General features: G+C 40.8%; 1 protein-coding gene and 1 long non-coding RNA gene across 2 annotated transcripts; one reads left to right on the top strand and one right to left on the bottom strand.

The window, feature by feature from the left end:
- Positions 1-30,290: 30,290 nt before the first annotated feature.
- Chd1 (chromodomain helicase DNA binding protein 1) lies at positions 30,291-97,936 on the bottom strand. The gene is made up of 36 exons (NM_007690.3): positions 97,591-97,936; positions 95,764-95,963; positions 77,433-77,634; positions 76,541-76,654; positions 74,652-74,716; positions 72,271-72,420; positions 71,886-72,154; positions 70,824-71,049; positions 70,264-70,364; positions 69,740-69,918; positions 68,545-68,672; positions 67,059-67,275; positions 65,954-66,043; positions 64,231-64,421; positions 63,209-63,397; positions 60,584-60,746; positions 59,673-59,825; positions 55,697-55,768; positions 54,986-55,135; positions 53,382-53,530; positions 52,959-53,055; positions 52,769-52,864; positions 50,405-50,581; positions 47,822-47,982; positions 46,102-46,143; positions 45,156-45,286; positions 44,490-44,628; positions 44,171-44,321; positions 42,453-42,575; positions 41,496-41,624; positions 40,381-40,521; positions 37,882-38,060; positions 36,476-36,572; positions 35,399-35,453; positions 34,127-34,337; positions 30,291-32,925 (listed from the first exon to the last, which is right to left on the bottom strand). The coding sequence occupies exons 2-36, from the start codon at positions 95,814-95,816 to the stop codon at positions 32,580-32,582; spliced, it is 5,136 nt and encodes a 1,711-aa protein (NP_031716.2). The 5' UTR covers positions 95,817-95,963; positions 97,591-97,936; the 3' UTR covers positions 30,291-32,579.
- On the top strand, positions 97,526-108,300 carry 5830433I10Rik. The gene is made up of 2 exons (XR_001782213.2): positions 97,526-98,589; positions 100,135-108,300. It is a non-coding gene; the product is annotated as an RIKEN cDNA 5830433I10 gene (long non-coding RNA).
- The last annotated feature ends 14,941 nt before the right edge of the window (positions 108,301-123,241 follow it).

Below are 123,241 nucleotides of genomic sequence, written 5' to 3'. Positions count from 1 at the left end.
GCACAGATCAGTGATTTCATTTCCAGAGAAGGAAAGCCAGAAGGATCTCTGAGATCAACTGGAGACCTCCACGTTTAATGAAAGATACTGACTCAAGAATTACGATAGTAGTCCATAAAGGATGACACCCAGTGTTGGCCTCTGCCCGTTACATACGTGAACATCAACAGAATGCTGCATGTACGACACACCAGAAAGAAATTGATGATCGGAATACAAATGACCCCCATAGGCTTATATATTTGAATGTTTACTCCACAGTTGGTGGAACTGCTTAGGAAGGACGAGGAGGCGTGTCACTGGGGGTGGGCTTTGAGGTTTAAAAAGCCCAGGCCTTTCCCAGTCTCTTGCTCCCTCTGCCTCTTGCTTATGTGTCAGGATGTAAGCTCTCAGCTACTGCTCCAGCACCATGTCAGTCTGTCTGTTGCCACATTCTGTCATGATGGTCATGAACTCAACACTCTGGAATTCTAAGCAAGACCCCAGTAAAATCTTCTACATGTTATCTTCATCATGGTGTCTTTTTATAACAGTAGAAAACTAAGACAGACAAACGTCTAGGAACATTTCAGTCAACAAAATAACGGTACCAAGGGGAATGGTGCTGTTAACAGATCATTGGTTGCTGATGTCATGGAAAGTGAGGAGAGAGGTCCTGATGGTCTTGCTCTGGGTGTAAGAAAGTCCAAGCCTGTGTCTCGTGAATAGGATTTCCTTTCTTGGCAGGGGTGGTATGGTCACTGAAATAAGGCAATATAATACAAGACATACAAAATCATTAGCTCCGATCAAATTGGAAATTTGGAGTGCAGGAAAGATAGTAAAAAATACCTAGGAAAGATGGAAGAACACAACAGATAGGAAAAACATGCAGATCAAAATGGCAGGTATGGATGCCTTCTGGTTGCTTTGAGCTGCAGGGCCATTAAAGGTTCTGTTTATATAGTCCACTCAGGAGGCATTGTGCCCTCATGGTAAAGATGATGGGTCATGAGAATGCCAACTGTTAAATTTAAATCCACCTCCTTCACCCATTGTACCTCCTTGTGCAGTATAAATCATGTCTAGACTTCCTTGTTCTCATAGTTATCCCAAGAATTCTAACGTCATACCTCAAACATTCCATAAGAAGTGAATTTACTGCTCTATCTAAATTTCTTAGTATAGTGTTTGACTGGTTGCCAGTCTATACACTGTTTGAAACTGTACCTAGATGTACCATGTGTGTGTTCCCCTTAGGGAACTGGCAGGCCCAAGTGATCCATAGAACTATATTTAGTTTTAAGCTCCCATGAAGAATCAAGGGTTTAGGGTTGGGCCAAAGTTCTGAAGAAAGTTTGGTCACCCTGGAAGGAGACAATTACATCACAGCTTCCAGGAAAGCACCAGGGACCAAGTCAAAATTAGGCACACCAAGTGCCTTCTGCTTCCTCTCTCCTAGACTGTCAGCACAAATTTACCGAGGCCCTCACTAGAACAGGAACACTAATTTTTGAGTGGTCGTTGGCCCTGGATTGGTCTTCAGAGATTGGGAATAGTCTGAAAATTGCTACAGAGAGTTGGCCATGTTTGTCAATCACTGTCTGAGTGCAGGAGCACTGAACTGAGTGGGGACTTTCTCAGGGATTCCCCTTAGACAGAGTGGCAAGAGACATACATAATCGATGTCTCACACTCAAAGCAAAGGAGTCTTCCATCCAGACTATTCTAGTTCTACAAACTAGGCCAGGCACCACTGTTTTCATCTTCTCAGGGTAGAAGCAGAAAAGACCTATAGAAGACTGAGAGATTTAGACTGGCCTGATCAACCAGAGTCCTTTCCCTCTGGTTTTAATATCTCTTTCAGGAGCTGAAGAGATACCTCAGCAGTTGAAAGTGCTTCTAGCTCTCCAAAGGACCCAGGTTCGGTTTCCAGAAAATACACCAGTCAGATAACTCCCAATAGATAGTTCCAGGGGATCTGACACCCTCTTCTGGTCTCCATGAGCACCCATTCATACTTGTCATATCCTCATATAGACAAGCACAGACACACACAAAAAAAAAAAGTAAAAATGTACAATAATACATTTTTCACCCAGGCCATAGTGATACATTCCTCTATTCCCAGCACTAAGGAAGCAGGCATATCTCTGAGTTCAATGCCAGCCCAGTCTACCAAGCAAGTTTCAGGATAGCCAGGGGTACACAGAGAAATCATATCTCAAAAAAAAAAAAAAAAAAAGTAGATTTAATGGCTCAGTGGTTAAAAGCATGACTACTCTTCCAGAGGCCTTGGATGAAAATCCCAGCACCCACATGGCAGCTTATAACTGTCTGTAACTCCAAGATCTGACACCTCACACAGACGTACATGCAGGCAAGACACCAATACACATAATAAACATTCGTAAATAAATAAATACTTAAAAAAACAAAACAACAAAAACATATTTTTTTTTCAAATGTGAGAGTTGAGAGGGAAGGAGTTATGAGAAGTTGAGGACATGTGTTCAATAAAAACACATCAAGAAAAAAGATGTTGAAAAGACTAAAACTCTCACTGACAGGAGTGCTGCACAGAAAGGCATAATGGAGACATAATTATAAAAACCTGCAAGCAACTAATGAGTATACTGAGTTACAGAGGCCAAACTGCAGGAACTGCTTGAGGATTTGGTTTCATTAAGTCCAATATGAACTGTTGTCTCCAGCCTCGGGTAGAGGTGTACAAGTGCCTCATGTAGCCCAAGGGAAAGAAGGCAAAACCTGAAAGACAGGAAATCAAACCTGGGAGCACTTAGAGCATCACCTCTCCCAAGACTCTGGCCAACTGTTTTCTTCTCCCATTCTACAGTTGATTTTCTGTTTTGTGGGTACTTTTTTTTTTTAAGATTTCTTTATTTCATGTATATGAGTACACTGTCGCTGTCTTCAGACACACCAGAAGAGGGCATCAGATGCCCATTATAGATGGTTGTGAGCCACCAAGTAGTTGCTGGGAATTGAACTCAGGACCTCTGGAAGAACAATTAGTGCTGTTAACCGCTGAGCCATCTCTCCATCCCTTGTGGGTACTCTTTGTGAAACAAGGCCACCGTCAGTTCAGCGTAGGTCAAGAAAACAGCATAACTTATAGAGATATTTCCCTGTTTCATATGAAATTTTTAAGAATCTTGCCATAGAAAACTAAGCATTTTTCCTATAGTCTTGCTCATCAAAGACATTTTTGGTTACTATTTTTAACATGAACTACTCAGTTGGTAAGGTGCTTGCCTACTGTGCACAGAGTAGCCCCAGTATGACGTCATGGCACATAGTCATCCTGTTTTCCAAATCAGTGGGGAAACAAAAGACTGAATACATAAGTATAGCCTGGTCAGTCTGCCATTATTTGTGTGTGTTTTCCGGGCTGGCCATTTGGTATTTCACAACCAATTGATGTGTTTTTCCCTAGGGAAGACTAATTCTTCTGCTGTCTGCTTTCCTTAGTTGCCTGTAGGGCTTTGTATAGGATTGGTGCTTCCCAGGCTCCCGACACCCCACCCCCACCCCCATCCACATTAGCATCATTGCTTGCCTCATGTTTAAGTGATCACATTGGTGAGACTTGATAGGTGTAGCTTCTGACATTTCTAGGAGACAGAATTTCACAGCAAACTTTCTGATCCTCTGTCTCTTACAATCATTATGGTCTTTCTGCAATGTCCCTGAGCCATGTTTGGAGGGAGTAAAAGGAAGGATGGCAGGGATGGCATAATTATATTGCAATCTCAAAGAGAAAGAAAGAAAGAAAGAAAGAAAGAAAGAAAGAAAGAAAGAAAGAAAGAAAGAAAGAAAGAAAGAAAGAAAGAGAAGAGAAAAGGAAAGGAAAGAAAAGAAGGAGGGAGGGAGGGAAGGAAGGAAAGAAGGAAGGAAGGAAGGAAGGAAGGAAGGAAGGAAGGAAGGAAGGAAGGAAGGAAGGTTGGTTGGTTAAAATAAAACTAAAGACTAGCTAGCCTGTTTTGTGTGTAACACCTGTATAGAGGGCTATATAGTCACGATACTACTAAAGCCTTCCGTGAGTCAGGGTTGCTAATTACTTAAAAAAAAATATGCTGGAACTTTTCCATTAGAACCATGGTCTTCAGCAATCACAGGGGAAGATTATCCATTCAATTCATAAAACAGGTAACTATAGCCAAATAAGGATATCAATGAATAAGAAATTGAGGTTGAGCCTAATATGGAGGAGCACAGTCACATATTTAGCAAGCATTCACTGAGTGCTACTGAATCCTGGGACTCCAATGGTGAATATCCCTACTTCCTTCCTACAAGAGCTTTTAGTAAGAAAAATGGATATTATTTCAACTCTCAGTGCTCAATTTTGAAATGTTTTTAATTGGGATGATATTTTATATACCAACTGTAAATCATCTTTATAGTATCTAGCAACAATTTCAATAGAGCAAGGCACTTATGGCCCTGGCCTGCGCACTAGGTGGCTTCAGCTGACTGCCTGTTCCTAGGGTGAGCTCATGCAGAAGTGGGGGTCAGTGATTGCGAGCCGCAGTTGACCTAGGACGATCCATCCATTCAGATGGTTCACAGTCGGTAGACACTGACCTCTGGAAGATCAGCTGGGGCTGTGACCTCAAGTACCCGCTTGTGTTAGGGTTTCTTTTGATAGGATTAAACACCAAGACCAAAAGCAACCCGGAGAACAAAAGGGTTGTTTCTCTTTACAACTCTTTCATTTGTTTGTTTGTTTGTTTGTTTGTTTTTCGAGACAGATTTCTCGGTGTAGCCCTGGCTGTCCCGGAACTCACTCTCTAGACCAGGCTGGCCTCGAACTCAGAGATCTGCCTGCCTCTGCCTCCCAAGTGCTGGGATTAAAGGTGTGCGCCACCACTGCCCAGCTCTTTACAACTCTTAATAAGATCACAATACATCACTGAAGGAATTCAGGGCAGCCACTCAAGGCAGGAACTGAAGCAGAAGAGGCCATGAAGGAGTGCTGCTTACTAGCTTGCTCTCTGATTTCCTCAGCCTGCTTTCTTATACCATCCAGGACTATGGCCCCAGGTGACAGCACTGCCCACAGTGGGCTGGGTCCTCCTACAGAAATCATGACTCAAGAAAACGGTGGGGGCTGGAAAGATGGCTCAGCAGTTAAGAGCACTGACTACTCTTCCAGAGGTCCTGAGTTCAATTCCCAGCAACCACATGGTGGCTCACAACCATCTGTAATGGGATCTGATGCCCTCTTCCAGTGTGTCTGAAGACAGTGACAGTGTACTCATATACATGAAATAAATAAATAAATCTTAAAAGAAAAAAAGTATAGTTTGTACTTTTAAAAAAAAGAAAAGGAAAGGAAAGGAAAGGAAAGGAAAGGAAAGGAAAGGAAAGGAAAGGAAAGGAAAGGAAAGGAAAGGAAAGGAAAGGAAATGACCCACCCTCTTGCTTTTAAGCCAATCTAGTGGAGTTATTTTCTCAACTAAAGTTCCCTCTTACAAAATGACTTCAGCTTGTGTCAAGTTGACAAAAAAAAAATTTCTGTGTGACTTTAGTTTTTCATAGCATGTTGGCTCTGGAAAAAGCATAGCAAAAGTAACCACAGAGCAAAGATAGTTTCTAAATAACCAAGGAAGATAACAATACACAGTTAATGACTACCGCAAGGACCAGCGTTATCTTACGCTGGCCAAAGTACCTATAGGGATTATCCAACTTCAAGGACATACACTCACCTTTGATAGGAAGGAGGATGTATATCAAGGCCACACTACAGTAAGCCACATAGGATTAGAGATATTTTGGGATATCTTCAAAAATACCATGTCTGCAAGTAGAAAAGTTACTGTTTCATCCCATCTTAACCTAGTACTAAACCTTTGAATGAACTAGATCACCATAGATCTAACAAGATAGTCATATCTATATCGATATCTATATATAGAGAGATAGATAGATATAGATACATAGATTATATATATTTGGTTTTTTCGAGACAGGGTTTCTCTGTGTAGCCCTTGCTGTCCTGGAACTCACTCTGTAGACCAGCCTGGCCTCAAACTCAGAAATTCTCTTGCCTCTGCCTCCCAAGTGCTGGGATTAATGGCATGTGCCACCACGCCCGGCAATTTCTTACTGTAATTAAGGGAATATCTCAACTGGAAAAAGACCTCTCACAATAGTAAGATAAGTATATACTGGCTTAGCATGTGCATAACACACACCCACACTCTCTGTATCACAGAGAACAAATCTTTAATATTCTAGACAAGACAATAAGTACAAATGTCTTCAAACACTTATCTTGGAACATTACATCCTTTCAATTCAACATAAAAACTAATCTATGAAGAGCATTTTTTAATACTGTTTCAGGCTGTATAAGAACATACAAGTCAGAAATTATGTCTTCTGTGATATTAATTCCAATTAACAACCTTTAACAAAAGGCAGAAAAAATATATCTTCTTCAGTACATATTCAGAAAATATATCAACTTGCAGTGACAGTTGATGGGTCTTTTATTATTGGGTGGCTCTGCAGCTCCAAATAACTAGCTAAATAAGTTGCACAAGATACAGAATTAATTTGAGTAGCATGAATTTTTACCTTCATTCAGAAACAGTTTTATGTATCTCCTGTTTGGCATTCAGCAGAGTTAAGGAGTGAGTGTGCCCTGCATGGGTGAACATTCATGGCGTGATCACGGCCACATCAGGGACCCCAGGACCTCAGACCCAGGGGTATGGCAAGACCTTCCCTGGATCAAACTCAGGGAAATGACAAGGCCTTTCCTTGCTCCAAGTATGAATATTGACTTTATGTAGAAAGCATCAACCCCAGCTTCCTGCTTTGAAAAAAAACTAAGTTTTCCTTCCCAGCCACTTAATTCCCAGAAATAATGACTCTGAGACTAATGATTTATTAATAAATGCTTGACTATTTCCCAGAATTCTCTCTCTCCCTGCCAGATGGCCCACTTCTATTTTCTGCCTCAGCTCATTGGCCATAAGCTTTTTAATTGACTGGTAATGCTTATAAGAGATTCTCTCTAAACTCCTCTCAGATTACTGCAACCTGAGACTACTCCCCTACAGAGGCCCACTACTAAAATTAGCAAACCCACCATCTTCTTCAGCTATATAGAACAAGTGCATTTAGTATACAGGCTGTTGTGTCACCATCAGAACGTGCTGCCCACCTGATACCAGCTTTCCTGATCATGTGACTTTCAGTTGCCCCCATCACATCTTTCCCAAATTTACACAGGTCTTCATTGTTGACAAATCTAATGCTCACCTCGGGACATTGCATCTTTTTCATACAACTTAACAAAGCCTAATCTGTGAAGACCATTTGTTTAAAGAGACAAGATGTCTTAGTTAAGGTTTCATTTGTGTGAAGAGACACCATGACCAAGGCAACTCTTACAAAGGAGAACATTTAATTGGGACTGGCTTACAGTTTCAGAAGTTCAGACCATTATCATCATGGTGGGAAACATGGCAGCATGCAGGTAGACGTGGTGCTAGAGAAGGAGCTAAGAGCTCTACATCTTGTTCCAAAGGCAACCAGAAGACTGGCTTCCTTGGGCAGTTAGGAGGAAGATGTCAGTACATGGAACCAGAGCATATGAGGCAACCTCCAAAGTTCACCCCCCACAATGACACACTTCATCTGACAAGGTCACACCTCCAAACAGTATCACTCCCTATGGGCCAAGCATATTCAAACCACCACACAAGACTACTTTAAAATTTTTATTATTTTATCCCCCAGTGCTCCACATTCAAAACAGAAGAATGAAGTGGCTGGAGAGATAGTTCAGTGATTAAAAATAAATAAATAAAAACCAAAAAATTTAAAAAGCACCTTTGTTGCCCTTAGAGAGGTTTTGGGTTCAGTTCCCACCACCTCCCTGGTGGCTCCTAATCATACATAACTACAGTTCCAGGGGATTCAACTCCCTCTTCCAGCCTCCGTAGGCACCAGGCATGAACATGGTACACATACATGCATTGCAGGCAAGCACTCATATACATACAGGTAGATCTCGGAAAATTGGAAATCGAGAGCTTCTAGTATGCTTTCCTCTCATCTTGCTATATGGGAGCCTGTTACTACCATCTAGGACATTCAAGGTCCTGGCTTCACTATATGTTTTTTTCAACAAGACTAAAATTCATGGAGATGTTTTGAAGCATTGGGAAACTATTTCCAGGCCCTCCCAGCAGGCTAACAGTTTCTCAAAGTTAGATCATGTCAGTTACAAAATGCACTCAGTTCCTTTTTGAAAACAAGTTAAAAAAATATTTATTTATATTTTATGTATATAAGTGTTTGCCTGCCACAGGAACACGTGCTCCACTATGTTCATAGCACCCTTATTTATAATAGCTGAAGCTGGAAACAACCCAGATGTCCCACAACAGAAGAATGGATACAGAAAATGTGGTCATTTACACAATGGAATACTACTACTCAGCTATTAAGAATGAGGACATCATGAGTTTTGTAGGCAAGTGGATAGAACTAGAAAATATTATCCTGAGTAAGGTAACTCAGACCCAAAAGGACAGGCATGGTATATACTCACTAATAAGTAGATATAAGCCAAAAAAGTATACAATACCCAGGATACAATCCACAGAACTCAAGAAAGTTAACAAGCCAAGGGCCCAAATGAGGACACCTCAGTCCCACTTAGGAGGGAAGAGAAAGCAATCACCAGGGGCAGAGGGAGGGAGGGACCTAGGTGGGATAGGGGACAGGGAGGGGAAAGGGTGAACATGATCAGGTATTGGCGGGGCGTGGGGAGAGGACAGAAGTGAAGCCCTGAGAGCCAGCAGAAAGAATCAAAACAGGTAACCTCAGGATATAGGAAGTGAGGGTGGGGACCCCTCTAGAATGTACCAGAAACATGGGAGGTGAGAGGCTCTCAGGACTCTGAGGGAGGAATCTTAGATGAAATGCCTTACAGTGGGGAGAGGGAACTTGTAGAGTCCACTTACAGTAGAAAGACAGGGGGCATCAAGTAGGGATAGATTTGCCCTCCACAGCCAAAAACTCTGACCCAGAATTGTTCCTGTCTAAAAGAACTGCAGGGACAAAAATGAAGAAGAGGTTCAGTGACCGGTCCAACTTGGGATCCATCTCAAAGGGAGGGTCCAAGGCCTGACACTATTACTGATGCTATGGTGTGCTTACAGACAGGAGCCTAGCATGACAGCCCTCCAAGAGGCCCAACAAGCTGCTGAAAGCATCAGATATAGATATTTACACCCAAACAGTGGACAGAAGCTGGGGACTTCTGTGGTTGAATTGGGGAAAAGCTGGAAGAAGCTGAGGAGGAGGGCAACCTCATAGGAGACCAGCAGTCTCAACTAACCTGGACCTCCAAGATCTCTCAGACACTGAGCCACCAACCAGGCAGCATATACTAGCTGGTATGAGGCCCCTGACTCATGCAGAAGACTGCATGGTTTGGCCTCAGTGAGAGAAGATGCATCTAACCCTCCAGAGACTTGAGGCCCAGGGAGTGGGAGGCCTGGTAGGGTGGGGACATCCTCTTGGAGACGGAGAGAAGGAATGGCATGAGGAACTGTTGGAGGGTGGTCTGGGAGGGGGATAAAGACTGGACTGTAAAAAAAAAATTAAAGATAATTTAAAGAAGAAAAAGAGGAGGAGGGGAAGAAGGAGGTGGAAGAGGAGGAGGAAGAAGAAGGGGAGGAGGAGGAGAAGGAAGAAGAAGAAGAAGAAGAAGAAGAAGAAGAAGAAGAAGAAGAAGAAGAAGAAGAAGAAGAAGAAGAAGAAGCAGAAGCAGAAGCAGAAGCAGAAGCAGAAGCAGAAGCAGAAGCAGAAGAAGAAGAAGAAGAAGAAGAAGAAGAAGAAGAAGAAGAAGAAGAAGAAGAAGCAGAAGAAGAAGAAGAAGAAGAAGAAGCAGAAGAAGCTCCTCTCAGTTGCAAAATTCCTTACAAGAATTTCTTCCTGCTTTGCTTTTGGTTCAGTGGAGAGAAGCATTTCCCACAATTCTTATCACTTAAGCAAAGCCCCGACCTTTTTCCCTAGCTGTTGCCCCCAATGTGAGTCTTGCTAATTTTTCTCACGATGGGTGAGCTACTCCCAAGTGTGCCTGAACTATATGATTACAAAACCTGTGACTAGAGACCGGGTCTTTGAATGACACTGGAATCAATTGTGAACATGTACATGGGCCAAGGGCTCCGGTGGCTCAAGGAAGATGGCTGCTTCTTTGGGATATCTCTGAGCTCAATTTAAACAATCTATTCATCATCAGGATTATGTTGGTTTGAAAGGAAATTGGAGAGGCCAATGGGCAGTGCGGGAGCTGCTCACGTTGAAGCTCTCCCGGTGCCACAAAGATGCGATGCATTTAGATCTCTGAGGGGAGTTTAAGAGGGACAAAAGCAATAAGCTCTGGAAAGAAACTTTTAAAACAAAGATAAACAATCTGTTTTACAGAAGAATAAATGGGGCTGTGCTCTGAGCATTCTGTTTCATTAATCAAGTTAACAAATGCACCAACAAACTGAACTGCTAGCAAACAATTACCAACAAAATAGAATTTCCCATTCTGATCTGCCTCTATCCAACAGGTACAGTGTGGGACGAACTAATTTTTAAAGATCAAACCCAGGGCAACATGGGTTTGCATACTTGGCAAATGTTCTCCCATTGAACTGAACGCCCTGCCTCCTCAAACTATAATTAATACATTTTTGCTCTTTCAGGATAACATTTTCTAAAGCTGACTGTGCCCCCGTTCACTTGAGAGCCTTATTCTCCTTCTCAAGCTCACTAAGCTATACCAACCCTAAACAACTACACTCACCTCTGTTATCTTTGCCCACACATACTGCTATGTCATTTCCAGCTATCTAGAGGCGTTTTTTAAATGTTTAGGGTAAACAATGAAATTACTAAACAAAAACTGAGGCAATGTGCCAAGTTTCAGAGAGGAAGAAAGGACAAATTGCTCTCTTCACTCCACCCATCGAATATGGAAATGATAAAAGGAAATATTGACTATCATCCAAACTCCTGCTGGAGGCAAGGATGAGCTTCAGATAGGCATCTAGGACGTTGTAGCCCTAGTTCTTCAATGTCTCCATCTCCCACCTTTAAGTGATTCATTTCTACAGTCTGGTTTAGCTGGCCTTCCTCATCTACAGCTGTCACAGAGCTGGTCTAGTATGTAAAACAAGATGAATTTCCTGGCAGTACATCTGAATTCTCTTTCTCACGAGACATTGTGCAAGGAAGCTTGCCCTTTGCCATATAACACAGCATAATATTGTGTAAAGTGTAGATTAATGCTGCATGTGTCTCACGATCAATTATCTGGCAAGCTTAGCTATATAGAATACACCTGGTAATAAGTAGGATAATACTCAGTTATTTGAATGACTAAAGAAATCTCTCTCTCTCTCTCTCTCTCTCTCTCTCTCTCTCTCTCTCTCTCTCTCGTGTGTGTGTGTGTGTGTGTACTTGTGTGTACTTGTGTGTTTTCACATGTGTGCCAGTGCACCCATCTGTATGTAGAGGCCAGTATACAGCCACAGGTGTTGTTCCTCTGGTGCCATGTAGCTTTCTTTTCTTGGTATGTGTTCATGTAGGTTTGTGTGCATGTATGCATGCAAGGTGTGCATTCACACATGTATTCATACATGCACAGGCTGGAGACCAGTGCATTCCTCAGTTGCTGTCTACCATACGTATTTTTGAGACAGTCTCAAGCTCACCAGTTCATCTAGGTTAACTATCTAGTTAGCTCCAGGGTCTAACTATTAAACAGATTGACCCCTTACCGTGTGCTACACACGCCACCCTCATCCTCTACCTTTGATGGCTGAGGCCTGAAGGATAAGCTGCTTTTTCTTAATAGGATTCTCAAAGCTACTCTTAATCTAAGGCAGGCAGTGACGAGGCAGGATAGCAGAGCACAGTTCTCACCCTCTGCAGGTGCGCTGTGGTCCCATCTATGTTTATGATGTGATAAAGGAAGGAGATAGTCACAGCCCCAAAGTCTCATCGCTTGTACTCATTGTGTCAATCAGTAGACATAATAGAGACTAGAACCCGGGGATGCATCCTCTCATATTAACATAAGGCTCATCACCTCTTGTTGACGTTATGAATCAAATATTGAATTGTTTTCCTATTTTTCCTGGCATTATAACGCTCAAAGCCAAGATGATGATGCATTTCAGTATCATGAAAGAATCCATGGCAGTTCTTTGTCCACTGCATCTCATTCGCATGCTTTTTGTCTACTTCTCCCCACCGGCTCTGGATTTATAAGCTGTCAGATTACTGTAGTCTACTTTCTGCTGTTATAGCAACATCCCTGACCGTGAGTATTGATAAAGCAAAGCAGCTACTGTGTCTCACAGCTCTGCAGCCCAGACCTCCAACATAAGGAGTCTGCATAGTATCCGCCTCTGGAAAGAACGCCATGCGGTGCCAGGCCTGACGGGAAAACAAGAGAGCAAGCAGGTGCTTGTGGAAGAAGTGTGTGTGCGAAAGAGTGAAGGAGACGTCAGATGTGTTCTGTAACAGCCTGTTACTATACAACTAGCACACTGCCACGGGAGTGTTACTCACCCCTTCATAATGGTGCAACACAGGACCCAGTTACCTCTTAAAAGTCTCAGTACCTCTATCACTAGAGACTGAATCTCTAGTATGCACGTTTAGGGAACAGAGAAGTCATATTATACATAACTCTTAATCTAAGTGAAAACTCATAATCCGCAGTTAGTTATTAAATAGAGTCTATAGAATATTCATTTATATGAGTATTTCCACTTCCCAGAAGGATCAAACATATCAGTGTGTGTGTGTGTATGTACATGCATGCATGTGTGCATGTGTGTGTACATGCATGTGTGTATGTGTGTACATGCATGCATGTGTGTATGTGTGTACATGCATGCACATGTGTACATGCATGCATGTGTGTATGTGTGTACATGTGTGTATGTGTGTACATGCACGCATGCATGTGTGTATGTGTGTTAGCTTAAATGCAAATGACAAAGCTGGACATGGTGGTACATATCTATGATCACTGCTCTGGAGAAGTAAGAGCAAGAGGATCAGGATTCGAGGCCATACTCAGATACACAGTGAGCAACAACAAAACAAAAAAACAAAAATACTACTACAAGTCATAATTCATTTTTGAGACTGGGCTTTATCATGTGACCAGTGTTTTGTAACTTTTCTGGGGTGCTATGAGCAAACATCTATTCACCCCCAGATAGCAAGGCACTACAACAGACTAAAGAAACAGTTCTACCCAAAGCTAACTTAGAGAGGCAGTGAGTTCACTGACGTCATTTATGGTAGTATAGTTGAGGAATTACTTACACAGGAACACACCAAAGTCCCGCTGCAGCACAGGTGTGGACTCACAAGGGCTGCATCCCTACAGCCTCCGGCTCAGCTCCCGGCAGCTCCACTCCTCCCAGCCAGTCTCCTCTCTCTAGCAGTTCAAAGCTTGTATAACCTAGGGGAGAAGCCTTGTCCATCTAGCTGGGCAGTTTCCTGAGAAATGAGTTCTGTTTACTGCAAGAGCCTTTATACGCAATTCCCTTTCCCTCCCGAGTCTTTTTTTATTTACTCGATATTTTCTTTATTTACATTTCAAATAAATAAAACCAGCAGTAGAGTTTGCAGGGACCTCCAAAATTAACTTCCCAGATGTTTTTCACTATTACACAGGGCATCTTAAAATCCTCAAGATTTCAGAAAAGCACTTTAAAACCACTTGAATTAGTGGTCATGGAGCAGCACATCCGTGACACCAATACAGAGCCTGTCTGAAGCATCCCTTCCCAAAGGGAGCACCTCTGTAAGACTCAGGACGGGGACAGCTACATCAGGCGCCTGTCAGCAAGCTCTTGTTGGCATCCACAATAGTGTCTGGGTTTGGTGACTGTATATGGGATGGATCCCCAGGTGGGCAGTCTCTGGATAGTTTTTCCTTCAGTCTCTGCTCCACACTTTGTCTCCTGAGAGGCTCTGCCCGTGCCTGACAAATACAGAGGTGGATGCTCTCAGCCAACCGTTGGACTGAGCACAGTGTCCCCAAATGGAGGATCTAGAGAAAGGACCAAAGGAGCTGCAGCCCCATAGGAGGAACAACAATATGAACCAACCAGACACCCCAGAGCTTCCAGGGACTAAACCACCAACCAAAGAGTGCATATGGAGCGACCCATGGCTCCAGCGACATATGTAGCAGAGGATGGCCTTGTCAGACATCGTTGGGAGGAGAGACCTTTGGTCCTGTGAAGGCTGGATGCCCCAGTGTAGGGGAATGCCAGGACAGGGAAGTAGGAGTGAGTGGGTACAGGTAGGGGAACACTCTCATAGAAGCAGGGGAAGGGGAGTGGGATAGGGAGTTTTTGGAGGGGCAACCAGGAAAGGGGATAACATTTGAAATGTACATAAAGAAAATGGCTAATAAAAAATATTAAATAAAAAATGATATTGCATATAAAGTAACATGACCCTGAATCTCTACTTAAAACAAATCAACAAACAAACTGATCAGACACATAGCCCTGTGGACACTACAGTTGATGAGAGTCAAAAATGCTAAATGGATTCCTTATTATCCAACACTGAAGTTCACAGACTGTGTCAATAATACTCCCATGTTCCTAGAGCTTTCAGTAAGTCTCTGAGTGTCCTAAACATGAACAGAAAACCAAGATTCACCAGCAAGTCAAAATACCACCTTGTAAATGAGATGAGCCCCCGCCCTTCTCCAGACCTACCATCGGGAGAACACAAAAGGAAGAAAGCTGACATGAAATATATTTCCTGGCCAAGGAATTGGATTCCAATCCTGAGAACAAATAAGGAGCTCTTATAAATTAGAAACATTTAATATTGGAATTCAGTGACTCACTGGAAAATTGAAAAATTGGCCCAAGAAATCTCTAAGATCAAAGAGACAATGGGAGAGAAATTTTGTTCCTGTTTTCTCATGGACTGAACCAAGTCTGGCCATCAGTGCTTCCTCAGTAACGAACAAAACCTAAACTGAAGAAGCAGAGGATGAAGAGAGCTAAGGAATGTCAAAGAAAGGAAAACTAAAGTCGATTTGCTGAAAATGTTGGACATGAAAAGTTGTCAGAAACTATTTAAACCATTTTAAAATCATTCCTATTGTATTTTATTTGTGTGGATGGTTGTTTCCTTTGAAAGTCTATCTTTGTACCATGCTGGTACACAATGCCCTCATTTCAATAAATAAACAAACAAGTAAATTTTGAAACTTTGTTTCATTAATTACAAGGGTGAGGTTTTACTAGACAGAGAAAGGGGCATCGCACATCTTCCTGGGTGTCCTCTGGTGCTTGCACTTGGCAATGTTTAAAGAGATGGTAACGAACGGGTATGAAATCACTATGATACGTAGATTTCCTTCGATATGTGAAAAGGATGTTACTTACTTTAAAATGTCAGCATGTAAGATACATCGGAATGCTTTATAATCTTTACAATATAAAAAAAAATTATATCTTGAAAATTGTATGAATATATGCATTTTTCACAGAATTATAATTTTATGATGTCTGAAATGAAATATTTTGCAAAACACCACTTCAAGGTTGACTGGTGGCTGCTGTTTAATTTAATAAATACTGCCCCCTGGTGGTTAAAATGGTCAGCAACACACCTGGCGCATAGCATTTGGGGGAAATTTATTTCTTATACTTTTGGTTGTGAGCCTAGCCTTTAAGGGCTGGAGATCTCTCCAGCCCTAAATTTTTATTTCTTTTTGTTGCAGTAAATAGGTAGAAATTTTTGTAAACTCTGTTTACACCGAAGAAATATTCTGAAAATTAGTATTTCCAACTCAGCAGGACCAAAATAACGAAGCGTCTTCCCTCTGCTCTGTTATCAACAGTACGGGTTCATTTCAACAGAAAAATATATCTTCAAGTATCTGCTTCTTTTAAAAATAACCCCCCCGTGACCTTAGCTGTGACTCACAGCATTGGGGATATGGAACTTGAAGAAGCTACCTCCTGTAACCAGGCAGGAACCCCAGTGGAATGATAGTGACACCAACCCACCCACAAAGCTTTCAACCCCAAATGTATCCTGTCTACAAAAAAAAAATGCAGGCATGGCACAGGGGATGGAGCAGAGACTGCGAGAATGGCCAACCAATAACCGGTCCAGCTTGAGACCCATCCCACGGGCAAACACCAATCCATGACACTATTGATGATGATGCGATGCTTGCAGACAGGAGTCTAGCGTGGCTGCCCTCTGAGAGGCTCCACCCAGCAGCTGACTCAGATGGACACAGATACCCACAGCCAAACAGTGGATGGAGCACGGAGAGTTGGGGGGGAAGGACTCAGGGCTCCGAAAGGGTTAGGAACTCCAGAGGCAGAACTAACACAGTCGACTAACCTGGACCCTTGGGGCTTCTCAGAGAGCATACATGGGCAGAACCTAGGCCTCCCCACACATATGTAGCAGCTTGGTCTTCATCTTCATGTGGGTCTTCAATAACTGGAGCAGGGTAGGGGCATGGAGGGGGAAAGGAGTGGCTATCTCAGACGCTGTTGCATGCCTGTGGGATATGTTCTTCGGGATGAGCTGCCTTGTCTGGCCTCAGTGGGAGAGGAAGCATCTAGCCCCACGGAGACTTGACGTGCCAGGGTGCGGGGATATGGGGGGGGGGGCGGGGGGGGGAGGGAACGACTCATCTGCTCAGAGGGAGGGGATAACCGGGAGGGGGACAGTGAGTGGGATGTAAAGTGAATAAATAGAAAAAATAAAATAAAAATTAAAAAGTAACTCCCCCATTCAAACCAAACCAAACAAAAACCAAAAAACAAAACTTCCTTGAACAGTACCTCAGCGTCGCCGGGCTGGAACTCCAAGCACAGCACCACCTCGCCTGACCTGCATACAGCGGAGCTGCTTCTCTATCTGCCCTACTGACTTCTCGAAAAGCTGCTGTAAGCACTCTTTCTATTTTCTCTCCGAGGGCATACCCGGCTAGCATTTTCTTTCCATCTCACTGAAACTTTCCTGTCAGGCTCTACCGTTAGTTCTCTGAGAGCAAATGCGGCAAAACCTTTTCTGGAGGCTGGGGTAGCTTTGGACAGTTGATAACGTAATTGAAAAAAAAAAAAAAGATATATTATGTAAAAATGGTCTCCTTGATGGCTGAAAAAATACAAATCATTCAAAATACCCCCAGAACAAATGGACTTTTTAGAAGATGCACACGTCATCTCACAAAGTGCAGGAGAAATACGTTATGAACACTGGGTTCGTCTTGTCCATTGTTCTTGCTTCTGTTCATTCCCATGCAGCTGGGGAGATTCCAGCGTGTAACGACCAAAATTGGGGGATCAGCAGCTCCCATGAGAAAGAGCCCAATCTTCCAGCCTGCAGTATCCATCAGCTAGCTGTGCGGGTTCTCCATGATAACAAAACTTTATTTATTGTCTGGTTTGTTCAACGCGACCAATCTATATGTTGTCGGTAAGGTATCTTCTTAGATGTATTATATTTGCTCTCACACTGAAACAAGTATATTGCAAATATCCCATTATACTAAAGGCATTCACTATTTTATAATCTTTGCATAGACCAAATAAAAATCCAAAGAAATAAACACATAATCTAACTTAAAAAATGAACAAAATAGTTTTCAAATAAATATATAGATAATGCAGGAAAATAGTTTATGACCTATATAGAGAGAAGTGACTTAATTAAAATTCAAATGTCTTACCCATAAGGCAAAGAAAAAATTAAGGGTCTGACTCTCAGTAAGAGATTCTGTTCAGGAGCTAGGTCGATGGACTGATGAGTAAGAGCACTTGTTGCTCCTGCAGAGAACCTAGGTTCGGTTCCCAGCCCCCACATGGTGGCTCACAACCATCTATAATGCAAGTTTCAGGAGATCCAATGCCCTGTTCTGAATTCCATGGGCCTCATGCCTGCACACAGTGCACAGACACACACAAAGATTGTGACCCAAGTAACAATGACCTCACAGGCTCATGCTTGAATAATTTGCATAATGTTTCACTTAGTTGTTGAGACTGCTTGGGAAGGATTAGAAGGTGTGAGGGAGGAGACATGTCACTGGGTACAGACTGTGAAGTTCCACAAAGACCCCATTCCCAGTGTGCTCTTTGCCTCCTTCCTCTGCTACTGCTCCAACCCCATGCCTGTCTGCTTGCCTGCTGCCATGTTCCCTGCCGTGCTGATCATGGACTCTAAATTCTGACACTGTAAAGTCCAAATCGAATCTTTCTTCTATAAGTTGCCTTGGTGATGGATAGGGAATTAATTGGAGCACAGTCAAACAGTCAATACAAATGAAATAAAATGAATAAATCTACAACAAAAATGTCTATTCGGAAGGGCTGGTGAGACATTCTGTTCAGCAGCTAGACTGACTTATTTTACCATGTGACTTAAATAAGCAATTTTAAGAGGTATCTAGCTGGGCAGTGGTGGAGCATGCCTGTAATCCCAGCACTTGGGAGGCAGAGGCAGGCGGATTTCTGAGTTCGAGGCCAGCCTGGTCTACAGAGTGAGTTCCAGGACACCCAGGACTGCCCAGAGAAACCCTGCCTCTAAAAATAAAATTTAAAACAAACAAACAAACAAACAAAAAACAAGAGAGAGAGAGAGAATCCTAAGGGCCTAATCTTTTGACTTGTATGTTTGAGATATCTTGACACTTTCTGATACTGACTGGTTTATCTTTCGTGCCTTCATATACCCTGGTTCTATAATTCACATAATGTAATTTTTTATTACTCAACTATACTAGAAGCAGCAAACTGAAAGGGGCCTTTATTCCCATTTCAGATACACTGGAGGCCAGATACACTGGAGGCAGGGCAATGAGTAACTCTTTAATGCGTCTCACCTTACTGGTTTGAGTCAGGATCTTTCATTAAACTCAAAACTCACTACTGTGATTTGCTAAAATGGCTTACGGGCAGTGGTTCAGCCAGCCCAACAATGGCTGTCAACGGAAGGTACAAGGATCCAGTTCACTACGCTGTCTCAGCTGCTCTTCAGTACATGGCAGTATGTGCCAGCATCCCGAGGGAAGCAGGCCCTAAGGCCAGTGGAGGAATGAACTTGCCAGCAAGTGTGAGGCCAAGCAGGAAAAAGGGCAAAAGCTTTCTTCTTCCATGTCATTTGTACAGGCTGCCACCAGACGTGTGACGCAGATAAAAGGTGGATCTTCCTACCTCCAAAGATCTGGATTAAAAGTGAGATTTCCCACTTCAAAGGATTCAATTAGGAAAAACCTTCACAGCTATACCCAGCCTCTTGGATTTTAGTTCATTCCAGATGTAGTTAAGTTGACAACCAAGAATAATCATCACAACAGGTAAGACATTATGTCCCAGGACACAATTTTGTGTCCAGTATATATGTGTATGTGTGTGTGTGTGTGTGTGTGTGTGTGTGTGTGTGTGTGTGTGTGTGTTAAAATAACCCGATTAGAAAAGAACACTGTTAGCCACATTCATTAAAGAAACTTTAGTAAAGCTCAAAGCACACATTGCACCTCACACAATAATAGTGGGAGACTTCAACACACCACTTTCATCAATGGACAGATCATGGAAACAGAAACTAAACAGGGACACAGTGAAACTAACAGAAATTATGAAACAAATGGACTTAACAGATATCTACAGAACATTTTATCCTAAAACAAAAGGATATACCTTCTTCTCAGCACCTCATGGTACCTTCTCCAAAATTGACCATATAATTGATCACAAAACAGGCCTCAACAGATACAAAAATATTGAAATTGTCCCATGCATCCTATCAGATCACCATGGACAAAGGCTGATCTTCAATAACAACATAAATAATAGAAAGCCAACATTCACGTGGAAACTGAACAACACTCTTCTCAATGATACCTTGGTCAGGATTGGGGGGGTGGGTATGGGGGACCTTTGGGATAGCATTGAAAATGTAAATGAGGAAAATACCTAATTAAAAAAAAAGAAAGAAAGAAATTAAGGACTTTTTAGGGTTTAATGAAAATGAAGCCACAGCATACAAAAACTTATGGGACACAATGAAAGCATTTCTAAGAGGAAAACTCATAGCTCTGAGTGCCTCCAAAAAGAAACAAGAGAGAGCACACACTAGCATCTTGACAACACACCTAAAAGCTCTAAAACAAAAGGAAGCAAATTTACCCAAGAGGAGTAGACGGCAGGAAATAATCAAACTCAGGGGTGAAATCAACCAAGTGGAAACAAGAAGAACTGTTCAAAGAATCAACCAAACGAGGAGCTGGTTCTTTGAGAAAATCAACAAGACAGATAAACCCTTAGCCAGACTCACTAGAGGGCACAGGGACAAAATCCTAATTAACAAAATCAGAAATGAAAAGGGAGACATAACAACAGATCCTGAAGAAATCCAAAACACCATCAGATCCTTCTATAAAAGGCTATACTCAACAAAACTGGAGAACCTGGATGAAATGGACAAGTTTCTAGACAGATACCAGGTACCAAAGTTAAATCAGGATCAGGTTAATGTTGTAAACAGTCCTATATCCCCTAAAGAAATACAAGCAGTCATTAATAGTCTCCCAGCCAAAAAAAGCCCAGGACCAGATGGGTTTAGTGCAGAGTTCTATCAGACCTTCAAAGAAGATCTAATTCCAGTTCTGCACAAACTATTCCACAAAATAGAAGCAGAAGGTACTCTACCCAATTCAGTCTATGAAGCCACAATTACTCTGATAACTAAACCACAGAAAGACCAAACAAAGATGGAGAACTTCAGACCAATTTCCCTTATGAATATCAATGCAAAAATACTCAATAAAATTCTCACTAACCGAATCCAAGAACACATCAAAACAATCATCCATCCTGACCAAGTAGGTTTTATTCCAGGGATGCAGGGATGGTTTAATATACAGAAATCCATTAATGTAATCCATTATATAAACAAACTCAAAGACAAAAACCACACGATCATCTCGTTAGATGCTGAGAAAGCATTTGACAAAATCCAACACCCATTCATGATAAAAGTCTTGGAAAGATCAGGAATTCAAGGCCCATACCTAAACATGATAAAAGCAATCTACAGCAAACCAGTAGCCTACATCAAAGTAAATGGTGAGAAGCTGGAAGCAATCCCACTAAAATCAGGGACTAGACAAGGCTGTCCACTCTCTCCCAACCTATTCAACATTGTACTTGAAGTCCTAGCCAGAGCAATTCGACAACAAAAGGAGATCAAGGGGATACAAATTGGAAAGGAAGAAGTCAAAATATCACTTTTTGCAGATGATATAATAGTATATATAAGTGACCCTAAAAATTCCAAGAGAGAACTCCTAAGCCTGATAAACAGGTTCAATGAAGTATCTAGATATAAAATTAACTCAAACAAGTCAATGGCCTTTCTGTACACAAAGGATAAACAAGCTGAGAAAGAAATTAGGGAAACAACACCCTTCTCAATAGTCACAAATAACATAAAATATCTTGGCGTGACTCTAAGGAAGTGAAAGATCTGTATGATAAGAACTTCAAGTCTCTGAAAAAAGAAATAGAAGAAGATCTCAGAAGATGGAAAGATCTCCCATGCTCATGGATTGGCAGGATCAACATTGTAAAAATGGCTATCTTGCCAAAAGCAATCTACAGATTCAATGCAATCCCCATCAAAATTCCAACTCAATTCTTCAACGAATTAGAAAGGGCAATGGGCAGATTCATCTGGAATAACAATAAACCTTGGATAGCTAAAACTCTTCTCAAGGATAAAAGAACCTCTGGTGGAATCACCATGCCTGACCTAAAGCTGTACTACAGAGCAATTGTGATAAAACCTGCACTGTACTGGTATAATGACAGACAACTAGACCAATGGAATAGAATTGAAGACCCAGAAATGAACCCACACACCTATGGTCACTTGATCTTTGACAAGGGAGCTAAAACCATCAAGTGGAAAAAAGACAGCATTTTCAACAAATGGTGCTGGCACAACTGGTGGTTATCATGTAGAAAAATGCGAATTGATCCATTCCTATCTCCTTCTACTAAGGTCAAATCTAAGTGGATTAAGGAACTCCACATAAAACCAGAGACACTGAAACTTATAGAGGAGAAAGTAGGGAAAAGCCTTGAAGATATGGGTACAGGGGAAAAATTCCTGAATAGAACAGCAATGGCTTGTGCTGTAAGATCGAGAATCGATAAATGGGACCTCATAAAATTGCAAAGCTTCTGCAAGGCAAAAGACACTGTCAATAAGATAAAAAGGCCACCAACAGATTGGGAAAGGATCTTTACCTATCCCAAATCGGACAGGGGACTAATATCCAATATATATAAAGAACTCAAGAAGGTGGACTCCAGAAAATCAAATAACCCCATTAAAAAATGGGGCTCAGAGCCAAACAAAGAATTCTCACCTGAGGAATACCGAATGGCTGAGAAGCATCTGAAAAAATGTTCAACATCCTTAATCATCAGGGAAATGCAAATCAAAACAACTCTGAGATTCCACTTCACTCCAGTCAGAATGGCTAAGATCAAAAATTCAGGTGACAGCAGATGCTGGCGAGGATGTGGAGAAAGAGGAGCACTCCTCCATTGTTGGTGGGATTGCAAGCTTGTACAACCACTCTGGAAATCAGTCTGGCGGTTCCTCAGAAAATTGGACATAGTACTACCGGAAGATCCAGCAATACCTCTTCTGGGCATATATCCAGAAGATGCCCCAACTGGTAAGAAGGACACATGCTCCACTATGTTCATAGCAGCCTTATTTATAATAGCCAGAAGCTGGAAAGAACCCAGATGCCCCTCAACAGAGGAATGGATACAGAAAATGTGGTACATTTACACAATGGAGTACTACTCAGCTATTAAAAAGAATGAATTTATGAAATTCCTAGGCAAATGGATGGACCTGGAGGGCATCATCTTGAGTGAGTTAACTCAATCACAAAAGAACTCACACAATATGTACTCACTGATAAGTGGATATTAGCCCAGAAACTTAGAATACCCAAGATATAAGGTACAATTTGCAAAACACATGAAGCTCGGGAAGAAAGAAGACCAAGGTGTGGATACTTTGCCCCTTCTTGGAATTGGGAACTAGGCACCCATGGAAGGAGCTACAGAGACAGAGTTTGGAGCTGAGACGAAAGGATGAACCATCTTAGAGGCTGCCATACCCAGATATCCATCCCATAATCAGCCTCCAAACGCTGACACCATTGCATACACTAGCAAGATTTTGCTGAAAGGACCCTGATATAGCTGCCTCTTGTGAGGCTATGCTGGGGCCTAGCAAACACTGAAGTGGATGCTCACAGTCAGCTATTAGATGGATCACAAGGCCCCCAATGGAGGAGCTGGAGGAAGTACCCAGGGAGCTGGGGGGATCTGCAACCCTATAGGTGGAACAACAATATGAAATAACCAGCACACACACACACACACACACACACACACACACACAGAGCTCGTGTCTCTAGCTGCATATGTATCAGAAGATGGCCTGGTCGGCCATCAGTGGAAAGAAAGGCCCATTGGTCGTGCAGACTTTATCTGCCTCAGTACAGGGGAATGCCAGGGCCAAGAGGTGGGAGTGGGTGGGGGGGGGAGGGTGTGGGGGACTTTTGGTATAGCATTGGAAATGTAAATGAAATAAATACCCAATAATAATAAGAAAAGGAAAGGAAAGGAAAGGAAAGGAAAGGAAAGGAAAGGAAAGGAAAGAAAAGAAAAGAAAAGAAAAGAAAAGAAAAGAAAAGAAAAGAAAAGAAAAGAACACTGTTGAGAGGAGAGGCCCTTGGGCCTGAGGGTGCTTGATGCCCTAGTGTAGGGGAATGCTAGTGTAGGAAGACGGGAGTGGATGGGTGGGTGAGCACCCTCATAGAAGCAGGGTGGGGGATGGGATAAGGGTTTTCTGAAGGAGAGGCCTGGGAAGGGGAAAATATTTGAAATGTAAATAAAGAAAATATCCAAAAAACTGAATGTACATGGGGGAGTGATGAATCTCAAGTTGCACTTTTTCTATAAAAACTGCCATTGGAGACTGGAGAGATGGAACTGAAGAAATGGCCCAGTGGTTAGGAACATTGGCTGCTCTGACAGAGGTACTGGGTTAGATTCCCAATGCCCACATGGCAGTTCACAGCTGTCTGGAACTCTAGTTTCTGAGAACCCAATACCTCCTTCTGGCCTGCACAGGCATTAGACAGGCAGACACTCATACAGAATAAAATAAATAAACCTAAAAGCTTTACTCAAAATTGATTCACGGTGGATCAATGCCTCAAAATAAAACCTGAAGTAAAAGCACAAGAGATGTTTCACCAAATCACAAAAAAGTGATTTTATTATTAGTATGTGTATGTTTTATGTGTATATATATGTGTCCTGTGTGCGTGCCTAGCAATCACAGAGGCTAGAAGAAACTGGATCCCCTGGGGCTGGAATTACAGATGGATGTGAACTGCCATAGGGAGGCTGGCAACCAAACATGGGTTCATAGCCAGAGCAGTAAGTGCTCTTAACCACTGAGCCACCTCTCTAGTCTCCTAATTGTTTTTTGTTTTTAATTAAATCACACAACCCTACTAGATAAAGCAATCGACAGGAAGGAAAAGAGCCCAGCAGGGGGCATTATTACACTATTTGACTTCAAAATACGCTAACGAACTGAAATAACCAAAATAGCACGGTGCTGGTGTAAATGCAGACCAGTAAAACAAAACAGAGAGTATTCAAGTCAAGCCATACACCCGCATCAACTGGATCTTAAACATGTGCATACAACATACGTCAGAAACAAGAGGCCAAGGGCTGGATATCCATATGCAGGAAAAGAAAAAGAAACAAAAAAATCACCTCAAAGTACAGTAAAGCCAGGCACACTGATACCTCTAGATAACACTGGGAAAATGGTTCAGTACACCAGTGTAGGAAAGGATGTTTTATTTGTTTTTTGTTTGTTTGATATGATTCTAAGAGCAAAGAGAATGAAAGCCAGGTAGACAAATGGGATGGCATCTGACCAAATCCTCTGCATAGCACAGTAAAGAGCTGGTGTCTCCAGGAACGGCTGCTCACACACTTGAAGCTGTGGCCCTACCCAGAGTGAAGAGACTACGTGGATGATGGGAGGAAGTGTCTGCAAACCATACACATAAAACATACACGTTAGCATTCAACATATAGAAAGATGTGGGAAGCCACATGTGCCGTTGCTGAGTGGCACTGACTACTGCCGGCCACCACGCATAAGATTGGACAAACAACCAATGTGTACATATGCAGGAAAGTTTTTTGCAAAAACACTGCCTGGCCCAGGCATGATAATGAGGTTCTGTAAGGCACTAAGAGAGTAGCCAATCGGATGTGAGACATGCAAATGAGATATGATAATGAGGCTCTGTGAGGTACTGAGAGAGAGTAGCCAATCAGAGGAGGAACATGCAAATGAGGCTTAGTGCATAACCAATCCGGGTATGAGACACGCCTCTCCTAGGCCTATAAAAGCAGCACCAGTTCTGGGCTCGAAGTCTTTTCGCCTCTGCAATCAAGCTCTCCCAATAAACGTGTGCAGAAGGATCCTGTTGCAGCGTCGTTCTTGCTGGTCAAGTCGAGCGCGCGCAAGAGAAAGAACCTCAAAAATCAATAGGAAACAAAATATGACCTAATTTAAAAACACATAGTGGGCCTAATTAGACACATCTTCAAAACCATAAATGACCAAATAGTGCGCAGAAAAACGTTCCGCATCACTCATTAAAGAGAACTACAAAACCAAACCTCAGTGAGATATCACTATACCTTAGTCATTATACCTTAATCAGACTAGCTAGTAGTAAAGAAGCTAAAGCACTGGGGAGGGTATGGAGACAGTGGTACCACGATATGCTGTTGATAAAAAATATAATCCAATTATTTCACCAGATAGTATATAGTCAGAGGAAAAAAATCGTTATGTTAAAGAGATACCCACATGCCCAAGTTCTCTGCAGCATTTATTCACAATAACCACAAAACAGAAATTCAGAACTGGATAGCAGACCGGGGGGGGGGGGGGAGGGTGGGGAAAGGCAGTATACATAACTGATGGCATACTATTCCCTCATAGAATGATGAATGTCACTTATGACATTGATGGCAATGAGGCATATACTAAGATAAGACAGGCAGAGCCAAGCAAGCACTGTATCTCCTTTGTGTGGGGATCTAAAGGGCTAGTTTCCAAGAGCGAGTGGTGGTTATGGGAAGCCAGGCAGAGTGGGGGCGGGGAGGGAGGTGAGAGAAGCAGTGAACTAGGTCACACTGAGACAAGAGCAGGGAGTTCTGGTGTGCTCTTACCCAGCCCAGTGACGACTACAGCAGTGTAATGCTTCAAAAGACATGAAAGGAGATTGTTATACACACACACACACACACACACACACACACACACACAATCCGTCAGGGTATGTTTATCTTTATTTAAAGCGCCAATAGATAGTTCTAATACAATGGTCACAAAGATGGTCTGAGTTAACTAAAGGGGATCATAAAACCAACCCTGAAGTCAGGAATCTGGGAGTAGGAATGAACTGGGGTTGACAGAAAGGGAGATAATAGAGTATGTGTGTGTGAGTAATCAGAATTCTCTCTCTCTCCTCTCTGTCTCTCTCTCTCTGTCTCTCTGTGTGTGTATGTGTGTGTGTGTGTGTGTGTGTGTGTGTGTATGTGCACACACGTGCATGCGCACCCATCAAATAACATGAAAACTTCCAAAGATTCTTGCCCACATGACCAAGCTGAAAACTTGTATAAAACAATTTGCAGAAGGAGCTCATAGAAATGTTACTCCTCTTCACCGGAAACAAAGCAGCCTCTTGTTGGGCGAGCAGCGCACCCACAGCAACGATATCACCAGCAGTTAGAGGGAATGAGCAAAACTAGGCATGGCCGCACATGCGTTTAGTCCTAGCACTTGGCTGATGGAGTCAGGAGGATCAGAAGTTCAAGGCTGTCCTCAGCATGGGCCATGTGAAGTGAGAGTCCATTCCACCCCCAGCCAACCTCCCCCACGATTAACAAAGAAAGAAAAAAAAAACAGAAAACAAACAAACAAACAAAAACCCCAAACCAGCATGAACTACTAACACGCAAAGCATAAAGGAGTCTCAGAAACATGTTGTCGGGCAAAGGAAGTGAGATGGAACGAGTGCACCCAGTGGTCTCACCTAGTTCAAATCCTAGCAAAGACAAGTCTAAGCTAGTGTAACTTGAGGCAGATCAGTGTGTAGTTTCCTGCCAATTTAGAAGGAGGGCTAGTTGGGAAGGGGCACAGGGAAAACTTTCAGAGGGATAAAAATATTCTGCATCATCACTGTAGCAGGATACCATTGCCAGAGCTCACAGAGTAGACATTTATAATGCTCTATGTATATATTTTTTGTAAGTAGAGTTTCAGGATAAAGTTGACAAAAAAGAAAAACAAAAGAACAATTTAAAGTGTCACTTCTTAGAACATGGACAATTTACAAAAGAATGTTCCTCTCATCCAAGAAAAAAACAAAAAAAAAACTAGAGAATTATAATAATTTTTAACTCATGACAGCAAAGATTACCAAGCAATGAATCCCAAAGAGTGACGAAGCTCTCTAAGGGGAGCTGGAAAACACAAATCGTGTATTAGAAGTAAAGCAGACAGGGACAGTTACATCACAGTGAATACTTATAGGCCCAGTGTGATTGGCAGCCATCCTGCACGCACACTGCTGTGGCAGGAAACTGCTCACTAGAAAGACAATGATCTCTGTGTACCCAAACAGTATGAATTACCAGCTTCTGATTGCTCAACATCACCAATAGATTCCAGTGCTCAGGCAAAAGCAAGTACTGTGCGGTCATCAATACAGCACAGCAAAACACCACCTAACGGCTGCAGAGACTTCACAAATTCATACATGGGGCTAGATGGGTAGGCATGGGACAGGCCTTTAATTCCAGCACTTGGGAGGCAAAAGGAGACAGATCTATACAAGAGTTCCAAGCAAGCAAGGGCTATATAGTAAGACCCTGCCCCACCCTAACTGCCCAATCCCCACCCCACAAAAAGAGGAAGAGAAAATAAATGTGTAGCAAGGCCAGAGGTCACAGTCATTCTTAAAAACAAATGTTTTATGAAATCTTAAAAGTTGCAATTATGTAAGATAAACATCTAACAACACATACAAAAAAAGAGTAACACCACAATGAAAGAAAATCTTAAAAATAATGGGGATCAATATTCCTGAGTTGGAAGTTTTTGTCCTGAGACTATTATTCCCCGATGTAATTAATCTCCACTGAAATCTCAGCATGCTTTTGGGAGAAATTGGTCAGCTGCCTATAAAATGTGAGAGCAAAGAATTCCTAAGAATCAGAGTATTTCTGAAAAAGTACACAGGACTTAACATTTGTAAACTTGGAGCTTATCACCAACAGTAGTGAAAACAGAAGGTGCCATTGGCATACAGACATAAATACAAATGAACAGAGCCACGCAGTGAACTTAGCAATAGCTCAGTACATCCACGGACACCTGGTCTCATGAGACTGAAAATGAGATTCAGTGCTCAGCAAACTGAAAAAAAAAAACATGTCTAGTCAAATAGTACTATTTCTGTAATAAATTCATAGAAAATCCAGCCGTTGCTTGGTGTCTGTTTTACACGTGTAAACTAATATTCTAACCATTTGGTACTTCCATGTTTCACTTCCTTATATAGACCATAGCGTGCATAGAACACTGTGTCTGCTAAAATGAGGTGAGTATTTTCAGCATGGTGCCAATTTTATGTCAACAAAAAATTAAAATTCCTCAAAAAAAAAAAAAAGATGCACAGTAATGTCCCACGCCTTTAATCCCAACACTCGGGAGGCAGAAGCAGGTGGATCTCTGACCTTGAGGCCACCCTGGTCTACAGAGCTAGTTCTAGAACAGTCAGAACTACACAGAGAAACCTGTCTCAAAATACAATAGAAAGAAGAAAGAAAGAAAGAAAGAAAGAAAGAAAGAAAGAAAGAAAGAAAGAAAGAAAGAAAGAAAGAAAGAAAGAAAGGAAGGAAGGAAGGAAGGAAGGAAGGAAGGAAGGAAGGAAGGAAGGAAGGAAGGAAGGAAGGAAGGAAGGAAAGCTTGTTTCTACAAAAGTCATTCACTGGAGAAAACATAATTTCAATGGAACTAAATGTTTTCTTCCAAATACCGATAAGTGAACATTTAAAAAATTTTAACCAAAAGTTATCTACAGATATTGGGACTGCTGTCCATTGCCTGCTTCCCTCCACATATCTTATATCCAATGCCCTAGGAAAGAATAAAGATCTGTTTGAGTTGCAGTATGTTTGATAAAGATATCTATTAATTTCCGTACCAATTCAGAAACATCTAAAACTGTTTTGCTGAGTAATGAATCACTAAAAATTTTTACCAAGGTACCTTCATATTTAGATGAAGCCATTAAATCTTAAAAAACTTTCAATACGATTAGTTGCTTTTGTAAACTCCAAGCCTTACCTCTTTAAAGATACTATATATAACCACAAAAGCTAAAGGAAATTTTCTAGCCAAAGTTACTTGAGTGCAGATAAAACTACCTAAACATGAGCTGAAAACTGGTATGCCAAACGGATGGGGAAAGCCCAGCAGGCCTCAACCCTACACAAAGAACTACAGGCAGCTAAGGCAGCTGAGAGTGGGAGAGGGTCTTCCTCAGGGAGGAGCATGCCAATTGGTTTTCCAAATGGTCAGCCTTGAAAATATACATACAGTTAACAGTGTACAGTCTGAGCAGGCTATATTTAGAAATGGAAACACACACACACATTCATATAACAATAAAAAACCCTGAGGCCATGAAACAGACCAAGGAGGGGTATATGGGAATAACATTACATTTGGAGGGAAGGGAGAAACAATGTATGCCATTTCAGTGGGATAGCTTTTCCAAGACAGGCTGGCCTGCAGTGAGTTTCCAGCATAGGGAAAACTGTCACAAAAGAAAAACCTTAGAAGGTTGGTGAATATCATCAAATACTCTTACCATAAAATCCACTCAACCCTTTCATTTTAAGTTGCAAAAATAGATAGGTGAACTGTGCACGTGGTTAACCAAAGGCTACATCATACAAACTGCAATGGTTTACACCACTGTAGCTGTCTTGTCTCATTGGTTTCCAGTCTCACATAGCAGACAAGCCATTGCTTTTAATAAGAATCTTTTATTGTTTATTATTAAAATGGAAGGTTAGTTGGTACAATGCTATGCATAATCTCTCATCTTTAAAAAAATTAAACAAATAGATAGATAGAGAAGCAGAATGAGCATGTAAAGACAGAAATAAGCGTAATGTCCCTGTTATCCCTAAGGACTGACGCTGTCCGTGCATCTTAGTAACTGTATGGCTTGCTCCTTTACTATGTAGTTGTTACTTTTTACATATAATTAACACTCAAATGTTACATACAGGTTTAAGAATGCTTCATTCAACTCAGCTAGTTAACTCAATTAAATGGCAAATTGTTAAAAAAAAAAAAAAAGCCCATTCTTCAAAATTGCATTATTTTTCTACAAATTCTTTACAACAGGCTTTTAAGCAAATGACCTAGCCACAAAGGCATGTAGCGCCAACCCTGAGCTATTTGCTGTGTTAATATTAGGATTTATGGGAAGTGTTCTTTGGGAATAAAATGATCATTTACATTAAACGTGGAGGAAAATGAAAAATTTTAAAAGTCGTGTGCCAGCACTGAATCGTATCATCGTTTTTATCTTTAATTATAACTAGACGTTTAAAAGTTGAGTTATTCCCCAACACATTACCTTGCATATCAAAAATAAAAAGACATTGTTTGCTTCAGGATAACTTTAGGCCAAAGATGAAATTCCTTTTAAAAAAAAAAAGTTTGTTTGTATACACAGCATAAATTTTATATTTATCCATGTAAAAAAAAAGATATGAAAATACAAAGCCACAGACTAACTTTAGGTAGCCCCACAGCTACTCCATGGAGACATGACCAGGAGTAAAGGTTATTAATGGTTACACAACATACATCCAAAATTCCCACTGAATATAAGGAGAAACGAGGTGACGAGTAAGACATCCTAGAGGAATGTCTACAGGAAGCCGAGACTGCTAGAATCTGTTTTACTTCATAGAAGACTGATTCATCTATACAGACGTAGGCAGTTTTAGGATTACATATCAACAGTTCTCAGTTGCTGACCAAAATACCTTTCTTTCTGGCAGCTGTTACTTAAAGCAAAGATTAAATGCTCGTGGAAACAAGAATGCAGCAGAAAACTACAGGAGCCCACATATCCTTTTTCTTAAAATTTAATTTGTCATATATAAGGTTTTTATATACAATCAGTGTGTACTGTAACAGTTTTTATATTAAAGCCAATCAAGTTTACCTCAAATGTTAACCTGGCTGCATAGCACGTTTGACATTATTGCCCACATGAAAGGGAAAAGCAATGCATTTACAAGAACGTTTGGCCGTTTGGATTTTAAGTGTTCATACACCTACCACCCTTTCAACCCAATGCACTGGGGACTCTCCCAGAGCACCGAGTTTGTCTCACATGTAACCCTCGCCACTGCTTCTGTAAAACTACAAACACAATATTGACTTTAAAAAGGAGGGGCAAAACATGTATCTAATAAAAATACTCAATATAAAAAGGACTAAAAGAAATAAGTGGCCCCTTTCCCCATTTTTACATTCTAAACAATGATTCCATCAAGACAAATCATTAAAAAGTGTTATTACACTGATTTTTTTTTTTAATAAGAAGGCCTGAGTTGGTAGGGAAAGGAACAGTCAAAAGAAGCCTGAGAAGGGCAGGGCAGGGCAGCTCATTTAATCCATTTACAATAATTTACAGCCATCTTCTTCTGTAAAAAGGCATAATAATAATCACAGACAGGAAATTCCCGGCTATATTACAAACTTAAGTACAGGATTTAAATATTCAAGCTTGTGATGGGAGCGGCAAGGTGGTCGCAGTGTACAATGTAAACAAGTAGCTTTGGAAAGTGAACAAAGTCCTTGAGTGATTTTTCTTTATTAAGAAAAGACCTCTCTTTTATTCCTTCCTGAAACATGATCACAGGTCAGAGTAAAGTTCATATACAAACATAATTTAAATGGAGTCAGTCTAAAATCACTGACATAAAAACAGTTTTATACAGCCTACACGGGAGGGCAGTGCTGAGGTCCCTGGCATAGTAAACATTTTCCATTTCTTTAAAAAAAGAAAAAAAAGGTACTGCAGTATCGCAGTACAGTGCAGCATAATCCTTAAATATAAAAATATTTTCTCTTCTGTTGGGATAATAGACCTTGCGTCCTGGAGAGAAGTAACAATACTGCTACTGACAGAAGAGCTGTTTGAATCTTTCAAGTCATGTAAGGCAATTACTGTGTTGGTTTATGATCTATGGCTAAAACAAAGTCCCGGAAGACAAACTCATGAGCTTCTGTCATGTCTTCCGACTACTCCAGGTGTGTTCAGGCGTACTTCTGTGTTCAGCTGAATGTTCAAATGGGGACCTGGAGCCATATGGAGACCTCTGATCTAAAGGTGACCTAGGGCCACTGCTGGCAGCTCGGTGGTCCAACTGCCAATCTGAGAGATACCGATAATCCCTGGAGGATTTATGATGTGTGTGCTCGGAGCTTGAGCGATGGTCTGAGTGCATTCGATGGTCCGAGTGAGATCGGTGGTCAGAGTGACACCTGTCCTTTAAGCCTCCTTCCAAACTTGGCCTGTGCTCTCGACTCCTGTGGTCATCCAGTTTTCTGTGTTTCTCTCGGTCACTATAGTACCTAATGAAAGAGAAATTTAGACTCTTAGTCAAATTAGTAAGTTAAAATTCCCAAATAAAACCATACATACAGAAAAGTATAGCTACTTTAACATGTATTTTAATCATGCAGAAGCTCACAGTTTCCTGAAAGTAGCTGAGAACCACTTCTCTGTGCAACACAGAGCCACCTCACACAGCTGCTGAAATCACTAGGAATCTCTATACAAATTCTGGCTCACAAGTCTGGATAGAGGCACACAAAGCTCCCTGAACGTATTTGTACCTCACTAAGAAATCTCGTGGATCAGTGGAGCTCAGTGTGAGATGCACAGAAATAACCCCAGCTATGCACTTTCCCCTGGAAACTGAAGCCCTTTACAAACCTCTTGGAGGAAAACCTAGAATGCCAGAATGTAGTCTGAAAACTCATAAAAAGAAACTTCTCAGTAGTTGGCGATGTCAAACATTTTTTCATCAACTAGTTATGTAATGAGTCAACACACATGCAATCTGGCAGCTGAACAAGAAGTCTCTACATATTTGCCTTTTCAAATAAAATGCTCCGATTAGACAAAGATTCTTGTCACAAACACTTTCTCGTGAAATTACTGGTATATGTAGTTACAGATATAGCTTTTCTGTTTACACCATCTCTAACAAAAAGCCTTTCTATAATGAGTGCTTATACAGCGATGGCTGTGAGCACCACTGAACCACAGAGCCCCATGGGGCTTCTCCACTCGGTTGAGCAACTCAGAGCAGCACCTGCAGGTCCTCCATTTATTTCTGACTTTTACTTATCAATTGTCTGAGTTTAATTGTAGCAATGGTTTCAAATTAGCAAGGAAACTCTTTAAGCAATAAAGGAATAAAATATATTTTGACTTAATATAGGTTCTCCCTCCTAAGAATTTCAGTATCCAATGCAGAATTCTCTCCATAAAAAGCCTGTACTTCCACCAACAAGCTGCACTATTTAAAATGACAAAACTTTTAAAACTCATTGCATATTCTGATGTCAATTTACTACTTCAAAACCATTTTGGAGAAAAATTTATAAACATTAACATGAAAAGTACTATCTTTTTTTGTTGATATATAAAAAATGCTTGATCTATTCTCATGAAAATGGCATAGGTCTATCCCAAATGTAGGAAATGTACTTAACAAGAGAAGGATGAGAGAAGGTAAATGTTTAAGCCACTCGCTCTCCAGCTCACCTGCTGTCTTGCCTGTAGTGATCCCACTCGCGGTGGTCTTTGCCATTGCTAAATGAGGAGTAGGGTCTCTTCCGAGAGTCACTCTTTTTATAAGAATCTCCCTGATGGCGGTCCTTGTGATGATCATGGTACTGAGATAAGTGTCTGTCAGAAGAATAGCTGTCCCTGCTACTGTCATCATGATTTGTATTCTCTTTTAACCTTTCCATATCTATTAGATAAATAAGTGAAACTTCATTAATACAAATAATAACAGTAACTCCTGCCCAAACAAAATCAATTCTCAAACACAAAAGCATTTAAAGGGTTTTGCAGGTAAGTGTCGGTACCATCCCTCATCAAAGCTTCTTTATAGCAAGTAGAGACCATCACAGAAAACTCCAACTGGACCCTGAAAAGCTCAGCTCCAAGGACAGATCCATGTCACAGCTCCTGTGTCTGTGACTGAGAGAACACTGCAGAGACGGAGGTGGGAAAGCCAAAGGACTAGGAAGTCTGTCTCTCCTAGAAATTACTGCCACACTAAGATCAGAGCAATGGTGTTATCAATGGACATATTAATATGGAAGGGGAAATTTTACAGAGTCCTAGTCCTCAAAAGAGAACTATGGGCAAACTAATGACTTCTTGACTGAGAACTTTTAGCCTCTCTCTCCCAGGGATAAGCCAAACCACATGCAAACAAACAAACAAGACTCAGGTTCTATTTATGTGCGCATGCATACGCACACACCCCTAAAGTACAGACAGGTTAGAGGGAAGAAAATGACCTGATTCTCTTTCTGTTAATAGTCGTTTCTCAGTACTTTGAACAAGAATAACTTTTTAAAAATTGATTTAAGAAACGAAACAGGGGCTAGGGAGCTACATATCTTACAGAATAAATGTGTTTACTGCGCATTCCTGAGTTCCCGAGCTCAGATCCCAGCACCCACATAACAAGCCTGACCAAGCTCCAAGGAAGCAAAGAACAGAGGATTTCTAACACTTGCTAGATAGAATGCAGACTGCAAACCTATGGGCCTCAAGCTCTAAGTACCATGTAGAAAAGCATATGAAGGGCGTTCAAAACCCTCGCTAGCCTGTGTTCTCACACAGGCACATGTGACCACACGCACACCCTTACCTGTGCTCTCACACAGGCACATGTGACCACACGCACACCCACCTGCACACAAAAAATAAATCTACAAAAATGAAGCCAACGCACACCATCGGGGAAAAAGAAATGAAAGGAAAAGAAAAGAAAGAAAAAACTTCTTAAAAGTTTACCTGGATTCCTAATCACATGAGTGGTAGCAACATTGCTATTCTGGTCACTGTTTTGCTAAAATAAAATGCACAAGTATTAGACATGTTTAAGTAATCTAAGTAGCCTAAACTACTCTGATAGAATGGGGGGTGGAGGGGGAGCGGCTTAAGAAAATCCTCATGTTGAATTAAGATCTTCAAATACCAAGCATATATAAATATAAAATATACAAGTATCTTTAAACAAAACAATTTCCTCCATGTTTTTAAAAACTGACTTTGAATTAATTTTAGACTTGACAAAGAAGATGATGAAAACCATGTGCCGGTCTCATATGCTCATCAGCCACCCACCAATGTGAAATCATACCCAATACACTCTCAGCTCAATCGTGTTCCAATCAGATCTCTCCTATGTCCCTAGAAGCCAGGCTAAAGCCTACATGTCAGCTAGCCATTATGTCTCTGTGGCAGTCTTTCCTTTGATAACTTTTCTTTTGTTTTTCGAGACAGGGTTTCTCTGTATAGCCCTGGCTGTCCTGGAACTCACTCTGTAGACCAGGCTGGCCTCAAACTCAGAAATCCACCTGCCTCTGCCTCCCGAGTGCTGGGATTAAAGGCATGCGCCACCACGCCTGGCTCATTTTTATGAGTCTTATTCAGTACTTTTATTGAGAATCCCTCTAATGCAGTTTGTCTGAAATGTTCCCATGGCTAGATTCAAATCCTATACTATTGGTGACACCATCACAGCTGGAACATGTTTCTCTGCACTGTAGCCGACGTCTTCATGTTCTGGTTTGTTGTGATTACTTAAGGTAATGTCAAACAGTTTCTCTTTTCATGTGAATATCCTGCTCCTTTTATAATTATTATCCATGAGACCAATATAATATCCTGCTTCCTTGCCCACTGATCTAGGCTTATGGATTTATGCTTTGGACTATTATTTTATGGGATTAACTCCAATGGTATTTGATTTAATTTATTCATTACCTCTATTTTATTAACTAAATTCTCCATTTATTTCTAAATAATAAAGAATATGTATGGTGTTAATGATATAATTTAAAGAATAAAATATTATATACCAATTACCTGAGATTCTTGTCGTTTTTTAATAGCATGCTTATATAATTTATGTAATTTCCTTGCATCAAACTCAGTAAACTTAGATACAAAAATCCACAGGTTTCTAGGAAAAAAAAATGGCAAATTAGCCTCATTATAAAACTTCTTATAACCCTTTTTTATACACTAAACAGAGTCATATCTCTTTATGAACCAAAATCTATATTAAAGAAATTAATTATTGGAGACTATTAAGATGACTCAGCAGGTAAAAGTATATCCTAGCAAGTCTGACAACATGAGTTCAGAGCTAGGAGCTACATAGTGGAGAGAAATTCTCTAATCTTCACACATATATACATGCACACTGAGGCACACACAGGAAAAAAAAAACAATTTTTAAGTAATAAAAAAGGAAATTGGGGTGGGCTAGAGGACGGGAGCATGGAATGGAAAATGTAGGTAGTGAAGTCCCCGCTGCAGGTGTTGACAAAATCTAAAACAACATCTCTACATATTAGTCACTAAGAAATGTCAGCAAGATGTTCCTTACTGTCTAGGAAACAGCAAAGTAGATATGCCTCTCTGCAAACATAAAAATCTAAAGACTAATTACAAGGTTTTCAAAACCAGCAACTAATGTACACTTAAAAGCGCCCTCAACAATCTTCCGCAACAGTGATCCATTCTTGCCAAAAGGCAATACTTTATAAGCATTGCCAGACTTTCAAATCTCTTCACTAAAAAACCGAAACAGTAATGGGACTCTTTAAAATAGCTAAAGAATAATTTACCACACTGTCTTTACTTTCCTAATTTTTACCAAGGGTAACAGTTTAAAACACATGTGGAAGCCACTGAGGGCAAAATCAACTTTAGACCTTGACTTGAAGATGGAAACTCTGGCCGTATTCTCACTAAGAGCACTGTTAGTCTCTGCTTTACAGGCAGGGGTCCCGTGCCTTTGAGACCGTCATAAATTTAAGGAAAAAAAACCAAAAAACAAAAAACTTAGGAAGGGCCAATTCTATTTACACTAAGGAAAAGCATTAAATTCTAGTAATGATTCCCAGAACCAATGGTTCCTCTTTCTGCAGGTTTACTTACCAAGAGCCTGAAAATCTTAAATTGACAATTCCAGAAATAAACAGCCTCTACACTTTTAACCTGCATGTAACACCACGACTGTGCAATGAAATCTTACTTCTACCATAACCCAAAGTCCACCTGGGATGTCGATCAGTCTTCTTGAGTATACCATGCTACGACATACACTACCTGTGTGCTGGTTATATTATAAACAAATTTAAAATGTATAAATGAATTTTAAAAACATGGTTTTTCACCTCAAAATTGGAAGTGGAAAAATAAACCAAGAAACACAGGAATGCTTAAAATTATGACTTCAACATCTCCTCAAAGCTGGCACTTACTTCCTCCACTGCTTAATTTGTTCAGGATTGGAATATTCCTTCAAGCATTCAGTGATATGGTCTCCGATCTTGATTAAGCACTGTCTAGTGTGTTCCAGCTGCTCTCTTTCTGAAAGGCCTTTCTCAGGCCTGTCAAGTTGTTTCAAAGCTGCTTTCACCGGTCTCATTCTTTCTTTACACTTGAAAAGGACAAAAATACATGTATTAAAAACCCAGGGTAAATTCTGACTTTGTACTGCCGAGTTCCAATAAGCAGCAACAAATCTGAAAACTTGTGAGACAGAGACAGGGGGTCACAAGTTCTAGGTTGAGCTACATAACAGATTTTCTCAAAAAAGAAACAAGATAAAGTACTTTACAAGCCTACCACACTGGACAAAGGTGGGGATATCTGGGGCTATGTGAGGGAACCTTCCATTCCCTCTTCAAGTATAGCTATATTCTAGTTGCCCTCTGCCAACTATTGGTTTGACAGTTTATATTGCTGAAAATGTTGTAAGCCAGATATGGGTGATGTATGAGACCTACTATGTCTCAAAAGCTCACCCCTGGCTTCCACGTGCATATTCCCTGCTGCGGGTGTCTGCACTGACACACACACAGCATAGACATACACACGATAAATTAAATTATTAAATTCAAAAGAAGACAAAACAAACATATACAGAGTATATATATATATATATATATATATATATATATATATACATATACACATATATATATATATAGTGTTTTCTTAGGGTCATGAAAAGCCTAGAAAATGGAGAAGTAAACAAAACAGATGATTATGGAATCAAGACAAGTTGTAAGGAAGACAGTAGTGGTAACTAAGAGTATTGAAAGCAGAAAACAGGGAGCCTTCTATCTAATTAGAATTTTAGGGGAAAGTGATGTTTGTGAAGATTCATGAAGAGTTTGTTTTGACAATTTTAAACCAAAACAAATGCTACCATGGCTGGAACCATGTGAGAGGAGTTAACCAAATAGAATCTGTTTACAAGTCTGAGAGGCATTTTTAATCCTGAAAGAGATTATGAAAGTGACTTCACCATTCTAAACATTGTAACTTCTGTGAGTGCTGTTTGGGGTACAAAGTTCCACATGTAAAGAACATGGTTTAGGATGGGGAAGGCCAGAGCAGTGCGAGCCTCTGAAGACAAGACACAGGCAGCTACGACTTAGTGATGCAGTAGCTATGACGTACTGAAGCTCAGAATGTCTAGCTCAAGAATATACGCTTAAAGTTACGCCATTCTTTTTCCTCTAGAATGTATAAAACAATAAAGAAATTCATACATGCATTGGCCATAGTAGGTAATGTTCTACTTTAACAGTTACATGAAAATGAGAAGGCTAAAGAAGATACCTAAGGAAGTCCCACAAGCTTGAGAACTGATCTCCACTGATTCTGTAGACAGGCACATGGGACAGGGAAGCAGTGCGTTTAATGTTCTCATCTCAAACCTCAACAGTGCCAACACCCATCCAAGAACAATAAATAAAAGAATATAAATAAATACATAAATAAATAGATAAATAGACAAATGGAAGGGGAGAGGGAAGGAGGAAGGGAGGGAGAGAGGGAGAGAGAGAATATGAATGAGAATGGACAAGGAAGCTAGATTAAGGTCTAGGTCACAAAGTCATGAGAGAGAGAGAGAGAGAGAGAGAGAGAGAGAGAGAGAGAGAGAATGAATGAGAATGGACAAGGAAGCTAGATTAAGGTCTAGGTCACAAAGTCATCCAGAGAAAAGAGGAAAGGAATGAGGGAGGTCATAAGTGCAAAGAGACACAACACAGGACACACGCTCCTGGGCATACAAGATGCAAGGCTACAGAAGCTAGCGGGAACCAGTCTATTTAAAGACTATGAGAGCACATCTCAGAACCAGACAGTGAGCACACGCTTACCTTATACATTTCTACTCTTAAATCTAAATACAAAAGACAAGATGGACAAAGCAGGAGCTGTGGACGCAGCAGCTTCTTAAGTGAGAACATCTTTGCAAGTGTTTTACTTGGTTAACAGTAACAAAAGTGATTTAGACTAATTCAGGTCTAGATTTGATTAATAACAAACAACTAAAACAAGCTCGTAGTTTCAATACATACAGCACTCAGGTTATAGAAATCTCTTATGGGGAGCCATACAACTAAGGTGTGCACTGGCACACAGTGAAACAAACCATTTGTGTATTTATACTATTTCCTTCATTAGCAATCTGTAACAACACATTTCTTATTCTTAAACTTAGAAACGTCACACCTTGTTTATCACTAGGCCTGGTTCTCCATGACTTCAACTTGCTTTCCTTTTTAAGTGGACTTTATTGATACAGTAATGGCTGAATTTAGGAAGAACAACCTTTGCACATCAGCACTCAAATACTCTAAATACTGGATAGGGAACTGAAAAGTTAAAAATCCTAAATATAAGAGTTGTCTGCATTGTTTTAAGCCCTCGACTTCAGTGTAATCAGGAGCTGCAGCACTTACAATACTGAATGTCTTCTGATCCAGCTCTTCAGACTCTTCAGCTATGGGAACGGGCTCTCCACTCGCAGTGATGTGAACGGGAGCATCGGACACTACAGACTTTTTGGATCGGTCTTTACTTTCAGGCTTGGAGTCATTCAGCTGGGAAAAAGAAACAAAAGCCCAACCATAAACACAACGTGATGCTCTTTACAACAACCACTCATGTTTTATTTTGCAAGTACTTATTCTCCGTTAACAGCCATACTTCATTTTCTCCCAACTTCCCTCAGAGATCTCTCTTGACCCTCAAACATGACCCCCCTTTACTGTTGCTAGGTTTTTAAATAAAATTTCCTTGCTACTTTGCTAAACAATGACAAAGAATGTCTGCTTTGTAATATTATCTTGTAAGGTATTAAAAGAGTGCTCAAACCAATTCCTCCCCTCAATTATATGCCCACAACAACTTCTAAAGAACTCAGCCACTGAAACTAGTTTGGGCTTTTCCACTTTCTAGGTTTTACACTAGAATACCAGCCTTCCCTTCCATCTTTTTCTTTCTGCATAGCTTCTTTTGTTTTTCTTTTCCTTACAAGATTTGTTTATTTACTATATATACAATGTTCTACCTACATGTATGCCTACACATCAGATCTTATTATAATGGTTGTGAGCCACCATGTGGTAGCTAGGAATTGAACTCAAAATGTCTAGAAGAGCAGCCTGTGCCCCTACTGTGAGCCATCTCTCCATCTTGTTTTTTTTTTTCTTTAAATTATTTACTATCTTTCTTATCCTTCATTTTTTTTCTAACTTTCAAGTAAATTTTTTTGCATGCATGTAGGTTCTGAAAGATGTAACTTGGAATCCCTTTAATAATGATACATGTAATATTTACTTCTTTCTAAAATGAACCAGTCTCAAATTTCATATTAAAATTTAAAAGAAATGGCTCATTTAGTTAGCAAGAGTTTGAAAAATGGACCACTGATCCGTCTCATATATATATATATTGCATAGTTATGATCTAGAAATAAGTCTACATTACAACCACCAAAACCCCGAAAAGTTCCATTTCTAAAGTTCAGCTTCCCTTTTCACATTAAGAGCTGGCGCTCTGCAAGGATACATACTTTATCGTCATCCTCGTCAGACTTCTCTGAAGGCAGGGGCGACGAGTCACTCTTTATTTCCTCTTTCACTTTGATGGACTTCATTGCCTTACTCTTTTTAGCTCTCGTTTTTCTCCTCTTTGAACCTCCCTAAAAGTAATTATTTGCATTTAATCAATTTCACTGATTTCCTGTTTTAAAAACATGGCTATGAATCTGAAATTTAAACACATCTATTCTGAGTCAGCTGGTAATGAGCTACACCAAATTTGGGGTCAACAGAGGAGTCATAATTTATTATATCAAATACAACAATGTCAAAAGCACTGACCACTGTCATTATTCCTTCAGAAAGGAATAGAAATCAAGTTTTCACTCCCAGATATGTATGTCACTAGATTCAGTGACAACAACAAAGTGATAGAAATAGTTTTAATACAATACAGGTAGTTGTTGGCATCATGTTCACAGGCAAACATAGAAAGGTTTGAAAAGATTTGGGGAGTGAGGAATTCCTCTTGGGCCTGCAGCAATAGGTCAGCAGCTGAGAGCACTTGCTGCTCTTAAAAGGACAGAAGCCACATAGTAGCTTACAACCACATATTAACTCCAGTTCCAGGAATCTGATAGCCTCTCTAGACTCCGTGGACACCAGGCAAAACACATGGTACAGACATACATGCAAGAAAAATATTCTTACCCATACAATAAAAACAAGTTTTACAATGTCTTTTTTCATGTGTCATCTTAATAATCTTTTTTGAAGTGCCTCATAAAGTCCATGATCCTTAAAATTATATATTAAATGTTATAATACTTTGAATAATAAACTGTACACGTCTGGCCTCTCTCTACAGTCATAACTAGGTAAGAACAGTAAATGGAAGCACAGTGCAGTTCTTGCAGTAACTCTAGGTAAGTAGCCAAAGACTCCGGAAGAGTGGACTGACTGCTTCCGAACGCGCACATTTAACTTACCGCACCACAAAGTCTCTGAGCCTCTCTTTTTGCAAGATCTCTGCTAAGTAGTTTGATGAGGTAGTCTGCACGGGTCTGTAACTGTTTTGCTTGTGGTTTTTTATCAGGATCATCTGGAAGAATCTGAAAGAGCAATGCATGGAGGCTGTCTTTCATAAATAACATGAAAATTGTACTAGTGAAAAATGCAACATAATAAACATGCATTAGTTCACATTAAAGTTTTCAATACTCCTAATATTGTTGGAAGAATAGGCTATGTCATAAACTACAAGAGAGAAGCAAGTTGGGTAGCAACAACAGTACTATGTGCAGTCACAAAATAGTTTTATTTAAAGATAGTGTTTTATGTGTATGAGTGCATATATACACATACATGCATGTGTGTGTGTGTATGAGTACACAGTCCTCATGAATACCAGAAGAGAACATCAGATGCCATTAAACAGCTTTAATTTCCTTGGAAGCAAACTCATTCTTCTCTTCTGTTTTTTTCTGTTTCTTTTTCTTGTTGCTTGCTTATTCACTGTTGCCTGGCTGTCCTGGAATCCTTCTGTAGACTAGTCTGGCCTCCAACTCAGAAATCCCCCTGCGTCTGCCTCCCACGTGCCCCCACTGCCGGGCCATTTTTCTCTTCTTTACTGAGATCCAGTCTCCCTGCTTATGTTTACCCCTGGCTGGCCTCAAACTTGTGCCAATCCTCTTGTCTCCCAAGTACTAAGTAGTACAACCAACACTAGAAATCACAAGCCTAAACCAACCTGGGTGAACAAGTTAGTGAGACATGTCAAAATACACAGGGATGCACATAGCCTCAAAACACACACACACACCAAGGCAACAAGACCTTTCATGCTATAAGTGTCCCATGAACACTACAGAGGAGGCAGGAGGATACGGGGACTATCCGGCCAGTCAGTCTCATCTAATGGTAAATTTCTCAAACAATAAAAAGCTGTATCTTGAAAGAGATAGACAGACTTCCTAAGAATGATACCCAGTGCTGTCTTCTGGCCTCCACAAACATGACCAGCTGCCCATCCAAACACACACACACAAAAAAAAAGCAGGGAAAAGATCACACAAAGAAATGCTTCCAAGGTTTACATTTTATGCAAGAGCAAAAGAACGAGAGAACGAGAGAAGGAGAGAAAGAGAGAAAGAGGGGAAGAGGGAAGAAGGGAGGCAGGCAGGCAACAAAATAAAGTCACCCAATTTTGTAACATTAGTTGATATTTTCTGAAAATATCTGATTTGCTAGGGCACAGTGAGTCCATGTCAGGAGGATCAAGAGTTCTAACCAACGAGACATTACTTAAGATTATAGATTTCTAAGAACGGTGTTATAAGAAATTTAAGTTTCCTTTTTGTTTACTTTAATAACGGAAAAGTTTTATGCAAATAATTGATACCTGTCTTAATAACAAAATATATTTCAGAAATAAAGCAAAATCATGAGATTATTTAAATTCAATTACTTCATAAGACCCAAGCTATAAACCATAAATCACAGAATTAGAGTCTTTATTTCCTTATTCTTAGTTAAACTTATCTTCAAAGTAATTTATAACAATTAAAGGAACTCACAGCAGATATTAACAGAGTCAAGAAAATGTGAGTACCTTGTGTGTTAAACTGAGGTCTTAACAGAGTCAAGAAAACGTGAGTACTTTGTGTGTTAAACTGAGGTCTTAACAGAGTCAAGAAAACGTGAGTACCTTGTGTGTTAAACTGAGGTCTGGATCCATTTTAATCATTTCCCAGCTTCCATAGCCATACTCATAGATACCAATTAACAAATTAGAATCATCTTCTTTGCCCCAGTCTATATCAAAGTGCGCAGCCTTTGTATGGCAGGGGATTGTATACCTAGTATTAAAGACAGTAGTTACTTCAAGTTATTAAGGATCAAAAATATAATTTTTTACAATTTTAGTAACTAAAACTTTTTTATTCACAGTCAGTGTCATAACCATGCTGCACATGTTCAGAAGAGAGCCCCACCCTGTCCCCGAGTGAGGCCCAGGGGGTACTCACTGCTTCCTCTCCTCCGGGTCCGAAGGGATGGACTTATGCAGAGGGATCAGCTCATCCTCATGGGCAATGACCAGCTTGGCATTCACTTGGACTCCAGAGATGCGGAATGTTGGCCCCTTCACTTTTCCAAGTCTGCCACCTTGATTTTTTAAACAATAATACAGAAAAACATAACACATATATCTATACATTCATATATGATTCTACAAAACACAAAGCAGCATGCCATTACTTATGTCAATGTGTATTACTCTTTTTTTTAAACTAAAAATCAATTCTTAAATTTCTCTATACATACTAAATCAGAAGATGTGACTTTAGAGTCCCTCTATGACTGTTTTGGTAGGTACAAGAGGGAGACTTGGCGCCAGTACCCCTAGGTGGGAACTTCACAGTGATTTCTTCAGTGCATCGTCAGATTATTAAATCTTCCTCACGAGATGAATGAGGAAATCACTGTGCACGAATACACACGCTCTATCCATCCAGGCAGGTCCTCAAAGGACAGCATGACAGTGATGCCGGAGCTGTGGCCTATGCAGAACACAGCAGGCACACTAACGGACAGACTCGTTACCTAACTGCAGCTCTGCTCTCTGCATGTCCAGTACTCAGAACGGCAAGCATCTTTCAGAGTGACAAAGCAGGCTAACTGGAGGTATTTACCTGCTCGCTCTGTTCCTGAAGAACTGTCTTTTAAAGCTTTAACACAACCATTATGCACCAGTTCTCCTAGTCTTCTGAGATCTGTTTCTGACTTATCAACCAATTCAGCATCTCGAGCAATTGCATCTAACCTGTAATAAAACAATATGGCTTTCAGTTAAACATGTTAAATGAAGTGATACAATACAAAAACACTCTTGCCTATCTTGTAAATTCTAATTCATATATCTAGGACAACTTGGCAGAGAATCAATTCATCTCACACTCATGAGCATTAATAATGGTAAAGATTTTATTACAGTCAAATGGTAGGCTCCTGGAGATTATATATACCAACTATTAAAAATCTGTTCCAATCTGATTGAAAAAGAGTGACATAATTTTATGACAATTATAAATAAAAATGTCCTGAAATTTGTATTACCATAAAACCTACAAAGATTAACATTTATAGTTATTTCTACCATCTAAAATAATCACACAAATATCATTGCATTTTAAGCAATCTAGCTCAAAATACAGTAGAATGTATATTTATATTGTAAATTTTAATGAGAAAGAAATAAGTCTTTGCTGCCCTGCATTGGTGACATTACTACTACAAAAGATTAAAAAAAGTCAGACATGCTAGTAACTTAGTCCCTCTGTAGACAGAAAATCTGTACTCTTTCTTAAGTAGTTAATGAAAAAAAGATAAATACTGAAAATACATTGCAGCTATCAAAATATAATTTATGGAATATTTTGCTGACATTTAAAGATAAGAAAATTCTAGAGACTCAATCATACATTTTTAATAATCAATCAGCAATTAGGTTTTTACCGATTTTTAAAAACACTTATTAAAAGCAAATTCAATCAAGCAGCTAAACTGACTGGTAACTACATAATCATAACAATACATTACATATTTTATAACTGTATGAGAATTAACAAGTGTATTTACCTCTCCAGGGGGCCACCAAATTTCTTATAGCTCTTGATAAACCTAACAGAAAATAAATTTTTGGTTCAAACATGTTTTATACAGATATATTTTATATGTATTATATATTTTTCATATATATATATGTATATATATATATATATATATACACACACACATGTATACATATATAGTTTGTTTTTTTAATATTTAAGTAGACAGGATGTAGCTCAGTGATATACAGCCAAGAATGCACAAAAAAGGTCCTGGATTTGATTTCCAACATTGTAAAAAACAAAAACAATAACCACAGACATAGACAAACAGGTGCACACACACACACACACACACACACACACACACACACACCCCACTCTGTATTCATAACATATAAAAATAAGAAGACACCTGAAGTCAGGCATAGTGGTGCAAGTCTATAATTCTAGCACTTGGGAGGTGGGAGGCAAGGGGGTCAGGAGTTCCAGGACAACCTGAGCTACATGAGACCCTATGTCAAAATAACAAAGCCAAATCAAACAAACAAAAAACTTAATCTAAGGTATTGTTCCCTGAGTTAAGAAAAGAAGAAACTAAGCTATAAATTGTTAGGGCATTAAGTTACAGCAAACATAACACTGAATCACCCAAGAAGCTAAGATATCAATATAAATAAAACAATAGAAGCTAATTTTTATTTTAGAAATTACTTTATTATTTTTATAAGACAAAAAAAATGTTCAAAGCTACCACAAGAGGAATTGTCTCCAAAATGATTACCAACCATCACACCTCATCGCATCCTAAGCTGGCCAAGATTTACTTGAAGGGTTTAATTCGGATGACTATTATACCAACAACAGTAAACAAAAATTTACATCACAACAAAGCAACTTAAGTGGTTGATGGATGAGGGAAAATATCCAGAAAGTAGAAGATGAAATGCTTCTTCAACTAAAGACAGAAAGTCCAGCAAATCAGATGGCCATAAAGGTTCCCTTAATAAAAACTAACAATGCACTTAGTTTTCTTGTAGGAACAATGAGGAAGGGCTTTGTCAGGTCTATGATTTAAAGGAAAAGAGTTAAAAATAACTTGAAAGAAACAAACTTCTAAAACATAAAAATGCACAAGCTTTTATCAAACTTTACAGGTGAAGCCACTGCCCAGCTAAGCTCTTCTCTCCCTTGGAGACCTGCGCACTCTGGGTGCTCTGGGAAGAGGCGGGCTCAGCCTCCTGGCCAGGCTGCCTTCCACTTCTACTTGCCTAGACCAGAGGCCTTCTTAGCGGTGCTGAGGATGCACCCAGGATCTTACACAGGTAAAGTCTGAGCTCTACTGCTGAGTTCCATCCCAGCCCCAGGAATGAATGACTACTTTCAAAAACACAATCACCTCAATGTTGAACAAGAAAAATAGCTAAATTAATCACCTGCAAAATTAGTAATGCCTGGGAATGTAGCTGTAACATGAACTGTGCTAACATGTACTTTTATTGTTCAAAGGGTCATCCTGAACTACAGTTAGGGAAAATAATTTTAATATACAAGTGGTGTAACAATAAATAATGTGCAAGCATGAGATGTTACACCTTTCTTCCAGTTATAATCAATATCTCAGCAGAACAGCCCAGCTCCTGCACAGGTGTCTATTTTTACCCTCTAAAACCTCCCAATCTAGTTTTCACAGTTAGTCTCATGTTCTAAAAACACCACGTTAAAGAAAGTGGTCTGTGTCCTCTTACCGCCGAATCTCCGCATCACTAAATCCTTTAATATTCTCCCGAGGGATAGTGCGGGGTCGCCCACGTTTCTTCGGCCGTTTCCTTTCCGAGATTGAATCACTATCAGATCCAGAATATCTCCTGCTTCTACTCCGCCTCCCTTCACTTCCATTGAAACTTATCTGGAAAATAGAAACAAAAATATCCTTAAATACAGGGTAAAGAAAGCTAGTATTTTAGAGGCAAAGACAAACACAGTGAACTACAATTAAAAATTTAAGAACATTAGTCCACATATGGAAAACATTCCAAAGCCAAAATTAATTAATCAAATAGAGAATAAAATAAAGCCGGGCGTGGCGGCGCACGCCTTTAATCCCAGCACTCGGGAGGCAGAGGCAGGTGGATTTCTGAGTTCGAGGCCAGCCTGGTCTACAAAGGGAGTTCCAGGAAAGCCAGGACTACACAGAGAAATCGTGCCTCAAAAAACCATAGGGAAAAAAAAAAGAGAGAGAGAATAAAATAAAATGTAATGACTAAATCAACCAAACACCAGCTTTCTGTAAAAATATGATAATGGCTACTAACTGGCAACCTAGCATAAATACAAAACTACATGAGCTCAGTTATAATTTAAAAAAAAAGGAAATATATGTAATTTCTTTGAAAACCTATCAACTTGATAAACAGTAAATGAGCAATAACGGCCACTACGTAATGCTACAAAACTGGACACTAGGTACAATTCTTGTATTTCTGTTGCTTACCTAAGCAACAGGCTACTTGACAATATTTTATCCTAAGCATCAAAAGTCACCGGTCTGCTGATTCTGACGTGTCACTTCTGGACATTTTCCTGAGACCAGAAATGTGAAGCTGCATTGTCCAGTAAAATTCTTCACATAAAGAAAAACAAAGGAACCCAGACATTTACTAAAGAGGAACTGGACAGAGTAGTCCACAGGCTAGAACACTGAGGAGCTGATGGACCCTGTTGTAGGGTTGACATTCATGATACGCTGTCCAAGGGGAGAACACAAGTTCCAAGTTAGCATGAGTTTAAGCCACCTTGTCAAACGAGGGTGATTTAACACTGCGGCAATACATGGCACAGAGCATTGCCAGGCATACCCCTGGAGACACACGCTTTCCCTTTTTTTTTTTTAATTTATTTTTTTTATTTTTCTTCTAAATACCCTCTATTGCTTTTCTAAATAAGCTGATCAGACATTTTCAAGAAAAACATGAGAACGCAGACACCTGGTCAAGGCATGCAGGGAGACCTGCTCAAACCTACACTGGGCATTTAATAAAGACCAGCAGGTGAGTGACCTGGGAAACCTGGCCTCTGGACCACAAGCCTAAGCAAACATAGAAATTAGCTCTTCCAAGACAGGCAGCAGGCCTGAGAGACCTTTCACTCACTGACTGCGGGCGGGGGAGGGGGAAGGCAGGAGAAGACTTCACAGACGACAATAAATTATTTTCCCTTGGGTGAATGGCAAAGGACAGAAAGAAGTTTCTCATTTCAAATGTAGTAATGTTCCCTCCCCAAAAGGAAAAATCCAATAATTAAGACAATCTTAAAATGCAATATTCTAATGAAAGAAGACATGAAATCTTGGGTGTTTTTCTTTACATAATAGAAAAAAAATCCCCAATTAAATTATGGATCAAAGAAGCTAAAGAAAATTTCAGCACTGGATGGTAATAGAAGATTAATCCTACTGTTCAATTTCACATCTCAAAAAAATTAAAAGAACAAATTAAATCAAAATCAAAAAGAAATGTTAAAGAATAGAAACATAAAAACAGAAATGAAACAAAGTTTATTCTTTGAAAAATAAAGCTCTACTTAGAATGATCAAGAAATGTAGAGAGAATCTCTTATGAACTGTATGAAAGTCTATGGCCAATGAGCTACTAAGGAAGAAAATAGGAGGTGAGAATTTCAGCAGAGAAATTGGGGGGGGGGGGGAGTTGGGTGAGAATTCCCCCTGAACACCGACAGCTGCATAAACCTGAGGAGAGGTAACTAGCCACATGGACGACAAAGACCAGAATAAATGGGTAAATATGTTTACATGCTAGTCAGAAAACATGCCTAAGCTTTTGGACTAAACATTTATTCATATATAATTAACTCTCAAAGTTGTTATCCCAGGAACAAAGTGGGCAAGGTTACAAAGAAAAAGATTACCAATATTAGAAATAAACTGGCATGCATCACCAAGACACAAAAATAGTAAGTTAAACTCTCCTATAAATTCAACAGAGAAAAAAAACCCATATTCTTCAGAAGAAACTATCAAACTCAAAAAGAAACAGTTCTTATTCATAAAAGAAATGGAAATCTTCCAACAACAAAAACTATAGACCAAGAGTTTACCTGAAAATAATCCCATCATTTAATAAAGGGAAATTCCCAGATCTACATAAATTCACCAAAATAGGAGGAAACGCCTTTCAACTCTTTTTACAAGCAAACTATCAAAGACATTAAGAGAAACAAAGTTATGAATTATTTATAACCAAACAAGAAGAGCATTTCACTGTAACTCCTCCAAGATACTGCTATGTAACAGTATTCTAAAATGACATCACCTGCTTTGCACAGTTTCTCATTCTCGGGAGCATATAAATTTCCTCCAGTTCCTTTTGTCTCTCCTCCTCTTCTAGTCGCCGTCTTTGCTCTTCTGGAATGATCTCCTCCCAGTTCTTTGAATTTCTTTCAGGTTCCAATTCAATGTCATCTTCATCCATATTTGAAAAATTGGCAACCTAATAAATTCCAGAATTTTAACAGAGTAAGTATAGTATATAATATTGAACTCTAATTCACAAATTTACTCTTTTAAGGGAGAGACGGAGCTGAGTTAGGAGACGGAGCCCAGCCTTCCTGAGCAGCAGCCTACCACTGCGAACTAAACTCTGATGCCTGCTAACTATAACTAGCTAGTTATTTCTTCATCAGAGCAAAGTAGACAAGACCAACTGACTTCTACAATTCCTCCCTCCAGCAACAATTCTCTGACCTATGTTCAGCAATATTAGTAATTAATAACAGAACTCAAGGGAGATGACAAACTGGTAGTTAATAAAATGACCAAGCTGTGAAGTATATTACTAAAATGCTGAAGGAATCCCTTTCCTATGAACGCTGAGTGCCAAAGAACCCTCCTCCCCGTTGATAAAAACAGCACAAGGGTAGTTGATAGATTCGCAAAGGCAACCTTAGGTAAGTAACTAGCTTTCTAGACCTTGGCTTCCTTCTTTCCCACTTGTAAAGGGATGGACAAACACTATCTTTTGTGAGGACAACTTCATACATTTAAAGTTCTAAGATGATATTCAGTCAACACTCATTAAGACTATCTATCAATACTAATATTTGAATACAAACACAATAATGAAAATAAGAAAAGTAATGCCTACTGTTCATAAAAACAAAGAGGCTGAAGGTGTTTATTCTCTAATATTAAAATGTGCCCAGGCATGGGAGTGCACATCTGTAATCAAAATACACAGGAGGCTGCATCAAGAAGGTAACAAGGGGCTGGTGAGATGGCTCAGTGGTTAAGAGCACCGACTGCTCTTCTGAAGGTCCAGAGTTCGAATCCCACCAACCACATGGTGGCTCACAACCATCCGTAACGAGATCTGGCGCCCTCTTCTGGAGTGACTGAAGACAGCTAAAGTGTACTTACATATAATAAATAAATAAATCTTAAAAAAAAAAGAAGGTAACAAGTTTCAGGCAAGCAAGCTTTCTATAAGTCCTTGCCTCAAAAAAAAAAAAAAAAAAAAAAAAAAAGACAAATAAATAAAAATAAATTAAGCAAATAGGTAGCCTTAATAGGTAGCTAACCATCTAAGAGTACTAATTCACCGGTGTACAAATAACCTCCATATATTCTAGTTATTAGTGAGTTGTGATTCTCTTTGCCTCTTCGCAACCAGCAGTAAATCAAGTACAACATAATCATAGGAAAAACAATTTGCAAGATCAAGCCCAGAGTGACAGCTTCAGAAATCTTTATTCCATTTTGTCTTCCACTTTATTGCCTTCCAAGTCCACCCTCCACCCTCCAGAGGAGTGACTGACTTCTAAGTCCCTGGCATTCCTAGAGTGCAGTGAGTGCCATGGAATGAACAGTTGCCGAGTGATCCCTAAGAACTTCAGTCCACAGAGACTGGCGGGGGAATCAGTTTGTCTTTTTATTATTATTATTATTATTATTATTATTATTATTATTATTATTATTATATTAGCCTGAGCCTTAAAGGCTTAAGCCATTTCTCTAGCCCAGTAACCTGCTTCTTTAAAAAAACAAACAAAAAATAACCACTACTCACTCACCTTCCTCCCTGAAATCATGTGACTTACGCTGTGTCTGACCTCAGCAGGCCAGTGATATGGACAAGTGTCATGGCAGTTACTAACTCGGTCTCATTTTCTGGAGTGCTCTTATTTTTGATAATTCTTCAATTGAGTTTTGTTGAAATCTAACTCAATAAAAATCCAAGTTGTGAAGGAGGCAAAGAGGGTGCACTCAGGGGATGTGAGTTGTGGCAATACATAGGTATAATTAAAATATACTGTACAAATATATAAAATTTCCAAGGAATAAAAAAAAAAAAACTACCTAAAATAGCAGCTGAGTCATGGAAATGTGAATAAAGTTCACACTCATGCATGTATTGCCCTTAATATGCAGAGCATGCTGTTGTTTTAAGAGTCATCCTGGCTGTAAATTAGGAACCCACTGCACATAATGAATGTAATTACCCATAACCAATCTGGTCATCCGAGGTGCTGATGGTTTGACTGAGCACAAACTTTTGTACAATACAGAATACTTTAACATGAAAACTATCTTGTTACTTCCTTTTAAAGAAAGATATGGAAACACTAGCTCAACCCTCAGCAGTGTGCAGTTGTGAAGAAGGAAGGAGGAAGAGGCCTACCTTAAACTGAGAAAGCAGCTCATCCCCCACACTCAGTGGGCCTGGCTCGTTCTCGTGAGTCTCGGCTCTCTTCAGGATTTCATCGATATCCATTTCCTGTATTAAAAGGGTGTGGTTATTTTAAGTACACGTGCACTCCCCCTGCTCTACCAGACAACACGGAGTCCGATGGGAGATGGACGCTGCTGACCTGTGGCTCCTGCTCCTCTCCTTCAGGCTCCTTAAAGAGCTCCTCAGCACCGAATTTTAAAATGGCGGATAACTCCTCTTTATTGAAGGGGGTGGAACTGGAAACATGTAAAACACAAATTCAATCTTTATAGTAATATTTGCAGAGCATATTCAGTATAGTTGCTTTATAAGTGATGAGGGAGTCATGTGGGTGAAGTTTTAATCTAGTTATTTTAAAACTACGAAACATGGAAATTAGAATTCCTCTGTGCGATCTATCTGTAACAGTCAAGCAAGGTACCTGTGTGTATGCCTCTAACACAAATCAGTCTAACGTCTTTAAAAGTATAAAATTAACCACACTACAGCACAGTGCAATTTATTTACCTGGGTTTGGGGTGGCCCCTCCCCCACAGCATTTCTCTTACAGAGCAGTACCCACCTTGACGGAGCCGAGCCTGTGTGCAGCACTGTCTTCCCAGTGGTATCCATTCTTTGAATAACAAGATGATCCAAAACCATTTTCTTTTTGGCCCTTTCAAGAATATCTTCTTCAACTGATCCCTTTGTAACCAAGCGATATATATTCACCTGTAAAAGCAAGCATGAGAAGTAAGCTGCAGTAATAAGGCCTCTTGATAACTAAGTGTCCAAACAGTAGTGCAAAAATAGACTCCTCCTCTACTAAGGTTTAAAACTGTCAATGTAAAACAAAAATATCGAACTTGGTAACCACATGTCATTTCCAAAGGTAAAGGCTCTGCCATTTAAAACCTGATTTGACTCTTTCCTTCATCCCCTCCCCCTCCCCACTGCGGCTCTGCTTTAGTGCCGCAGAGCACACTCTGGGTATATTTCTAAAAAATGAGCCACATAGACAACGAGAACCGAACTGAGGTTGGTGCTGCTTGACTTCAGGAAATGTCAGAGGGAAAGTGAGGCAATGTGGTAGCGGGTCACGTGACCTTCCTGTAAGTAAGTCTGAGCAGTTAGCAGACCACCATTGCTGAGTCAAAAGGGATACCACCCCTTAGCCCCCACAGAATAGTCATGTGACTTGACCTTCCAGACACGTTATTCTCTTATCAGACTCCACCCCAACTGGAAGCTGATCGCTGAAGGTTCTAGATGGCTGTGGAAGGTTGGTCATGTGAGCCACCTCCCTGATGGCTGAGCCCACATCTCCCACAAAATTCTGTCAATTCAGGCAGTTCTCTGACTTCTGCTACTCTTCATACATTTCTTAGGAAATTTTATTTGTTTATTTTTATATATAAAAAAACAAGAAATGATCTTTAGTATTTTTTATGTGTATGGGTGCTTTGCCTGCATATATATCTATGTACCACATCCATCTTGGTGCCCACAGAGGCTAGAAGAACAACCCCCAGGGCTGGTTGTGAGACTTAGTGTGGGTGCTAAGAAGAGAGCCCAGGTGCTCTGAAGCACTGCGCCATCTCTACCTGCAGAAATGGTTTACTTTTAAATTCTAATTTATCTGGTGGGGAAAAAAGGGAAAACCCTACAAACCTCTGACTATCTTTATATAGTTTCTTTGATTCTAATGGTTGCTGTATTTTACGTAAGTGCTTTCTATTAAACTGCATAGACAACAGAGCTATATGAACTACACGCTAAGAGAAGCCCCACTGTGAACAAAGCTTTAACTTCCTGTGTCACTGGCCAAAGGAACACCTGCCCTTGTTTTGTTCAAACAGCAGCAGTTAGTAGTACAAAGACCGGTCAGATGGGGCTGGCTCCTGTGTGCAGAGAACTGTGAACTTGAACTATCAAACGTTGATAAAGAATGCCAACAAATGAAGTTTCTATACTGAAAAGGTGACACTCACTCTAGTTACAATCTAAACTGAGTGCAGACCCTGATAGTAGGGTCTCTTGGTTCTGTCCATTGTGGAGTCCAGCTGCTCGACAAAGACGGCATGGCTGGGCCTCGGGAGTCTCCATTATCCCAGTCAAGCTTGAGATTGCAGTTTTTATACTATATTTAGAAAAATATAATACAAGTCCAATAACAAATTAAAATACCTGTTTCTTCTGTCCAATTCGGTGAGCTCTTGCCTGAGCCTGAAGATCATTTTGTGGATTCCAATCAGAATCGAATATAACAACGGTGTCAGCAGAGGCTAGGTTAATGCCTAAACCCCCAGCTCGGGTAGAAAGCAAAAAGCAGAAATCCTGCAAGGAATTTTAAATATACAAAATTTCAGATCTAAGCTGTGACCAACATGACTCCAAGTCATTTTACAACTGACTTTATGAACTTGAAGTGTTTTATTAGTGATACTATTAAAATGAATGGCAACATTAAAAATTAAGTAGTGCCGGTCTGTGGCTCAAGTAGTGCACATGAAAAAGCACAACGCTCTGGGCGCCACCCTCAAAACATGTAAACAACAACAGTAACTAATATGTAAATCTTCATGAGGATCAATAAACAAGATTTCAACACATAAAGCCATGTAGCAATAACAAACATAAAATTCAGCATAATACTTCACTTCAGATAAAAACAGGAAGGGTTGAGATGTGGCAGTAATGTTTTCTCTTAACAAGTACAAGTCACACAACAAATTCTAATGATAAAGGGCTGATTTATATTGAAGTAAATTAACTGTAATATGTTGAAATACTACTGACATATCAAATTTAACATATAATAAACCTAAAAGCTAATAAAAGCAAACCAGCACCAACTCTTAAAAAAACCACAGGTATAAAATTTAAAGGCATTCATACCTCTGAGCCCTCGGCATTAAAGTGATCCAAAGCCTGCTTCCTCAGCTCCCCTTTTATCGATCCATCTAATCTCTACAATAAAGCATTTAAAATACTTCACAAACCACATTCAAATGTTAACAACTAAAATCACCAAGTCCAGTGTAACAGCATTAGAACTCCTGAGAACAAAGAAACTGTGGTTCCCAAGTCCCAACCCAGGCCTGCTGAATCAGACGTCCTAGCGCTAGAGCGCAGCAAACACCTAATGATTCTGACGAGTGCTCAGGTTGGAAATGCATGGGGTCAAGCACCTGGCCAAGCGGCATAGGTGTGGACGACTTCAGCAAGTGACTCAACTTTCCCCTCACCCGTTCCTTCACAGTGAAGAAGACCCAATGAGGAAACAATACAGTGCCCCGCAGCCAATCAAGCTCTTACTAAGGATTAACTATTTCTGAATACGGGGTGTAACTTCATAGCAGAAAGCATTTGCCCAGTGTAGGAGAGGCTTCCGGTTCAGTCCCTGGCGTGGGGGGAGGGGCAGTTACATAAATACGATTGGCTGTACACTAGGTCTAACTTGCTACTCCAATCCATTCTTTTTTGGTTTTGGAACACTGAATATTAACCCAGAGTCTCACCCATGTGAGGCAAGCACTTTATGACTTAAGCTACATCTGCAGCCCATGAGCCAAGCTTTTAAGTGATGTATTAAGGTACTATTTTGGGAAGCAATATGCCAAGCTCTGCTATCTTTACTAGTATGCAGAAATGTATTCATAATGAAAGTTATAATCATTGTTGGACCATTATCATTTTCAGTAGTATTAGAGGAAAAATAGCTCTAACAATTAGCACAAATGTCAATCATTATTAGGAGATAATGACTGCTTAAGAAATGCAAATTCTAGCTGTGATCATGCTTAGAAATACTATAGTAACTAGATGCAGTGTGAACCTTCTCCATTTACAGCAAGTCAGTGGCTTAAATGTGATTATGGTCCTGCAAGGTGATACTTGCTAAACTATCTAAGCCTATTTTGCTGTTGTAACTGAATCATTTTTTTAACTTATAAAGCTGGAAGAGATCAAATGCTGTTTTTTTTCCACTGTCAACAGCGGTGTGTCATTTTATAATGTTCCTAATGCTACAGAACTCTCCCAAAAAAAGTTATTCAAAAGGAAAAAAAAAAAAAAAAAAAAAAGAAATGCAAAGTCTAAAGCAACTTCGCTTACAAGCCAGATGAATGAGCAAGTACCTATAGCACTTCGGTAAACCAGCAAGAGGCAGACAAGCAAGAATTATGACACTATCTACAACAATAAAGACAAAAATGCAGGAAAACATATACAAAAATGTTTTTAGGTTTCTAGGAGTGTGGCTCAGTAGTAGTGTACTTTCCCAGTACATACAAGGCACTAACTTTTACCTCAGTATCACAAAAAAAAAAAAAAAAAAAAAAAAAAACACAGAAGAAAGTGTATTTTTGGTTGTTTCATTCATTTTGGGTTTATCCCATAAAACAAGACCAATCAAACTGAAACCTAGGCTATAACTTAATTAAGTTTCAAGTTCCAACAGAGTAGAGGTAAAACAAGTTTGCTTGCATGGTTGCTTCTGAGTATGGTCTGTGCATTTCTGGCTAGTCTTGAACTCAGAGATCTGCCTGCCTCTGTCTCCCCATTGCTGGGATTAAATGCTGACAATAAGATGCCCAGCAAGCCTTACCTGCTTCCACTCACAGAACTGCTATTAAGAATTCCTAAACTCATAGTCTCTGAAATATAGGCTAGTGAGCATCTAACACTTCACATTGATGGCTTACTACTCTGCTTCTTTTTTCTTTTTTTTTTGGGAAGGGGGGGTGGCGAGGGGGGGGCTTGAGAGAGGGTTTCTCTGTGTAGCCCTGGCTGTCCTGGAACTCACTCTGTAGACCAGGCTGGCCTCGAACTCAGAAATCCGCCTGCCTCTGCCTCCCAAGTGCTGGGATTAAAGGCATGTGCCATCACTGCCTGGCACTACTCTGCTTCTTTAAATCTGCTAAATCTGTTATCACCAATCTACCAGCCATTCAGATTCGCTCTCTTGTCCCCGTACCGTGCAAGGTTCCCATTTTGTTCCCAGACCTCAATACTTTATTGCTGTTAGACAAACTGTCTTGGAAAATGAAGAGACAGTGTATGTTAACGATATGTCTAAAGTTCATTTTTATGTTTATTTATGAGTGCGTGTGTGGGTCTATTTGTCCGAGAAGGCCAGTAGAGGATGTCAGATCAGCTGGAACTACAAATGACAGTGCTAGCAACTGAACTCAGATCCTCTCGCAGAGCAGCGAGTGCTTTAACTGCTGAGCACTTTCTAGCCCCCAGCATCGACTTCTTAAGATACCCTGAGCTCTGGAGCATCTTAGGCAGCAGAAGTGGGAGGATCTTGTTCAAAGCCACCATGAACAAGACCCTGTTATCTAAAAAGTAGGAAGAAGGGGGGTGATGTAGCTGGTTTGTAGAACACTTAGCTAGCCTGCACCAGTCGCTCAGCTCATTCCACAGCACCATACAAACCAAGCATGGCTGCAAATGCCCTAGTGCTTAAGGGAGATAAAAGTCACTAATCTGTAAACATGGTGAATTCAAAGACAGCCTGAGTTATAGAAGAAAGGGAAAGTTAGAATTTTACTAATGTTTCTATATTACATTATATTGTACTTTTAACTCTGAACACTTTATTTTATTTTTGTTCATATGTGTATATGCACATATGCATGTAAATTCCCTCAGAAGCCAGAAGAGGGTATAAGATCCCATGAAGGTGGAGAGTCAGCTTGCTGTGAGCCACACAAAGGAAGTATTTGCTTCCATTTTCTATCTGTCCAGTCCCAAGAAAAAATTTTAAGGAAATAATTTTCAGTGGTTTAAGAACAGTGCTCTAAGCTTTCTTCCAAATCTAATTTGTGTTTCTTTTCCATTAAAATACAAATTGCAATTAATAAAACCTCTGCATCATTTACTGTGACATGACTTAAGTATAGCTCTCCACCTGAGGGTGTGCTAACGGTTCTTAACTACAGTAGCGCTGCATTCTGTTCCCAGTATATTACTATTACTGTGTTTTTATTGTGCTAATATCACCAACACATAAAGGTATAGTACTCCTACTTTCAAACTACATGTAGCATAGTGTGAGCAAGCTTCAACAGAGCGACCCTGTACACTAACTCTCAGTCTAACTCCTCTGCCTACAGTAAACATCCATCGTGTACCAGTCGTGTGCACAGAGAGTTAGCTGTACTCCCGGTACTATTCCAAGAGGCCAGTAAGACGACACAGTAAAAAGCCAGCCTAGGAACCTGAGTCCAAGCCCTGGAGCCCGAATGAATGTGGAAGGCCTGACTCTACAAAACTGTTCTCTGACCCCCACAAGAGCACCAAAGCACAAACACACATGCACACACCCTCACACGCATAAACACAAAATTAATGACAAAGAAATCACTACGAGGTATAATGTACTGAGAATAGGACCTGACCCTAACACTAAAACACTCATCGGTGTAGGTTTTAATCCCACTGAACAAACTTCACTGTGAATTGAAAGTAGACAGGATGTCAGCCTGTTCTTATCTGAGCCCTGCTCAACTTTTTTTTGGCAAACCACACAAAAGGCTTCCCACAGCACACAGAGCATTACAGCCCGACCAGCCTGCATGTGTCCAAGGACAGCTTCTCTTTTCAGACGTCATCTTACTTCCCAAAGCTTGCCCTTCAGACCCATCTTAGCACAGAAATACCACTTTAGTCCAGCTTTTAACAATATACAACATAAAAACAAAATTAAAATAAAATTTAGAGAAAAAAAATGAAACTTAGAAAAGTAACAAATGATTCTCTCAGTATGTTTAAGAGAAATATAATTTATATGCAAAATAATCTAAAAAGTGACTCAATAAAATAAGCCCAAGAATACAATGAAAAATAGAAACCAAGAAATGCTTACTTGAAAGGGGAACTGGCGGTACTTCAAATACTCTGCGAGTATGTCTAACATCCGCACCATCTGAGAGAAAATGAGCACTCGGTTGCCTCTTTCTCTTAGGCGAATCAACAGCTTGTCGAGAAGGATGAGTTTTCCGCTACTACGGATTAAGTGCTAAGGAAACAGCAGAGTACACCTATTACAACGTGGTAAAGCAGGAAACAGTCCAGAGCCCCACGGAATACTGCAGTTGTTTCTACTCTATCCAGTTTAGAGTTTAAGCTTTTCAGAATGCTGAAGAGAAAAGTTACTTTGGCTTTCAAAACTGTCTAGAGCTTTTCCCATCTTCCTCTATTACGTACATCAAACCTGCCCTAACCAGGCATAACAAGACTATTATTTCTGCTGTATCATTCTACTTGCCAGCTCTTACACTACTTCTCTAAGATTTAGCCAAAACAAACATACATTAAAAAAAAAAAAAAAAGCAACTAAACAAACACAGAGCAAGCAAACATATTCTTTTCTAATTCAGGGATGCTCACTCCTCAATGAACTACTGTGACTGAATTCCAAGTGTGTCTTCACGTCTGAACTGCCTCTCAACAGTAACAGAGGGGTAACATCTATGAAGGAAAGCCCTCCTTTAGGCTACTATTTACAGTCAGATTTAGCCATATCACAATCTCTAAGACACTAATAGATTTTGTCTGATAAATAGAAACAACTCACTGGTTTGAAAGACTATGTTTATAAATTATAATTTTAAAAGCTTTCATAAATACAAATAATAACACCATCACTTAAATGAAACATTAACCAAAGAGAACTTGACATGAATATATTATATTACTCTACTATTTTTATCCTAAAACTGAAATACATATTCTTAGAATTCTGCTTTAGCAATAGAAATAGTTAAAAAGTCTTACTTGTAAGGCCTCCTGTTTATTATAGAATTCATTATTATCTGGTGGTTTAATGAGGTAGCAATGGTTACAACATTTCTTTAGCTCCATCATAATGTTCAAAAAGCCTGAGGTACTGCCCTTGGAACCTTTGCTGAGGGCTTTATAATTCCTAGTTAAAATCCACCTTCAAAAACAAAAGACACATAAACAATATTCAGCAGATCACAAAGATAAATTGTGAAAGCTTAAAACCAGCATTAGTCATCATCCTGAAGCTCGTGGTTACACCCAGGATGCACTGAACCTCATATGTCAGACTCAGAACGGACACATGGGGCGGGGGTGGCGCACGCCTTTAATCCCAGCACTAGGGAGGCGGAGGCAGGCAGATTTCTGAGTTCGAGACCAGCCTGGTCTACAGAGTTCCAGGACAGCCAGGGCTACACAGAGAAACCCTGTCCAGAAAAACCAAAAACCAAAAACAAAACAAAACAAAAAAAAGCCGGACACATAACCTGTCTGATCCATCAACCACGTACCAAGGCTTTCTGTAGTGTAATAAAGACATTCATCATTTCCCTGAGAGCTGTGGACAGTGAGCCACAGCATCAATCTTCTAGAAATTTCATTCCATCAAACAATTAGAACCACATCTTTTCCACCGAGTCTCATGAAAATACCCGGCTTTAGTCACGCTGTCCTCTCTAAATTGCAATTATGTAATACCCATGCAACTTGAAAAACACTTCAAACCACATACAATTCTTCTCTTCAAAACCTACTTTAGTTACCTATTACTAACTTCCTTTTTCATAAATTTACCTTATGAATAGAATTAAAAATACCAAATATCTCCTGTGTTTCTGGAGGAGATACTCTAAAAACTTTTTACACAAATTTATGGCACTCTTTCAAGGCTAATTTAGGCATCAGTCAGGCCTGTTCTCCACCTCACCCCCAACCCTGAAGGAGGTACATAAATATTTAAAGCCACATTTTGTTACGATAGTAACTGCAAAAAAGTACCCAGAAGCTATAGGGGTTATATCTTCTTTCTCCTTTTAACTGTTCCGTATTCTTTTCAATTTTTAAATTTTCCTAATTTTCCACACACAACAAAAAATACTTAATATCACTCTTTTCCATTATAAAACATTCTCTCCATAAAAACTCAAATCTAAACAAGCAGTTGATCTACAGGAAATAAAAAGAATATTTTTAAAGATTCCACAAAAATATACTACAAAAGTCTACAGTGAAAAATTTACTTAGAAAAATGTTTCCTTATCCAAGGAATTTTAAGGGAGACAGACATCTACAAGGAGGCACTTAATTATTACAGAAAGATCGTAATTCATTTCTGACATAAGCAAAATTTAAACTTTGAGGCAACACAGCAAAAGCTTTACTGAACACTGACATCAAAAAAATATTAAGGACTGGAAAGATGGCTCAGCGGTTAAGAGCACTGACTGCTCTTCCAGAGGTTCTGAGTTCAATTCCCAGCAACCACATGGTGGCTCACAATCACCTATAATGGGATCCAATTCCCTCTTCTGGTGTGTGTCTAGAAACAGCAACAGTGTACTTACATTATTTATAAATAAATAAATAAATAAATAAATAAATAAATCTTTGAGAAAATACATAAGTAACATGTTAAAATGTTATGGTGGGTAACAGTATCTTTAGAAATTATTAGAGCTACATGAAGAAATGTAGATAAGCCAAAGCACCTCTGCGGTGTTTGGAAAGCAGAAACAGAAGGAGCGAGGGTACTGACAAACTCGAACTTTGATCCCAGGTGCTTGGGACGTTTGTGAGGCAGGGCCATGCCCTACAGTCCAGCTTTGCCTGGACCTCACTAAGTAAAGTACTAGACTGGCAGCCTCAAGCCCTCTGACCACAGCAAGCACCATAACACCCACCTAAACCCATTTGTAAGTGCATGGTACTTAAGATTCCAAATATAGTCACAATGTATTTCTTTGTACAAGTAAATATCAGAAAGATGTTAGGACATATTTTTGGTTTTATCCTTTGAAAAGTTACTATATAAATTTGACAAGAAACTTACACAAAATATAACTTGTTCGTGTTCTTCAAAAAAGGAAGGGGGAAGCTAAAATTTTGTCTAAGGTTTCTTTAGCTCTGTCAATTACCACAATTGATGGATTTATCAAGCTTGTTGAAAGGTAAAAAGTATGAAGAGGGGCATACATAATGGTATGTTAGCTTAGGAGCAGGAGAGATGGCTCACTGGTGAAGAGCACTCGCTGCCCTCACAGAAGTCCCACTACCCATACGCAAGTTCCCATATGCAAGTTCCCAAGCATCCGTAACCTGGGTTCCAGTGGCACTCAGGCTCTACTCTGGCCTGCGTACCAGACCCCAGGCATGTACATGGTACACATCCATACATGCAAACAAAGACTCACACATCATATACATACAGGTCAGTCTTTGAAGACAATGATTTAATCGTGGACCCAGCACTAAAGCTCCCTGCTAATCAGCCCCAGAATAAATGTATTTTAACCTGAGTAGCTGAAGCTGCTGCTGCTCTAAGAGCCTGTGCGTGAGGACACACACCCCACCAGAACAAGGACAGCTAACTCTGAGTCCCACACTCTCTCCCAGGCTTACTTGTAATATTGCTTCTGTAAAGCACTCATCTCCATTCTTAAAATCTGCTCCACCTTGGCAGGAAGAGATTTTTCCACATCTTTCTTAACTCTGCGTAACAGAAATGGCTCAAGCTCCTTGTGGAGGCTTGCATAACCATATTCTCTGCCTTTGCCATGTTCTTCTTCAAAATCTTCCCATGAAGAAAACCTTTAAAAAATTTAAGAACAGTTACAAATAATAAGCAAAAGTGTATATAAAACTAAAATTAGTCACCTCAAAGTCTTGAGACCCATGCAAAAAGTTCCTCCTACACACACATGCGCGCACACACACACACATGCGCGCACACACAAGACATATATGTGTAAGTATATATGTTATCTATGTGCATAGGTGAGTGGGCATATATGATCCAACCTGAGTTAGAGTGTATTGAAGGCCAGCCTGGGAAACCTCGGGAGATCCTACCTCAAAACCAAAAGTAAAAACGGGGGCGGGAGATGTAACTCATGGCAGGCTGCTCCCCTACCACGTATGATATACTAGGCTCATCTTGCAGAAGATTAAATATGAGTAAGTTATAATGATTGCTCTTGAATTAAATTCTTCAAGGACACAATTGTCACTAAAATATTTCTCAAAACAACCACGTAAAGTTCAAGACATATTGAAAAATGAATGTGTATGTGACCTAGGACAAATTATTTAATTTTCTGGTCTAGTTTTCATTTACAAAATCAGATTACTAGCAGTGTCTGGATATTGTAACTGTTACTGCATGTACATGGTATATATACATACATGGAGGCAAACCACTCATACACACAATAAGTTCTACTGTATACTATGAAGATTTTATATTAGAATTACAAAATCTAAACTTAGAAATCCAAAATTAATTCCATCCCATTTTCTTTTTCATTTTTAATGATCTGTGACCCAATGTCATTTAAATTATGAACTCGATCCTGTAACATTTCTCCCAACTGCATCTGAGCACATAAAACCATGAAGCAAGCCGTGTCCACATGTCGTCTTACTTCTCCGGCATAATGAAGTGCAGCAGTGACCAGAGCTCCTTCAGGGAGTTCTGTAGAGGGGTTCCAGTGATCAGAAGGCGATGGTTAGATTTAAAGTCGATTAAAGTTTTGTACAGAAGGGAATCATCATTCTTTAATCGATGCGCTTCATCAACACCTATGAATGCCCAATTCAGACCACCAAGGAATGCCTTAAAATGAATAAAAAAACAGTTAGTATATTTAGAGAGGTAAGAATTGAAATTTAACTTTTTCATTTGATTTGAACTTACTATTACTAAAAAGAAGTAAATTAAAATCAGAAACTATAATTTTAATCTCAGCATTTGGAAGGCAGAGTTAGGTGGATCTCTGAGTTCAAGACCACACTGGTCTGGAGAGTTCTAGAACTACCAGGGTAACTCAGAGGAAACACTAAGAACCAAAACCAACACATATTTTATGACTGAACTGGAATCCTCAAATCAAGCAACTTATCACGCAAAATAAAATTGCTTCAATTATTAATTTCACTATTAGAAAAGAGACTATCAGTCTATTTTAGCTTACATAATAAGCAAAAAAGGAAGGAAGCTGATACCACCTACTCAAAATTTTACACAAGATTTTCAGTCTAAATCCAACAAAAGTCTCTAAGAATGTCAACCTGAAACAGTATCATGCTTCAAGTACATATGACTTCTACAAAATGTAGGTTTCTAATACATGAATTTAGGTCTCTTGAGACCTGAAATAAAGAGAGGCCTGATTCCACTATTAATAGCTGTGTGACGAGTTCATGGAGCTCGTAAGAGAACAGGCTTCTCACTAAAGAAAGAATACCAAAGTAGGCAGAAGAATTAATGAGACAACGCTGTTAGGCACTGTACTGGTCAACATAATAGTCTAGCGTTATCTGAGCAAAGAAGCCTCAGTTGACTGGCCTGCTGCCATGTCTTGACTGTTAACAACTACTGAAGAGCTGAGACCACAGAAGCCGGTGGCGACCCTAGGCAGGTGATCCTGCACTGTATATGAAAGCTAACTGAGCATGAACTTGACATCAGGCAAGCAAGTGCCGCCTGCCCCGATTTCTACCCTGAACTCCTGCTCTCTGCCTGAGCTCCTGCCCTGACTTCCTGCATGATAACCATGTCAAATGAATTCTCCCCTCCCTAAGTTGCTTCGGTGAGTGTTTTATCAGTCTGTATTAACAGACACTGGGATAGGCCTCTTCCTCTATTTTTAAAATGTTAGACAGAACAGACACTAACAACTAGCCTCCATTTAAGTAAGAATTGGTAAAGTTTTTCTAAAAATAGAGATGAAAAATATTTTAGACGAATGTGCTCCATCACATCATTTCAATATAACCCTGTAAGGAACTCCTTTAAAATCTTTCTAGCCAGGCGTGGTGTCACACGCCTTTAATCCCAGCACTCGGGAGGCAGAGGCAGGCAGATTTCTGATTTCGAGGCCAGCCTGGTCTACAAAGTGAGTTCCAGGACAGCCAGGGCTACAGAGTCGGGGGAGGGGGGGGGGCGTATCTTTCTAAAATACAAAATTCACTCTTAGCTCAAGGGCCATTTAAAAATTAAAAAGTAGAAAACAAAAAAATTTTTAAAAAGATCCAAGGCTACGGTTTGCAGATCTGTTCTATGACTTTAATAGCCTTTCATTCTGACCCACAACACACAATACAGCAAAACTGTAAGCAGAAAACAGTTACACAAGTAACACATACCTTATCCTTCAATAAAATTTCATACGTTGTTAAAAGTATATTAAATTTTAACCGTTTGGTCTGGGGATGCATCCATTCATGAGTTCTTATCTATTATAAAAATTTAAGAAGAAATTTAAAAGAAATATCTAGCAAATTATACAGTTCTACTTAAGTATCTAAAATGAATTAAAAGCCATTTAAGATACACACACAAAAAAGATGTAATAAAAGTTAATACTGCTTTATAGAGTTAAACATGGCATGCAGAACTTAAATCTTATTTTAAAAAAAATGGAGCAAACCTTATTTTATTACATTCATTAAATAAAGGTTTGTTGTAAAACAAATAATTCGCTTATTAATATTTGTGGATGAAATATGCCATCTAAGCTTCATCTCGCCTAACTGCAAGGATATATATAGTATATATGTATATATATTATATATGAAACAAGATTAATAACCAGTTAATATTATAAAACTAGGAAAGAAAATATATGAATGTTCATTGCACTCTGAAAACTGTTCTCATGAATATTTGAACTTTCACACAAAAGAAAAAATATAATTTATATATATCATAATATATGCATGTATGCATGTGCTTGTATATGTATATGTGGCAAATGTCTATAACGCTAACACATGAGAAGCTAAAACAAGAAGATTTTGAGTTCAAAGCTATCCTGGACCTCAAAAAAAGGTGTAGGGGAGTGTGTATGTGTGCATGTTTCTATGTACATGCAACACATATATATACATGCATACATATCAAACTATACCTGAGCCAAGAATGACTTTTAAACTTGTTACATTTATTTATTCATTTATTTATTGTGTTTGTGTACCTGTATACGTATAGAGGTCAGAGGACAATTTAAGGAATCAAACACAGGTTGTTGGGCTAGGTGACAATCCCTTTACCCACTGAGGCACCTTGCAGTCGCATAGCTTGATTTTTATTATAACCAACTAAGCAAGTACTAGGCACTTCTTTGTAGCAAGTTACATGACAGAATTGAGAACATGGAGACATACACACACATGCACACAGGAAACAAACCACACACTTATCCTCAGATAGATCTGTCTAGCCTACTAAGTTCATGGAAAGACAACTTACCATGTTTCTGCTGTTAATGTCGCCTAAGTAAACCACAGCATTCATCTGAGACGCCCACGTCTGTATCTCCCTCTGCCAGGAAGTCAGAGTGGAGAGCGGGACAACTAGTAGAAACGGCCCATATAACTGATGTTCATGGAACAAATAGTTCAAAAATGAGATCGTCTGTATTGTTTTCCCAAGGCCCATTTCATCAGCAAGTATGCAACTATTTCCTCTATAAAGTTAAAAAAAAACAAAATCCATGTATGCAGTAAAGGTATAAATTCATTAAAAATTGTTTTTCTGTTATGTCTCCCATTTATATCAAGTTGTATAAAACTATATATATATATATATATACATATATATACACACACACACACACACACACACATATATATATGAGGTATTTTATGCAAGACACTATTTCAATCAACAACATACAATAAATATAAAATCTTACCAAAAGACATAATCACTAACATCGTAGGAAAGGTAAGATGAATAGCAAGTAACATTTAAGGCCAGATTTTGCTTTAATATTTAATATTACCACTCTTAATTACAAAGTCAATACTGCAGTTTATCCTCTAGCATTAAGCGGTCTGTAGATATGGTAGTAAGTAATAAGGATCTAGGAAGAACAAAAGTGGAAGGAAATGCAAAGCTAAACCACACCCTAAGGAGTTGAGGACTTCAGAACAGGGACGAGGGGAGGCAGGGAAAGGCCGGCAGAACTATTTCAGAAGTGTAGATGACAACATAAATAATTTTTCCATTTGAATAAAAACATTTAGGAATGGTAATCATCAAATAAGTTAAACTCAAACTTTATTAACAGAAATCATCATCCCTAAATTATGTATTTATAGAACCTGTTTCACTCCTCCAGCTTCTCTGCTGTTATTATTAATCCCATCCATGCCCTCCCTCACTGCACATGGTGAAAACACAATGAGGCAGCAGGAAGAAACAGGGCTGCCTATGCCTTTTACCACCTGCAGGGATGGGGGGGAGAGGGGTGGAGGGAGGGAAGGAGGAAGGGACAGAGGGAGCGAGGGAGACAGGGAGGGAGGGAAGAAGAGAGAGAGAGAGAGAGAGAGAGAGAGAGAGAGACCGACTGTCAAGAAACCATTAAGATTCTGACTCAGGGTTGTAAAACTAAAAAACGTGAAACCATCTAAAAAACTCTCAAAACACTTCCCACTGACAATTACAACGTTCACTCTGCTCCCTGGCTCCACTTAGAAGACTTAAGTCAAATCTGATATGTTTGGCTGAATGCATTAAAATGAAGGGAAATATTTCTCTGATGTCTGCTGCAGACCCTAAATCAGAACTGTAGGGCTGCCTGCAAATAACCTCAAGTAAACACTGCTTTGCTGCAGTCTTTCAGCTTGTGGAACCTCTGACCCCTCTAGGTGGCTGTGAGAGGAGACTGGCAACCTGCAATGACGGGGAGTCTCGCTGTCCCGGGTGAGGAGGTAACTCAGCAAACACTTACTTGCACCAAGAGTGAGCGAGCCAGTTTAAACCATTCAGCTGATAGTCTCTCAGTTCTAAGCCCTCATGTCCTCCAATATAGGATGGTTGTTTCTTCAGAGCTACAAATCTTGGTCTTTGTTTCAATACCTTTGGTCAGAATAAATATTAATATGCAGAATATAAGATATCATGCAAAAAAGATTAATGTCCTTTAGACTATCTTTCACCATAAACATTAACATTTATTTTATTTATTAGTTTCAGAGGTTCTATAATTCAAAATGTATAAGAAGCCAAGTACTATAGTATGGACCCATAATCTGCCCACTCAACAGGTGAGACAAAAAGACTTATTACTAAACACATGAAGCAAGCATGAGGGTCCCGAGCTCAACGCTGGCATGGGCAAGGTAACAGAATCCCAGCTCAAAACCCCAACAGATAACAGCTTCATCAAATATTTATTATTAATTAATTCTACCCTCCACTATCTGACATGTGGATCACTCCTAAACTCTTGCTGGCAATTATAATATTCCACATCTTCCACAGATGCCAGCACTCAAGCAAAACAAAAATATACGTATGTATCTGACGATTCATTTGTTCATGGTTATTTTCTATGACTCTAGCAAGAATGTAGAATAAAATATTTTGTCTTTTGTGGGGGTGGGGGGAATTACTGAGGAAATTCAGTCCCAACAATATACATAGGTCAAGCACTTCAAAAAGGAGTGTCAAATTCATTGACAGCCATTGCTCCAACCATGAACTATGAATAATTTATAAGACTTCTACTCCATGTGATTTTCAAAATACCACTATGAATCTATTCAATCCTGTAATAAAGTAGTAACTAGACTTTAAAACTATCACTAATATTTTTACGTAAGTTTCCAAAGTTTAGAGAAGACAGCCCTAGACAGTCTCTCAGGCCCTGGTTTCTGCTCTCAGTTTCAGCAGCAATCTCTGCTACTTCTAAACCAAGCATATACTTTCAATTTCCAAGGAAATTTTCTTTATGCAGTCTACACACAATCATTACCACCAATTTATCATATTTTAACCTAGCACCACTAGAGAAATATCAGTTCCTCTAACAGGCATACTCAACTAAGTACTTGTTTAGCCTGTATGACATCAGGATTCCACACTCTATACAGGCTTGAAACAAAACACACACATATGCATTAATTTAAAATGTTGGTACTCACTTTGCAATCTTTAAAAGGTGTCGTTTTTGACTGATTCCTGCTAAAATATTCATCGATGCATGTCTGAAACTTTTTGGAAATGAGAGCTCCATCCTCCCAGCTGCACTCTGAGTATGGAAGCCCCTGCCATTTGCAATAATAATCAGGAAGACCAGCTGCTGATTTTTGATTGGAATGAGCTGTGAGATGAATCAGGTACTCATTTTATTTATATTAAATTACATCACAGGCATACTCAGTAAAGGCTACACAAGTGAAAACTAGTCATCTACATACAATACACTTTATTTTAGTAAAAGCAAACGACTGTATCTTGTGTATAAAGGTAAACTTATGTTTGCTTACATGATTTCAAATACAGATGAAATATCTGAACGCAAGCTCGGGAGTACAAACCTAATCCCAGATAGTCAGGAAAGTGAGCATGAGTTCTGAGCTTACGACCATAATGGACAACATAATGAGATCCCATCTCAAAAACACACCACACAGATAAGACGTTATCACACATATTTACCACTAACCAATTATGCGCTCCACTATCTGATACTGTTTGTGTAGATCATCTGTAAGCTCTTGCTGGCAATTATAATATTCCACATCTTCTGGAGAAGCATTTTTCAGCCTGAAAATTTTTAAAGCAACAACAGACTTCAGATTTTTCTCGGTTACTTTATCTTACTGATAATTATCTGTTAGACAAGCTTCCAATGTATCATTTAGTGGTGTAAATCAAGTCTAAACAATGTAGAAAGAGAACATTAGTAGTAGTTTTTTTCTTTCTGTTTTGTTCGTTTCCTTTGTTGTTTTTTTATTTTGTTTTGTTTTGTTTGTGGTAAGGCCAAAGACTGAACCTTGCACGTTCTAGGCAGAGTTCTACCATTCTTACCAACGTTATAAGTTTTTAACGTTGAAAATTTTTGAGAGCATGACAGTCTGTGCAACTCTAAGACAAGTTCAGAGGCCATTCTGAAGACTCTCACCGAGAGGAAATATACACTAGAAATATTTTATGCTGTCATTTTATTTTTAGTTTTGTAACTCTAATATTCAACTATAAAAAATTTTTTAAAGGAATCGTTACCATCGTTTCGTCTCTTGATCTTTTTTCTTATAATTATCCAATTTTTTCATCCCTCTAACGTTCTGCTGCTTCAGGGTCTCTTCTGTCTCCCATGTGTTGTGGATGTGAGACCATCCTTTCCACTTAATTAAATACTGTATGTCTCCTGGCTCTTTGTTTCTTTCAAATCCTGCATTTGGGTCACCATCTGCTTCGACAGCATAAATGGTTGTAGTAGCACCAGTAGCTAGAGGCAAAAGACAAATCCATGTGACTCTGTTACAGTGTTACTTTCTTCCCAATTTAAAGCTTCAAATGTGTACAAACCACTCACTAAATAACCAAACTATTAAAATACAAAAAAATTATAGTAAATTATGTCACAAAAGATAACTAAGAGTTTTAGAACTAAAAAGTAGCTATTTCAATCTGTCTTGCATTTTAAAAGCTGGGGAAGCAGGCAGAGGCCTGACAACCTGAGCTCTATCCCCAGGACTTACATGATAAAGATACCAAACACACACCAAGTTGTCCTCTGGCCACCACATGGGGGCTGTAGCACACACATACATGCATGCACACACACACACACACACACCACATGCACACTGAAGAAATATAAAATTTTCTAATTAATAAGCCATTTTTTTTTTCGGAAAAAAAAATGGGATACTCAACAGCACATCCATTAATATACAGTAACTAGTAACTTGAATTGCTGTTTTAGTTAATTTACTTTCCAGATACGTTAAGCAATAATAAGAAGCCTGTATGCTTAAGACATAGGGGAAATAGTCAAAAAAAAACAAAAACTCTTTAAGTTGAAAGTATAAAAAAAAATAATTTAAAATATACGAAAAACACTATTTTCCTTGCTTACTGAGTTCAAAGCCTTCCCACATGTACAGCACAAGGACATTTCAGAGATGGGCGGGCATGCAATGCCTATTTTCACAGTAGATAAGCAAAGGAGAAGAGAATTCCCTTTTCTTTCTTTCATAACTGCAATGTGCCTAAGAATCGCGGTCGTTTACGCTGTGAATAGTTGAACAAGCACGTACTGAACACTGCTTGCAGCCGTACCTCCTTTCCGCCCCACTCTGCAATCCATAACCCTCTCTATTGTCTCAAACTCCTCGTCCTCAGGCTGAGGGACGTCCTCGCCGCAGACCTCCAGCAGGTCATCGGAGTCGGTTTTCATTTCTTCATCCTCCTTGTAGCTCACATTGACGGTGGCTTGGCGGCGAGAGCTTCGTTTATCATTATCATAATCTTCATCATCTTCATCCTCAGATGAATCAATCTGTCTCTTTTTTTGTCCAAGAATTTTTTTCCCATTTTTTGACTTAGATCTGAGAAAGGAAAGGGGGAAAAAGTGTTTTACAGACACTAGGATAAAAAAATTTTAAGGAACTATACAAAAACAAATTCTCTAAATGGCAATCAAATCACAAAACACTGTACTCACCTATTCTGAGGCTTTCGGCTTCTGACTTTGTTTTTCGGCTCGTAGTCGGACTCTGTCCCGTCGCAGCTGCTTTTATCTCGCTCTTCTTCAGATTCTGAGTCTGAACCAGACTGAGATGGAGATCCGGACCCAGACATCTGCCAGTCTTCACTGTATATAAACATTTTTTATTTAGATATCATAGGTAATTTATACTGCTATAAAACCTAATTATGGTCAAAACTAAATTATATTCCACTGAATACAAAGAAAACTGTTGCTTTGAGCCATACTGGAAAATAGTAAGTATTAGCAGAGTAACAAAGATTGCGCAAAGATTTATCTTATAACCCCAGAGTTTTATTGGCCACTTTACCCTCAAATGAAAAATATTATGTGAACAAATGGTTATAGATAGATAGATAGATAGATAGATAGATAGATAGATAGATAGATAGAGATATATACTATTCTCTTAAAAACAAAAGGAATTCTAACTCCTCGCTTTTTATACAGAAGCAGTGGGGCTCAGCAGAGTGGAGGTCAAGGTGACCTGGTCATGCTGTGCTGTGTTCACCAACCACATCCTGCTTGGTGATGCTCCCACTTGCTGGGTCTTGCTTTGGCTTCACATGGGGAAAGCAGGACTCCTGAGCAGTCCAAGAGGAAGAATCCAGCCAAGTGTGTACAGAAGTGAACACCTATACATCTGAGTGAGTTTCCTGCCTCTGAAAGACCCTTCCCTAGGAGAGGAATCTGCATTGTAGTGTCTTGAAATCACTACAAACTACTATGGGCTCAGAAGGTGGGGGAACAAATCCTTTTATGTGTATGGGGTCTATATGCCACCTGCATTCGTGGTACCAATAGCAGCCAGAAGGAATGCCAGATGCCCTGGGTCTGGATTTACGGAGTGGCCGTTAGCCACTATGTGGGTGACCATTGGGAACCAAACCACTGTTCTGTGGAAGAGCAGCCAGCTCTTAATCACTGAGCCTCTTTCTAGCCTCTAAAGTAATTTTTAAGTAGTAATATGTTTTTTCAAGGGATAAAAAGCTTAATACACATCACATCACTCATGACTATGATGAAGCTAACACAACAAACACACATAAAGCTCCAAGTGGCATGATGCAGACACATGAAAAATTCTTCCAAATACATTTTTCAACGTCATTTTTAATTTTTATACCAAATCAAGTCTATGTATCAGCCCAAAGTATTTGTCTTTTATTATTTTCCTATGACCATGCTAATTGAGAATTTATCAGCTCAATAAAAGATATAAATAGCTGAGAAGACACCATAGTTGAAAATACAATATACTTTTTACTGAAAACTAGAATACAGGGTAGCTCAATCATCAGTGCTTTTCTGAAAGTGTGTAGCCAGCATCACACACACAAAGCTGTAAGACAGATCCAAAGAAATCAGACACAATGCCGCAGAGCAAGACCAAACATGACACAGTAAGATTTACAGAGTAAAGCTAGATTATCTGAAGTACACAAAGTAACACGTATGCCCTTTGAGAGACAGGGAAAAGAGAAACAGCAAATAACCAAAGGTACAAAAACAGAACTTTCAGAAACTAAAAACATGAATCTTATAAACATATAAAACATATTAGAAAAATAGTAAATGCAAACACACATAGAACAAAGTAAATAAACAGAATACCCAAGACAAATAGAAAAAGATCGGTCAAAAACATCAGAATGAAAAGGCAAACTAGTGGAGTGGACCTAATGTAAGAAAGTGTTCTACCTGCTTTCTGGGTCAAAATCTGTGGCAGTTATACTGAGTTTGAGACTCTACGTGAACTCTGCACAGGCAAACTTCCTGTGTAGACGGACTGTTTGGGGAATTAACACAATAACCAAGTCACTCAACTATCCTGCCGTCTTACAGGCTTTTCTCCCAAGTTAGAAAACTTGGAAAGTAGAATGTATTTGGAAAGTAGTTCTTTGATATCACTTAAAGTCAATCTTTAATCTACAAATAAATAGGAAATAGGTTACAACATATAAAAGAACTGGCATAAAAAAAGACATCAGCTGGTTATAGAAAGACAAATGTTATGGTAGTGGTTTAAATTAACTTCAAAAACACCATGAACTAAGAATTTTTAAAACTACTTTTGGAAAGGAAATGTACAAAAGAAATACGAAACCATAGTATTTCCTTAGCATTCAAAGTAAGTTGAATGAGCTGGGCGTGGTGACGCACACCTTTAACACAGCACTCAGGAGGCAGAGGCAGGCAGACCTGAGTCTGAGGCCAGCCTGGTCTACAGAGTGAGTTGTAGGATAGCCAGGGCTACACAGACAAACCCTGTCTCAAAAAACAAGTGAACAAACACAACACAACACAACACGAGTCAGCTGAATGAAATCACATACTCATTGTGCTTCTTCCTCTTGGCACCGCTGGACGAGTCGTCGGAGTCTTCACTGCTGGACGAGTCCTAGCGAGAAACGAGGCTGGGGTCACTAACTCACAATTCAAGTCTAACCGAGTTAGAGTTTCTTTTGCTATGCTAGTCAGCATTCATTTTGCTAGCTATAACTATAACATAGACAGACAGACACACACACACACACACACTATAGTGGTTTGAATGAGATGTTCCCCCTAATCCTGGGCATTGAATAGAGTTCTGAGTTGGTGGTACTCTTTGGGTGGGCGGAGGAAGTATGTCCTGGCTGGAGGAAGTATCACTGGAGCCAGCTTTAACATTTGAAAACTGGGCTATTCCCAATTTACCTCTCTGCTTCCAGTTCATGGTTTGAGTTCTCAGCTCCAGGAGCCATGCCAGCCTGCTGTCCCACTTCCCCACTGTAATAGTGATGGACTCTTTATCCCTCAGGAATGTTAAGCCCCAAATAAATCCTTCCTTCTGTAAATTGCTTTGGTCTTGGTGTTTTTATCACAGCAACCAAAACCTAACTAAGACACATAAAAAAGAATATTACCAAAAAAAGTGGTATGCATGCCAGTTATCTCTTAAAAAGTAAAATTTCTTTTATATGTGTGTTGACACTAGAATACACAAATATATACACAAATATGTGTACTGACAGAGTAGACTACCTCACTATAGAATACATAGTACTATATTATATATGCACTGAAAATTAATAAATTCCAATAACACACTCCAAGTGGGAATAACTCAGGCCAGGAAAGCATGTGAATGAGTGCGTGCGCGCCCAGTTAACACGAGTGAGATTCAGTTGGGGAGAACAGCCCTCAATGAGAAAGCCACTCCATCAGATGGCCTAGAGACAAGTCTGTGGGCATCATCTTGAGTGATGACTGGGGTGTAAGGGCCCAGCCCACTCATGTGGTGTCACCATGGGCAGGTCCTGGAAGGTATAAGAAAGGCAGGTAAAGTGTGAGCCTGAGCCGGGCGGTGGTGGCTCACGCCTTTAATCCCTGCACTTGGAAGGCAGAGGCGGGCGGATTTCTGAGTTCAAGGCCAGCCTGGTCTACAGAGTGAGTTCCAGGACAGCCAGGGCTACACAGAGAAACCCCGTCTTGAAAAACCAACCAAACAAACAAACAAAAAGCCCCTGTCAGCCTGAAGAGCAGTGGCCGTCCATAGCCTGATTCAGTCCCTGGCGCCAGGTCCCTGCCCTGACTTCCTTTCAGGACAGGAAAGGATGATGAAATAGAGGCCCTTTCTTTCCCATTTGCTCCTGGTCAGTGTTTACCACAGAAAGCAAACTAATAAAATACACAAATATTCAAAATAACAAATCTGGACTCTAATTTTATATAGAACTAATAATATGTCTTTACCCATTAAATCATGTGTCTACCATATACATAATATTAGGGGTGAGGCACTGAAAAAAGGCCTCCAAGGTACAATCCTTCTGCCTCCATCTCACTCACAAGTCCTAAGATTACAGATATTCATTCCCATACCAATTCATCATATTTAATATTTCTTGCAAGTGCACCTTTGGCTTCTCCAGTTCTTGTCTTGAAACAGTATTTTACTCGGTACCACGGGTTGGTCTCAAGTACAGAGAGCCAGTGCTTCAGCCTCTCGAGAGCTGGGAAAGCAGGCAGGTATCACATACATTCCTGTTTTGCCATGATGAGGAAACAAATCCCACTGTTTTAGATTAACCTCTAAAAGTAGGAACACTGGTACTAAAAAAGATGTCTGTACATCAAGATTAATACACATACCGAAATACAGACACTACTACCCATTCAAGGCCATGGTGTCTAGTAGGTAAGCAGAGTGTGCTTATGGAGCAGCTCACTGGGAACTTACTTCTTCGGATCCACTATTAGATGAAGCTGGGCGCTGCTGCTGGGCCTGCTGTGGCTGCTTCCTAAGCATTGCAGATCTCTGGACAGCCAGAATACTGGGGCTAGATTTCCAAAACTGTACCAAAAACAAAGCAGGGAGAGATGAAATGTTTCAACATTTACACTCCTCCAAGTAAATTATTCTCCTCGTTCACCGTATGAATACAGTGCTCCTGCAATACAGTGGAATACAATGCAAGGCTTCAGTGACTATGAGAAACACATGGCATGTTGAATCTTTATGTAAAGCCATCATGCTCCTGGTGCTTCCAACGTCTTTCAAAACAGAGTGGAAATGTACTGCATGGCTCCTACATACTCTGCCTACCTATGTTCTCCCGTGTTAGGTGAACGTGAAAAGCCAGAGTCTAAATATAAAGAAACCATGGCACTCTGCAGTTTTGCTCATGCAACTTGACCTTTTTTTTTTTTTTGAGGGGGGTGGGGAGGGGGGATCAGGGGACAGAGTTCTCTGCTAACAAAGCTACAACATGGTTTCTAATTTAGGCCCAAGCATCTTAGTTCTCCAGAGCCTGGTACTCTGAGTACTACAGCTACCTTGCAGTAAGTAAGCTGCAGGCAACGGTTGTCGAGCCCTCCCGCAGTGAGCAATAAAGCATCCCCTTGGGCAGATAGACAGACAAGCCTAACCAGAAGACCTCAAGCAGCCTTTACTCTTAGCTAAGGAATTTAATTTCAACCACTTGGTGCTTGTGGTGCTCGGGACAAATCCAGAATGTCATGCGTGTTAGACAAGTGCTGTACTGCTGCGCTATATGCCCAGGCCATGACACTGTCCAGTCAGTTATAAGATTTAACTTCTGTCTTAAGCCAGTTCAATTGCACTAACTTACCTCGGCTCCGTCGACTTTTGGTGGTTTTGCTTGAACCTTGTTCTCTCGGGATGTGTCTGATTCAGACTCTGATTGACTTCCTGAGTCAGAGCCAGAATCAGAGTCGCTGCTCCCGGATTGGCTGCTGCTTCCGTCACTGCTGCTGCCAGAACTCGAGCCAGATCCAGAGCCTGATGCTGACCCACAATCATCACCTGACTGACTACAATTGAAAATAAAAAACTTTAATCAGAGCATCAGAGCAAAATTCGACAGGAATTTACCTCTTCAGCAGAAAGCTAAACATACAGTTTAATATTTCAATTATCTGTGTCCAAACACAAAGGGCAATGTACATTATAGTAACAGACATATGTGATGGTTCGTATATGCTCGGCCCAGAGAGTGGCACCATGAGGAGATGTGGCCCTGTTGGAGTAGGTGTGACAGTGTGGGTATGGGCTATAAGGCCCTCTCCCTGGCTGCCTGGAAGCCAGTCTTCCACGAGCAGCCTTCAGATGAAGATGTAGAACATTCCGTTCCTCCTGTTCCATGCCTGTCTGGATGCTGCCATGCTCCCACCTTGATGATACTGGACTAATAAACCTCTGAACCTATAAGCCAGCCCCAATTAAATGCTGTCCTTATAAGACTTGTTTTGGTCATGGTGTCTGTTCACAAGGGTAAAACCCTAACTAAGACAGGCATACACATTTGGTTTTCTTTTGTTTTGGTTTGTGAGACACAAGGTTTTTCTATGCCGTCCTGGCTGTTCTCTCTCTGTACATTAGGCTTGCCTGGAACTCACAGAGATTTGCCTACCTCTGCCTCCTGGGGTGCTGGAATTAAATAAAGGTGTGTGCCATCACAGGCCATTGGACATACTTATTTGTAGGACTGTAATCTCCCTCAAAGATGTGCAAGGCCTACCAACTATGAGATCCTCGGCTAGAAACAGGGAAGACAAAAATGTGTAAGTCAAAAAAGCCCTACTAGAGGCTACCTATAACAGTTCAAATTTAGAAACTGTGGGAAATTAATAAACATGTTGGGAATTCTTACTACAGTAGGTAGAAAATAAGCCCATTTCTTGCAGTGAAAACAACATACTTGTTTTCAAGATTATTTCTGTCAATGTAGTGATGCAAGACTGCAATCACTTAAGAGACAGAAGCAGGGGCTGGTGAGATGGCTCAGTGGGTAAGAGCACCCGACTGTTCTTCCAAAGGTCCGGAGTTCAAATCCCAGCAACCACATGGTGGCTCACAACCATCCGTAACGAGATCTGACGCCCTCTTCTGGTGTGTCTAAAGACAGCTACAGTGTACTTACATATAATAAATAAATAAATCTTAAAAAAAAAAAAAAAAAAAAAAGAGACAGAAGCAGAAGGTATTTTCTACCTTCTGTAATTTTCCAAACTGCCACCAGATGGCACAATTTGCTGATAGACTACTTTAAAAAGCTACTCCTTGGGGGTGGGGGGGGGGATACCTAAGAGAGTTATAAAATAGAGTAATAAAATTTCCAGAAAGAATTTTAATTCTGCAAAATAAATGTTTAAATTGACAAATACATATATATTTTTAAAATGTGGTGTAATTTTGTTTCATAGTAATAAAGTAAAACTTTTCCTCTAGTGAGATTTATGGTTGCAACATTGTTTCTACCAACACTGCTTTTTCTCTCCATTCCCTAACGTTCCCACCTTTATTTCCTCCCGCAAACACACAGCTGAGTCTCTCAGCTATCATGAAGTGTCTTTAAAAACAGGGGAGATGTCCCATTTCACCTGAACTACTTTACTTGTACAAACTGGAGCAACACTAGTGGAGATTTTTTTTTCCCTGACAATTTTATTTCTCTATTAACTCGCAGGTAAGAAAACCCATTAATTCAATAAACTTTACTGAGAACCACTCATAGATCAGGCCTGGGGAGACTGAAACAACAAAGTCTTTACAGTCAAAAGACCTCCTACCTTGAGGTAGCTCTGTAAGCTGATAAGCAGCTTCCTGTGCTATGTTTATAACAGCTGATCTAGACATGACTAGGTTTGGTGAATCAATCAAGACCATTTAGTAGAAAGCACTGTTAAATTTATCCTTCCCATAAAAAAAAAAAAATTAAGGAGATGGAAAGTCTTAGATTGTTACTTTGCAGGCATTCTTATTTTCACTAAAGCACCTAGCATAAAATTTGCTTGCCAAACATACACAAGCCCTGAGTTAAAATAAAACTGGGTAAAGCGTGCCTACAAACACTAAGTGGGTGGAGACGGCAGAAAGGTCAGAACATCAGTGGCACTCTTGGTTACAATTTGAGACCTAACACACTGTGTCTAAAATTTAAAAGTTAATGGTTGATGGGACCAAGGGCAGCTTCCTTCCATCCATCCATCCATCATCCATCCATCATCCATCCATCCATCCATCATCCATCCATCCATCATCCATCCATCATCCATCCATCCATCATCCATCCATCCATCCATCATCCATCCATCCATCATCCATCCATCCATCATCCATCCATCCATCATCCATCCATCATCCATCCATCATCCATCCATCATCCATCCATCCATCCATCATCCATCCATCCATCATCCATCCATCCATCTATCCATCATCCATCCATCCATCCATCATCCATCCATCATCCATCCATCCATCCATCATCCATCCATCATCCATCCATCATCCATCCATCCATCTATCCATCATCCATCCATCCATCCATCCATCCATCCATCATCCATCCATCCATCATCCATCCATCATCCATCCGTCCATCCGTCCGTCCATCCGTCCGTCTCTGTTCCAGTAAAGGAACATGTTTATTATTAGAAAGCGGAACTCTGGTATTTACGTGCACAGTAGTTTATTGGGTTGTTCTTTCATAGGATAAAGACTGTGTCAGGACTGAGAGGAAGAGAATGTTCTAGAAGAAATTAATTCTGATGTCCAACTACACAGCAGGGTGACTTCAGACCACGGTAATCATAGTACACCTTTTCGTTTTAAAGCTAGGGAGAAAGGTGTTTTCAATGATTCAATATAAGTGATAACTATTTCATGGTATAAATGTTTACTCTAACTTGAACATTATACAAATAAAATGATTGCAGCCAACCTGCTTTCTGATAAAGCATAGCATATCTTGCCTCAAGCTAAAATACAAGTGTGAGGTAAGCCTGTGACTATACATGTGCCATTTTGTATGGTGAGCAGAATGAACTACAATGCATGTATTTTTAGAGAAAAATACATTAATTTATGCTAGTACTTCTAATTCACAATTACAGGGTTTTTATTTTTAGCTCCTTCAGTTTTATGTTTACATCATTTTGGTTGAGTTTCTTGGTTCCAAATGACACTAATAATCTGCTTGTTTTATCTTAGGGGCTAATATATATGCATGGACATATACACATCCAATTAATCAAGTTCAGATTAATAACATTACTGCTGATGGTAACTGAAATAATTCCTTTGCTCTCTGGCTTCAAAATTGCTCATCCCTATAATTAAACTACTGCCTTAAAGCCTACTAATTTCTGTGTAACAAGAAGTTGATATAATCAGAATCATTTATTTTTAAAGATTACTTTCTGTTTTGACGTCTTTTTTTTTTTTTTTTTTTTTTTTTTTTTTTTTTTTTTTTGAGACAGAATCTCTCTGTACAGCCCTGGCTGTCCTGGAACTCACTTTGTAGACCAGGCTGGCCTCGAACTCAGAAATCCACCTGCCTCTGCCTCCCGAGCGCTGGGATTAAAGGCGTGCGCCACCATATTATTATTAACTTAGGTTCAATAGTTTAGAGTTTAAAGATGCACCATTTGATCAGTTAAAATTAAAATGTAATTTTAAATTTTAATAACTGCCTTGCACACTGATCATGATTCCTAAATATTACTGCACACTTAAATGACAACTCTCCTGAGAAATGGAAGACAAGTGCTGTGCCACAGAAAGTAAAACCAAAGCCTAACAAGCCTGATGTGGGAAGGAAAAAAAAGAAAAAACAAATTTCAAGAAGAGGAAGAGCACAGAGAGATAAAATGATGTAAGAACTGGTATAAAGATCTAATTTTTAATATCAAAATACAGCACTGAAAGAATATTGGCCAGCAAATGAAATAGGAACTCAAGTGCCTGATGATGACAGACTCAGGTACAGTGAGAGGGTCAGACAAAGAGTGGTAGTTTTAGAAAAGTCATATTAAAGTCACACAGAAAATACTAGTACAGACCAGAACTATCAGTAGGTGCTAAGTATAAAAGAATTTCATGAGTAAAATATTTACATAGTTTTAGGCTCTCTTTTTTTTGGGGGGGGGCGGTGTTAGTGGGTGTCTATCTATCTGTTTATGAAAGAGTTCCTGGCTGTCCTGGAACTCAATTTGTAGACCAGGCTTATCTGGAACTCACAGAGATCCACCTGCTTCTTCCTCTGAGTGTTGGGATTAAAGGCGTGCACTGCCGCCACAAACACAGCAGCTTCAGACTCCTTAAGATTCACTATGTAGCCCTGGCTGGCCTGGAACTTGCTGTGTAATCCAGGCTAGCCATGACAAAAGAAATCCACTTGTCTCTCTCTGTTTCCCAAATGCTGGGAATAAAGTATGTACCACCATATTTGGCAATATTTATATAACTTTCAAACATCTTTCACATGGGCTGGAGTGGTGGCTCAGAGATTAAGAGCACACACAGATTTTCCAGAGGACCTGAGTTCAGATCCCATACCATCTCTAACTCCAGCTCCCAGGGATCCAATGCCCTATTCTGGCCTTTGGGGGGCATCTGAAACTCACATGTGATAAAAGATAATATCAATCAAAAAGTGACCAGTCTCAAAAACAAGTAACACTTCTTTTTTCTCATATATGTAATCTATTAAGGAAAATAGTACATGAGGATAAAAAGTGAAAAAGGAGTTACTGAAAGAGAACAGGAGTGAGTAGCTAAGGAGGTCAAGACAGACGGACAGAGGGGGAATGAAGACCAAAGCACGCGGTCAGTCAGCATGGGGAGACATGGCAAAAGCAGTGCTTCTCAACCTGTGGCTCACAACCCTTTCCCGGGGGCTAGTGGCCTAAGACCATTAGAAAACAGGCATTTTCATTACAACTCATAACAGTAACAAATTAAAGTTATAAATAACTGCGAACCTAAGGGGCTGCACTAGGGACTGCAGCACTGAGGCTGGGAATCTCTGGTCTAAATGAACCCTTCCTTTTACAATAAATACACACTACAGTATCTCTTTAAGGCAATAGCACTAACAGGAGAGAAGATATGAGCTTCCAGATGCTCTTAAGATGGATCATTTGATCTTAATTATAAGTACACATCAAAAAAACACAAGCTGAAATATATACTATACAAAATGGCTGGTGTGTAGTCCCCAAAGACAATTTAATAAAAGACAGAACTATTCCAGGTTAAAAGAGACACAAGAGAAACAGCAGCCAATTGAGTATGTGCTCTTAGTCTGGATAGTAATGAAAGACTGAGGGGACTGGCCGGCCAAAAGGAAATGAGAAGTGGGATTCCCTGAACATGCTGGCTCAAAGAGAATACTTTGTTCTTAGAAAGGGTAGACAAAGTTAAATGTGTAGAGGCACAATTCTTGCAACCTATTTTCAAATTCTCCATAAAGACAGACAGACTGACTGACCAGCTTACTGGTAGCTTACTCAGCTAGAAGTCCATGTTTGGGACTTTAAGGTTTTCCTTCAAAGGTGAAGGCATTCTGAAAATTAAAACAGAGGTTTGTCCAAAAAAGAAAAATACTATATAAGTCAGCTGTAGCACTCCTAGACTCTACTCCACGTGGATGCTGCCCTAGATCCACAAGAACAGGGTGACAGTGGCTGAGATCTTAATCAACTCATAAGGGCTATGCAAGTGTGGTACACACACACAGAACTGACATCTGCAGGACAAGGATCAAATGGTAATTATAGTGTGAAGGAACAGACTGGAAAAGACAAATACCACACATTTTAAATTTTCGAGTGTGCAAATGTGGGTGGGTAGGCATGGATAGAGAGGAGAAAGTGTCTTAAGGAAGTGGGGAAGGAGAAAGGGGGAACAGAATGCATGTCACATCACATGTGACATGAGATGAGGTGGCAGTGGAAGCAAGGGGAGGCCAACCAAGCCCGTGTAAGAGTAAAATAGTAAACATTCTGTCAACGAACAAGAAATCTCACTGTGTAAAAAGTAGGTATCTCAGAAATAAAAGCCAAAATAAATCTTAAATAAATTTTAAAGTTTGTAGCCAAAGCAAAAAGAGAAACATATTCAACATTCACATCTGTAATAATTTAGAAACTAACATTCTCTAAGGTATTGCTGTCGGCTTGAATGCTTACAAAAATATTAACATTCCTTTAATAAAAGTCATTTTAATTTACTTCTTTTTCAAGGAATTCTGTGCAGCTATGCTCCCTGGTCAAATCCTCATGAATTGCATATCTAAAATGTTACGATTCTGTATCTACGAACTGCCTGACAGAAATGCTTTTCCAACTCTAACCTGCATCCAGACAGCCATCCCCCCACCCCAGTTACAAACCGTGGGCCTGGGATCCACGTCAAACTTCTAAGAGACGGTGTCAAAGCTTTTACCACAACTTGTTTTGAGGATGTTAAAGGCTTATGTTTATCGTGTGAACTCTGGTAGCCATCTATCCACCGACTGTAAAATCATTCTCTCTGCTTTGCAATGTAAACACATATCTTCTTCCTTCAGCCCTTGAATTCACATTTGTCCTACCTCTGAGACAGCCTTGAAGCAAGCACTTATAGTCCTGCAAAGCTGTTAAGTGCCACTATCCTGCTGGCCCTGTACTCCAAGGTGTGCTTTTCTACCTGACACTCCACCCATGACCAACACAGCCAACACACCAGTACAGTGTTCACTTAGCAAAATCATTCCTGCTTTCTAGCTTTCTACCTGCCAAACTCAGGATAGTTTATGAATGAATGTACTGCTACCACTACCCCCCCCCCCCTGTCCTTCCTGTTCTACAGAAATGTACCAACCTCTGCATACCTTCTCCTTCTTTTCTCCAGTTTTCCTTGCCTCTACATTGCTTCATTGTATTCTTCCTCAGTCAATTAAAACTGTAACCTTTCTGGAATAATTGAAAAGGCCTGACACACAGTCTACTTCCCATACAGTCACACTGTCATGTAACACTGACCCTGTGGGAGAAGCTGACTCTACTTTAGGAATCAACTCCCTAAACATCTAATACCTGGAAAATGTCTTGCGTTGTCTTGTTGGCCGTTAAGGCCATTTCTCACATGTCTTCTCCAGTAAGACAACATTTAAGACATGAAATCCTACAGTTTAAGCATATTTTCACTGTGTTTCACCTCTACAATAAAGCTGTCCCACTAGCCAGGACAAGGGTAGTGTAAAGACAGGTATCCACGATAACAGAACCCATAAATTCAAGGGCAGCACACACCTACCTGACAGTGAAGAAGATGTGCATTTGAGACCATGTTGGGGGCGGGGGAACTCTAATACACTGTATTGTTTATTCAATGCACAGACTTTTTTTTTTTTTTTTTTTTTTGGAGACAGGGTTTCTCTGTGTAGCCTGGCTGTCCTGGAACTCACTTTGTAGACCAGGCTAGCCTCGAACTCAGAAATCCGCCTGCCTCTGCCTCCCAAGCACTGGGATTAAAGGCGTGCGCCACCACTGCCCAGCCACAGACATTTTTTTAAAGGTTTTCTACAATTAATAATTTGATTTCATTTGTTTACCTCCTTAACAATCAGTGAGCAGAGGTTTCTACTAGGAACAAAACAGGGAGGAAGCCAGGGCAAACAGAATGGAAAGAGAAAAAAATAGGAGCTCTTTGGGAGGTGGAGGCAGGCAGACCTCAGAGAGTCCTGGTCTACATAGCAAGTTCCAAGACAGTCAAAACAAAGAGGGGGCGAGAGCCCAGCATAGGTGCCAATCCCTAGACTTGCTTGCTCCTCATAGCATCAGTAGAACCAAGACTACAGGACATCAGTCTTTTCTGCAGCCATCCCCACTGCCCTAAATGTAGCTCACTGCTCCAGCTCAGGCACTCACAGTATCTTCCACATGTCAGGCATAACGCCTTTACAACATTAAAATAATTTTTAGACTAAGTATCCCCAGCCTAATCAGATGCTGGGGTTCATTAAGTTGGGACCCTTAAGTCCAGTTATTTGGGTAATATATCCATTTCACCATAGATGTAGAAGTAATGTTGACAGAGAGAGGTTAACAGGTGACCCTAGAGCACTACTAATAAGAAATGAATGTGTGAGCAACAGCTTCAAACTTTACTATTATAATCTGTATGCCTTTACACAGTGATTCTGCACCACACACAGAGACAGAGAGAGAGAGAGAGAGACAGAGACAGAGAAACCGAGAGAGAGAGAGAGAGAGAGAGAGAGAGAGAGAGAGAGAGAGAGAGAGAGAGAGATCAGCACGGCTTCCAAGGATTTCAGTCAATCTGGAAATCATCTTACCATTTTCCATGTGACTCTAAAATCCAGGTCATGCCACTGCTATTAGGTCCTAACCATCAAACAAAAACAGATCTTTTGATCATTCAAAACAACCAATCAAAGACAAAATAAACCACACTATGACCCTACCTACCCAAAGTCCCAATGAAGAAATGGGAATAGGCTGCTAGAAATGGATGCTAGAAAGGGTAACATTTAGCATGACAAAGTTGAAAGGTAACTGGCTTAGTCATGCTGAGTTTGAGGATAAACTCAAAGTGCTCTAGAGCAGGGGTCCTCGGCCTTCCTAATGCTGCAACCCTTAAACCCAGTTCCTCCTGTTGCTATGACCCCAACCATAAAATGACTTCCACTGCTACTTCATAACTCATTTTACTGTTATGAATTGTAATGTAAATATGCTTTCTAATGGTCTTAGGCAACCCCTGTGAAAGGGCTCTTTGACCCCAAGAGCCACAGACTGAGAGCCACTACTTTTCAGTATCAAGAGATGGAAAATGAGGAGGACACACACATACAATTAGATTTTACTGGCAATCATTTCATAAAATACATTTGAAATCACAGTATTAAGAGGATCAATGGCTAATTCTATCATTTATAAGTGGGTAGCTTTTCCCCTCATCAGTATTACTGACCACGTAGCAGTGAACAATTTAAAAGTAATCAAGTAAGGTAGTCCAGCAGGCAGAATTAAGAGATGGCACTGCATTGCCACAGTGCTGAGGGCACACCATGCACATGGCCGCTCACCCTGTGGCTGCCATTGCTTCAGGGATGCCTGAAATTACCCAAGGCAGCTGAGTCAGCAGAATAATGCCACGTTTTAAAAACATTAATGTGTTTAAATTTCTTTAATGCTTCCACAAGAAATAAAGTTCCCACCAGTGGTGATGTTTGCCTTTAATCCCAGCCAGCACCCAGGAATCAGAAATAGGAGGATCTCTAGTGAGTTTGAGACCAGCCCAATCTACATAGCAAGTTCCAGGCCAGTCAAGGCTACATGATGACATCCTGTCTCAAACAAACAAACAAACAAACCAAAGCAAAAAAAAAAAAAAAGCAGATCCCAATACTGTATAGTTTTAAACAAAACTATTTATAGTTTAGTATTTCATCAGTATGTATATAGCCAAATAATATAAGCCTAGCCTGCATCTATTTTGTGAGTCACTTTCTGAACAATACTATACAATATTACTGAACAATACTATAGCCAGTACAGTGCACGCTGGGTTAATTATAATCAGGACAATGTACAACTAATCGACTGTGCAAGTCAACCCTTTGGCATAGTACATGCTAAGGCTAGGATTAAGTTATTTACAATATGAGCACCCACTTATACAGCTGGTATTTAATACACATTCAAGTCACTTCCTCTTATTAATGTATTTCTGGATTCAGTTATTCATATCTGAGAGGGAAAAAAAGGCACTCTAGGGGCTAGAGATAGCTCAGAGGCTGAGAATACCAGCTGCTTTTGCAGGACCCATGTGGCAGCTCACAGCCACCTCTAAGTCAGTTCCAGGGGATCTAGCACCCTCTTCAGGCCGCCACAGGGACCAGGCATACACACAGTCCACTTAGACAGATGCAGGCAAACAAAACTACCCTGGATGCTTCCTCAGAGGATGATAACCATCATCTACCTCAGCAATAGAAATCCAGGGTCATCATTAGTGAGCTAAGGAGACAGACAGCTCTGCCCAGTTCCTCACTGCTCTCCCTGCTGCTGCATTCACTTCTGAGAGCACTGTCATCAGTCCCAGCCCACCTTCTGGTATACCTGAGCCTCAGTCTTGCCCATGCTAGAAAAGGACTACTCCAACCCCCAGCTAGTCTGCCTTTTTACAAAACCTGTCAAAATGTACCTCATAAAATGTACAGCAGCATGGGATTTTAATATATACAAAAATTTAAGTTTACTGAGGTTCTAAATGATCCCTCTTTTAAAAAATAAAACTGAAAATTTTAAAAAGAAAAAAACAAACAAAACCTGCATTCCATTCCAGTGAAAACTGTGTTTCTGAAAGAGGCAATGTGGCGAGGCAGCAGCAGCTAGGGTCACTAAGAGGGCCCAGAAAGTTTCCTCCTGGGCTTCAGCTTTGAGAGAGAAAGCAGACACTGACTACCAGGAATGTCTTTTAACCTTTCTCTGTTATTCATTTCAACAGCAACTTACATCTTACCTAATCTGCCCACACCAAAGAAACCTTTGTCTGTGGCTTAGCATGTCGCTAACTGTTAGCTTTTGAGTAAGCGGTCAACCTCACGCCCAGTGGCAGCTAACAACACAGCTTCACTTATGAAGAAGAGTCACTAAGTTACAGGAAGTTCCAGTACAGTATTGTCTCCCTCAAAACTAGTGGGTCTGAGGAGCCCGTGTGTATATTGTCTGTCTGTCCTTTTCTGGGGCTCTGAGGAGCCCCTGTGCACACCTCTTCTGTTTACCTTCCCATTGTCTACTCTGCCTCCTTGTCTCAAGTTTCCTTCATTCCCCCACTCCAACTAACCCACACAAAATCTTCAGCATGAGGAGGAACCAAGCTCAGGTTAAAGAGTGTAAAACTAGAATGTCTAATATTTCTCTTGATTAGAGAGAACAGCTTTTCTTTACTGGGATATACTATTTTTAAAAACTTCCATTTCCTAGTAAAAGTATCTTTTTTCTTTCTTTGAAAACTACGTAAATTTTTACCCAGATTGTAAAAGTTCTGCGGGAATCTTCCATATTGCTCACTGCATGGTTCTAGCACTTACCAAACTGCCTTTCATCACCTCCCCTGCACAGCTATACAGCCCTAATCTGCCTAACTAAAAGTGTGTATGTATATGTGTGTGTGTGTGTGTGTGTGTGTGTGTGTGTGTGTGTGTGTGTGTGTGTGTATGTATATATTTCCAAAGTGCAGCTTTGGAAAATGCTGGGTTGAGTGGATACTGCAAGGCTAAATGTGCGTATGTATGTATACACTGAGTTCAAAGTTGGCAAATTGGTTTCTACTGGGATTAAAGCCTAAACGTTCTGAACCTATTTTTTCATATCTTCTAGGTGTAATATATATATATATATAGGTGCACGGATAACCTGAGCCAGCTTTCCCACTGTAGAATGTATACGTCATAAGAGCACAAGAGTGGGGTTATGAACGCTGAGGAGCTGGGAGCGGTGGCCTGCGCCTTTAATCCCAGCACTCAGGAAGCAGTTACAATGATCTCTAAGTTCCAGGCCAGCGTGGTCTACAGGGCAAGTTTATGGACAGTTTTTGCACACATATATTTCCTAGTTCCATCTGCTTTATCTGCTGAGAGGGTCTCAATTAAAACCAAAGTTTGCTGACCAGTCCCTGCCATCTTCCCAGCCCCCCACCACTTGTTGAGTCAGGACCTCTCACTGAACCTGGAAGGCACGCACGCACTAGGCAGGTCTCTGGGGTCCTAGATCTATCTCCAGCTCCCAATGCTGAGATTGCAGCTGGATGCCCCATGTAAGGTCTGGGATCCAAACTCTAATCCGAATGCTGTTACCAAGCCAGCATTTACCATGTAGTCAGCTCCCAGGCTTCATAGTCATGGCTTTAAAACAGTGAGTTTTAAAATTGTTACAGGAGCTAAACGAGATGATCAAGTGGCTAAAAGGACTTGCTGCTCTTGCAGAGGACCCAAATTCAGTTCCTAGCACCATGTTATGTTGCATGCAACTCTGCAGGATCCAACACCCCAATTATACCTCCTCAGTCAGGCATACGAATGTGGCATACAAACACACACATAAAAATAACATTTTAAAACTGTAAACCTTATTTTCCTACGCAGAAAGCAAAACCGTAACACTGTGGATAGCAATGGGGTTTTGTGGGAATGTGTTTTGAAATTTCCTGTGACACAAAGTGCCCTGCGTGCACCTTGCTTGGTTCAATCAGAAAATCAACAATGTGTGTGTTTTGCCAATGTGTGTGTTTCTAGCAAAATAAAATTTACCTAGCCTCTCTCTAGCATGGCTCATGACAATATTCCTCAGGAATTCACAGAAAATAAAACCTTGTTTAAGTAAAACACCAGTAACAACAACTGTAGGAATAAGTGGCTCAATTACTTAGGTAGATGGGTTCATTTCACGTATACATTTATACTCTGATTTAAACACAAACACAAATCACTTAGGAATCTGGTACAATACGAAGAAGACTCCAGTGTGAAGCCCAGTTCTCCATTCCCAACAGGCTTGGAAGAATGCCCCACAACTGGGCTCTAACACTTCTCTGGCTGTGCATTCTAAAACTTTCCCATTAATCCCAGTACTCGGGAGGCGGAGGCAGGCGGATTTCTGAGTTTGAGGCCAGCCTGGTCTACAAAGTGAGTTCCAAGACAGCCAGGGCTACACAGAGAAACCCTGTCTGGAAAAACAAAAAAAGAAAGAGAGAGAGAGAGAGAGAGAGAGAGAGAGAGAGAGAGAGAGAGAGAGAGAGAAACTACTTCCAAGCACAGTTACACACTTTTAATCCCAGCTCTCCTTTCAAATCTCAACTCTCCCTTGAGAGACAGAGCTCCCAATAGCTCCAAGCCAGTCTTACTATATACATAGCAAGTTCAAACCAGCCTGGGCTACAGTGAGACCTTGTCACATACATCAAATAAATTAAAAAAATAAGAAAATTTAAAGAAAACTAACCTTTCAAACAACTCTTTACAGAAGAAACACATTTTTTAAAATATAGAACTACAACAGGTATGATCCAGTTAGGTACATAAACAGGCAACTTGCTATTACCACTGCCTGTACAGTATCTTACCTTTATAGGGAAAGACAGCACTGCACAAGAAAAATCGCATAATCCTCCCAAACTCACCAGCTAAAAGTAACACTAATTATAGTAACCTATACTTACTACAATCTCAGGAAAGCCTATGAAAATTATAACTTGGTAATTCTACTCAGAGACTAGCCGACAGCCAAAGAGGCTGGTGTGCAGCACACTGAGTTTTCCCAATAGAAATCTTAGCTTCAGAAGCATCCAGAGGATGTGAGGAAAAAAAAAATAAAGACAAAGAAAGTACAACTGAACAAAATGTGCACTAAGAGAAATTAAATAAACCCAAGATTTACTCTCTCTTGCACCTAACGAATGACATCACCGGAAACTGTCACAGCCTGATTTCTGAACTGTGTCACCTCTGGCCATCCCATCTTCATCATTTCCTAGTTTTCTGCCTTCCTGTCATTATTTCACAGCTAGCATTACTTCACAAACTTTCTCAACTAACTTTTTAAAAAGTGATTGTAAAACGAAGAGCAAGAAGCATCATTTTTTTACAATGTCTTATAAAAAGTATTCAAATCTAATGCAAAAGATAAACCAAGTGTTTTGTTTTGTGTTGTTTTTGAAACAGGGTTTCTCCGTATAGCCCTGACTATCCTGGAACTTGCTCTGTAGAGAGGCTGGTCTTGAACTCAGAGATCTACCTGCCTCTGCCTCCTACCACCTGAGCCACACACACACACACACCCAAATAATTTTTTATGTATATATATAAGGCATATGCACACTTATATAATCCTTGAAATAAGTGGCTAAGGATGGAAACTCAACCTAACCCACACATTTATCATTATTAACATTGCTTAAAAATAAAGACTTTAGGTCTAATTCTGTGTAGAAAACTTGCCTAGTATACTAAAGGTTCTAGGTTCTATGGCCTATGTCCCTGCATATACACATACAAAAGACTTTATTCTAAGAATTAGGTCAACTGAATTCAATTAAGTACAGACTATGTGAGACTATTAAAGCATATTACCAATATCTCCCACTATGTAAGAACTATTCAAGGGCATAACATATAGTTATGTGGTGGCTCTCCACCTCGGGGTCTAATGGCCCCTTCACAGGGACCCATCAGGTATTCTGCAGACCAGCTATTTACTCAGTGATTCAGAGCTACCAGAATTACAGTTATGAAGTAGAAACAAAAATAATTTTATGGCTGGGGATCAGCAAAAGCATAAGGAGCTGTATAAAGTGACTGAACTCAGCATTTGGAAGGCTGAGAACAACCGATTGACTAAGGCGCCACATTTGTAAGCCTTACATGACAAAATTGCTAAAAATTGAACCTAACAAGCATCTATCAATTATCCAAAAAACAAGCAAAATATGATTGCAAGTTTCAAATATTTGCCCTTGAATCCATTACTAGGTTAAACCATTCTTCGAAATACCATTAGGATGAAAATCTGCGGGGTAGCTCAGGGGTAGAACTACTGACCACGTGAACCCTTCATGTGCAGGAATAGGAAAAGAATGAGTGAGCACAATCTTTTAAAATGTTTAAGCAGAGTCTGAAGAATCTGCACACACCAAGTCCACACAGGTGGCCTGATGGCTGGGGCCTCGAAGCACAGTGGTGAGAGAGCCTGTCAGTGACAGAACCCTCTGTTCAACCGAACCGCATACAGGTATGTATGCGTATTAAAAACTGTATGCGTAGTATAAAAGTGCATGCATAGTATTAAAAACTAAAGACTTACTCTAGAAACACAAACACATAATTTTGCTTTATTTTTTAATTTATTTTATTTACTGGGTTTTTGTCCAACCCGCTATCCTGGGACACCCTCTATAGGTAGGCAAGGCTGGCCTTGAATCCAGAGCTCTGCCTCTGCCTCTTGAGTGCTAGGATCATAAGACATGGGCCATAGAAATATCATCTTCATACAACCTATCTGATACGTTTCCCTCTACTAACTCCTCCCAGAGCTTTCCCGCTTACCCAACTCCATGCCCTCTCTCAGGGTGGAAAGGAAGGTGAGAAGGGAGGGAGGGAGGGAGGGAGGGAGGGAGGGAGGAAAGGAAGGAAAGCAGGCCGCCCCACTAAAACACAAATCAGAAACCATGATATACAAACCAAAGACCAATAAGAAAAAAATGCCCCAACAAAGCAAAGTGGAAAAAAAAATCTATAAAACTACCACTGAGTTAGTTTTGGGTTGGCCCACCCAGAAATACAGTTACTACCAAGTAAGACTCCACGGACAACTAATTGTTCCTTTGCCACCAAACCGCAAATAGCTTCTTGGTTAGGAGCAGAAGAAGCCTGCGTCCACTTCCCCATCTCAGCCCTAACCCACTTTTCCAAGCAAGGTTTCAAAACTATCAGTTAAGCCAGAGCCAAAGGATCTACTCAACAATTCTTTTCATCACTAGAGACTGTTCTATACAGAAGGAAACAGCCCCTCGCCTCCATAGTCTTTTTCTGTAAAAAGCTAAGCCCAACCCAAAATAACAAATGGTAACATTTCAGAAGCGTCCACAAAATAAAAATGAAATTCTGTAGCAAAACACATTGTATATTTCTTAGCCAACACAATCAAATTTGTTTAACTATTTACGATGTATACTAACCTCAAAAGTGGACTGTTTTTCTCATTTCTCCATCATTAATATTTTTAGTTGTGATACCTTTCAGTATTTTGATAAGAAATCCTATCTGTAGGGTTTAACTCCTCAGTTAACTAGACACAACTCCTTTCTTTGCACAACCTTACAATGAAAGCATTTAGGAGAAAGGATAGGATAGGAACTATCAGTGACAAACAAAGGGTGAAGAGGAAATAAGACAACAAAACAGCAAGAAGGGGAAGGGCAAACAAGCAGAAACTAATCAACTCCACAGCACACGGAGTCAGACCCCTCAACGGTCAGACTCACAAGCGCCAGTGTCTGATGGCAGAATTACTAACTCCAAATCTTACAGAAATATGCTTTGGTAGCACTTAAAATGAGTATAAATTGAGAAAAAAATATAATCCTCTCACCCCCCACCTCCCTTCCTAGGATTACAGGAATAATATATGAATTAGAGGAATAATATTCCAGCTATGCCAAGTTGGAAAAATAAAAGTAACATCGGAAATAGTTAAACAAATTTGATTGTGTTGGCTAAGAAATATACAATGTGCCTTGCTACAGAAAAAAGTTTAGATATGGCAGCAACACTGAAATAGGTTAAGTTTTGAGACTGTACAAGCAGGTAATCCCCTGATTTAAGCAAGTAGATATTTGGTCAAGAGTCTGTGGTACCCTGATTCCTATGTTTCTCCTAATGAATGAGACCTTAAACATGTAACTCTTCTATTCACTTACTACAATGTATCTACAGAGATAGGAATCAAAATTGAAGTGTAAACATCCTCTTAAGTGGACCAGCACTCAGAGGCCAAAGCCAAGTGGATCTCAGTAAATTCATAGCTAGCCTGGTCTACATAAGGAGAATTAAGTGAGCAAGGGCTACATCATGAAACTCTGTCCCAAAATAAAAAAAATCTCTTATTCTCTCTCTTAATCAATCAATCAATATATCTCTCTCTCCCCCCTTCTCTCCCCCCACCTCTCTCTCATACACACACACATACACAAATCCTCTAACTTCAACTCCATTGACTCTATAAATTTTACCACATATACCTGTACAACGCCCCCCCCCTTCCAACCCCTTAGTTTTTTGAGGCAGGGTCTCTCTATGTAGTACTGACTATCCTGAAACTCTTATGTAGACCAGGATGGCCTCCAGCTTAGAGACTCACCTGCCTCTACCTCCCGAATGCAGGGATTAAAAGTGTACACCACCACTCCCAGGCTCAACCCAGGTTTTTAACTTCTAGATCCATACTTATGTAACTACAATGTTCAATTCTCTGTGTTGTCACTACTCTGCTTTTGTAAGCTATCCCAGCACCTACATGGGACATCAATGTCTATTGTCCATGAAACCATTTCAAGCCTGACATGGCAGCATCTCACATGTCTTATGTTTTGTAAATAATAGTGTAATTTCCATTTTGCAAGACCAAATATCAGAACAACAGAGTAATTTACCTCAATTCACAGTGTGTAACTGAAAGTCAGGATTGACTGCGCAGTCAGACTCCAACACCTACTTTGCTGATTTCTATGTTAAGTATACATAAATAATGAACTGTAACAGTAATGTGGAGACTATTAAAAATATAAAAGAATTGAATGGCGTTGGAGCAGGCAGTAATTGATAAATGCCTATAATTTCAATGCTCCATTTAATTTGGGGTGAGAATTTTTGTGGAGAGCGGTGAGTGCTTTACCACAGATCCTAAGGCTGTCTTACACATAAAATGGCCCAACATTTTATTTCCATAAACTTTATTTCTAAGAAACAATATGGTTCAAGTAAGAACTCTAAAACACCAATATAAAAATAACAATCGAAAAAAACAAAAACAAACAAACAAACAAAAAAACATAAACTGAATTCACGTCAATTTTATCTAAAGTTTTCTACAGTGGTAGAAATAGTTCCCAATAGTGCTGTCCAACATAGTGGACATGTGTCATATGTCATTTACATACTATTTGAAATGTCAGGTGTAACTTAGAGAATTTTGAATGTTTTGTAATCTAAACTGTTGCATGTGGCTAGTAGCTAACTGAACAACATAGGTGTAGGACATAAAACTCCAAAAAAAGAGGAGTGCAGAAATTCTTACTGCATTTATTTGGACAGTTCATTAATGGCCAAATCAATTTTAATGTCTCTTTACTGTTTCAGCTTCAATTACTTCAAAATATAAACCCTCCAATAGATTTAAATAGATCAAAGCCTTCTATAGTCCCTGCTATCTTGCTATCTTTACACACACACACACACACACACACACACATAATATGCAATGTTAACAAAACTGCTATTAGAGTCATTTTAACTTTTGCCAAGCTAAGACAATTTGATAAAAACACTCAGTTTCAGGTCTCAGGTAACCAGCTGGTTTAAAGAACTTGCTTACCTTGATTCTCCGCTGCCATTTCTAACACTTTCTTCATCACTGTGTCCATTCATTGTAAATATCAAGAAGTTTTAAATAAAACAAAAATCCCCTCAGATTAATAAAAGATGAGTATGAATGCAGATTTCCTCGAATATCAAAATTTCAAAGATGAATTTTCTTCAACATTCACGGGTTTCCTGGGGCTCTCTCTGTGTCACCTGCGGGAAATAGATTAGCAGTTAAGAATATGTGCTGTAGGAAAAGATGTAAGCCCGACTTAGAACTCCCAGAAATGGACCTAGGCCATCAGACTAGAGGTGGCTCGAAGGCCCAGACGCCTTTCACGTACAAGAACTAGGCATCTATTAAGTGCATTCTTGCTTGCTAGGACTTAGCCTGCCACTGCTAGTGCTGTTTTGACAGAAGAGCAACAAACTTTCCAGACTAATTACTACTGTGTAGCACTATTTATATAGATTCCTAAAACAAAGTAACATATACATACTCCCAAAGAGGAGAAAATGCTACTCGGTAACTTCGACAAACAAACGACGAGAGGGTAAGGGTTATGTTTACTGAAGCACTAACTCCTATTACTAAGAACTTCATATCCAGCTAAGGAAAGTTTTTAAATGTTCATTCGGAAAAGAGAGTAATAAAAGGTTATCATGATCTTAGCAAAACTACAAACGTCAAAACAGACAGTTTTTACCAGGTAAACCAATGGTAGAGTGGAAAAAAAAATTATATACCCAGTAAGGTACTTAAGACGCCTTGAAAAAAAACATAAAAAGGCAATACAAAGAATACACACTGTATCTTATTTTCAAGGCAAACGACGGGGACGGGGGTGGGGAGCAAGACAATATTTCCACCTCTCAAGATTTCCGCCAGAGCACTAGAGTCACCTACAAGCCAACCACGAATAAACAAAGGAGATCTCTGGCAGGGGAGGGAGAGGAAGAAGCGGGGGAAGGAGACGTCAGATCCTTCCCCAGCCAGAAAGTACCACCAAGACACACTCGGGACGCAACAGAGTTGTCCTCCGACTCCAGCAGAGACTTAACTGATTATTTCCACTCCAAAGAACAGAGGGGCCAAACAGGCTGCTGCCACCTCCGCCCGGGGGGCCGACTCTGCACCTGGATCAGGATTTCCAACCTGCAGAGCTCAGTCTCCATACCTCTGGGAGAACAGGTCACCTAAGATCCACAGCACTCAACAGTAATTCCTAACGTTAACTATTAATTCCAGCCCCGGTGAAACCGGCCGAAGTCCTCCACCTCCTCTCCGCAAAGTCTGCGCTGAGAAAGTTCACTCGCCTAGGCGCTTTCCCTTTCACCTTCCTCTCGCCCCTCAAGATGGCTTTCCCCGTCCGCTGGACTTCCTTTCCAGCCTCGCCTCCTTTCTCCGTCCGGCCCTAAGTTCTCCTCCGAGCGCCCGGACTCCGGACGCTCCCGCGTCTCAACAATAAGAGCCCCCGAAGTGGCCAGGGCTCCCTCTGCAGCCTCCTTCCCCGCCTGGCAGTTGCCGGGCTCCCGGCTAAGTTTGCCGGGCGGCGCCGCGCGGGGCCGCTGCACCTTCTCCCCGCAGCCGGGCGCCGCGGCCTCCTTCCCGCCTCCCGCTCCCGCAGCCCCGCCGCGCGCCCTCCCGGGCTCGCCCGGCCACCGCCCCCTCCCCCCCACCCGCCCCGCGCTCCCACGTGCTGGTCCCCTCCGCGCGCCGGGCAGCGCCGCCAGGCCGCTGAGGATGCGCCGGGCCGCTCTCCCACGCCCCCGGCGCCGCGCCGGGCCTCGCGGGCCTCGCCCGCTCCCGGCCTCCCCGGCCTCGCCGACCCGTCCTTACCGGCGGGCACAGGGCGAAGGGTGGCGCGGGCCGGCGCCTCGGGCGGAGGATGCCCCGCGCGGGGGCCCGCGATCCTGGATGCCCAGGCCGCGGGACCCGCGCCGCGGACGGCAGAGGGGGAGGGGAGGCAGCGGGCGGAGACGCGCGGAGCTGGGGAGCGGGTCCGACGATCAGTTCATCTCCGGGCGCCCGGGCCGAGCGGGAAGTACCGAGGGCGCCTCCTCCGTCCGCGCTCCCGCCCCGCCGCTTATCGGCCGCCGGCAGCCGCCATGACGCCAAGACCGCGATCGAGCGCAACCGTCTCCGCCGCGCGGCGCCGCCGAGGTCGCTGTCGCCTCCGCCTCCCGAGCGACGTCACCGCCTCGGTTCACTCCCCTTCCCGGCGCGCGGCGGCGGCGCGCACGCCCGGCCTTTCCGCCGACGCGCGGGGGCGGGGCGGGGCGGGGCGGGGCGCCGAGGTGGTGCACGCCCCTCGGGGAAAGCCACCGAGTCCAGCCCAGGCTCGGCCTTCGCACTCGTAACCGGCGCTACCCCTGGCGTTCGTGGGGCTCCCGGGGATGGGCGCTCTGGTCACGGCACGGATGCGCAGGGATCCAGAGCGGGGGCCCAGGACTGCCTGCGGTGGGGGCCGGCCGCGCGCGCCGGGTGTCCGGAGTCCGGTCGGAGCTGCTGCGTCACCCGGGCAGCTAGAGAACTATTGGGCAACCTAGTCGCCTCCCGCTGCGATCTTTGCCTGGGCGACCAGCGACTAAGTCTCCTCCCGGGCGGGGCTTTAGTGAAAGAGAGAAAATAGAGTTCGAGCTGCTGACCTCCCAGGACGCTCCTTGATTCGTGTGTGGGTGGCCCATGCCTGGTTCATAAAAGAACTTTTACAACTGTGCCTGCCTAGATCGCTCCCTGGAATGCGGGTGGAAGGGTGCCGTGCGGAATCGGAACTGGAGGGGCGTTGGTAACTGGATCTAAGGTGCTGCAGCTTAGTTGACAGTTACTGTCATTACTGTATCCGCAGGCCTCAGTATGTCGAAGCAGAATCTCTTCAAGCGTGGTGATGTAGCAATCTATGTACGGTTTTCAATTTTGTTTTTATTATGCTTTTTGGTTTTGAAAGAGCGTTTTATTATGTAGCCCAGGGTGGCCTCAGGGTGATCCTTCGAAGTTTAGGCATTACAGGCAGGCGTGTGCCATCACCACAAGGCTGACTGTTTTTGCAAGGATTTGGAACTTTGTTTGCTTACTTGTTTTTAAATCAAAATTCTTTCTGATTTCATTACCTGGCCTGCAAATAAAAGATTCTTTAAAGACAGTATACAAAGCCAGGCTGGTCTTCCACTTCTCCATCTCCCTGCCTCAGCCTCCGGAGTGGTAGTAAAGGAATTGCTGGTGTACCCACCTTGTGGGTCTAACTTTTTAAAGTTTTCAACTTACTTTTTGAAGTTGCATTTTCTGTAGAGACCTCTCCTTCGAAGTCAAATGAGTTTGGCTGCCATAATATCTCCAAATGATTCTTAAGCTATTTGGGAAATTTCTAATGAAAATTTAAACTTTGCCCGGCGGTGGTGGCGCACACCTTTGATCCAAGCACTTGGGAGGCAGAGGCAGGCTGATTTCTGAGTTCGAGGCCAGCCTGGTCTACAAAGTGAGTTCCAGTACAGCCAGGGCTACACAGAGAAACCCTGTCTCGAAAAACCTAAAAAAGAAAGAAAGAAAGAAAGAAAGAAAGAAAGAAAGAAAGAAAGAAAGAAAGAAAGAAAGAGAAAGGAAAGGAAAGGAAAGGAAAAAAAGAAAAGAAAAGAAAAGAAAAGAAAAGAAAAGAAAGGAAGAAAATTTAAACTTGGAGCTTTATGTTTTGAATAAGATCATAATATACTTCAGTACTCTGTAAACTCTTAGAAACACTGGAGGAAGAAAGACTGGAGAATATAGAGAAATACAATGTATAAAAAATTGCAACAATCTTGCATGTTCAAGTCTTTTTTTTTTTTTTTCCTTTTCCATTTGAGACAAGGTTTCTCAGCATAGGTTTGTGGGTTATTTGTTTGTTTCTCTAGACAGAGTTTCCAGGGTCCTGGTGTTCCCTGTCCTGTTCAAGTCTTAAAAGTAACGAAAAAAAAATACTTGTCAGCTGAGTGACTAAACTCTGTTTCAATTTTTCAAATTAAGTTTTGTTTCTTGTTAGTGTTTGTGGGTGTGCCACAGCCCACGTGAGGCAGTGAAACCAGCTTGCAGGGCTTGATTCTCCCCTGCCACCATGTAAATCCAAGTGCTGGAACTCAGATCTTAAGACTTGGCTGGTATCTTTCCTCACTGAATCGTTCCTCTGGCTCATTCACATCTCTTCTTAGTATATCAAACAACAGCCTAGGGGTGATTATAAACATGTAAATAGCAGAAAATCTAGAAAGTTAGCATCAACTATGAGGGAATTTCATTTTGCTGCTGTACAATTTCCATCTGGAACACTTCACAGACCTTTGGGAGAGTATGACATTTACAGAATCTAACACATTACTTTGTGAATCCTTAACTCTTGAAACATTCTACTAGCAGTGACTGCCAGTGGATGTCTGTGATGGCCAATCTTCGTCGTCAGCTTGATAGGATTGAGAAATATATAGGAGATGTGTAAAATGAACAACTGGATGTGTCAGTGAGGTCCTTTCCAGAGAAAATGAAAGGATTAGGCCTCCAGCTCCTCCTTGCCTGGCTTCAGATTTTGATTGATGCTATGGAAGTGTGGAAGGTAGAGCCTCGGTGGAAGAAGAAGTGAATCACTTGGGGCCGTGCTTTGGAAGAGTAATCTCAGCTCTGGCCCCAAAACAATTAGCCAAAATAAATCTTTTTCCTATAAGTTGATTTTCTTGGAGACCTGATCATAGTGATATGAAAACAAACACCACCACCACCACCACCCCCACCCACACACACACACACGTGGTATTCTTAAACTGATATACTGAGAAACACTTCCAGAATGGTAAAATATGTTCCAGATAGAAAATGGTAGCTCTTTCTCCTTTAATTTTGTGAATCCCAGTATAGGGATAAATATATTCTTTCTCCTACTTAATATTTATATAGAGACAGTCTGACTTAAGATTGCTCCTGTTAGTCTTTTTTTTATTTTATAGCCATAAGGCATTGACATATATTCTGTAGGAACAACTTTTTCTGGGGTAAAGAAATGCCCTATAAGACACAGTGCTGAGCCTGGTGTGGTGGCACACGCCTTTAATCCCAGCACTCGGGAGGCAGAGGCAGGCGGATTTCTGAGTTCGAGGCCAGCCTGGTCTACAGAGTGAGTTCCAGGACAGCCAGGGCTACACAGAGAAACCCTGTCTCGAAAACAAACAAACAAACAAAAAAACAAAACAAAACAAACAACAACAACAACAACAACAAAAAGACACAGTGCTTACCCATAAATCCCCAGTCAAACGTGAACATAGGGTAGACAAAACAAACTCAAGTACCCAGTGTTACTGAGTTATTGTACTCTGTATGACTCATGTGTTATATGCACTTTGGCTTAGGTTAGGGTATCTTCAGTTTTAGCCTGTGACATCAACCCCAGTGCCTTGCCAAACTGGAGGAGATTTCCAAATATCATGTGTAAATTTACAAAGTTCTTTGATAGGTAGGCTTGTGAAATTTTAAGTCATAGTAAATGTGACGCATTTTCTACTTTGCTAATCATAATTTTGTAACAGTCGCTGTTCCAGTGTTAGGCAAAACATTCTCCCAGGACAGAAGTCTGGCTCTGTGCACCACCTCTCCCACCATGCGTGATTTCCAACGTATGCAGTGTTTGGAAGGATTTCCTAGTTCCTTCTGATATCCATCTCACAATTCCCATATTCAGACATCTTGAATATCATATTTGGGAATTTTGACTGATGAAATTAGTTTCTTGTGTGTGTTTTTTTACATTGACTGTGTGTGTATACATACATGTGCAGGTACATGCTATAATTCACATGTATGTGGAGGTCAGAGAACAACTTGAAGGAGTCCCTTTCATTACTTGGGGTACTTAAGATCAAATTCAGGTCATTAAACTTGGCAACAACTGCCCTTACCAGCTGAGCCATCTTGCTAGCTGGTAAATCCTTTTCTTTTTAAGATATGGGTGCTAGTTTGACACAGTCTCCCTATAGTAACTATCATGGCTTTGATTTCTGGGCTCAAGTGTCCCTTCTGCTTCTGTCCCCTGAGAGTTGCAACTATGGGCTTGCATGATTCTACCTTTTTAAATAAGTCCCTTAATACCAATAAAGTTTTAAATAGAGTTCTTAAAGATGATTCTAAGAGGCCAGTAGGTATAAAATCACATAGGCATTGTATAAATACAAAATTATATCTTTGCTGGGCGTGGTGGCGCACGCCTTTAATCCAAGCACTTGGGAGGCAGAGGCAGGCAGATTTCTGAGTTCCAGGCCAGCCTGGTCTACAAAGTGAGTTCCAGGACAGCCAGGGCTACACAGAGAAACCCTGTCTTGAAAAACAAAAAACAAACAAACAAACAAAAACAAAACCAAAAAAAAAAAAAGAAAAGAAAAGAAAAGAAAAGTTTCCTTCAAGGATATTTGAGAAATGTTTCAGTGAAGAGCTGAGCAACTGTAAACGCAGTCATTACCTTTCTGCTGCTGTGGTGGTTAAAGGGAGAATGGCCTCCTTCGGCTCAGATATTTGGATGCTTGATCACCAAAGACTGGAACTGTTTAAAAGGATTACAAGGATTAGACTGTGTGGCCTTGGAGAAGACATGTCACAGGGAGGTGAAACTAAGGTTTCAAAAGCCCATGTCAGACCCGATCAGAGACACCACCGCTCCTCTCTGCAGATCAGGATGTAACTCTCAGCTATTGCTCCCGCTCCATGACTACCCCACCATGCTCCGAGCATAACCCTGCCATGATGCTAATGGACTAACCCTCTGAAACTAAGCAAACCCCTCACTTAAATGCAGTCTTTTTTTTTTTTTTAAGAGTTGCCTTGGTGGTGGTGTCTCTTCCCAGCAATAAAACAGTGACTAAGACAGTTATTATGGCAAGACATCTAACAAATATAGTTTCAAGAAGGAAAAGTTTATTCTGGCTGATAACTTGCATGTATTATCCATCCTGGTGGGGAAGAGAGAGACAGATGTGAGGCAGCTGGTCACACTAAGCAGTCAGAAAGGAGAGAGATGAATCCTTCCTACTGCTTAGCTTGCTTTCCTGATTCCATTCAGTCCTCTAATGTGCTGCCCACATCCATTCCTCTTTCCGGAGTTAAACCTTTCTGAATGTATTATAGATACGAGCTAAAGTGTATTTCCCTGATGACCCTAAATTTAGTCAAGTTGATAGTGAAGATTAGCCATCAAAATAGGGGATATAGAATACATAGCCCTGAGAGAACAAACAGCAATTGAACAAGAGGGTCTACACAGTCAGGGCTCTTCAGGGACCAAGTAGATTATGCAGGAAAATAGGAAAACATTGAAGGGATTTTAGCTTGATGGTGACTTAAAAGGATGGGTAAATTGAAAACTGTACTCTAGATATAAATCTCAAACAAAGATTAAGATATATCAAGGTTGATAAAATACTCCTAGAATTAGTTGGACTCTTTTGTCAATGAGAAAGCTAGAAAGGGCATGTTGGAGCAGGTTAGTGAAATAGAGGTAGAAAGAGTTAGCTGGGAAACAGTAGTGTATGCTTCCTGAGCTCGGACGGAGCATTAGGAAGAGGGTACTTGTGTATACAGCTGAGTGGTAGTGGCATTCACTCGAAGGTCAGTGTATCTGGAGGTAGATAGGGAGGTTGGGAGATCATTTGGTGTAGTATCTACTGAATTTCTAATGGCTTTGGTCATCCAAGCAGCTTCTAAATAGAAGTATGAGCCTGTATGGACCTGGGAACAAGCTCCTTAGGGGAAAGGATTCTGATTGGCTCGACGGCGTTCTGGGTTACAGTCTATCACTACTGAGAAGTCCCAGCAGCAGGAGCTTGGGAGAGCTGATGACATCATCTGTAAAACAGAAAACCTGCTACATCTGTAAGGAAAGATTACATTCCTGAGTGCACATGAAACTGGCTTTACAATAGCTTAGGGCCTAGGTAGAGGAAGATGAGCTAGACGAGGTGGAGTTCTCAGAGGGTGTTGTGTGCTTGAAGACAAATGACTAAGCACTTCAAGGAAGGAGTGGTGAATAAATAATGTCAAGTGCCATTGTGAAGTCATGTGAAACAAGGCCTGGAAAATGTCCACTGCCTTTGGTGACGCGATGGTCATCAGTTACCACAACAAGAACTGTTTTGTTGAGGAATATGGCCATAAGCTAGACTGAGATATGGAATGTGGTAAATGATAAATAAGTGGAGTGAATCTAAACTCACAGGACTTGACTTTTAATGGGGAGAGAATATGTCATTTTTTGTTGTTGTTTTTGTTTGAAATACATGTATGTATCTGCATGTGGGCATACACACGTGGCTGCAGTACTCAGGAGCTGCAAGCCGTATGGCATGGGTGCTGGGAACTGAACTTGTATCTGCAAAGGCAATGAGAGCGTTTAGCCATTGAGTCATCCCTTCAGCCCGGAATGTATCTTTTCCATCTTTAAGATTTTGATTTATTTGCTTTGATAAAAGACTTAATTGAAAAAAACCAGAAACACACACCCACATACACACTAGAGGAGTTGGGGGTGAGACATGGCCTTACTGTATACCCTGAGCTTAGTAGTATCAAACAGGCGATCCTTCTGGTACTACAGTATGAGTGCTGAGACAACTGGTATACCTGGCACTTAACTCTTCCATGCCGTGTTTCTCCCTCCCTGTGATAGTTAATTTCAATTGTCAACTTGACACTGCCTAGAAAAGTATCTCACTGAGGGATTGTCTACATTGGGTTGACCTATAGTCACGGGGTAGGAGACAGGACTGTCTTATGGTAACAGATGTGGGCTGGCTCAATCCACCATGGGTGGAACCATTCCCAATCAGAAGGTCCTGAACCGTGAAAGGGTGGAGAGATTCAGCTGAGCAAGGGAAGCAAACGAGCATCCATTCCCTCTCCCTCCGCACTTGACTATAGTACACATTCCTGCCACTGCAACTTCCCAGCAGTGGCGCATTGTAATTTGGACTTGTGAAGCAAAATAAATGATTTCTCCCCTGAGTTGCTTATCAGGATGATACCACAGCCACAGAAATGAAAGCAGGACACTCTCTGAGACTCTGTCTTCCTTCCATTTAGAAATTTTACTTTGATTTTTTTTTTATTACGTCTATTGTGTATGTATGTGTCTGAGTATGTGTGGGAATACGCATGTAAATGTAGCTGCTCACGGAGACCTGGAGGCCGAAAACATCTGCTTTTAGTTTTTGTCACAGGCAATTGTGAGCAACCAGGTGCTGAGAAACAAACTGGGGTCCTTTAGAAGAGCCGCAAGTACCTTTAACCATTGAACTCTGTTCCAGACTTCGTTCCTTTTTTTTTTTTTTTTTTTGGTTTTCCGAGACAGGGTTTCTCTGTGTAGTCCTGGCTGTCCTGGAACTCGCTCTGTAGACCAGGCTGGCCTTGAACTCAGAAATCCTCCTGACTCTGCCTCCCAAGTGCTGGGATGAAAGGCATGTGCCACCATGCCTGGCTCGACTTCATTCCTTTGAATAACTTTGTTTTTCACCCTATAACCCAGGCTGCCCTCAAACTCATGATCTCATGCCTTAGCCTGCCGAGTGCTGGGATTACAGATATATACAAACATTCCTACTTCTGGGAGGTAATAATCTTGTGAGATGAAGTTGACTCTGTGAGAGAAGAGTTGGATATACAAATTAGCTGTGAAGATAAACACATTAATCACTAGAGAAAGTAAATATATGAATTTTAAGTCTAATGTAGGTAACTTTGTTTCTGTATTTTTAGAATAAGGAACTAAACAAAAACTAACATTGTTTATGGTTATATTATATGGGTGGCATGTTGATCTGATTTACCCCATAAGTCTCAGGCATTTTAATACTTGGTCCCCACTTGGTGGCTGATGAGAAAGGATTGGGAGAAGACACGGCACTGGAGGGGGAGGTATGTTCCCAGGGGTGGTCTTCAAAGTTTCAAAGCATATGCCATCCCCAGTTACATAAAGAGGTATGCCTCCTGACTCTTAGTGACAGCTCTCGCCAACTTTTGCTGTGTTAACCCTCTGAGATAAATATGTTTTCCATACATTGCCTTGGTCATAATTACAATAACACAAAAGTAACCAGTACAGATGATCACTTAACTGGGAAGAGTTTCCATGAACTCTGCAGTCCCCTACGAATGCACAAGACGGTTAGAAGATATCTGTTAATGTACCATAATGTAGAGCTACCTTTTAATCCAAAAGTTTTTTTGTTTTTGTTTTTCTGTTTTTTTTCTTTTTTTTCCAAGACAGGGTTTCTCTGTATAGCCCTGGCTGACCTGGAACTCACTTTGTAGACCAGGCTGGCCTCGAACTCAGAAATCCGCCTGCCTCCCAAGTGCTGGGATTAAAGGCATGCGCCACCACACCCGGTTTAACAGTTTGATTCCTAAACAGCCTCAAACTTGACTAAATAAAGACAAAATGGGATATCACCCAGCAACAAAGAAGAAATCACTCCCACAGTAAGTAACGTGGATGAATCTCACAGGCAATGTACTGAGTGAAAGAGACTCAAAAGAAACCATGTTTTATAATTCAACTCTTGCAAAATCCAAGGACTAAAATAGGATAAGAAGATCCAGATAACAGTCACCTCTGTAGGGGTGGTGTGGATTTTCTAGGGCACATGACCACTGAAGAAAATTGTTGCAGTAAATATTAAAAAATGAACCGGCACAACCCACACTTGTGCCAGCAACTCTCTGCCCCAGCAGCCTGGCCAGCCATGCACTGGTGGGCAATGGCCAACCCGTTTTTATCTCGTGGAGACTGATTCAAAATTGTTCTGTTCTGTGTCTTGCTCTGAGTGGTGAATGCATGGGTTTACCAGGCTGCACATTTCAACTACACCTCTGTAAATTTTACTCTGTATGTTCTATCCTATGTTTTATCTATTTCTAAAAATATACATTTTGTTGGGCTCATGAGATGGTTCCTCAGGTAAACGGTAAAGACACTTGCCGTGCCAGCCTGACAACCAGAGTTTCATCCCTAGAACCTGTGTGAAGATGGAAGGAGAGAATTGAATCTCTAAAGTTACCTTCTGACCACCACACACAGTGTGGCTCTTAGGCAGATATACAAAGCATTGTCATTGTCATCATCATCATAGTCAACATTGTTGTCATTGTCATCTTCCTTGCATCATCTTCATCTTCATCATCATGTCCACCACCATCATCATCATCATAAGAGTTTTAAATTTCTTTTTTTAATCAATGTTCAAAATAACAGGTTTCCTAAAGGCATTTTTCTTATGTGATTGTGGTTGTTCCTGTTCCCCACTTCCACTTCCCCCATCTCCCTGGCCCCTGCCTTCTGTCATTAGTTTTGCCCTTCCCAATTCATACTGCATGAGTTCCATCATCCCTGTTTCCTTAAAGGCTCCTGCTTCCACACTCGTGAGCTCCTAGTTTCACATCCTCTACCACATACTCACCCCCACACAAATACACACATAAAAGCTTGAAGCTGGGAGCTGCCTGTGAGAGAGAACATGCATTGATTGTCTTTCTGAAGCCGGGTCACTCATTTAATACATTGTTTACTTCCATCCATTTTCCTGAAAAGTGTAGTTATCCCTACAGCTGCACGATTATTCCATTGTGGTATCTAGTCTATGTGCCATATTTTACCACCCATCTGTGCATTGATGGACAGCTGATTCCATTTCCTTGCTATTGTAAAGGGCATTGATAAACATGAATGTACAATATTTATGTCAGGCTATGGAATACTTTGAGTAAATGCGCAAGCATGTGGAAGCAGATCGTATGCTAGCCTTCCCTCAGTTTTGTGATAAAACTTCCCACTGATTGTTACAGCCGCTGCACCAATCTACTCCTTCCAACAGTGAAGAAATTTCCCTTTCCCTCCACGCCCTTGCCAACATTTTCTATCTTTTTTTTTTCATAGCAACCATTATGATTGAAATGAGATGAATCACAAGTAGTTTTAATTTGGATTTTTCTAATGACTAACAATACTTATCACTTAAAGAAATACTAACTGACCATTTGTATTTCTTCCCTTGAGAAATGTCTGTTTCATTCACTGACCAATGTATTGATTGGTGATTTGGATTTTCTTGATGTTAAACTTTTGAGTTTTCATGTATTCCAGATATAGCAGCTTGAGAGAGAATGGCCCTCATAGGTTTATATATTTGAGTGTTTAGTTCCAAGTTGATGGACTGTTTAGAAAAGATTAGGCGTGTGGCCTTTTTGGAGGAAGTATGACACTTGAGGGTGGGCTTTGAGACTTCAAACATTCACACCAAACCCAGCCTCACTCTCTCTGTCTGCCTCTATCTTGCCAATCAGATGTAAGTTCTCAGTTAATGCTCCACCTACACTATGCCTGCCTATCACCGTGCTTCCCACCAGGATGGTCATGGACTAACCCTCTGAAATTATAAGCAAGGCCTAATTAGATGCTTTTCTTTTATAGGTTGCCTTAATCAAAAGCCTTCCCTGAAGTATAGCTGATTATACCCTTTGTTTAAAGAAAAATAAAGTAAACATAAAAGCCAATTTTAAGCTACTACAAGACTTAATGTTTCTCATGCTTAGATGCATGCAAGGTAAATAGGTGTGTGTGTGTGTCTGTGTGTGTCTGTGTGTGTCTGTGTGGTGTGTGTGTGTGTGTGTGTGTGTGTGTGTGTGTGTGTGGAGTGTCTGTGTGTGGTATATGTGTCTGTGTGTATATGTGTGTGTGTCTCTGTGTGTGTGTAGTGTGTCTATGTGTGTTTGTGCATGCACATGTGCTTTTGTGTGTGAGTGTCTGTTTGTAGAGTACTGCTTACAGGAAAAAAAAAATACTGGCTTTACAGCCACTGCACTGCCCCATCATTAGTTAAATGGCATTCAGCAAGTCAATTATTTGAGGACTTTTTTATAATTATAAAAAGAGGTATCAGTGATTTGGGACTAATAGAAAACTTTTCTTTCCATATTTTGGCCTTGATTAACCTCCCACATAAGGAGTTCAGCTGCAGCAACAACATCTGTACTAGACGACCAAACACCTCTGAGTTCCGATAGATGACTATTGGCCCTACTGAGATCAAATATGTTGTCTTAAGAACTTAAAGTGAGGCCTGAGGAACGTTTGTCAGGTGGCTGATCATTTGAACTAAAAACACATAAACGTAGGCTATGTGTGACAGTGCGCAGCCTGAGGAGAATCGATGTCTGTGTGGAAGAGATGAGCAACACAGGCTACTGACTGCACCATTTCACAGTTCTACAGCTCTATGAAGATAATACCATCTCCTCTACCTTGCAAGCCAGAAAGCTAAGACCTTTGCTTGACGGACATGTGGATATAATAGCTGCCCCAGTTCCTGCTCTCCATCCTTTGAGAAGTTAAACTCCTTTTATCTTTGAATTATTTGTAATAACTCAACCTTGTAACCTAATTTCACCTCTTTGCTTTAGCAAAGTGGATTTCTACTGATGGCAGCAGCAGAGCCCGATACTTTAGGTGGCTGTAAGTGGAAATGCAGATACAAATCACAGAGAAAGTAACTGGCCAAATCAAGATGAGGGAAGAGTTATATAGCCTTCCGATTATAAGGTGGGACTTTAGTGTATTGCACAGTAGCTATCTTACCCAAAGTGGCTTAGAGCTCAGACTGTATACTAGCCAAGCACTTTGTAAGCTTTCAAATGTTTGGGTTATTACAGACTACATTTCAAATGTACCTAGGAAAGAGATACATTCTAAAGAAGGTTTCAAGATGGAAGTGGAGTGTATTAATTAGGGTTCTCTAGGGAAACAGAACTGATAGAATGAATCTATATAATCAGAGAAGCTTACAAGCGGTGGTCTGGCTAGTCCAACAGTAGCTGTCTCCTGACAGAAGTCCAAGAATACAATAATTGCTCAGTCCGAGAAGCTGAATGTCTGCACTATTCAGTATATGTCAGAATCCTCAAGTAGGCTCCAAGACCAGTGTAGGATTGAACCTACCAACCAGTGAGGGCCAGCAAGCTGAAAGCAAAAGCTTCCCTCTTCCCTGTCCTTTCTATAAGCTGCCACCAGAAGGTGTGGCCTAGATTTAGGGTGGGTCTTGCCACCTCAAATGATTCGTAGAGAAAAAAAAAAACAACAACTAAGAAAACCCTCCCAAGTGTGCCCAGGTGCGTGGCCTTTAGTTGATTCCTTGATTCTGTATGTAGTCAAATTGAAAACAAGACTAGCCATCACCTAGAGCAAGCTGCCGGACTTACTCCAAATGTGACCAATTTGAGGGGGGGGGGTTACCAGCCCCCTCTCATGCCCATCACCTGTGCTGTGATAATACAAGGACAGACAAGAAATGAGTAAATGGGCATGCAACATTATAACACAAGTTTTTGCCACACTTTTCCTAAATGTTGCCCTTTACAAATGAGCGCTCAAGATAGAAAGACTCCCCAAGGTGCCGAAGCAGTAAGGCTTCCTCAGGCTCCTCCAAAGCAACTCGCACAGCCCCATCCCTGAGTCTGCTTCACACTAATATGCTGATTCCTTCCCTGTCTACTGGTGGCCACCAGGCCTGGAGCGCACCACTGTGTATAAAGATATCACTAAAGGCCAAGATGCCGTGCCCACCAGCTCCCTTATTTGACTTGAGGCTAAAACACCGAACAATGCGGAAGGATAGATGTTTGGCTGTTGCTAAGAAACAAAAGTCCAGATAAACTGACAACTCACAGTGCAACTTGATCCACGGTGCTCTTCTGCATTAGTTAAACACAAAAGGAATCTTCCTAGGAGAACACTGGCAGACAGTGCCCACACTAGAGCGGTTGTGCCCCAAGTCTGTAGACCACAAGCTATCTCTACTCCTCGCGCGCATGCATCCATCCTCCAGTATGGAAAATTCTTCACCAGACAGAAGTTCTTCACCAGACCTTTCCCCAAATGAAGATGGGCAATGTCTGTTCTCAGGAGTGACCCTGGGGTGGGGTGGGGGGGGGACCCACAAAGGGGAGTCCAGATCAAGCTGTCTTGGTTACTTTTCTCTTGCTGCGGTAAGACACCATGACCACTGGGCGTGGTGGCGTACGCCTTTGATCCCAGCACTCGGAGGCAGAGGCAGGCGGATTTCTGAGTTCGAGGCCAGCCTGGTCTACAAAGTGAGTTCCAGGACAGCCAGGGCTATACAGAGAAACCCTGTCTCGGAAACAAAACAAAACAAAACAAACAAACAAACAAAAAGACATCACGACTAAAGCAACTTACAGAAGAGTTTATCGGGACTGACAGTTCCAGAGGGCTCCAGTGGCCATCTTGGCAGGGATCATGGCAACAGGTAGATGGCATGGTGCTGGAGCAGTAGCTGAGAGCTTACATTCTTATCCAGAAGAATACGGCGAAGAGAGTTAACAGGAAATGGTATGGGCTTCTGAAACCTCAAAGCTCACCCCAATGACACATTTCCTCCTATAAGGCCACACCTCCTAGTCCCTCCCAAATAATTCCACTAATTGGGAACCAATCATTTAAATATTTGAGCCTATTAGGGCTAGTGTCATTCAAACCACCACACACAATAACCAGATTTTCTTTTTTTTTTTTTTTAAGATTTATTTATATTATATGTAAGTACACTGTAGCTGTCTTCAGACACTCCAGAAGAGGGAGTCAGATCTCGTTAGGGATGGTTGTGAGCCACCATGTGGTTGCTGGGATTTGAACTCTGGGCCTTCGGAAGAGCAGTCGGGTGCTCTTACCCACTGAGCCATCTCTCCAGCCCATAACCAGATTTTCTAATGACTGGTTAGAACTGATTCAGTGAGCTCATGACTGAAGATTCCAGCGGCCTATTTGCACACGACCCGACTTAAGCTGGCCGCAGTGTTCTAGTTGAGCTGGATTTAAATAACAAGAACAACCACAAGCGATGACCCACTTGACAGACAAACGGAAAGTCTACTGATTGTAAAAGAATTGGTAAGTAAATAAGTAAATAAATACATACTAACAAAACAGCTGCACACACCTTAACCTCGGCACTCCAGAGACAGAGGCAGGCAAATCTTGCATTTTAGGACAGCTTGGTCTTGAGAGTGAATTCCAAGTCAGCCAAGGCTATACAGAGAAATCCTGTCTCGGAAAAAGAAAAAAACAAAACCAACCAACCAACAACAAGAACCTCACACATACTCACACATACACATGGTCTCTTTTTGGTCTCTTCTATGTAGCCAAATCTTGCCTTTTATTATTGATTCTCTTCTCCTACCTCTCAAGTGATGGCATTTCAGGAGTGAACCACTATACCCAGATGAGCAAATTGAATCAAGCAATAGTACAGACAATTCATTTCTTTTTTTTTTTTTTTTGGTTTTTCAAGACAGGGTTTCTCTTTATAGCTCTGGCTGTCCTGGAGCTCACTTTGCAAAGATAAACATATTTAAATGGGAAGTGCCATTGGGTGGCCAGATAAGGTGGCTCTGAACTGGACTGAGAAGGAATAGAGCCTACAGGAAGAAGTAGAGGAAAAGCAGGAAGAGGTACAATTGGAAGGCACAAGGACAGCAGAGAACTTGTTCTAGTGAAGAACTGGAAGTATCAGACAGAACTAGAGAGCAGCAAGAGACATCCTGATTAGGCTGAGTCAGAGCTCATGGATAATCATTAACTTTTGGCTTTGTGGTTCTTTGTTTGTTTTTCCTTTTTGTGTGTGTGTGTGTCTGTCTGTGTGTGTGTCTGTCTGTGTTTTCTGTTTCGTTTTTTGAGAGACTATTCTGTAGCTCTGGCTATGCTATGCAGACCCCATTGGCCTTGAACTCACAGATCTAGCCTCCTCTGCCTCCCAAGTGCTGGGATTAATGGTGTCTGTCAGTCTGTCAGTCAGTATGTCTGTCTGTCTGTCTGCCTTTCTGTCTATCTGTATTCATTCATCTGGAAATCAGGCCTTGAGGTTCTAGCACTCGGGAAGCTAAGGCTGCAGATGGCTTGGAATGACGTGCCTACAGGATCCTTTCTCGCTGTATTGTTAATATTCTCTAGATCTTAAGTTTTTGAGTAGCGGGGATGTTTACAGAGATCCCATATAATAGTTAAAATGTAAAATTATTTAAAAACGTTAAATAAATTTGATTTTATGCTTTCCTTATATTTGTTATTGTAAGTCACCTTTTTGTCTAACTGGTTAATATCATTTAAGAAGAGCAACATAATTAAAAATGGTGCAAAATTATTTCATTGGTTAGTAACAAAATTTCCAAAGAAAATAAGAGCTAAGCTTACATGATCTCCAAAAGTTATTGATTGTATGTGTGATTGTGTGTGTGTGTATGTGTGTGCGCGCGTGCGTGTCTGTATGCATATACAGACAGTGTGGTGTATGCCCTTAATCCAAGTACTCGGGAGGCAGAGGCAGGCAGAAATCTAAATTTGAGGCCAGCCTGGTCTACAGAGTGAGTTTCAGGACAGCCAGGACTACACAGAGAAACCCTGTCCCCACCCCTCCCCACCCCACCCAAAACATAAAAAGAAAAAGGAAAAGAAAGTAAAAACTATTGTTACAAGATAGTGTAGCCCAGGAGCAAGATCATTTATAAACAAGCATGAAGGTAGTATTATGCCTGCTTGTTATATTTTCACTTCTTGTTCTGTCCCTGTTCCCATCCCACTGTCAGCCTAGGAACTAGGGGTATTTAAAGACTGAGCAGCTGGTCCTGTGTCACTGCACGGCTCCTCAGAGCACTCTCACCTCCTCTTGCACGGCTCCTCAGAGCACTCTCACCTCCTCTGAGCGGGGTCTTACAGACTCTCTTTCTGCCACACTCTGGTTTGTTTTCCTCTGCTGTCTTTGATCCTGTGCTTGGAATGTTCTCCTCAGATCTTTGCATGGAGGCCTTTTGGTCTTCCTTCAGGTCTCAGGCCAAGGGACATCCATTTCTTTCTCCATTACTTTTCCTAGCTATCCCATTAATTTTCTTTATAGCAATGATGATGAGTCACAGTTACCATGATTTTTTTTTTTGGGGGGGGGGTTGTTGTCGTTGTTGTTTTGGTTTGGTTTTGGTTTTGGTTTTCGAGACAGGGTTTCTCTGTATAGCCCTGGCTGTCCTGGAACTCACTTTGTAGACCAGACTCAGAAATCGGCCTGCCTCTGCCTCCCAAGTGCTGGGATTAAAGGTGTGCGCCACCACTGCAGTTACTGTGTTTCAACTCCTCCTGTTTGTTATGGACTCCCTTATGCGTGAGGAAGCTCTATGAGAAACTGGGTGCCCGGCCACACCTTTAATTCCAGCACTCGGGAGGCAGAGGCAGGCGAATTTCTGACTTCGAGGACAGCCTGGTCTACAAAGTGAGTTCCAGGACAGCCAGGGCTATACAGAGAAACCCTGTCTCGAAAAAACCAAAGAGAGAGAGAGAGAGAGAGAGAGAGAGAGAAACTGGTACAGTGAACCATTTAGAAAAGTCAAAGCTATCTTTAAAGTCAGTTATGCTTGTTTGTGAAGTTCTAATAGTTGAGGCAGCTGCTTGTTTATCCCTGACCAACACCCAGTCCCTTTCTACTTGGCCTGTAGAATGAGACCCTGTTTTTGTTTTGTTTTTCTTAATCAACTAATAAATAATAAAAACAAGAAGCTGGCGAGCTTGGTTAAGAGCACTTGCTTCTCTTGCAGAGAATGCAGGCTCAGTTCCCGGCACCCACATAACAGCTCAAGTTCTAGGGGAACCCAACACCCTCTTCTGTAGGCACTGTATACTTACACATGCAATCACACAAAACAATCATACACATAAAATAAAATAAAACACTTTAAAATAAAATAATAAAAATAAAATGGAAGGGCAAAGAACAAAAGAAAAAAAAAGCAGCCACCCTCTGATGATATCCAATGTGTCTTTGTAAACCCAAGAGCCATCACCTCTCTTTCACCCTCACTAGAGAAACAATGTAACAATAATATGTCGAGCGGAGGTGAGTGAGAGCCAAGGAACCACACAGAAACTGAGTCGGAGCTGCCAGCGGAGGCTGAGCCCTAAGCATAGGGTAAGTTCTGTGGTTTCTAGTTGTGAAAAGCAGTAATGGTTCTCAACTATTAAGCCCAGAACTGCAATTGCTGGAGCCTGGTGCACCCTGGGTAATAAAAACCCTTCTCTCTCTACAAACACTTGAGAGACAATGTAAACTAAGAAATAATGTGGTATATATTATTTAGAAAATGGAGAGGTTGGAGAGACAGCTCAGGGGTTAAGAACACTGACTCCTCTTCCAGAGGTCCTGAGTTCAATTCCCAGCAACCACATGGTGGCTCACAACCATCTGTATTGGGATCCTATGCCCTCTTCTGATGTGTCTGAAGACGACTACAGTGTACTCATATACACAAAATAATAAATCTTTTTTAAAAATAGAGTTTAAGAAAAACAAAATGGAAGTTGCTTACAGAAGAATTTAATCAGCTTTTAAAATATGATTGCATCTGGAAAGTGGGAAGAACAGAGAGAGACGTGAGCTGCTGTTTTTCATTGTAAATGTTTCAAAACAATCGGATGCCTTCATGTGACTGTTTAACCGCTAGAGAGGCTGAAAGCCTGATGACTTCTGGTTTTTAATTGCATCCATTTTAAGGATCATGCCTTAAGTTAGTGGCTTAACACTGCCCATTGAAAAGTAAAAATACTGTCCTGTCGTTGGAAGTTCAAGACATAGAGAGTGTGGACGGTGAACATGGACAAAGAGGGAAATACAAAGCTAAAAGGCCAAGAAGCTTCGAATGGGTGGTGGAGTTATGTGTTTTAAAGCTAATACTTGTCAATGTGTGCCTATACTGCAATGCACTGCGGGAGTGCGGACACTGAAGGATTGTGTGTAGAGATACAGTTCTTTTTTTAGAATGAGACTGTACATTTTATGGTACATAATATGGTAACCACAGCCCATTCTGGGTATTAAAGTTTTCCTTTCTAAGACTGGTACTGAAATCATGCTTTTCCCTAAATAATATTGTAACCAGGATCATATCCTCTCTGCTTTATTTCATAGAACCCTTGGGATTTTATGACTGCTCCAGGAGTATGTGTCAGCAAATAAGCAGCCCCTGTATTAGTCTGACCTTCACTTATAAGAAAACACTTGAAACAGGATAATTTATGAAGAAAAGAGGTTAATTTAACTCACAGTGATAGAAGTCCCAGTGTCCACACCTGATCGTACAACATATTTCTGTTATGAAATATTTTAGTTATTTTAAAATATACTTTTACTATTTGTGTGTGTGTGTGTGTGTGTGTGTGTGTATGTATGTATGTTTGTGTGTATGTGTGTATGTATGTGTTTCGGGGCGGGGGGGTATGCAAGCATGCATGTAGGTGCCCACAGAGGCCGGGATACATTTCACAGTTCATTCAAAGTTTCTAAATTATTATGGAGAGCATGCAGAAAGCCACAGAGAATGAAACAGATCCCAGAGACGAGGCACAGTGCTCATAACAAGCGCAGCTACTGCCAGCCAGTGTGCACAAGGATGTCTGTTTACACCTGTTTCTCTACTCACCCATCTTGTCCCAGTTTGAAGAATGACTACAGTTCTACAGTCTTCTAGAGAGGAGGAAACACTGCAGACTAAGTAGAGAAGTCAGATAACTGAAGAAGCATGATGCTCCGGTGTGACAAGGTAGGCGGGGGCCGTAGAGACAGCTCAGTGGTAATGAGCACTTACTGTTCTTACAGAGTGTACTGGCTAGTTTTTTGTCAACTTGACACAGCTAGAGTTATCACAGAGAAAGGAGCTTCAGTTGAGGAAATGCCTCCATGAGATCCAACTGTAAGGCATTTTCTCAATTAGTGATCAAGGGGGAAAGGCCCCTTGTGGGTGGTGCCATCTCTGGGCTGGTAGTCTTGGTTATATAAGAGAGCAGGCTGAGCAAGAAGCAAGCCAGTAAAGAACATCCCTCCATGGCCTCTGCATCAGTTCCTGCTTTCTGACCTGCTTGAGTTCCAGTCCTGACTTCCTTTGGTGATGAACAGCAGCATGGAAGTGTAAGCCGAATAAACCCTTTCCTTCCCAACTGCTTCTTGGTCATGATGTTTGTGCAGGAATAGAAACCCTGACTAAGACACAGAGGATGCAGGTTTGGTTCCCAGCACCCTTATCAAATAGCTGGGTGTAATTCTAGTTCCAGGATATCTAATGCCCTCTCCTATCAAAAGTTGTTTTTTTTTTTTAGTAATTGCATGACCACATTCTGTGAGGGACCCCAATATCATATATAATTGAAATTGCCATTGGCAATGGGACAACTCTGAACTAATTCCCAAACTCCATGTATCTTAATCTTTTGGATTTATGCTGTAACATGACATAGTAGCAGGTTTCCTCTCTGCTTTCCTTCACAGAACCCTTGGGATTTTATGGCTACTAGAAGATTGTGCATCTACAGAGAAGCAGCTCCTACATTAGTCTGACCTTCATTTATAAGAAAACATTGAAACAGGATAATTTATAAAGAAAGGAGATTAATTTAACTCACAGTGATAGAGGTCCCAGTGCCCCCATCTGATAATACCTTCTTTCCAAAGCACAACGAATATCACATGAAGAGACAGGGACTGTGCCTAGAAGTCTCCTGAGGTAGGCCTGTCTCTTTTTCTTATAAGGCCACCAGAATGCAATCATAGAGGGTCTGTCCAAATGACCTTATCAAATTGTGATCACTTCTCAAGGACCCACTATAAGCATCATAGTTGGATTGTTTTCACCCTCTTCATGGCCCGACAATGGAAGCAAAATAGCCATATATGTCCCTGGAGAACAGGCTCAAACATCAGCTCATATAGCATCCCTTTTGGTTAATTTCTGAGTTCTCGCTGGTGAAGTGGCCAGGGGTGGGTTCTTACATATCTTCAGAAAGTCCAAGGATAAGGAAAAGGGGACCAGATATCTAGCTCCATAAAAACTCTTACCCACCAAGCTTGGAAGAGCATTTGCTTTGCTCAGACATGGGAGAAGAACCGGGACGGTGGCACACTCAGAGAGGAGATTGCTTGCTCCCCACCCCCATCCTTCATCTCAGCTGTCTTTTCCATTCATCTGTGCTAATGAGATGCATGTGACATGAAAGGCAAAAGTAGCACTGTCTAGGGAAAGGAATGTAAAATATCAGTAATCTAGAACAGAAGGGATAGAGGGAGAGGAGGCAGTATAGCATAAGGATGGATACAGTACGCATGACACTGTACGCTGGAATAAGGATGGATACAGTACGCATGACAATGCTGGAATTGAACCCAGGCTGGGAACTGTATCTGTTACTTTTTTCTTACTGTGGTAAAACAACATGATCAAGGCATATTATTAAAAGGCATTTGGTCCTAGTCTGGGGTTTCTACCCCATTTTGACCATTTAATTCCCAGATAAAACACACACACAACCTTTATATTTACAATGAGCCTTAATCAGCACAAGAGCTGGGCAGATATCTACCCTCTCTATGCTATTATGTCTATTTCCCAGCCAATAACCCCATTATATAGTTTGCCATGTTTTGTTTGGGCTGCTCTTAACTCCAATTAGCCAACCCATATGGCCATTATTTTTAGATTCTTACCCCATACTGGCTTCTCCTCTATTCTCCTCCTCCTTTTCTTCATGGTTCTCCTCTGACCCCAAGCCCAGGAACCCAAGCCCCACCTATCTCAATTCTACCCAGCTATAGGCTATCGGTATCTTTATTCACCAATCAGAAATAGCTTGGGGGCAAGGTTTTAGAGCATCACTTGGGTCTACTAGCAGATTCATCGGTGGGGCAACCAGGTCTTGGGGGCCTGCACTTAGCATTACAATACATAGCAACAGACCAAAGCTCAACAAAGGCCAGTGTATGTGGGGTTTCACATTCCAGAGGGATAAGAGTTCACCATTAGCTGGGCAGTGGTGGCACATGCCTTTAATCCCAGCACTTGGGAGGGAGAGGCATGAAGATTTCTGAGTTCAAGGCCAGCCTGGTCTACAAAATGAGTTCCAGGACAGCCAGGGCTATACAGAGAAACCCTGTCTTGAAAAACCAAAAAAAAAAAAAAAAAAAAAGGAAGAGGAAGAACAAGAAGAACAAGAAGAAGAAGTGAAGAAGTGGTCTATGTTAAGTGTAAGAGAATGGGGGGGGGGTGTCTTTCTCTTTTTGCAAGGCTACTGTAACAAAATATTATAAGCTGGGTAGCCTATGAACATGTCCTGTGTCTCTGGAGGCTGGAAAGTCTGAGATGACATCACTGGCACATCTGTGTCTGATGAAAGTACTCTTTCCTGGTAGCTCATGTATTCCTGCTGTGTCCTGCTAGGAGATACGGAAGAAACTAGCTCTATCCTCTTTATTTGAGAGAACTAAGTGACGGACTCACGTGATACATCGCAGGCAATTCAACTCTGGAGACCAGCATCAGGGTGCAGATCTGAGTTTCTTACCAGCCTATAAATTTATATACAGTATTCGAGCCAATCCCAAGCCCCTAAATCCTTGGCCAATCATATCTCACTACATAATGCTCCAATGAAAGTCCTGCCTAATGAAGTAACTCAGAAGGAGTGGGGGCAGTATCTTCCCCTGTGAGGACTTCTGTGAAAATGCAGGATTCAGACACCACCGCCCTGGCCTCAGTTCGTTTTGGTGTCTCACCGGGTGTGCCGGGAGCCATGTAGATAGAGCAGGTCAGGACTCTTCGAGGAGTCACCCGGAGTCTGTGGTGCCTTGCTTATGTTTTTGTTTTTTTGTTTTTGTTTTTTTCCTTCTCAAGGTTGACGCCCACATCTCCCATAATCCCCGCTCCTTCTAAAACAACGACCTTGGGAGTTAGTATTCTGACGTTTAATGCTAGGAGGAACCAAGCTTCGAGACCTCAGCTCCCTCTTATGATCTGTTCTCTCGGCTTTATCTCCCGTTCTTTATCCCACCACTGCCCTGTTCCAGTGGTGAAAGATGACATTGAGTTAGACATTGTAAGAAGTCTTCTGGAAACAAAACATTGTTGGAAAGGAAACACACACACACACACACACACACACATTGCTACAGATCTGAAAAACTTTTAAATATGGAACTCCAGAAGAAAAAAAAAACAACATGTCTTTTGAGGAAAATATTAAAGTGGACAAAAATATGGTCAGGCCTGCTTCCGCTGCCATGATTTGCCATTGACTGACAGCTGCCAAGAAAGAAATGAGTTCTGCTGGAATGGTGGAGGCATGTAGCTTAACAACACTCAGTGGAACAGGGTGGCAGGATCTTTTAAAACTCAAATTGCCTTACTTGTTGTGTGTGTCTGTGTGTGTGTGTGTGTGTGTGTGTGTGTGTCTGTGTGTGTGTCTGTGTGTGTGTGTTTGTGTGTATACAACTTTAAGGACCTGATTCTTTCCTCCTTCTGTGGGCTCCAGGGATGGAACTCAGTATCCAGGAATACACAGCAAGAACTTCTATCCACTCAGCTATCTGGCTGGTCCCCAAATGGCAAGTTCAGTTGAAAAGGAGCTAAGAGTAGCGTGTTTCCCTGACTAGCCTCTAGTGTGAGAAAGCACACAAGGCTCCTGACCTCGGAGCAAAGGCACTGGAAATGAAGCATGCTGCTTGAAAGTGGACAAAGAAGCATTAGCCAGCCTGACCTCCCCAACTGCTTATCGCCAGAAAAAGATACCTAAACTCAGATTCGGTGGGGGGCAGAGGGCTGTATGAACAGTTGGGTTTTATCGGTGTCTTTTTTTTGTTTCTTTTGAAAACAAACAAGCAAGAATTTACAGTAATATTCCTTGCAATAAGGAGTCTCAAAAATGGGTTGCCTTCATCTTTGCTTTTTAAAACTACAGTACATAATCGAGAAGATCCATAAACCACACAGAAAAGCCTGCCAACAATTGATATTTGTTTTAAGTATTTTGTTTTGTTTGGTAAATATTGCATGTCTGTGTTGGCATTGTTTATGGCCCCTGTAGCTCCAGGATAGGATGTGTGTGTTTGTGCTCCTAGTCACTCCCCAACTCTACATTTGGCAGAATCATGTTTGTAGTTTTAAACTGGTCGTGTAGGAGAAATTTACTGCAGAGATTATCAAATGGGGCCACTTGGGCCTATTTCTTTCTGGAAAGCTGACTGTTAAACATTTATCCTGCAAGATGTGTCACTGCAAAGTGTGTCTGGGGTAGGTCCTTTACACGTGCATATGTACTGAAGTCCTAACCCCCTCTACCTCAGAATGTGACTCTCTGTGGAATAATTACCTTGAAAAGGTAATTAAGTTTAAATGATGTCCTTAGGGTAGATCTTAATATAGGATGAGCTGTTGTCCTTTTGAGAATTGAGCCCTGGACACTGATGTAGAGAAAAGACCCCAGGATGACCCAGGGCAACAGCCATCTAGTACCAAGAACAAAGCCTAAAGGGCCCCACCCTAATGATTTTGGACTTCTAGGTTCTAGAAACCAGGGGGATAAACTTCAGTTTTGTAACCAGCCCATCTGTGATACTCTGTTAGGGCAGCCATAGTAGCTGATTACTGTTAAGTGTCCCAAGGTGGCTGAAATTGCTCCAGAAGTTATCAAAGCAAAGCATTTGATCTTTTGAGTGTCTATACCACCACCACCCAACCGAGTTTCATATTGTTAACACTTACTTAAGTATACCATAAAGACCACCTTCCCTAGGAAATAAACAAAATGATAGAACATTTTCTGCACCTGATGGAGCCTCATTGTTACAGTGGAAGAGCAAGATAATAAGTTTAAGGTATATCGATGACAGCTTCCTATGAATTTCTTAGTCAGTCAGTGGGGTGACATTCCAAGTTCCCTTTTTATTTTTTAGGACTTTTAAAATAAATATTTATTTAGATTGCCCTTGAGAAGAAGCAAGTACTGTGAATCTGCTGGTCCTTGCCTAGTGTCTGATCTTCACGTTTTAAAGTTCCCTGTGGTTTGATGTAGAATATTGTTTAACAAGGAAAAGACAGAACTGGTCTGGAACGGATTCATGCCTTACACGAATGGAATGCTACCATAGAATGTAACCTGTGTTGCTGTGGTATGAATATACCCCCAAATTTATATGCTAAGATATAGTCACAGATACAGATCATATACAAAGGTGATTAAGTCATAAGGGGAGAATCCTATGGAAGGGAATAAGGCTTCAAAGAGAGACTGGGGGACTAGGATAGCTCTCTGCAGTCTTCCAGTGTTCTCTGCATTCCCCGGTGTGCCATCTCCACTGACAGAACAGCATGGTTTTTCCACCAGCCACTCAGCCATTGTCTTAGAAGTCTTGCAAATTCCTTCAAGAATCCGGAGTCCTGCTGTGCAATGGTAGTGCACACCTTTAATCCCAGTACTCAGGAGGTAGAGGCAGGCAGAGTTCTGAGTTCAAAGCCAGGCTGATCGACAGACAGGACAATCCGGGCTACACAGAGAAGCTGTCTCAAAAAAATAAAATAGATTTAAAAAGTGAATCTTGAGTTCTTTTTCTTTTTCTTTTTTCTTTTTCTTTTTTTTTGCTTTGTTTTTTTTGTTTTGTTTTGTTTTTGTTTTTTGAGACAGGGTTTCTCTGCTGTCCAGGAACTCACTTTGTAGACCAGGCTGGCCTCAAACTCAGAAATCCTCCTGCCTCTGCCTCCCAAGTGCTGGGATTAAAGGCGTGCACCACCACCACCCGCTGGAATCATGAGTTCTAAGGAGAATTGATCACCACAATGAAGAAAGCATTCGGTGTGAATGTGAGGCTTTGTTCTGAGTTTGCCCCTGGGCTGATCATTGAGTCTCTCTGCTCTTGGGTTCCTGGCTCTGCAAAGTGGAGGTGGAAGATACCGGTGATTGAGTTCCTCACAATCCTAGAATATGATGGTCTCAGGTTCTAGCTGGTGCCTAGGCCTTCTCTCACCTGTCCAACACCAGAGACAGAGGTCCAAGTTCACAAGCTGGCAATGCTGTGCACAGGAGGAGATGTTTGCTGACTCAGCGCTCCGCATTGTCTTTGGCTTGGAAAACATGTTTCATCTGTTCCCATTGTTACATTAATCTCTGGCCAGGAACACGGGGGACCTCAACCTTGTCTTGCCTATCTGAAGTAAACAACTTAAAGGACATGCTTGGTTTCGTTGGAAAACTGACACTGACGGTCTGATTTTAAAAATCTGAGTTGTGGTTTATGAATCAAGCAGAAATCTGGCACATGGTAAGCATTAGTTTTTGCCCCTTGTGGATGTGTTAAAACCAGTCTTTAAAGTAATGATCTTATTAAATGTGAGTTGCAATTTAATTTTTAAAGTTGTTAAATGAATGAATGAATGAATGAATGAAGAGTTGAATTTTGGGATGGAAGTGATTTATGTTGAGAGTTTTAAAATTCTGATTTCTGGTAGACTAAAGCAACCACAATAACAGTAACAGAAACACTTTTTAAAAAGAAAAAAAACAACAACACTCAGGTGTACATGCAGATAATCATGAACTTGGAAATTTCTGCTCCTCCCCCTCCAAAAA

This window comes from Mus musculus, chromosome 17 (assembly GCF_000001635.26).
Source record: "Mus musculus strain C57BL/6J chromosome 17, GRCm38.p6 C57BL/6J".
Lineage (NCBI taxonomy): Eukaryota > Metazoa > Chordata > Mammalia > Rodentia > Muridae > Mus > Mus musculus.
The sequence above is the reverse complement of the archived record's forward strand: the minus strand, read 5'-3'. Positions and strand labels throughout refer to the sequence as shown.

Bases quoted from the DNA above. Each gene is read 5' to 3' on its own strand.
- Chd1 (NM_007690.3), bottom strand. From the start codon at position 95,816: ATGAATGGACACAGTGATGAAGAAAGTGTTAGAAATGGCAGCGGAGAA. The intron at 67,276-68,544 runs GTAAGTGTTTGC...TTAACTTTATAG, and splicing joins CTCGCTCACTCTTGGTGCAA to AGGAAATAGTTGCATACTTG. The intron at 42,576-44,170 runs GTACTCACGTTT...TTGCTCTTTCAG, and splicing joins ACCTCAGTTTAACACACAAG to ATTCTTCCAGATGATCCTGA.